The sequence below is a fragment of the Patiria miniata genome, unplaced genomic scaffold (genome assembly GCF_015706575.1).
Source record: "Patiria miniata isolate m_02_andy unplaced genomic scaffold, ASM1570657v1 HiC_scaffold_7, whole genome shotgun sequence".
Lineage (NCBI taxonomy): Eukaryota > Metazoa > Echinodermata > Asteroidea > Valvatida > Asterinidae > Patiria > Patiria miniata.
In genome coordinates this window covers 30,868,616-30,978,803 of record NW_024037074.1, presented here as the reverse complement: position 1 = coordinate 30,978,803, position 110,188 = coordinate 30,868,616, and the positions used below count along the sequence as shown (strand labels likewise).

The 110,188-nt window shown below is 40.5% G+C and overlaps 3 protein-coding genes across 4 annotated transcripts; 1 reads left to right on the top strand and 2 right to left on the bottom strand.

Moving 5' to 3' along the window:
• Nucleotides 1–699: 699 nt before the first annotated feature.
• On the top strand, nt 700–24,467 carry LOC119745960 (N-alpha-acetyltransferase 35, NatC auxiliary subunit-like). Of its 2 annotated transcripts, none has more exons than XM_038222679.1 (16): nt 700–803; nt 4,883–4,959; nt 6,567–6,663; nt 7,862–8,051; nt 8,666–8,833; nt 9,412–9,522; nt 10,264–10,314; nt 11,830–11,913; nt 13,929–14,067; nt 15,911–16,089; nt 17,513–17,749; nt 18,712–18,810; nt 19,251–19,429; nt 21,318–21,525; nt 22,064–22,327; nt 23,962–24,467. In XM_038222679.1, exons 1-16 carry the CDS (start codon nt 775–777, stop codon nt 24,100–24,102), a joined length of 2,253 nt encoding a protein of 750 aa, XP_038078607.1. In that variant the 5' UTR covers nt 700–774; the 3' UTR covers nt 24,103–24,467. The 2 variants fall into 2 exon arrangements, with proteins under 2 accessions (XP_038078607.1, XP_038078608.1); XM_038222680.1 differs by having other exon boundaries at nt 707–803; nt 4,886–4,959.
• Nucleotides 24,468–37,400: 12,933 nt separating this feature from the next.
• LOC119745125 (insulin-like growth factor 1 receptor) lies at nt 37,401–39,205 on the bottom strand. The gene is made up of 3 exons (XM_038221349.1): nt 39,198–39,205; nt 38,708–38,842; nt 37,401–37,740 (listed from the first exon to the last, which is right to left on the bottom strand). Exons 1-3 carry the CDS (start codon nt 39,203–39,205, stop codon nt 37,401–37,403), a joined length of 483 nt encoding a protein of 160 aa, XP_038077277.1.
• A 794-nt stretch (nt 39,206–39,999) lies between these two features.
• On the bottom strand, nt 40,000–69,627 carry LOC119744665 (insulin-like peptide receptor). The gene is made up of 17 exons (XM_038220728.1): nt 69,471–69,627; nt 68,863–69,013; nt 67,858–67,959; nt 59,909–60,053; nt 59,034–59,245; nt 57,650–57,779; nt 56,948–57,159; nt 56,377–56,547; nt 55,284–55,470; nt 46,920–47,218; nt 46,157–46,413; nt 44,666–44,843; nt 42,961–43,072; nt 42,621–42,694; nt 41,820–42,027; nt 40,898–41,042; nt 40,000–40,293 (listed from the first exon to the last, which is right to left on the bottom strand). Exons 1-17 carry the CDS (start codon nt 69,594–69,596, stop codon nt 40,000–40,002), a joined length of 3,003 nt encoding a protein of 1,000 aa, XP_038076656.1. The 5' UTR covers nt 69,597–69,627.
• Nucleotides 69,628–110,188: the final 40,561 nt, after the last annotated feature.

The following is a 110,188-nucleotide window of genomic DNA, read 5'->3' as shown; positions in this document are numbered from 1 at the left end:
AGGTTAACCCCTTTCAATTTGAAATTTTTCAAAGCAAGGTTAGGCCAAAAAAAAAAAAGTCTCCGGTTTCTTGTATGGAGCTTGCCCAAAAAGTGGTGCGGCGACGCGGCTTGTTTTTTTTTTTTTTTACCTGTTTTTTTCTTGCTTCAAATGTCGGCTGATGACTGCAAATGGTGCCCGACTAAACTTAGTGCAAATATTATGGGAGACCAGAGAGGCCACATAAAGCTTATTCTCGATCATAACCCCATCTAAAAACACGTTAAAATTTTGCAGCAATAAGCAGGATTCCAGTCAAACCAGTGAGTTTGGCGGTTTTGAGACATCATCGTTCATTGAAAATAAAACTTTTTCATTTTGCCGACGCGCATGGCTACGGCGACTCGCGCGCATACCAGAAACCGGAGACTTTTTTTTTTGGCCTTAATCCCTTACATCTGAAATTTTTCGGAAACATCTGATTTTGCCCAATTTCGCTAAAATATGCAATGTTCACCCCTTACAATTTGAAATGTTTCATAAAGTTACAACTAACCCCATACAATCTGCAATTTTCCAGAAACATCTGATTTTTCCCGATTTTGCAAAAAAAAAAATGCAAGGTAAACCCCTAGTACAATTTGATTTTTTTTTCATAAACATCTAATTTTGCCCAATTTTTTTGAACGCATAAATAGTCTGGCAACTAGTCCGTTCAACTGTTAACAAAAAATGTTGCCATCTTCATTTCCCCGGCCCTCGTAGGACTACTGCACAAGTCTAATCACTAGTATCATGGCAGACGACAGGCCTTCAGGCCCCAGGTAAGTGAAATGAATGCTCTTGGTTTGCCCATTGCCGACATGTGAGAGTGTAGAGTTTAATTTTCAAGCTCAGGATATGAGGGAAGAATTAGGGTATAGTAAGATTCGGGGTTTCGACGGTTTCGGTGTGTTTTCCCTTTCGGGGAAAATGTTTGCAGTGAGTGGCCGTGTACAAATTTATGTTGACCAGTTGCGATATTACACACAATGAATTTCGCAGGCTTATTATATTAAACGTTTCGGTTAGCAAAAATAGCAAAACAATGCGTACAATTTAATTGCACTACCCTTTACCCATGGTATTGCTATTGGTAAGTCATTAACACAAATATTTGGGAAATATGAACTTGGCCATGTTGGCTCAGTGCCGTGTAGGTAGAAAAATGGGCGATCGTGAAGTGTAGGGCCCCTGTTTTGTTTTGATCAAATTCGAGTCAAAAATGTTTTTTATTGCTCAAAAATCACCATTACAATCAAAAGCAGACTTTTCTCAATTCTAATGACACCCGTTTTGCAATTTTGAACAGATTCTTAGGGTAGAAATCACAATTTTCCTGCGCGGTTTGTGCCTTGCGATTCAGCGCGCCGTGCATGCTCACGGTACATCGCACAGTGATCGCCATCTTTATTTTCGGGTCGCATGTTGTCACCGTGCTGTCATCGTTATTTTACCCCCAAATTTCCCTCAAAAATGAAAACCCTGCCCTCTATCTATTAGTCCGTGGGACGAGGCCTTTTTTCGCTCGCCATGCGGTCTGGTTCGCCGAATTTTATAAAACTTCACAAACGTAGATTATGGTGTACCATATCGAAAAAACTTTGTTCCCTGATTCACACTTTGTTTGGGAATGAGAAAATCTGGCATAAAAACGTCGAAAATTCTACATGAGAAAAAACATAAGAAACAGCGCCCTCTTTGACATAGTCAGAAACCTTTTCTCACGAAATGGCCGTACGAGTTCGGGCGGTCTGTTTTTGACGCGAGTATTTTTATTGTTCTCGCACTCGAACGGCGCGGCGGAAACTCGACCCACCAACACTGCACTTAGAATAGGATCTCACACCACCTACATGACCTAAGTATGCCTGAAATTTAAAAATTGTTATCATTTGATGCAGCCTCAAAAAAAAAGGAAGCGGGTGGGCCGTTGGGGTTTACTGGTGGTTTTAACGGAATAGATGGAGCAACAACAAAGCATGAATCAATTCTTAAAACAATATTCAAAATAACAAAAACGATACTCAGCTGAAACAAAATAATAGCAGTTGTAATGCTGCCACTCAAAGCTTCCAAGTAAGGGAACATAAGTTCCTTTTCTTATTAAAGTGGGTCCTTCACTATAAGATGAGACTTTTGACATGTAAGGCCTAGGCCTATATATACAACAATTTATGTTATCGGTCTGTGATGTATACATTTTGTCAGTTGAAAATAAACAGTCAAGTGCTCATTCAGTACAGATTGAAGAAACTTATGTCATCTAAATACCATTCTTCTTGTGTGGGTGAAAACTGTGCATGTTTTAATTGCCCCCCCCCCACAAAAACTTAAATACAAATGAAATATAATTAGATTATATTAAATAAATCACGATTACTTTAACCACATTGTGCCTGGAACATAAAAAACAAGTATTTGTAGTTATTGCCGGTTTTTTATTTTTTATTTCTGAGTCATTTTTTTTTTTTTATAAAAGTGTAATCAAAAATACAAATCAACCTAAGTACACCTAATGTATGAGAATATGAGATGTAATTTTTGAGTGGTTTTGTAATAAGACGTTTCAACTTATCTGATATTATACAAATAACGAATGTTTGTGAGTGCGATGGTAAGAATAATTTCATGAGGTGACAGATTGAATGTTCTATTCCACGAGGCGAAGCCGAGTGAAATAGAACATTCAATCTGTCACCGAATGAAATTATTCTTTCCATCGCACAAACGTAAAACATTCGTTATTTGTTTTATACAACACCTGAATAAATTCTCGTCATTTGATTGGTAAATTATAAACTACAATTTATTTTGATTTTAAAGATGTTGAACTACCCCTTCACGAAAATGTTTGAACCCAACGCTGTAGCGCTGGCTCTTTGGAACAATACGCGCTAAGCTGAACGCGCACACCAGCATGCATTTTGCACGCAAATACCGCGTCATGGAACAAGCGCAAAGTGAAACGGTATAACGCATGGGTATAACGCATGGTCGCACCGTGCATTATACCGAATAATAATATGTCACGTGATCTACAATTCACCAATCAGATGACGGGGATTTATTCAGGTGTTGTATAAACATGTATATAATCCCTTTTTAAAATTCTGCGTCACTGCTATTGAAAAGGGGGAAAGTCTGTTAAAAAATTTCACTCGTGGATTTTCGACATATGCCACCCCCACCCCCCCCCCCCCCCCCAAAAAAAGGGGGCAGAACTGAGAGATGTTACCCTGAGATTCTCATCTGGGTATACGGTTTAACTATACTAATCAATTTTTATGTGGCTAATACATAACATTCGATCTTAAAACTTCCAGTGCATTGATCATTTCAAGTTGGACAAACTGATAATAAAAAGGGTTTGGCATCGTGATGAGAAATAATTACACAAATCAAGAATATGCATGTGTTATGAAAGTTGAAAGAAGTACAGATTTTCCCGGCTATTCTACAACATTTTTCATTCACATTCACAAACTCTAACATTCAATTTCGCCCGAGAAAAATTTCACACGCTTTTAACAAAACTAATTAGTCATTTACCATTCAATTTCAAAGTTTGGTCAACCTCTTTAGGTCACCGGGTCGAGAATATTCGTCATTACAGATCAAATTTGTCTAAGCTGTTGCCGAATGGCAGCATTCAGTGATCGAATTCGTCCTATATACATGTAAATCAATTAGACGAATTTAATTTCTGAATGACAAGGTTTGGCGTAGACGAGACGAAATTGAATACTCAGTGACGAAAACGTGTGTTCATCGTTTGAATTTGCTTGAACTGAATTTGAAATTGTCTGACAACAGACGAAATTATACATTGGAAGTGCACTAAATCGGTGTTGATGGACAAATTTGAATATTAGAAATAAACGATGAACGTTTTAAAATAGCAGGGAAAACTTGCAAGCACTCATTGCGTGCGAAAAGGTTTCTGACTGTATCAATAGAGGGCGCTATTTCTTATGTTTTTCTCACGCAGAATTTTTCGGCGTTTTTATCCCAGATTTTCTCATTCTCAAACAAACTGTGGATCGGTGAACAAAGTTTTTTCGATATGGTACATCATAAACTACATGTCTGGAAAGTTTTATAAAATTTGGCGGACCAGATCGCGTATCTCGAAAACTAAAGTGTTTTTGGGCTCTCATCCCACGGACTATATGACATAACTGTTTATTGAGAATGTCGCCAACTAGGCTAGTTTGGTAGGTCTAATAATTTTAAAGTGGATTTTGTTCCCTTATAGGAACCGGGCCCTTCACTTCACGATCGCCGAAAACTGTACAACCGGGACTCGTTTTTTTCTTCAGGTTTTGTTTCCTATGATAAAATAATGTAGGCTAGTACTACTTCTAGAATTAGAAGGGTTCTCTCCGTCAGCTTGCCATTGACTTGTGCGCGCGTGAGCGTGCGGGTAGCATCAGACAGGCCAATATGGGCGTCTAACTCACAGTGCGCACTGATTGGGCGCCGTAAAGGCGCCCAATCGAAGTGCCCAATCAAGGAGCACTATCATTGGCCCATCTGATGCCAGCTGTGCACACGCACACACAAGTCAATCTCAAGCGATCTTCCCATGAACGTGTAACCTCTCCATGTTGCTCATTGCAGAAACGCGAATTTTTTTCATCATATTTTGCAAAGATCAGGACCGAATTCACCCATGATTTTTGGGTACATAATACCTTTTGGTTGATAGTCTGGTTCCAAGATCCAAAGATCCTGACATTAAATACCCGGTATTGTGTTGTATAGTAGCGTACAAAATAAACCAAAATGTTTGTACAAATCATCTAAATGTTAAACATTGTGTGTAAACTAGCACTTTTTCTATTTTTTTATTTTTTTTTAGCAGGGAAGAGTCTTCTGCCCAGACATCCAGCGAGTGTTTTGATTTTGATGACAGGCCAAATATCACACAAATGAGAGGTTTGTATCCATTTTGCATGTTCATCAGTGAAAAATGTTGTCATCCAAATGTGATGGGGTTTGTGTCTTCAAACTTCCTCAATGGAAACAAAACTGTATTACCAGCTTAAAGGGAATGTACATCATTGGCTTTTGCTGTAATTTTCAGAAATGAACTATTTGAGGGGTTAGTATAATAGATCAAATATTGTTAAACTGACATTTTTGAAGTTTTGTGTTCGAAAAGTTTGGAAAAACCAAGAAAAACAAAAATGTTCTGGTTCCCTGACTCCACAAAAAAAACCCGATCAATTCATAGATGATGGAAAATTGTAAGGCAAGGGAACCAGTCTAGCTGGCCTGCACCCGTTTATGAACATGTAATCAATAGCAAACAAAATTTGGACTGAAAACATGGTAAATTTGGAGCAGTGGTTGAAAAATAGTTAGGTTTTTCCAACGCTGGTCGGCCGACCACCGTTGGAAATGTATACAAAAATACCATTTTCTTGAAAATGACTTGACACCAGGTGCCATAATTTTACAGGATGCTTTAGACTGTCATTTACCAACATCCTAGTAAGGTATTTCGTAAAAACTTGGTAGTTTTATTTTTCGATGTTTGCAAATGTTGTATATTCCCTTTAAGCTTGTTCAGTTCACAATTACCTCATTGTAATAGGCTGGAAAAAAATGGCAGATTTTCCACGATATCGAATGGATTCTTTCATTTTCGTTTCTGTTTTGCTGATATAAAATAATGTCCAAAGGAGCTTTTGTACATAGCTACAATTATGTTGGAAACAAATGAAAAGACAATCTTATGTTGGAAACAAATGAAAAGACAATCTATGTCAACAAAATTTGCAACTGTATGAATTGAGAAAAATAGAAGGTGGACGGGGAAAAGTAAGCGGGTGGGGACGGGAAACCTGTATATTTTTTTTACTTGTCTTAATAGGGAACACATCAGTCTTGTAAGTGACCTTGTCACTTTTTTTGGGGGGGGGGGTCATTGATAATACATCTCTACGTAGCATTTGTCAGTGGGAGACTTGTACCTTGATCTGTCATCTGTTGTACAGGGTGAGTAAAAAAAAAAGAACGAAACCCAAATGTCGGGACTATTGTTTTATTTAAGTTCTGGATGTAGCACTTTCAAAATCTAGGATATGAATGCCCAATTCATCAGCTTTCTTTTAGCACAAGAATCATTCTAATCACTCATGTACTTTTCAAGTTACGGAATTTTAAACACAACCACTGTTTTAAGGTTCTGTCCACGGATCACCAAAAAGGTGTGCGTTCTTTCATCAAAACGAAAACAATTCACACACATCCCTATGTGATTTGTTTTCGTTTTGCTGAAAGAACACTGAACTTTTTTTCGATCCGGGGACAGAACCTTTAAACAGTGGTTGCATTTAAAATTCCGTAACTTGAAAAGTACATAGGTGATTGGAATGATTCTTGTACTAAAAGAAAGCTTATGACTTGGGCTTTCATGCCCTAGATTTTGATGATGCTACATGCAAAACTTCTCTAAAACAATGGTCCCAACATTTGTTTTTTACTCACCCTGTACGTTCTCTTACTTTTTCCTCCTCTGTTTTTGCGTTTTTCTCCAGAGGCACAAGGAATCAAGTATAACTGGACTGACATCACGGAGGAGTTCACCGATGCAGCATCACAGCTGCAACTCGGGGAACTCTTACACGATGCAAAGTAAGATAAACACCAAAAAGCTACAAGTGAAATCCTATCAGGCTTGACCCTAGCGTCCAAGATGTGTTTGCTTGGATCCTGGGCTGCGTTCCACTCCCACAAACATTCCCAACAGTCGCAATGGGAAATGCACATCTGTTGGGAAATCTATTCAAAAGATGGAATTTTGCTTCAGGGTTATGTAAGTCTATATCAGGTTTTGCCCTTCACCGATGTATAAACACTGTATACTCAGTGTGTTACCTCTGGGAAATGGGAAATCATTTACCAATCTTGGCAAATGCTTGCATTGTTTGTGTAAGTTATTCAGTGGAACGCCACTATAACGAACATCGCAGGATCCACAGAAAATGTTCGTAATAGCGATCATTCGGTATAGCAATTTTAAGCTGCGGGTGCTCCGGTACTCATATTTCAATAAATAGCGCCCTTCAGAACTTCACCCTGCACGCCCTAGTAGTTACTGAAAGACGACTTTGAACACGTGCCAACTATTGAATTATGTAATTACACAGTTTTGAGCTTACTACTTACATCGATGTGTGGCTTTGCCCTTCTATTGCCTTGGGGAAATAATAGCCATTTGTCGCTCTTCTGTTGATGGTTTTCAACAACAATGTTCAGTTGGTTTTGTACACAAAAATCGGGAGCCAAGGATGATGTTCGGTATAGCCGAATGTTCGGTATAGTGGTGTTCCGTATAGCGACGTTCCACTGTGCTCAAAATTTCAAGGAATTAATGTAATTCATCCTGTGACATAGATATTGCAAAAAAATTGAAAACAAACTTTGCCACCATCCCCAAAAATGGAAGTAACTGGTTTTTTTTTAAACAGCAGATGAGAACCACTTGAGACAGCAGCTCATTCAACATCAGGTTCTACAAAGAGCCACTAAAACAATGAGCTACTGAGTTACTATCTTCCATAGTCTTAAGTCTACTTGTCTCCATTTTGCCTATCTTTCTCAAATTAATGTGTGGTGTTAGAGGGTACTTTTTAATATGTGGTCTGTCTGTTTTCTTGTTGAATTAATTTCATGAGTCTTTCAATATACATATCTGACTGGATTTATTTTTCGTTTCCATGTAAAAACATGGAATTTCAATTGTGTGTATGTGTAATACAGCCAACAGATCGCCCCTCGTTGAAATAATAAAGCTTTTCAATTGGGTATTATGTGTTGCTTATTGATCCAGCTTTGGTCTGTTTGAGGCTATGTCGGCCATAGAGATGATGGATCCCAAGATGGACGCCGGCATGATGTGTAACCAGACAGAGCGGCAAGTCATGGGCTTGGAGCAATCCATCCAACACCGCGGCCTCAAGATTAAGGATCTGTCGCCTGACGAACTGGTGGGAATCATAGATAACACGCTGGCGTGTATAGTAAGTGTTCCTCCCTCGATGGTTTCACTAGAAGGGGGAGGGAGGGTGTGGGGGGGGGGGGGAATGTATGAAGGGAGGTGTGTTACACCACAATAATGAACCATCTTATCAATTTAACCTGCAAAACCATCAGCAAACTTACGCAGATGAATAGTGCCACCTGTATAGACCATTATCATGTTGCGGCCATCTTGAATTTTCCCATTCAAATCAACGTAACCAGAGCGAGGCTGGATGGAAAAATAGTCTGGTTCCTTTGTACACAGAAAAATTATCAATCAGTCCTGTTATTGGATACAGGGAACATGACTGAAATGGTGCTAGCATGATATAGTTCTATAGTGTCCATGATCGTCCACATTAAATACCACCATAGAGAGATGGTGTCCAACTCCCCCCCCCCCCCTCCACTTGTGAGAAAATTCCATGCTTATATTAAGCATATTCCGTAGGTTAGCAAGGAATTGTGGCCTACATGTATTCATAACTAAGGATTTGCACAGGGTTTGCACAGAATTTTTCTGCTTGTGCTGTTAGCACAGAATGGTGATCGTAAGCCAAATTTCTGTGATTACCAGAGCCATAAAATTGCTGATTTTTCATATTTATTTCAGGCCACATGGTTGGAAGGTCACTCCCTTGCCCAGACTGTCTTCACCAATCTCTACACACACAATCCTGACCTGATTGAAGATCGCTGTGTCAGGGCCTTCACCTTGGCCGTCTTGAAGATAGTGGACATCGTCAAGGACAAAGTGGTCCGAGCTTCAGTGTTTGAAGAGGTAGGTTTTGATTTAGGAGACATCTCATCAAATATCCGGGATAACTTGGAGCAAGGTTTATCCCAATTAGGCCCATCGTACTGAGTATAAGTAGCAGGATTCTTATTTACTTCTGAGCCTTCCCGGAATTTTTTTTTCAGTTTTTTAAGCAATAATTCACCATAAATGATAACGAGGAAGTGTTTAGAAACCTGCGACTAACACTAGATCACTGTTCTTGAGTTCGTCACAGTACAGTTCACAAACTTTACAATAAGAAGGAGTTGTGAAGTCTTGCGATGGGCTCAACTACATTACTCCTTTTTGTTTTGTTTAATAACATAGAGAAATCTGATGCATTTTTCTTTGTAACAAAACCTGTCCAATTTTAATGCTGGTTCGGCCAAACCATCGTTGGAAAATGATACAAAAGTCCACTTTTCTTGAAAATGACAGCATACCAGTCGCAATGATTTCACAGGATGGTTGAGACTATTATTCACGTACAGTCAAGTAAGTATCAAGAAATGTTTGCAAATGTTGTGCATTACATGTACCTTTAAAGTACTGACTTTAATATTTCATTGTACTATCTGCAGGAGGATTTTCAGTCCATGACGTATGGTTTCAAGCTTGCCCACAACGTGACTGATCTCAGGGTAGTGGGAATGCTGAGGGAAGTGGAAGAGGAGTTCAACCGACGAATCAAGGTTGGTGTCAGGTATCCCAAGCCTTCCCCTTCACCATGGTGGCCCGGACTGAAATCAAGCTCTGTATCTAGGACTAGACTACCCTTGTTCTAATAGCGTACCGAAGCGCACCGCGTATTCTGTTCCAAGCGCACAGCTTTGTGTGAAGACATCAGCGTGCGAACCAGAGTGAACCGGAACAATGGCAGGTGACGTCACACTTCGGTACTCTATGGCATGGAGCAGCATGTTACCACTAGCTAATGTTGTGGATCAGGTCGGGCTGACCAGGCCAAACCGACCCAAAACATAGATATAAACCAAATCCAAACCGAAATTGAACTGAACTCCCCAAAAACAACCCAATACGACCCGACCCACAAAAAATTATTCAGAATCCTGCAATTTATATGCAAGAAATTCCTTCAATGCATGAGCGCTGTAATGGCAGCCGTGCTGAAGCCAGGGTAATAATAGAGTGCCAGGAACGTCACTTTGTGACGGACATGAGCGCTACACAAGACGCCATTATTATTATTCTTATTATTGAGCCAATTAAACACAGATTTACAACGCATAACTTCAAGTTTAAAAACAAACACAGTTTGAATTGTAACTTTGCCGTTGAGTAAAGATTCTGCTGGGATCGAGATGACAGGACTTCAGGTCACTGCAGTCAGTAATACGATTTGCTGGAGGGTTGCTTTATTATCTATGATACACAAATCATAATGCATTTTGTTAAAATGTTTTTCTCTGAAGAGCACAAGGAGCCGACAGGGTGAGGAGCGGGATGCAGCCACAGAGCTTCAGGTACCCGTTTTCACTTTACACTGTTTACTTATGATGAGAAGTCTGGGAGCATGTCTTGTGAGATGTCGTGACTTGTAATGTGTAACGGGTGATGTGCTTTAAATGGTGCATTTTGCATGAAACGTGTTGTGCATAATGTTTCATGCACAATGTGTGCACTGAAATTTGTTTCCTTGTGGAGACATTTCTTTGTTCTCATGTAGTAAAGTTTTCGAGTTTGAAAGTGTAGGTTCAAAATGCTCTTATTTTAACCAGAATTAATTTCCTTGCCTGAAATTTGGACTTATATCCCTTTTATAAATCTCTTCCATTTGCGACGGATCCACGTACCTTGGAAATACCTAGTTTTTGAGTAATTACCTTGTGATGACGTATTCATCTATAGAAATTGCCCTGTGGGGACGTATACAATCTTTTGTTCCCTATTGTGTGCATGTCTCCAGAGGGCGCGGTGTATCAGATCAATGTGTAGTGTGTATGCGCACAAGTGTGTAAACACCTTCAATCGTGGACCCTCTTTTGTCCCTCTTTTGTTTATACTTTAACTTTTTAGGAAGACCCCCCATATGTTTTTTACACACACATCAAAAGTGGACCTTTGGTCAATCGTGGGCCCTCTTGTCCTCTATGAGCCGTATTCACAAGTCGGCCATATTAAATTGAAAGCGAGGTAAAAGTTCATTCTAAATTAATATCGGTCTGCTTTGATGAGTAATTTTAAATTTGTGATCGAACATACCCTAATGTTTTAAGCCACATTGATGAAAAAGATTTAAGTGAGGCTAGAATGCATAATAGTCTGGCACCATCCCCTTCAACAGTTCACAATTTATAAAATACATTCAGGGAACACGACAAAAATGACTTCCTGGTGAATAAGGTCCATTGTTCAAGGTCCATGATTTGAATGTTTATACATGTACACATACGCCTGTTCTGCTTTATCGTATGGGTCATTCTATCACTTTAGTGGCCAAGGTGTGACATTTTTCCTGCCCCTAGCTGTTATCTCTAAACTTGTTAATTTGCCACTTTTAAGAATGAGTTCCAACTTCTCTTATATGCTGCGTAGGAATTTTGCTTTTCACAATCCCAATCCGCTCCGTTCACAAGTACCCCCTCACCGGCAAAGAAAGTACAGTTGGGGGTGACCGACCGACGCCATCTTGCCTGACTGCAATTTTGCCGCGACGCGCGGCCGTACCACTGCGTGTACGTGTACATAGTACAAATCCCCTGCTGTACGTGCGTCACAAACAAGGAACGGTGCACGTCAACCAGCTAAATGTCCCACCCAGGTAAAAGGTAAAAGTTGCTAGGTAAAACGGCGCCCTCTTTCACTGGCGCACGGAGCCCATAAGGTGAAAGGCATTAAGGAGTGGCTGGGGTGCATCCAGAATTTACAAACTTGTCCGTGTCAGATGTAACAGGGACAGGAAAAATGTGGACCCCAAATTTGTAGAATGAGCCGTTTAGCACTGATATGTAATCTTAGACTCTTATCTTGTTTATCAGCATGAGCAGTGCCTAGCCGTTCAATGGCGACTCAAGTTCTGCCGGATGTTCTACACAGCTCTCCTAGCTACCAACAAAAAAGAGGTAATAACGTGTTCTTGTCTCCAGCTTTGATTTCAGGAGATTTTAAGGCCCCATAGTTGAGGGACGCTTGCCCAACATTGGTCTCTGTTCTACTTTGGTAAGGGCCTGTCTCAATTTATATCCGGGACGATTTCTGGACAAGTTGCAGGTAGAATCATTTACTTTGTCTGGAAGAAGCTCTGCATTTGTTACGGACATGTTCCGGGAAAGTTTTCATTAGCAACTGCTTGACTCGCCAAGACTGATGACTTCATTGCAGGAAGATTGCAGGGCAATTGTTCAGAATTCTGCAATTTATACCCGATGCAATGTCTGCAACTTGTCCAGCAGCCGATTTCACGAAAAAGTGCGCAGCTTGCGACGTGCATTAGACTTTAATACGCAACAACTTTGTTGTGCAGCTGGGCAATAAACTTACTATCGATTTCACGAAACTTGGTGTAGCTGTGCAAAGTTTTAAATAATTTAAACATCATGGACGAGGACAAAAACAGCATTTACGAAACAGTCGTTGGATCACCTCAGCCGGTCATTTTGAACAGCATTCTGTCCGACTTTCTTCAGAATCATTCGGCAACTCTAAAAAATTATGTAACGAGTAAAGTAGACAATCTTTTACTTCAGACATAAAGTTGTAAGTGTCTTGTATCAACTTTGATAAGTTGTGCTATAGCGGGCTCCATGACAGTTCCGATTTGCTGGTAAAAATGTCATTTTCAGTTGCTATGTCACAACTTATGCCACCTAAAATGATTGTGCAAGTTACGCCATAATTTATTGCGCAAGTCGCGGCATTATGCACTATCCGACTTTCGCGAAATGTGTCATAAGTGAAATGCTGCGCAGCGTGAAATGTTGCGCAACTTACACAATAAGATGTTGTGCAAGTTGAGATACGCCATAAATTAACGTTTCATGAAATTGGCTGCAGAACTCGTCCTGGATATGAATTGAGACCACCAAATCCTACAATATCAGGGCCAAGGGTTAGAGAATCTCCTTTTGTTTGGACTAGGCTTTAAAATGATTTTGGAGCCAGAGATGAAGCCTTAAGTGAAGTGACCGGAGGTTAGAAATCCCCTTGGCTCTTGGCAGGAAGTCAAACAGCGCCCTCGCTAGCATTGGCACGTACCCCATAAGACAAAGTTTGTTATTATGTGAGGCGCTCTGGCAAAATAAGATGGACCTGGGCAAAGGTAGTCTATGTAATAGACCATGGTGAAAGCCATGGTCTATTAATTAGGCAAGACCCCACCTCTTGACCTCCTGGATTTTGACCAATCAGCGGGCGCTTTCTGTATCAGGTCTTCGGTCATTCACCCGTTGCGCGTCATAGACAGTGGATAAAAAAATAATTGTCACTCGCTCTGTATCATGTAATGCGATTTCGCGCCCGGCTGTTGTTGTATTACAAAACACTGCATTCGAATTGTTCTGATTTGGGAATGAAATGATGTCATGATTTAGTAAAGTCGACTCGGATTGGCTGGCGCGTGGCTTGCATATATCTGCATGTCTAGACATATCAGACGTTATACAGGACTTGGCTTCGTGGATAACAGGTGATTTTTAGACTAGGGCACAGGCCGTACTGGAGAAAAATGCAAAACCCGAATGGGCTCATTTTGTTTTTCAGTATTTCAGATTTATTGATTTTTTTTGTAATCTTTTATATGTATGCTACACATATTTTAAAGAAAAAAATATAAAGATTGTGAAATCAAATCTATCGTCGTCTATAATTTACTTGGCTACTAAACAGTTAAAACTTCAAAAGCCTTTTTTCTCAGAATTTTATTCTCTTGACATGTCAATAAACGCAAACTGTAAACAGCCATAACTTGTCAGCGGTATGTCTGATTGAAGTGCAGCAAACAGTACTGTAAGGAGAAGTTTATTCTTTTTCGTAATACCCACAAACTCTCATTTTGACCTCCGCCAGAATACTCTCATTTTGACCACTTTGAACTCACATACACATCTACGCCTTTTTCTTTGTTTCAATTGTCCTGCAGGTAAAGCAGGGAGTGGAGGAAGCACGGAAGCTTCTTATCCAGGCTGGCGATCTACTTCCGCTCATACAGAAATCCATCCATCTAGGCATCCAACCAGAGACCGCTCAGGGTGACACAGATGGAAAGGACAGAGTCACAGGTAGAACATTGTACCTACTCATTAGCCCAGTACCCAATTAGCCCATCAACCCAGTACCCAACTAATTAATCATGAATGATCAACCCAGCACCCAATCATCCAGAAATCCATCATCTAGGTATCCAACCGGAGACCGCTCAGAGTGACACAGATGGAAAGGTCAGAATCACAGGTAGAACATTGAACCAACTCATTAGCCCAGTACCCAATTATCCCATTAACCCATCAACCCAGTACCCAACTAACTTATGAATGATCAACCCGGCACCCAATCTTCCAGAAATCTATCCATCTAGGCATCCAACCAGAGACCGCTCAGAGTGACACGGATGGAAAGGACAAAGTCACAGGTAGAACATTGTACCTACTCATTATCCCAGTACCCAATTATCCCAGTAACCCAGTACGGTACCCAATCACTCTATCAACCCAGTACCTAATCATGATCCATCAACCCAGCACCCAATCATTCAGAACTCCATCCATCTAGTCATCCAACCAGAGACTGCTCAGAGCAGTGCAGATGGAAAGGATATAGTCACAGGTAGAATATTGTACCCTTTTGTTAGCCCAGTACCCAATTATCCCATTATTCCAGTACCCAATTATCCCATTAACCCAGTACCCAGTCATCCAGAAATCCATCCATCTACATGTAGGCATCCAACCAGAGTCCGCTCAGAACAACACAGATGGGACTGATAGAGTCACAGGTAGAATATTGTACACATTCATTAGCCTACTATCCAAACATCCATCAATGCATTAACCCTGTACCCAATTACCCCATTAACCCGGTACCCATCATCCAGGAATATATCCATCTGGGCATCCAACCAGAGACTGCTCAGAGCAGTACAGATGAAAGGACAGAGTCACATGTAGAGTATTTTACCCACTCATTAGCCCAGTACCCAATTATTCCATTAACCCAGTATCCAATTATTCCATTAACCCAGTATCCAATTATTCCATTAACCCAGTATCCAATTATTCCATTAACCCAGTACCCAATTACCCCATTAACCCGGTACCCATCATCCAGGAATATATCCATCTAGGCATCCCACATAGACTGCTCAGAGCAGTAAAGATGAAAGGACAGAGTCACAGAATATTGTACCCACTCATTAACCCAGTATCCAATTATTCCATTAACCCAGTACCCAATTATTCCATTAACCCAGTACCCAATCATCCAGAAATCCATCCATCTAGGCATCCAACTAGCAACCACTCAAAGCAGTGCAGATGGAAAGAAAGGAGTCACAGTTATAATCTGGTACCCATTCATTAGCCAAGCAGCCCAGTACCCATCACTCCTGTACCCAATTACCCCATCAACCCAGTACCCTATAATCTATAAGTCCACCCCTCTAGGTATCCAACTACAGACCGCTCAGACCACAGCAGTTGAAAATATGGATACATGAGTTACTCTGGTTAACCAGAGACTTCGTCAGTATTCCCAGATTTCCCACTGATCATGGGCTTTGAGCCATTGCTCAGCCTCAGACTCCCAATTATTCCTGGGTTTCCTGTTCATCACAGGCTTTGAGCTGTTGGTTAACCAGTGATTCTCCCAGTTATTCCTAGACTTCCCACTGATCATGGGCTTTGAGCCGTTGCTCAGCCTCAGACTCCCAATTATTCCTGGGTTTCCTGTTCATCACAGGCTTTGAGCTGTTGGTTAACCAGTAAATCTCGCAATTATTCCTAGATTTCCCACTGATCATGGGCTTTGAGCCGTTGCTCAGCCTCAGACTCCCCAATTATCCCTGGGTTTCCCGTTCATCACGGGCTTTGAGCCATTGGTTAACCAGTGACTCGTAATTATCCCTAGATTTCCCGCTGATCATGGGCTTCGAGCCCCTGGTCAACCAGAGACTTCTGCCACCAACCTTCCCTCGATACTCCAAGATCATTGACCGTGCCGCAGCCGTCACGTACTTTGAGGGTCTGGTAGGGAGGTTAAGGACAGTCTGCGAGGTGACCAATCTAAACTCCTTCCATGCCATCATGGTAAGCCAAGAAAGACCCCTCACCTGCATTGATAGATTTCATTAACCTCAACGTACCTGAATCCATCAAAAGCCACACACCTGTTTCAGGGGATTTCGGCGGATTCAGAATACCTCCATATTGCAAAAACTAGGGGATTTTGATGGATTCAGGATTGTTAGCCTAGCGGAACTGCAGGATTTTGATGGATTCAGGATACCTCCATATTGAGCAGTTGGTTGACTTTGATGGATTCAGGATTCCAACAGATTTACTCCCGTCTAATTGGTGGATTCTGATGGACTCACTGTCAACCAATATTTTTTTGCGTGGCAAAATTGATGGATTTTTGCGGATTCAGGATACTTTCTAGTAAAAATACCCAAGGGGGTTAGGGTTAATACCCATCAAGTAGACTCTGGAGTCATTATGAACGATTCAGATGTTCAATTTCTTAAAACTTTCGAGTGTCGCTGTTCCTAACTGTTTAAAATCTCAAACGTAACTCAAAATTTTAGGAATAACTTTGTTCAGCAGGACTTTTTAAAATTCTAGTTTGAAATGAGTGTTAGGTGTTAAATTTTAAAGGGAATAAACAACATTTGCTTTTGCCGTAATTTTCAGAAATGGATGGATTTGGGGAGATAGTATATTCTATGGCAATATTGTTACACTGCCTTGTTTGGAGTTTTGTGTTCGTAGATGCTGGAGACATCAAGAAAACAATTGTTTTCCTGTAGTCTGGTTCTCTGACCCCAGTAAGATGAAACGGAGCATTTTATAAACGTCAGGGAATTGTAAGGTCAGGGAACAAGTCTAGCTGGCTTGTACCCACTCACAGGTGTGTAATCGATTGCAAACAAAATGCGGACTTACTCAATATGATAGATTGGGGCCAGTATTTGAAAAAAAAACCAGGTTTTTTCCAATGATGGTCGCCTGACCAGCGTTGGAAATTGATACAAAAATACCACTTTCTTGAAAAGACAGCACACCAGCTGCCATGATTTTAAAGGATGCTTTAGACTGTCAATCACTAACAGTCCATCAAGGTATTTCATAACAATTTGGTAGGTTTTTTATGTTTTGCAAATGTTGTTTATTCACCATTGATCTCCATTAGTAAGACTGGATAGGACACAGCGCCCTCCATCTTGTGCACGCACGCGTAGTCATCGGTGAGGGTTTGAAAGTTTGAAATGCGTTCGTCACAGACCATACAGCATGCGCACGTCACGCATGCGCGGTCGCAAACGTTAAATCCTCACTGTACTACCCAGCTGTTTGTGTCCGCGTTTTCCGAATCTTCACTGCGTGCAAGTATACGCGTGTCCTATCCACTCTTTATGGAGATCAATGATATTCACTTTGAACCATTCAAAACCATCAAGGAGATTTCGAAGGATTTTGATTGAATGAAATGTGGTATTTGATTGCATGACAGGATTTCACCGGTGAGGTCAGCAAGCAGTGTCCCTGTGTACTGTCCCGCTCCGTTCTGCAACTCCTCTTTCTCCCATTCAACAACAAGAAGGTCTTTGGCGTGGAATTGGTGCAGGAATCCCTGAGAGATTGCATCCGATCCTTTGTGTACCCGCCAGCGCTCGTGCCAAGGTCGCCGATCTACAACAACCCTCAAGTCAAGGAGATGGTGGATTCACTGCTGCTACACGCTGTCAGGGTAGGCTTCATTCTTGGATCTATTCCCTTTAAACTCTTGAAATTGGCCCACCAACCCTACCAAATGTGACCCAACACAACCCAATCAAACCTAAACCAACCAAACTCAAGCAAGCCCAATTCTACCCAACCCAACCCAACCCAGCCTCATTCTGACCGACCCAACCAAGCCCAATTCCACCCAAATTAACCCAACCCAACTCAACCAAATCCACACAACCCAACCCAACCCAGCCCAGCCCAGCCCAACCCAACCAAGCCGAATTTTACCCAACCCAACCCAGCCCAACCCGACCAAGCCAAATTCTACCCAACCCAGCCCAGCCCAACCAGCCTAACCCAGCCCAACCCAACCCAACCCAACCCAACCCAGCCCAACCAGCCTAAGCCAGCCCAACCCAGCCCAGCCCAGCCCAACCCAGCCCACCCAGCCCAACCCAGCCCAACCCAGCCCAGCCCAGCCCAGCCCAGCCCAGCCCAACCCATCCCACCCAGCCCAACACAGCCCAACCATGCCCAACCCAGCACAACCCAGCCCAACCCAGCACAACCCAGCCTAACCCAGCCCAGCCAAGCCTAACCCAGCCCAACCCAGCCCAACCCAGCCTAGCCCAGCCCAACCCAGCCCAACCCAGCCTAACCCAGCCCAGCCCAAACCAACCCAGCCCAACTCAGCCCAACCCAGCCCAACCCAGCCCAACCCAACCCAGCCTAACCCAGCCCAACCCAGCCCAACCCAGCCCAACACAGCCTAACCCAGCCCAGCCCAGCCCAGCCAAGCCTTACCCAACCAACCAACTTCACTCATCCCAACCTAAGCCAACCGAATCCAACCCAACCCAACCCAACCCAACTCGGCCCAAACCAACCCTATCTATCAAGTGTTAAAATAGCACCAAAAAATCAGTCACAAGATATTACAATCATCAACTTCAAGTGTTGTTTATTTTACTTCCTTCACAGCCCATGTGCACCATAGTACAGATACAGGGCCACAACCGGGCCAGACAGCGGGACAAACTGGGCCAAGTCCTCGAAGAACTTGCCAATCTCCAAGATGAGGCAAGTATTCCTTCCAACGTATCTTTAATTACAATTACTTAAATAAAAACTTAACTTGTCATGGGTTATGCATTTCTGGAATTGTTACACCTTTACAAATCATTAAAAAAATACAATCTCAAACTTGTAAAATATATTTTAGACATTTAGAATTATGAATTTGCTAATCTGGAAATCAAACAGGCATGCAACTTTTCTTCGAATCTGCTGCTTTCCTCATTTGTAACTTCTCACAAATGCCATTACAAATTGCAAAACACTGTACAAAGTCTTGTGTGGTTTAGAATTTCCCCCTTTTTTTCCTAAATTCCCAGTTGCAAGCTTGATCAAAACAAATGTTGTCGCACGTTTTGTTTTGGTCATATATCCTTGTTTCGAGAAGTGTCTGGTTTTGACAGAAAGCATCACGTATATTTATCTCATCGGGCATTTTTCCTCAGGCTGAGAAGGTTGACGCTGGCGTCCTGTCCTTCATGACCAAGTCGGATCCCAAGTGGCCCCATCAAGCGTGCTTCGGCAGCTGGGTCATGTACCACACACTGCGCACCATGATACGTTATGTCCTGTCGGGATTTGAACTGGAGCTGTACGCAGCACATGAGTATCACTACATCTACTGGTATGTACCCTCATCAATGTGGGATTTTTTTCCATAATTTTTTGACACAGAAAAAGAAGGTTCAAAGGTGTCCACTGTGAATACACACTCAATGGTGACTGTGTCTATGTACATGTCGTGGTGTCCGTGCAACAAGGTCGTATCTCCTAAAATGGCGTGGGGTGTCATGTACGTGAAACGTGAGTTTTCAATGTCAAAAGGTTGTATCTCACTTAAAATATCCCGGATGTACATACAAAGTCAATGGACGTCACGATACGCGAGATATGATCTTGTTGAACGGAGCGTATTCGCACGAGATAGGACTTTGTTGCAGAATCAAGTTACCACCTTGTTGCTCTGATGCGAAGATGTACACACAGTCAGGAATTTCTGTACGCCCGAGGACAATGCTTTGTGTTTCCCTTTGTCACTGTAATATAACACTCTCCTTTAGACAAAGCACATAACCATAAGATCGAGGACTGTTTTCAACAAAAGACCCAACGCTCGAGGACTGAAAGGGTCTTTTGTTCTCCCTTTGTGTGTCTGTCCTCTATCGTAAAACCATACTTGTACAGTGGAACGCCGCTATAACTAACATCGCGGGATCCACAGAAATTGTTCGTAATAGCTATCATTCGATATAGTGATTTTAAGCTGCTGGTGCTCTGGTACTCACTTTTCAATAAAAAGCGCCCTTCAGAACTTCATCCTGCATGCCCTGGTAGTTATTGAAAGACGACTTTGAACAAGTGCCGACTATTGAATTATGTAATTACACAGTTTTTGAGCTTACTACCTACTGCAATGGGTGGCTTTCCCCTTCTATTCCTTGGGGAGATAATAGCCACTTGTCGCTCTTCAGTTGACATTTTTTGAACAACAATGTTTGGTACGTTTTGTACACAAAAATCGGGAGCCAAGGACGATGTTCGGTATAGCCAAATGTTCAGTATAGCGGTGTTTGGTATAGCGACGTTCCACTGTACACTGTGACAGAGTGCATTGAGTACAAGGATTATAACAGGGGAATTAATTGTAGAAGTGTTTTTTTTTTTTTCAAACTTATATCTGCTAAAATTTATTTATCCATTAAAAGGTCCATGAAATGAACTCAGTGTGGGACTCAATGCATGATCCTTTCACACAAAACATAAAATCTGAGCACTTAACCTCCTAAAATAAACTCTAGTTGTGTGTTTCGCTAATAAAAATGAAATTTGACTCTACAAAGGGACATTTATTGGCACAAAATAAGTCTCAGTTTGAAATCAAGTTTGTGGCTCCTTTGATGACCATCGACGAGTACATTTCTTGTATATGAAAAGTTCGAGTTCAACAACATAGCATCTATTGACTATGACTCATACATATTCATGATGGAGAGCCGAATTCTCACTGGTCCATTCAACATCGCGTGTCGGATGCTAATTTTGCTGTTTACCAAGAGCACACGCATGCGTAGTAGACTGTCACATAGGTTACATAGATTGCCCTGCCCCTGGCTACACATGAAAAGATAGCGGCACAGTAAATGTTAACTAGTGTTTTCCCGAGCTCAATGATGCTGAATTGGAGATTATTGTGGACAATAAATATGCCTCTTCAACTAAAAGTAAGTTGTCCACAATGCAGTATAAGCCCATGGAAGTTACTGTATTGCAAAAGAACTTTTCTGAGGTTGAGCAATATTCTTCTGGTTAGCTGAACAGTTTCTCTGAAGATTGTATGCCTGTGAGGTGAATACTGAAACAGCAAAATTTGGTACCTGAATATATACCGGGGTATGAGGTATTTCGCCTCGGGAACTAGTTTGTGAACTTCCAATACCGAGGGGAGCTAATATGGACTATCCACCCTCAAACCATGTTATATTTGTATACTGTTACCGTACCCTCCTTTGCAGGTATCTGGCAGACTTCCTCTACGCCTGGTTCATCTCCACCATCACCAGGGCAGACAGCATGTTACAGGACAACGAGGCGGCGTTCACCGAACCGACAGCCAAAAGTCGCAGCAACAAGAAGAAGAGCAAACGACGCAAGATACGACCGTTTGAGCGGGAGTTAGCCATCGCGCAGTCCTATCAGCTCCTGTGCTCAGCATACTACAAGGTACCTTGATATTTTATTTCAATTTACAACCAGACATGTTTTTCACTACTCATGTTTTTTTCTTACTTTCGAGACATTTACTTATTCATGTATTCTCTGCTTAAATTTCTCATTTGGTATGGAAATAAGTGTGAGTTTCAAATAAATTGAAAAAAAAAAAAGGATAGTTGAGAATTTCCCCATGCTGAAAATAAATGATTCATGAGTCTGTAAAACTATGTGCCACGTGGAAATATAATCATTTTAACTTCCCCAAAGGCACCTTTACATGCCTTCGGCTCGACCAAGTTGTAGCCGCGTTCTTCGCAAGTCACCTTCTCGGCTGCAAGTAAGGATTACGTACGCTAGAAAGAGGTTTAAGGGTTCAACAAGCATCAAGCGTCCAGTTACTCTGGGGAGATCTGGGAGAGTTATGGTGCCATGAGTTATGATTTAGAATCTCACAAAATTAAACAAAGTTCTCTACAAATGTTTATCCTGATTTTTAAAAAGGCTAATAAACGTGATTGTAACTTCTCATGATTTTCTTTCGCCACAGGCTGTGGTGGGTTTCACCATGGACGGTAAGCTCAAGCGCCCCAACTGCATGTTTGACAACGAGAAGGTGCGCTTTGAGCACCGCTTCGCCGCCTTCAGCGCGGTCCTGACCCCACCCCTCGTGCAGTACGAGACGTTCTGCGAGATGACGGATATCCGTAAGATGGACGCCAACCGGACCCCACTGGATGTGTACTACACGGCCTACAAGTTCTTCATGCAGGCGTCGTCGATGCTGGAGAAAATCCCCAACCTTACACCAGAGGTAAAATTTGGTCCAGGACCTAATTTCATGGCTCTGCTTAACGTTGATGAAAAATCCCTGCTTACTTTAGCAGTAAGGCCTGTGCTTATGGTAAGCGTATTTCACGGGTTAGGCCAAAAAAAAAAAATATTCAGTCTCTGGTCAGACCAAAGTTCCGTAATTGACGCGGCCACGCGGCTTTTTTTTTTCGTTTTTTTTTTTTTTCAAGCTTGGATTGTACAGACAAGGTGGGGTACTCTTGCTTTTTGGTGTCCTCATGTACATTGGTGTCCTCCATAATTTGCCTTGGTGCTTTCGATCATTTGCCTTGGTGCAATTTCCCATTCCTTGGTGCTATTTGGTAAAAAAAAATGAGGAGGTGCGGAAATAAGGGTTGTTGGAGGTACCGCGGAACATTTTGGAAAAAAAAAGATCGACGCGCATGATTAAAATCGACGCGCGCGCTGACCAGAGACCGATTTATTTATTTTTTTGGCCTTAGCGAGAAATTTTGGCTTACACGCGTGCGTACATCCCGTAACTAAGGATTCTGTACAGGGTTAGTGAAGAGTTTTTCTGCTAACGCTGTTAGCACTGAATAGTGATCGTAAGCGCGGAATGCTGTGGTCAGCAGAGCCGTCAAATTTGGCCCAGATCACAAAAAACAAGAAATGAACAATGGAAAATGCCCTACCCAACGTTGAGTTGAATAACTTCTCACTTAAATTAAAACTTGATGATTTGTTACTGACTTGTGACTGACTTGTGAAACATACATTAACATGCAAAAACCAGTACACGCGCTTGGTGTGTTCCACACAGTGGAGCTCTCGTGAAAAAAATTCACAAGTTTGCTCGGGTGGGACTCGAATCAAGAACCTCTTGCTTACAAGCGCAGTTGTCTTCAACTACTCAACCGCTAAGCATATTATGGTCGAGTCCCACCAAGCATGCTTGTAAAAGACAAAAGCCCCGCAATCCCTTGGACAGCGCTGAGTAAACATTGCTAAATAAAATAATGTTGATAAACGGAAAAACCCAATATTCAATGTGCCACTACCTCTTCCAGTGAGTTAAAAATCAAAAACAATCCATAACACCAGTGTGGTAGTTGATTTCATCACAAGTCCATCACGTGTGAAGTCACCAGGAAAACACAAGTCCTTTCTACAAGCTCAGGGAATAAATATCAAAGGAATCAGTATTGTTTCGGTTTGCGATAACACCATGTGATAATAACTACTGGTAGTAGATATTTGGTTCCGAAAAGAATTTGTCGTGCTTATTATCAACTTTCGCTAAGTAGTTTTAGATCTGATAAGGACAGTCCTGCTTTAAGTTCTAAAGAACTTGTCTTTGGTCTCTACAGTCTCTTACTACTTTAATAGCAAAAGTTGATAATAAGCAGACAAGTTCTTTTTAGAAAAAAATCTCTACAAGCAGTAGTTATTACCACATGGTGTTACCGCAAACCGAAACGATACTTATACTCCGCCATGCAAAGCCTAAAATCTTATAACAAAGGAATCCTTCTGTCACAGGCCAACTGATGATTTAATTTGAGTCTTGAGGACTTGTGATGGGTTTTGTTGGGACTTGTCAGGACTTGTGATGGACTCAAGTACACCCATTCGTTTTTCCCTTTCTCATTTCAGCTCAATGCACTGATCCGGGTGGCCAAGACTAACGTGGTGGTCATCAAGCTGCTCATGGGAGGCCACAAGAGGGACTCCAAAGTACCCCCCGAGTTTGACTTCGGCACTCACAACATCTTCCCGATAATCAAACTCAAGTAAGCCAAGACCATCAAAACACTGACGGCAGAACGTGAGACTCTGAACTTCACTCCGAGTTGGACTAAACGCAGTTTAAAAAAAAAATTGGCAATTTAGAATATGAGATCTACTAGCGTGTTGTCAGCCTACTGACCTGTGGCGTGGAGGTCAACTTAATTTAAAGATTCATGACCAAGGCATGTATTTCTATGCACTGCGTTCCGCTTGGCGCAAAGTGTACCAGAGAAACAGGCCAATCAGAGCACAGATATGGCAGCATCATCAAGAAGGCAAAGCAACCAAACCTCAGGGGTGTTGCCTGTTTTCAGGTGCAAGTGTTACGGTAGATTGGTTATCTGACTTTAAGAGGTAATTTGAAAATATTCCAAAACCCACATGCAATATACCTTAATTAATTGGTTTTGACTGTTAGATTTTTTTGTGGGACAACCTGTTTTACACTGTATAACACATGAAAGTGACCACCGTGAGTTCCATAAGGGTGCAACCCTGCAATCAAATTCCCATAGACACTAGTGCTAAATGCGCATACTTCAAAATTCTTCTAAAAATACTCAGAACTCTTACATGTATTTAAGCTGCACAGAAAAATGATGATCAAAATGTCATCTTTCATTTTCTTTTCATTTTTTGGTGGGTTGACCATTGACTTTTCGAGATATTCTCACCCAAAGAAGACGACCCTTATTTTCCCCAAAGCGGAAAAGTAGCCATCTTGAAAAACGATCCCTCCAATATACTCGTCTCCAAATCCATTTACTTCTGAAAATTGCGAGCGAGGGACGTCTCCGTATAGGCTTTTGTTAATTCAGTGTTTGTAACAGTATTTTTTACCATTGTTTATACATGTACAAGGAAACACGCCGTGTTGGAAACAAACCAGGCAAGTCAGAGTTTAAAACCTTTCTTTAGAAAAATTATGAATGTGATGGAAAAAATTGAATTCTATATAACCACATATTACTGGGTGGTTGCCATCTAACACCAGCAATGTACTGCAAGTCTTCCTGCTATAAGCCAGTTCTTCAACTGTGAATGCGCACAATGATATGGGTCACGGGTCCTTTGGGATAATCGAAGGCGCACGAACGCGCAGGGAGACGGGCGCACTGCGCTCGCGCGTTAATTACAAGCAGAATGGGTGTCAGTGTAACATCGCGTATATCACATCAGCGATTTTATCCAGAATGACCTTTGATGTGAACTACTTCATCGAGATGTGGAACTGGCTTATTAGCTGAATTCAGGATGTTTTCTTATTCAAAGTATAAATAGCATATTGGTACCATACATGTGTACCTGTACAGGGTGAGTAAACAAAAACGAAACCCAAATGTCGGGACTATTGTTTTAGTGAAGTTCTGCATGTAGCACTTTCAAAATATAGGATATGAAAGCCCAATCCATAAGCTTTCTTTTAGTACAAGAATCATTCAAATCACTTTTCAAGTTACAGAATTTTAAACACAACCACCGTTTTAAAGTTCTGTCCACGGATCACAAAAAAAGATGTGCGTTCTTTCAGCAAAGTGAAAACCATTCACACACATCCCTATGTGATGTGTTTCAGTAAAACAATGGTCCCGACATCATGTTTTCATGTTTTTTGACTCGCCGTCTCAAATATCTGGCAAAAATATTTCATGTCTAAAATGTTGATAGAACATTACTTTTTTCATTGTAAAGAACAATAGTAAACAAGTGTGTTGTACATGTAGTTATGTGCTCCCTAAATGATTTAAAAGGTCATTCACATTTGTGGTGATGTTTTCTTTTCTATTTTTTTCTTTAATGTTTGAAGTTCAGCGACAGAAAAAAACGCTGCATTCATTTCAATGCCATGCATGTGTAAGTAATAAGTTATTTATTTACTCAAGGACAAATAAAAACATTTTTTTATGTAAATAACATCAAATGCTTGTACACATTGTGCATATGTAAATTAGCTGTTACCGTGGCCTTGTGTGTCATCCAAATCCCATGTGAAGTGTCCCTTTTCACCCAAGAAGTTTAATGAAATTTCCTGAGTGATATTCTTCCCCCCATAAAAGTTAAAATCGGGCCTGCTAATGTTGTTAGAATGGCAGTGTAATTCAAGACAATCGAAATTGTAGATAATGTTCAAGCATTTTCTGTGAGGAATACCGTTTGAAATAAAATTTAAAAGTGATTTCAAAAAGGTAAAATCAGTCAAGTTGTTATATTTTTGTTGTCTTTCCAAATATCAATGAGGTACTTACCTCTGGGGCGAAAGTACATGATCTACCCTAGGGGTACGTACCTCTAGTGGCGATAGTGCATGGCCGCTACTAGAGGTACTCAGAAGATTTCGGTCAAAATTAGTGTACATTTTTCATTTTTTGTCTCAATAAGTTCGTGATTATTGTCAAAATCTTCAATATTTTTAGTGTTTGAAGGTCAATTGATGTTCCTCTTGCATTCAAAGACTTGTCTGAGTTGTTCGGAGAAAGGTCATTTTTTGGCACAATTTGATCAAAAATGTTAAGGCTAACCCCCTTGCGTTTTTTTTCAATTTTGGGCAAAAAATGAATTTGCTTGAAAGCTGCAGGGAATATGCCTGAGGGACCCTAGAGCACATTTGAGCCGAAATTTGGACAGTTTGGGCATTTAAAAGAAAAGATTGTGTCGATAATTTGGGTCAAAATTAGCAAAAATTATTCATTTTTGTCTCAATAAGTCGGTGGTTTTTGCCAAAATCTTTAATATGTTCAGTGTTTGAAGGTCGATTGATGCTCCTCTTGCATCCCAAAACATTTCTGAGTTGTTTGGAGGAAAGTCATTTTTTGGCCCAATTTGATCAAAAATGTAAGGCTTACCCCTTGAAATCTTTTTCAACTTTGGTCGAAAAATAAAATTGCTTGAAAGTTGCAGGGAATATGCCTGAAGGACCTTGGAGCACACTCGAGCCGGAATTTTGGAAAGTTTGGGCATTTTAAAGTAAGATTGCGTCGATAATTTGGATCAAAACAAGTGAAAATTATTCATTTTTGTCTCAATAAGTGAGGTACCTGCTTCTAGGGGCGATAGTGCATGGTCGCCCCAAGAGGTACTTACCTCTAGGGGCGACAGGGTACGGTCGCCCCTAAGGGTACTTTTGACGGTTTTTACCTCTAGGGGCGACAGTGCAAAAAAAATATTCATTTTTGTGTTAATAAAATGGAGATTTTTGCCCAAATCTTCAATATGTTTAGTGTTTGAAGGTCGATTAATGTTACTCTTTTATTCAAAGACATTTCTAAGTTGTTTGAAGAAAAGACAATTTTTGGCCAAATTTATCATAAATGTAAGGCTAACCCCTTGCATTTTTTGGAATTTTGGCCGAAAAATGAAATTGCTTGAAAGTTGCAGGGAATATGCCTAAAGAACCCTAGAGCACATTTGAGCTGGAATTTTGGACAGTTTGGGCATTTAAAAGAAAGATTGCGTCGCTAATTTGGGTCAAAATTAGCAAAAATTATTACATTTTGTCTCAATAAGTCGGTGATTTTTGCCCAAATCTTCAATATGTTCAGTGTTTAAAGGTCGATTGATGCTCCTCTTGCATTCCCAGACATTTCTGAGTTGTTTGGAGAAAAGTCATTTTTTTGGCCAAATTTAATCAAAAATGTAAGGCTAACCCCTTGCATTTTTTTTCAATTTTGGCCGAAAAATGAAATTGCTTGAAAGTTGCAGGGAATATGCCTGAAGAACCCTTTGAGCACATTCGAGCCGGAATTTTGGAAAGTTTGGGCATTTTAAAGTAAGATGGCGTCGATAAGTTGGTTCAAAATTAGTAAAAATTATTCATTTTTTGTCTCAATAAGTGAGGTACCTACCTCTAGGGGCGATAGTGCATGGTCGCCCCTAGAGGTTCTTACCTCTAGGGGCGACAGGGTACTGTCGCCCCTAGGGGTACTTTTGAGGGTTTTACCTCTAGGGGCGACAGTGCCTGGTCGCCCCTAGAGGCTCTTACCTCTAGGGGCGATAATGCATGGTCGCCCCTAGGGGTACTTTTGACGGTTTTTACCTCTAGGGGCGACAGTGCCTGGTCGCCCCTAGAGGTTCTTACCTCTAGGGGCGATAATGTAAAAACACTTTTCATTTTTGTCTTAATAAAATGGTGATTTTTGCCCAAATCTTTAATATGTTTAGTGTTTGAAGGTCGATTAATGTTCCTCTTTTATTCAAAGACATTGCTTAGTTGTTTGAAGAAAAGACAATTTTTGGCCAAATTTATCAAAAATGTAAGGCTAGCCCCTTGCATTTTTTTCAACTTTGGCCGAAAAATGAAATTGCTTGAAAGTTGCAGGGAATATGCCTGAAGGACCCAAGAGCACATTCGAGCCGGAATTTTGGAAAGTTTGGGCATTTTAAAGTAAGATTGCGTCGATAATTTGGGTCAAAATTAGCAAAAAAAATTCATTTTTGTCTCAATAAGTCGGTGATTTTTGCCCAAATCTTCAATATGTTCAGTGTTTGAATGTCGATTGATGCTCCTCTTGCACCCCAAGACATTTCTGAGTTGTTTGGAGAAAAGTCATTTTTTAGGCAAATTTGATCAAAAATGTAAGGCTAACCCCTTGCATTTTTTTCAATTTTGGCCGAAAAATGAAATTGCTTGAAAGTTGCAGGGAATATGCCTGAAGGACCCTAGAGCACAGTGGAGCCGGAATTTTTGAGAGTTTGGGCATTTAAAAGAAGAATTGCGTCGATAATTTGGGTCAAAATTTGCAAAAATTCTTCATTTTTGTCTCAATAAGTCGGTTATTATTGGCTTCCTTTTTTTTCGCTAGACACGCCACGTTGTTTCTAGGTTGTATTATTTGTTTTGCTCAATGATGCCGCTCCAAATTCATGTACTTTATGAAATCTATGACGACCAATCACTAGATAAAATTTGACTTTAATTCAACAGATATTCCGTAAGTTCTTGTCTCCACAACGAGTGTATTGTTTTTGTCCCATGAAGGTTGACGCAAATTCGCCGTGTATTTTTCGCGTTTAACACGCCACGTTGTCTGGGTTATATTTTTGTTTAATGATCACAAATTCATTTCGAAATTCAACAGATTTCTGTTATCTATCTTGTTTGATAAAACTACGAAATTTCAATTAAATGCAACATATACTTCATGAGTTATCGACTGGAAACCGAGTGTGTTGCTTTCGTGTCATGAAGGTTGACTCAAATTCGCCTTGTATTTCCCCCTGAACTCGTGTCATTGTTTTCGTTATATTATTTTTATTAATGCATGATTCGTCTCCAAATTCAAGCACTTTGTGTTACATGCAATGACCAATTACTAGATAAAATTTCACGCTAATTTGATAAATATTTCTTGAGTTATCGTCTCCACAACGAGAGTATTGTTTTTGTCCCACGCAGGTTGACTCAAATTCATTGTTTATGTGTCGCGTTTAACACTCTATACATGTACATTGTGTTGGTCATAATATTTTTAACTTATGAGTTATTCCTCTCGAAATTTAAAGTGATAGTTCCCAAACCTGCATGTAGCCATTTTACAAGTGGCATCCTTCTACTTCTTACTTTCTCTTCGACCGTAATTGTATCAAGCCTGCCCTCAGATGGAAGCCTCAACACCAGGGAGTTGATCCTGGGCTATATTTAATACCGCCGTTTTTAAAGCCAAATGGTCTGCGTTTTCAAAAGAAGTTGGTGGTGGTGGTGGGGGGGGGGTCTTTTAAGCTAATGATTTCGCGTAGGAATTCTCACTAGAATTAGTGCACTACACCATTCGATTCTGGGCAGATATTCTTTTCAAACGAAAATGTCTGCGTTGTCTGGAGAAAAGTCAATTTCTGGCCAAAATTTAAAAAGAAATCCATTTGGCATTGATTCTTTCACCACGTATAAAATTAACTTCAATATATAACAAAATGTCTCCGGCATAAATATGACTTTTTATTTAACTTTCCTTTTTGACACCATTCATAAAAATCTGAAAATGGTAACAATACACGTTTTTTTAATTGGACAAAATTATAAACGATATTTTGTTTATCGATAGGCATGGATCGTCTTTTCCAAGTGGGGGACAAGATGTACACATTTTGAGAAAAAAAAAGAACTAGACATAAAAATACGTCTTATGTACAAGACATCATGATTCAATAAATAAACAGAAATTACTCGAAGTTTGGCTATGTACATTTGGTCGTAGGAATTCGACCTGAAAACTGCGTTCAAGACCTACATGTACTTCTACACTGCTACATGCAAATGGAGTCCAAAAATATACAATTCGTTTTGTTTCATTCGTCTTTAAAATGTTGACTGGGACAAAGAATCGTTTAAGATCCTGGAACAGTGGCAAGAAGCCGTGTTGTTCTATATATAACAAACTCTTCTGGGCAGCTGGTCGAACACGTTTTTGTTTTCAAATATTCTCGATAGGGCATATATATCTTTACCTTTCCATGCAGTGACGGTCTAACTTAAAAAAAAAAAGAACTTCCCTTTGCAAATTTATGTCCATTTGTAGTTTGTGATGTCGTTATAGATGAAAAAAAAACCCCAACAAAATTACCTTTTAAAAGTTTTCCCTATACGTACATGTATACGCTTTCATTTCTTTGAAAGGGCAATTTTGGCTAGGAAATGTCATTTTTTTCCTCTTTACGCCTAAAACTGTTTTCTTTCAAGCAAGGGGCAATCATTGGTAGAAAACTAGCGTCTATAAGTTATTTTTTTTTCAACTAACGATTTGACCAAAACAAAGCCTTGAGGTAAAGAGCGTGCACTGAACAAAAGTGTAGAAATCTGATACAGAATTCAATTGTCCATTCCAATATGTACACAACATTTGGGACGAGTGATAAATGATTTTGTACAACACAGTGAACACACTGCCCATTATTCCACACTCTCCACCGTTTGGATGAAATGGAAACACGGCATTTTTACAGATCCTAATGTAACTTGGCTACCAACATAATAGCGACACAAAGCATCTTACTTTGCAAGCAAAGCCTCCCTTTCATTCCAATAAAATTGACTCCATGCCAAGACCTCATAATGTATGATTTCCAGACAACTTATCAACAAATATGAGGCTGTGATCTGTCTGACAATTTCGAAAACATATATTGGTCTTCAATATTACATACAATCACAACAATAACAGCAACCATCTTTAGAATAGGTGTTTCTGGCCATTTCTCAAACCACGACTTCGTCTCCAGATGTGGCTAGAGGATTTTTGGGTCCAACACTTTTAATGGACACACTCCGATACGAACTTTTGCTTTTTTGCTATTAATTCGTGAATATGAGGCAGACTGTTTTTTAAATATTTTTTCGATATCATTTATTCAATTACTTTTTATTCATTTGGTTGAAATGTTGATGTCTTTTAGGCAATACCGAAACAAAGCCAAAGCTTAAAAAATGGCCACGTCTCAAACTGTCTGGAACCCAGACTTCTACATATACACATTCATGACTGCCTGTGTTTCATCAGCCATATGCTGACTGAAGGGTGTTCCTATATTATAGCACAATTTGGTCATAAAAAAAAATCCCTGAAACTTAAATTTTATCAACAAGTATGCAAAATCTCCCATTGGTTTTTGAATACTCGCATCAATCATGTCCCAGTACTGTCGTAAGTAAACATAAGTACTTCTTAATTTACCTCTTAATTTACACTACCTTTTCCTTGTTTTCGATGGAACATGACACAAAATCTGTCCTTCCCTTTAAATGTTCAATTTGTCAACACTTGAAGGGCGGTGATGCCAACACGATTGGATTCTTCAAACACCCTGGCATAGGGATATGTTCATAAAAACCAGAGTAAATGGTTGGGATGAGTGGATTTTACTATCACAACTACAATCAATAACAACTAGTTGACGGCACAAGTTTTAATATTTCTCCTAACTCTAAGGGGATAAAATGACTGCTTCTCAGCTATCATTCATTTTTTTACAGGCTATTTTTGGTCCCATTTTCAGTTATAATTATCAGTTATTTTAATATCACATGCTGAAGTATCACAATCAGGCTTAAAAAAATACTCAAAATGACAAAATGCCTGATTTGTTTTCGCTCTTTTTACTTTTAGCACAAACAAACACATGAGCTATGACTACTTATACTGACTATCACTGACAATACTATCTGTTCTACGAAACATAAAATATCCAATGAGTTGTGTCAAATAAATAAATAAATAATTACAGTCACATTTTTTTTTAATCTAAGACCAGGCTGTCAATTAAACAAAGAGTGAATTTTAATAAAATAATAGTTGATGAATACAAAAGGTAAGGCCTTCGTAACATGCATTGTTAGGGGGGAAAACCTTCGACAACTGAGTCACTGTATATGTGTTTGACTTTGGCAAAGCATACATGAAACAGCAGTTGACACGCAGAATTACTGAATGAAAGTGCCAAGGTATTATGTAGATGTTTACTAACAGTAGTACTTTCTGTGTATAATCATCTTAATCAAAATAATCTGTTTAATTATAATCCTATGGCTTGATAAGTACATTTTTTTATACAGTACTTGTAATTCAATATACAACGTTCCATTCATTTACAGTGTAGGTATATCGATATGTCCACATCCAACATAAAAGAGGACGGTATTTCGGTGGGAGGTCTCTGTAATACGTGGGCCATTCATATTTATATATATTTTTGTAGTTTTTACAAATTCATCAATTTTTATACCGTATGTGACCTGTCATCTCAACATGAGCCCGACTGAAAAATTGCCATTTTGCAGCACATAGTACTAATGGGAACAATTCTAAATTCAAAGGGATCGTTGGTGGAAACAATGTTGCATCCTGACGCCACTTTTCTCATCATATATTTTTGTTAGAAAATACTTTGAAAATGCACTCGACTCTCCATAGACTTTGTACACAACCAAAGAAGTGGCGTCTGGATACTGCATTCTTTCCTTGTCGATTTTTGTGAGTGGATTTTGATAGTTACATAGATCAGGCATGCAACTGGTAAGTTACAAAAAAAGAGGAAATTAAATTCTTTCCAAGAGGTTTGTACAGTGTTTTTCTATTTTCAATGATACTCATGGGAGGTCAAAAAATAGGAAATCAGCTGATCCGAGGAAAAGTTGCATGCCTGATAGATATTAAAATGCCGTAGATAAACAGTCCACAGGTAAGGAAAAAGGGGGGAAAAAATGTCATTATTGTAGAGAAATTCATTAGAAACGACAACAGGGTACTATACAAGCACATTACAACCCAATCCTTAACAGAAATTATACCTTATGAGTTGATTCTTTTTAAATTCTTTATTTTTAAATTGGCAATTGATCGTCCAGTTAATAAAAATAATTCTGACTCATTTCAAATATAATGTAACTAATATAAGCAAGTTTGTACAAGAAATATGGTGAGCAATAGTTGACCTTATACAAGTCGCCGCTTAAACATATCTGGAATAAGTTGTGGCCACGTTTTTCCAGAATGGGCTCATGGAATGGGATATTTCATGAGTGAACGGCATGGTACTGGTTTAGTCACAGGCCCCGTGTTTGAATTTACCCAATTGTTATCTGCGGAATTGATTGAACATAAGTTGAAGTCAACAATTTCAATTTGATAATAGTCGTCAATTTGCAATACTTTCATGATATTGTAACGATCTCTTCTTTCAAAATATTCATTAATACTGCCCTTGATTGGACGGGCCCAGTCAGGACACAAAATAAATGTCAAAAAATAGGATGTTACACACGTCGTGTAGGTCTTACACACGGTGCCCAGATGTGCTGCATTCTCCTCAAATCTCGCAGGATTTTTAAAGTTTCATCTTATACAGAGTTTGCCACATCGCAAGTTTTCAAACTGTTGTGCTTCTTGCAAAGCACTGCATTAACGATTTAACCATTTTTGGCCCCAAAAAAGTTTTAAAAGTCAGAAATTTCCGCAGAGGTAAAGAAGAAGAACATTTAAAACTTGCCAACCAACAACTGATCAGCCTTGCTCTACAGTGCTTGCAGCATGCTTAAAATTCATCGTTTCACCAAAACATGCAAAACGTTTACATCGTTTTGCTTGTTTGAATTTTGATATTTTGGGATTTTTTTTTGTCCCAGTTTTACTTTAGTGTCTGCACAGCAGGACAAGGCACTCAGCACATTCAACAAATATTGCACCAGGCTTAATATCTGAGTAATATTAATTTACCAAAAAAAGAAGAAGTCTTATTGGACCAATTGAAGAGGTACGGTTTGTATAAAAAAAGGAAAAAAAAAGAAACAAATTATACAAGTTATATTTTTAGGAGCTGCGAAGCAGGCGAAATACTGGCTAAGCAAAAACAGGTTGGTTACCAGTTACACACAAGTCATGTGATGTAATATCGCGTGTCACTGGTTCCCCGCTGATTTTGGTTCAGTACATATTTAAGCCTGCTGAGCGATATTCTGGGGTAGGCCGGTCCGTGAAATGTGGACTTGAATACTCCATGATTTCAAAGTCTGAAGCATTTCTGATTATTCTTAAAATGAATCATAACCACAATATGAACTGGATATGCTGAGTATTTCACGAGGAAAATATGTAAATTCTACACTGTACACACAAAATACACTTTTAAAAAACACACTAATTTTAGCCGAAACAATTCAATAGCCATCTTTCCATTAATATGTAAGCCAGTGTGAAAATTCATCTTTACTGGTGTTCAAAGTTGAATGCTAATTTGATGCTGTATACAGTCATCGCTCTGAAATAAATTTGGGTTACAATTCTGAAATTTTGGACCAATTCATGAATAAAACCAAAAGTCGCATTTTCTTGATTTGTTCTTGGGATCAAGTAAAAGTTCGCGGACCATTACTTTTTCTGATCATTACTCAGAATTTGACAAAAATACCAACATTCTCTGGTAATGTTTTTCTAAATATTTGTACAAAAATTCTACTTACTTTTTGTCACTTTGGCACAAACATAAAATATAACACACATTAAACATTTCCACTATCTTTTTAAAGCACTATGGTAAACTATTATATAGATATTGTGTTGATATATCTAACTTCAGTATTTTTTATGTACAAATATTTCTACACGGGAAAATCTGCCTCACACAACCACCACTCAATGCACAGTCTCACAGTAAAATTCTCAAGTACAATACGAACGTCAAAAGTCACACAATAAGAACGTGTTCTGACAAAACACACATTGTGAAGCCAACATGTACAAAAATATGAGTTTGGAATTTCAAATAAAAAAGAACGTTCAAAGAAATCTTGTGACATAATCATGTAGTACTTACATCGATCAAGTTGTGTAAATTTTAATCAAATTGTGATCATGGATTAGTAGTGCAGTGATACTCCTCAGGTGATATCCCTGCAATATTTGAGGCAGTACCTCTGAGAAGCTGTCGTTGAGGTGCTGTCTCTAAGGTACTACCTCTTGAGGTAATGCCTCTGACTTCTGAGGTGCACCTTTGACCTCTGAGGCTCCCTCTTACATCTCAGGAACTACCCCTGAGGTGCTGTAATTGAGGTGCCATCTCATAGGCACTACCTATGACCTTCAAAGCACTACCCCTGACCTCTGAGGTAATACCTTTGAAATCTGAGGTGCTACCTTTGACCTCTGAGGCACTACCTCTGAGGTAATGTCACTGAGGTTCTTTTTTTCCTAAGAGCTATCTCTGAGGCACACCTGTAACCTGTGTGGCATTATCTTTGAGGTACTCTCTCCAAATTGGTGTTACCTCTGATGTACTACATTGTAACTCTGACCTCGAGGCGCTACCTCGTCTGTGCTATGCATGAGGTCTTATGTCTGACTTATCTCTTACGTGTGCTGCCTCTGAGCTTCTTCTTCCCATGTGCAATCATTTTTCCCAGATGGTATCATTTTTGCCGAGGTATTTCTCTCTGAGGTACGGTATACTCTCTGAGGTGCTATGACTGAGGTGATATCAAGAGGTGCTATCCCACGAGGTGCTATCCCACGAGGTGCTATTTACACGTAATTAAAATCTTTTTCGACTAGGAACCACGGCGCTAATTTTTAAATTTGTAATAATAATACCTTTGACTAGGTATGAAATCAAATTGAATTATGGTGTTTGGAGCGGTCTTTATGACAGTTCCCCATTTATGATAATGGACAGTATGTAATGACTGTGGGAAAAAAAGCACATCTTTTGAGAGTTCTAGTCATTTTTTTCAGCTTCTGAAATTGATGAATGTTTGCAAAAAGGGATTTCATGTGATGCTAGCATCTACTGAGGTAGCACGTCTAGTTTTCATAATGATATCAAAATGTTTATATTTGGCACTCCATACGTGCCTGATAAATTGAATTTTTTATTTGTAAGGGAATAGTGAAAAATAATTTGGAAATCGTTGATAGAATGTAGGTTTTATCGACATGCCAGCAAACACAAGCACAAGAAGTACACATGCACACATACACACACACCACGTCGTACAAAATAAACTCTTTCTTCTATAATATATCACGTTTTGCTTTATAAAAACATCATATTTGTTGGGACCAGTATGGCCAAGTTGTCAATTCATGCTAGTTGAAGTCATTATTATAATTATTTTATTCAATTTTTTTTTGCAATTTTTTTTTTTTTTTTTACAAAAGAGGTACGTGTAATTCATTCATTGTTGGTTTTCACGTCAAGAAATGCAATGTTAGAATTGCTACTAGATGAAAGTACGGATGTCTTTTGTGTATTTTCATACGACATGTTGACCAATTTTCAATAAGCACCACCAAATTGCTTTTCTGTTCCACAAATCCGGGTCATCCAATCGATCTTCAATTGACCAACAAAATCACAATGACCACGTGCCAATTGCGCACCACTCAATATCAATTCCTGAATAATTCGCTTTCGCATTCATGACTAATTCATATCGCAATCATGAATAATTTACATATTTGATTAAAAAAAGTCATCATATCGATTCCGATATTACTGAATTTTTCACAATTTAGCACATTTTTTTTTTAAACAACAAAGTTCCGTGAATTTTAACATGTACAACAATTCTCTTGAAGTGACTGACTACTAACAGCAAAAAAAAAATAATAAGGTTATTTAAGTCTTGCACAGTTTTTCTTTGTTTTCCCAACAGGTCTCCGACAAATATGCACAGGTAAAGACATTTTATAATACATACACAATATACATACATGCGTTCCCCTGTTGCGGACACCTCACTCAAATATGCATCGACTCGAGATTACGCGCCAGACTTCGGTTCTTCATGAAGAATGTGTCGTCGCACACATCGCAAGATCCTCTTAGCACTGGGTGACCTTGCCTATGGAGCTGTCGCTCGAGCCGTTATGGACAGCCCGGCCGTTGGCCGGCACCAGTCCGTTTTTTGGGGTCCGTTTGCGCTCCTTAGGAGCCATATTCTCGTAGGCGTCTTTCTCGCTGCCGTTCAAGATGGAGACCCGTTCCAGCTCGTCGTCGTTCAGCTTGTCGTGGGTGGCTTGCTGCCGCTCATCGCTGTGGTAGAAGGAATTCTGGGCGAAGCGGGGTAAGATGGCGCCCGTGTTCTCAAAATGTTGAATGATGTCCAGGAACGTTGGGCGAAGCTTCTCGTTGTACTGCCAGCACATGATCATGATCTCATCCCTAAAGTAGGGGGGAAAAACAAAAAACATCCGAAGTCAAATATCAACTATTTGGATATCACGCTTTGCCTGGAACGTCCATTTATACAGTTTTATGGAAACCACAACGGGACTATGACAATCAGCATTTCGTGATATAACAGAATTATGTAAATTTATGCAGATTTCTCAAAAATGCAAAATAACTACAGGGTGCTATTACTGTCAAGACCAACCATACTGATTGGTCAGAATGAAGATTTATTGGGTGGGTTAAAAAAAACACACAAAAAAACAGGTTTCTTTATAAGCGCAACAGTTAATTTCTCTTTCTCAGAAAGACTTTGTGCCACTGCAAATTTTCACAGGCCTACACAGTATGTGAAAAAAAAAATCGGAAAATAGGCCGATCAAAAATCCTTGTGCGAAATCTAGGCCATGCCGCACTTACACATGTACTAATGTACAATAAACTTTGTGCCCAATTTCCTGTTTTATTTTACATCTTAACGAAATTTTACGATGTGAAACACGTTCGGTGTTTCCATAACATTGAAAAGCCTGAAGTAATGGACTCATTAACAAAGAAATTCATTTCTTCTTTGAGAAAGTCAAGGAAAAAGTCCAAGACCATGCACCAATCAACCAAACAACTCCACTCACATACGCGGGGAAAAAAAAAATCAGCATTATCGTCTTTTTCTTTCAAAAACCGTCTGTGAAATTGATCTTTTATGCTCTTTTTGCCATCTTACGCCATCCACAAATTGCCCTGGCAACACAGATGTCATGGTGCCATATTCATCCAATTCACTGAAATTTAATTTAAAAAAAAACAGACTTTGCGGGGGAAAGATCATAACAAAAATTCTGACTTTTGGAAATATATTTTAAAAAGTCGGAAAATGTTCTTCTCTGCAAATGTTTGTCCTTTGAAAACCCATGGAATATGACCCAGCCTTGCTGTCGACCAATGCCGTTATACTCACAACGTATCGGGGCAACCCTCTGGCTTGCTTAAGACGTTGCCATTCTTGACGTATTCGCCAGCTTCTTCGTTCGACATTCCTTGGTACGGCAACTCACTCAGTGTTGCTATCTCCCACATCAGAATGCCAAAGGACCTGAAGGGAAAAATAAAGACTCCCCACATTAAACCAAAAATCTTTAAAACCCCTCACAAACCCTCACGAGTCCTCACAAGTCCTCAAGAGTCCTCACAAATCCTCACAAACCCTAACAAGTCCTCAAGAGTCCTAACAAGTCCTCAAGAGTCCTCACAAATTCTCACAAATCCTAACAAGTCCTCAAGAGTCCTAAAGAATCCTCACAAATCCTCAAGAGTCCTCACAAGCCCTTGAGAGTCCTCACAAGTCCTCAAGACTCCAAGTCCTCACAAGTCCTCAAGAGTCCTTGTGAGTCCTCACAAGTCCTTGCAAGTCCTCACAAGTCCATCACAAGTCCTCATGTGTCCTTTACAAATACATCACGAGTCCCCACAAGTCCTCACAAGTCTTCATGAGTCCTCACAAGTCCAATACAAGTCCTCACAAGCCCTCATAACTCAACCACATGTGAATCACAAGTTCTCCAGTCAAGTCAAAAGCTATTCAAATAAACTGTGTCAAAGACAATCATTTGACTGTGTTAAAGACAACACTTTGTTATTGTTCATCCCCCAAAACAGGCATGCAACTGGGAAGTTACAAAATAACAGGAAATTCCAAGCTTTACAAGACTTCATACAGTGTTTTTCAACTTCTGATCCGAGGAAAAGCTAGGAGGGGTGATTGATAAGTTCGTGTCCTAAGGTGTAAGGAGATGAGTTATACAGTTTTGACTGATATTGTGTGCATTTCAACTTGTTGAATGATTACAGGAAAGTTTGAAGTTATTATCTTTTCCTCCTTTTTAGTTACAGATAATTAAACCTCGACAGTCTTCGGTTCCTGAGATCCTGAATTAAACCTGCTGCAGGAGAAGCTGACAACGGGGGGTCCTCTTCATCTTCGGGAAGAGGTAGTAGTCAAAGGGTGCCAAATCAGGAGAAAAGGGCAGTCCACCAGTCCGAATCAACGTGGCTGGATGGCAGCCATGGACACTCTGGACTTGTGGACTGAAGCATTGCTCTGGTGGAAGAGCACCCCCTTGTCGGCTTCCCCGCCGCAATTTTTGCTTCAGGCAAAAAGGCGAGTCTTTTGGTCAAAGTAAAACATCTGAATTGACAAATCAAATTTGTTGAATAGCATGCAGAGAGCAACTTTAAGTCACTATGTTTATCTTACCAGACATCGGAGCTTGCCTGGAACACCCCGTCTCTGATGGACTCCGGAGCCATCCAGCGTATGGGCAGCATACCCCCCTTCTCTTTCCGATAGTAGTCCGACTGATAGATGTCCCTGGCCAGGCCAAAGTCGGCCACTTTGCAGGTGTTCTCTTCCGACACCAGGCAGTTACGGGCCGAGAGATCGCGGTGGACGTACTTATGGGCGGTCAGGTAGGCCATACCGTCCGCGACCTCCGCTCCCATGTTCAGGATGTCTGTCAGGCTGGGCGGGTACTTTCTGTTTTGAAGCTGTGGAGTGAAAAGTTTGTATGGTGATCGCAGAAAATCCCCGCAGTTTTAAGGAGCACTTTTTAATTAACGGAGTTCTGAAGATGCACATAATAGAAAAGAATTACATGAAGTTTTTTTCCATTTGAAACATAATTTATTAAGAGGAAAAAAACCAAGTTTATTTTGTGACGAGAACAGATAGTCCATCTTTAAATACATGGCATTCACTTGCTTATATCGTCGTGCCCGTGCAACAAGGTCATATCTCCAAAAATGGGCCGTATGTGAAACAACAGTTTCAGAATGTCCAAAGGTCGTATCTTACTTAAAATAACCCAGGTGTACACACAAAGTCAATGGACGTCGAGATACGACCTTGTCGCACGGAGCCTATTCTCGCAAGATACGACTTTCTGGCAGAATGGAATTAGGACCTTGTTGCACTGACGCGACGATATTAAATCTGCATGAATAAAAGTTGTTTGCATTCATAATCTCTCTTGGAGGACAACTGCATTATTAAAGAAGTGCATCAGAATTGTAAAATCATAGATGTCAGACATAGCAGGGGCAGGGAAAAAAAGCGGAACCCAAATGTACAGAGTGATCCATGTACACTTACTGGTACGTCGGTTTGGTTCTCCGGCCGGCGTGCCCTTAGCCAGTTCTTGAGGTCCCCTTGTGCCATGTACTCCATGATGACATACGTAGGCTGGCCCTTGGACACGACGCCGAGTAGCCGGACCACGTGGTGTGCATTGATGGCCCTGGGCAAGTTGTAATGGTGGTTTTGTAAGAAATCATATCCTTAACTGGCTGGGATAAGTTTCGGACAGGTTTCTCTGTACAAGGGCCATTCTTAGCTGCAGGATTCTGAACAACTTTACCTGGAAGGGGATCTACCCGATGTTCCCCACAACCGATGTTCCCTGAAATCCTTAGGATTAGGGTAAGGGCTAGGGTTATAGGGGAACATCGGTATTGGGGAACATTGGTATTGGGGAACATAGGTATGCACCCCCTGGAAGCATGAAGATTCTGGGGAAGTTGTTCATAATCTTGCAAATAATCCTGGCTAAAATGGGGAGTCAAGTTTGGGCAGTGGTTCTTTCCTTGCCTTCCACCGCTGTGACCCGGGTTCGATTCCTGCCCTGGTCCACATGTGGATTGGGTTTTCAGTCCCTACCTGATGTAAACAACCAGGTCTTTTGGTCTTATTTCGGGAACGGTAAGAATTAGGTTACCGGGAGTTTCCTTAGTTCAACCACTTTTGAAATAGGATAAGTAAATAATCCAAAACACACACATTTTGGGGATTTCAGGCCGTAATGCCCCTTTGATTTTCTTTCTTACTTTGAGGAGGGGTCTCACATAGGGGAGTTTGAATCAGTGTCCTAGACCTAAAAGATTTTGCCTTGTTTTCTACAAACTTGGATTTAAAACCACGTCTTATCAGGCTGGTGCCTATTTGCGTCTCACTCCTTTATGATACCGTACCTACAGGAACAAGACAAAGATGGCAACCGAATGTTTAACAGACTTACTTCATGACGGAAGCCTCGTTCAGGAACTCTATCCGGTCCCGGATGGAGGCGTTGGCTTGGACAGACTTGACGGCGACCGTTGTTACGTCCTCATCGGGGCTAATCTTCTTGGCACGGCCTTCGTACACCATGCCAAAGCTTCCCTTGCCCAGCTCACAGATGATGTCGAGTTGATTCCGTGGAAATTCCCACTCGTCTGCGACGTACACTGCAAGCAAGAAGACAAGCAGGTCAGTAGGTGCCTGTGCTACCGATATTTACTTCCTATAGGCATTCAGGAAAATGCTCGGCAGTTTTGGCAGGAAATTTGAGGTACCAGTATAGGATGGCGTGGCATTACGTCATCAGCCAAGCCTATGAAAACATCTTTGCTATGTGTTACCATTCAGTGTTCCAGACTCAAGAACCATTCAGTTTATCAAAATATGTCTGGGAGCTAGATACGGCTATTTCGGAAGTTCCTGGACGTCCACGTCAACCAATACAGAAAAAGTATACACACACGTACAGCACAAATATCTTGTCTACAACGTAAACAGACCTGTACGTACCGGTACAGGACTAACATTCCTGGAGATTATGGACATCTGAGTGCCTATTCCCCCAGTGCATGCAGCGCCAACAGCAGAAGATAATAATTTTTGAGCATTCCGATAAAAATAAAAGGTTGCTATACATAAGTCCAAAACTTTACAAAAACTTCAAGTCCAGACTTGACTTTATAAGCCCTGTGTTCCAAAGCCAGATTTTTGCTGGTCGCAGAGGGCCAGCCAAGTGTCCTAGTTGTACACCAGTACTTACTGTCGCTGGTGCTCATATATTCAGGGTTGACCGAGGCGTACAGCACACCATCCGGCATTTGGTTCTTCTTGTATCTGTGTGGAAAAAGTCGACCAGAAAAATATCGAGAATTGGAAATATCGAGAGAAATGGTTGATACGAATGATACCTATTCATTTTCAATTATTGACTAAAGTTATCACTATTTAGTGATTATTTCACGGTTGAACAAAGAAATTGACTGGAGCGGGGTTTGAACCTGCAAGCTCTGGACCGCCGTTCCGGTGCTCTACCAACTGAGCTATCCAGCCCTAGGTTGGCAGTTCCCAATTTTCTCTTTGAATGAAAGTATCAAGCTTACCTCCACCTAACCAGGATCCAGATGACTGCGACAAGAATCAGGACAAAAGCCACGCAGATGCCTATAGTGATCCCCATGGCCCCTAGGCCTGAGTCTGGGGCCGAAGTCGGTTCTGAAATGAGAGGCGGCATGAAGAAGTTTATCTTACTGCGTCATCGAAAACAGCTGAAAACGTACGGTATGTGACTGGGGTGGTTCCATTTACGAGAACAATGCAAACGTTTACTTTTGGCTACGTTTGTGCAAGTTAGGGCTGTGCATCGAAGCCAGGTACCCAGTTAATGTCAGGAACCGGTTCCAAATTATGGAATCGAGTACCAATAACTAACTTTGCAAATTACTTAGTAACTTCTCAGTCAATAAAAAAGAAATGTTTCGAATCTCAGTGGAAAATTTCAAAATGAAAAACAGGACACACGAAAAACCAAAACCAATTTCACGTTTTATGGAGCTTGCGAAAGTTGCAGTTTTCACCACATAGCTAAAGAGCTCACTGTATACACCCTATCTAGCTGTATTGCTGCACGGATATGTGGTAGTTTTATCATGCTGACCTTTATGAACAGTCTGAACAGCAACTTCCCAAATTTGAATTTTTGGCTGAGGTTTCTTTAACGGGTACCCGGGTACCCGTATTTTTTACAATAGGGTACCCGGTTCCTGTACTGCCCGTAAATGCACACCCCTAGCTAGTACAAGTGGGACCGACCATTTGCCACCAACGTTGACAAATGTTAGCAACCAAGGTGAACGGTCTTCCTGAGTCGTTCCCTACGTTTTCCAAACTAGCCATCGAACACAATGAACATGATGATTTTGACGGGGCCGAAACCTTGACTTTTCAACATTCAAAAAGTTTGCACACATTTTTTAGTGGAAACAATTCACCTCCAGTCACAATGAGTTCATATATCACTTGCAACATTTTACTTCCGTCATGGAAATTTTTTTTGAGGATTTTAAAAGCTGCTTTTCAAACAGTGACACTTGTTGGGTTGGCATGCAGGGCGCCGCCATTTTGACAGCTGGTTTTTAATGACATTATCGTTCCATTTTGGGGTTGGCACATTCGCACGGCCTAGCTTAAAAGTAGACACAAATCTGAAGAAACAAATCTTTGGAAGCAACAAAAGTGCTCAAAATCTAAAGACGGCAGCTTAACAATAAATATGATGAACTTTTAGCTCAATGAATGCCATATATCCCCCAAAAAACCCAAAATTCTAGGATCTCCATTTCAATTCAAAAGTTACCGAGTAATGTTTTGAAAGGCTCAAAATCAGCGACCGGGACATGTTCTCATTTAGCTGATAGCAGCTATGCGATGTCAAGCACTGAACTGACGAATTACAGCAACCAGGAGCGTTTGTGGGTCGTGTCAACGCTTGTGCGCACCCATTCATGGCTTCACCGCATTAAAAACAAATTACTAACGGAAATTCCTAAAAATGCATCTTAAATAATGAAAGGTTTGCGGAAACACCATGTGCGAATAATTTCTCAACTGAGAGAATGGTTCTGAAAAGAACCAGAGGTATCTTTAGACATCTTTAGATGCATCTTTGGAAATGACCTTCTTTTATTGTTTTTGCATGACCTTCTTTTTTTATATTTGCACAGCTGCAAATGATGGAAAAGTCTAATAACTATAACTATAATACAGCTACAGCGTTTAGATGTAAACTGTAAAAGCATGGGAACCAACCATGGACAGGTTCCGGCACAGTGAACATATAGGGCTCGGTCCACGGTCCCTCTCCGGCCAATGATATGACCCGAATCTTAGCCGAGTAGTTGCCAGGGTCTAAGCCTACAAACTCGTATCCGTGCTGCTGGTGGAATCTGGCCTCTGATAGGCAGATCATCTTGCCTTCCGGCTTGCCCTGGGAATGAGAAAGCACATCAATCATTAGCTAAACACAACCACCTGTGAAAGGGTGCACTAACCTAACTTTCTAGTAAATGGAAAGCCAAGGAATTGGTATCATGGACAAACATCACGAAATAAAGAAAGAATAGCATTAATTGATATTCGGAAATACCCGAGACAGTTTACCCATTGCTATTGGTCGAGAGCCCGTCACGTGGGTGGTTTTAAATGGTTGATAAAACACCCACTGGTTTTACATGTAAACACTTTTTTCCAGTGTTACATGAATTTGGACTCCTAGGAAATGTAGTCCCTTTTACCCTTTTATTGGTTGAACGTTCACGATCTTCACTTAAGCGTGCGCACTACTACCAATGCGTCAGTCCTAAATTTCATAGAGTCCAAAATTCACACAACACTCGCACCGCCGCGTTCTGTGTCAAATCGCGCAGTTTTGCCGCACGCACCAACCTCCACATCGGTACCATACCGGTACCATAGCTAGGGGGTGTTTCACTAAACATGAAGTAAAATAGTTGCACAAAATCGTTGGAAATGTATCATTTTTGACTTGTTTTGACTTTTTGACAGAAAGGTATTTATGCATGGTAATAACTATGTGCTTGGCCGGTATTAAACAAGTACGTTTAAAACCGGCTAGGGGCCTGGTCGATGATAACATCCCTCCCCAAACCGCATCCAGGCCATTTAAAAGCGGCTTATGGCCTGGATGCGGTTTGGGGAGGGACGTTATCATCGACCAGGCCCCTAGCCGGTTTTAAACGTACTTGTTTAATACCGGCCAAGCACATAGTTATTTCCATGCATAAATACCTTTCTGTCCAAAACCAGCAACCGGCCACGCACATACATGTATTGGTTCCCTTAGGAACACAAATTATTCCAATCGGAAATTTGTGGAGACAAAAATAATGTACACTTTGTGAAATTTATTCAAAGACGTTCCCCCTGCCCGCACAGGACAAAAAAAACTTGTTCGCTTACCTCGGTTGCTGGTTTTTGACAGAAAGGTATTTATGCATGGAAATAACTATGTGCTTGGCCGGTATTAAACAAGTACGTTTAAAACCGGCTAGGGGCCTGGTCGATGATAAGGTCCCTCCCCAAACCGCATCCAGGCCATAAGCCGCTTTTAAATGTACTTGTTTAAAACCGGCCACGCACATACATGTATTGGTTCCCTTTAATAGGAACACAAATTATTCCATTTGGAAATTTGTCGAGACAAAAATAATGTATACTTTGTGAAATTTATTCAAAGACGTTCCCCCTGTCCGCACAGGACAAAAAAACTTGTTCGCATACCTCGGTTGCTGGTGTTGCTTCTTGCCCGATGGGATTCTCACCGTTACCCTCGCCGTTGGTCTCACCATTAGCCTCTCTCTCCTCTGGCCGAGGTTCCCCTCCCTCCTGGGTGCCCATCTTGTAGTAGACGATCTCGTGGAGGATGATGATGCCGTTGGGGGACGGGGGTTCCTCCCAGCTCAGCTTGACCCGCCGGTCCTGGGGGTCCTTAGAGGTGATGTTGGCCATCACAGTGGGCGGGATGGCATCCGCATCAGCTGCAGGAAATTCAAACAAGATGGATTTTTGTCTCTCTCAAGTGCAGGCGTCACAGTGCCCCTCTTAATCATGGTGTCGGTGTCAGTATCAATATGGTATCATTGTATCAGTATTGTTTTGGTTTGCGGTAGCACCATGTACGTGGTACCATGTTTATAAATCTCTTTTGTGAGTATGTGTGGTTCTGAAAAGAACCAGAGGGACTCAACGTTTCGAACAGCATGCTCGGTTCTTTTCAGAACCACACATACTCACAAAAGAGATTTATTCACATGGTGCTACCGCAAACTTATCTTGTCTTAGTATCTTTCCACCATGAAAACCTTCAAATCTCACCATGTGGTAATAACTACTGTCGCTCGGTAAATTAGTGCGAGTAGGCCGCTGGTCTAATTGTTGTGCCATTAGAGGGCACACTGTGCACCGTCCACTATCGATCACTAGTGTCTACAACACTGGTTGTAGAATTCGGGAGGGGCAAAACAAAATTATAAAATTTACTCACGCTTGGGTAGCGTCCGTCCAAACGTGGCCATTTTGAGGCCGCACTTTTCACGGTTGCAAGCCAGCACCTCTACCACATACTCCGTGAAGTGGTCCAAGTCCATCAGGGCAACGGTCGTGTTGGCCACAAACTGCTCCTTGAAGAGCAACTGGGTAGGGGCCGGGGAGGTCCCCATGGGGGCAAAGAGGTTAGGGGTGGTGCTGTTGAACCGTACGCTAGCGGGCAAGACCGTTGCAGCAGGAGGGGTACCCGCGAGGGCGTCATCCGGGGCTTCACGGCGGCGTCTCTTAGCGTCAGGCCTATGGGAAGGTGTGGCAGAAGGAGGGGGAGGGGCACAGAAAATCCAGGAAAAATGGATTTGGGAGAAATAATGAAGAATGAAGCGAGTTAACAAAAGCAATGCTTTGAGAGAAAAATGGATTAATATGACAATGGAGGCCATATTTTACATCCAACATGGTAATATAAACAACAACTTGGTTTACACTAGCCTAGCACGCAAGTAGGTCAACCTTGCACCAAAAATGTCTCTATTAATATCCATCAATAAAGGAAAAACTTACTCCGTTTTATTGCAAACTGATTCTTCCCAATACTCACTGAAGTTCAACCTACACTTGTTCCTACCGGTACATGTACTTCTTCCTACACACTATGTACAGCTAGAAATTAAACAAACACCCTGCTACAACAGTCAACTCACAGCGTGCCGTAGTGCAGTACTATATTGTCAACACCACAAGAAAAAAGACTAGCGGTGCAAGATATTTTTTTCACATTCCGTAAACAGAAAAACGAAATCAAGACACAAAACAGACCACGATACAGCAATCACAGAGACGATACAGATAATATGGGTTAAAGACCTTTTCTCAAGGCCCAAGCAAGTTTTGAAACTCTTGCGTGCTCAAAAGAATAAAATAATAAAACGAGACCCATTATTTCGGGGTTGGGCTCGTCAAAAATGAGGGAGGTAGAATCCATGCCCCCTTTCAGCTCCAAACTGTGCAATTACAAATTTCTGACATTTTTGCATGCTATGAACCAATGCTAAGTACATGTACATCTGTGAAGATTTATTTATAAACATTAAAGAAAAAAAAGTTTAAAAAAAAATAATGTTCAGTTCAGTTGTTCACGTTTCACATCACAATCTTTGACCCCAAAACTAGTTTCGTTATCAAAAAATTAAAAAAGAGTCTGAATTTTGAAGAAAAAAATTGCATCACGGGTAATAGGTAAAAAGTTTGGGATTTAAAAATGACTGGCAATCACATCATATGAAAATGTACAGAATTCCACTCCCTCCAGGATATATAGTTTTTTTAGGTTTATCCCCAGAAAGACAATTATTATGAAAGAAAATTACAAGCACTTATATTACACACGGCACACACAGACTAAGGTCACTGGAGATACAGGACAAGCAAACTGACAAACGTTCACAGGACTGTTTCACTGAGTCTGTTGACACTCACTTTCAAAACATTCGCCCTCCAACATCAAGGAGACCGACAATTATTTAAACAATTAAAACTGGGGACGGAATCCCATGGACGGGATAAAACTTTGTCGAAATTCTACCAGATATACTAAGTTTTCAGATTCACAATTGAGTCTAGTTTTAGTCCAATACACATTTTGCACATCTCGCAAATGAGGCCAAGTAAAAAAAAAACAATGGTTTCTCGTCTCCGCCTACTTTTTGTTTTCCCACACACCTCCATTTTTTTTCGTATTCCATACTTTTGCAATATATTTTCGGTTTTAAAATTTGTTTCCAGCCAAGTTGTAGCTGTATACAAGTTCAAATCTGGTAGAAAGGGTGACGGCTCCTTTGGACACAAAAGTGTCAGCAAAAAAGTCAAGGAAAATGAAAGAATCCAACTGCTATCTCGGAAAGTCTGCCATCTTGGAAAATCCACTATCTTGGTAAAAAAAAGGGGAAAAAGGCTGCCTCTTCCCTTTTTCCAAAAAGAGAGAAACTAATTCTTTTTTTAACACTTGGCCTGAAATTTTGCAAACATTCCTTGAAAATCAGGGTATAAATTAGGAAAATAAACCAATTTTACTTCCAAGTCAGCAGAATGGTGAATGGTTATTAACATGTGTTTTCACTATTAGGCCTATAGCTCCAAAACAAAAAAGCTAGCATGGTTTCATGTTTCTGCTCAAATAAATGACTTTATTGAGTTGATATCCCAAAATTAAAAACAAACAAATGTGAAGTTTATAACGCAAAGTTTAAATGGCTACGCAGTTAATGGAACGGATTTAATTTACCACCAAGCAACATTTTTTCCCAATTTGCGTTTGGATGTCAAAATTCACACATGGACATTTAAAATAATTCTATTGAAGTTGATTTTTTTTCATTGAGTGCTAACGTGTGGTGCTCCATAACAAGGATTAAAACAACTTTTATTTTAACCAGATGCCTCCAAAATTTGCTAGGTGACCAAGTCAATATTTTTTCTTTTATAAAATATGGCCAACTATTTCTCATGTTCACCTCCACATTTGTTGCATCTATTTGTTAGATATCATGACTAACCAACGAAACGTTATGTGAAAAGTCACTAATGCTTTCTCCAAGGGTCATTCCATGGTGTGGGATCTGAAAGTGGGACATTTTGTGTGTACATGTAACTGTTACATCAGACCTGTGTATTGAATTTGTCATGCGAGTGTCATTAAAATTGACTTTTTTTTGTTGGGCAGGTAAATTGGCTTAATTTCTCTTGGACTATAGAAGTTAAAAGAATGTGGCCTGATTTAACAAAATCTTATGTTAGATGTTACAGGAACACTGATAAAAACTTGGACCCCAAATTTATGGAATGACCCAAAAAACAAAGAAACAAAACTAAATCACTGATAAAAAAAGACCAAAATCTAATAAACTAATTAAAAAAAAAAACCCAAAGGACAAGCTACGAAAAAGTAGCCTTCATCACCAAGCACACCAATGCACCTGCACTAAAATGTCTCTCTTTTGTTTTTGTTGAATTGCTGCAATCAGGATCAACAAGAGGTCACTTGACCCAGGAGAGGTCACTTGACCCCTGAACTTTGACCTCAGGTAGAGAGGAAATAATACAATGACAGACCGACTGTTGAGAAATTTCAGAAGACTGCACGACCTAAAGGGGTAAAGCGATTGATCCTGAGGGCAGATTCATGCCCTGCACAAATCATGCAAACACAAAAGTGAACTTGTGTTGTCACGGCAACAGTTCGCACTATTAAATTCACAAGAAATTATCACATTTTCAACTCTTGTTGTGGATGTAAAAAGACATTTAATTTGCCTTTGGATTCGAGGGTGCATGGTGTGTGAATCGGCCATGACCTTCCAAGGTTTTTTTTTTGAAGGATTTTGCTGGCTTGATGGATGTAGGGCCCAGCCACTGTGATGTTAAATTGGGATTGATGTTGTTCCTTGAAACAGGCATAAAGAAAGGGTTTTACCCCTCCAGAATGGAGGATTTTGGTGGACTCATGGGATACACATCGTCGCGTCAGTGCAACGAGGTCGTAATTCGAATCTGCAACAAAGTCATATCATTGACTTTGTGTTTACACGTGGTTATTTTTAAGCGAAATGCATAACGACCTTTTGACATTGAAAACTCGCATTTCATGTACGTGACGTCACACATCATTTTAGGAGATATGACCTTGATGCACGGACACGACAAAATGTCTGTCACAAGCCAATATGGCCCATTGGGCCAGCGTACATTTCCGTGGTCCGGCGTATATTTGTGGAGTCCATGTGAAATCAAGTCACAAAATTACAAGAATATGTTGAATCCAAGCCACACATAATAGACACTATGACAGTCCGTGTACACTATTTTCTGGTGCAAACAATAGACAAAATGCATTACAAAGAAAATATTCGGGCAAATGTGCCTATAACCACAATTTGGGACTGTACTGACATACATGTAAGTGCTTGTTGCTTACACTTAATTCACTTTTAATTTAAACTCTGGCTCTGAAAGTGTGTGCACAAGAACATTTATATAGGGAACCAACTCCGGAGAACATTATCACTTAGCACACCGAGTAATACCGGTATATCATCTCTTTATATATAATTCCACTCCTGATAGAGAAAAACTGTATAAATATACATGGTGCATCTACATCATGCAGGTGTTGCGTGGGTGTGGCCTTTGGCAAACACATGCACATTTATGCAAATTTATGCAAATGAGTGATTCAGCAAAGCGCCCCTGCAAAAAAATACACAAACATTAAAAGCTAAACACTGCAAAGCATTTAAGCAAAACCAAAAAAAGCAGTCCAAAAAAAATGCGGTGCTGCTAAACCATTCCCAGCTATAAAACACAGGGAGTGAGTCTGGTCGAGGTATTAACAGCCATACGGATGCAAATTAATGATCAATTTATCGGAGACATGACCAACAAGGCACCGGCACCTTACCTGACGCTCGTTCGGTTTAACAGGCCGTAATCCCTTTAATAAGTGTCGTGTGAGGAATCAGAAGAAAGGAAAGTGGTGCATTGGATGGATGGAGAAGGAAAGAAGGCGGGAAAACAAGGAGGAAATCCCAAAAAGAGGGAGAGAGAGAGGCGACGTTAGGGTTAGGCAAATTAGAAGATTAGTCAATTATTTTTGGTTTTTTTGGTTAAAATAGCATCAGTCGTTCCTAGGTGTAAGTCAGTTTTTGGGATGCGGTCAGAGCTCGACTCGGAACGCAAAGTCGAGATTATAAAATTGCAGAATTAAAAGCAAGAAATTCTGCGGATTGTGCTTTTCCACCAAACCCATCTTATGAGACCCAAATCAAGATTCAAAGGTATGAACTGATGAGAATGTCCCTCAACTGAAAAAAAGTTAGTTTTTCCAATAATTAAAATGAATTAATTGACCACCACCTTTGACCCAATGAAATTAGCTGACCAATCCAAAAAAATAAACATGTGCAACCCAAAATAAATGCATGTTATGTTCATGAGTCATTCAATTATGTAGACTATCGTTCAAATCCTTCAAACCAAGCACTAAATGATAAGGAGGAATTCTTTACTTTGATCAAAAATTTTCTTTTTGCAATTTATAGAAAACCTTTTGGCTTCATGTATCTACATATCAAATAAAAGTTTTAGTTCCCTAAACAAATGCTGCTTAGTTTTTTAGCTTCCAAATTAACGCATACTAGAAATAGATCAACATAATCAAGAATTATAAATTGGCTGAAGGAAAGTAAATAAAGATGAATTGAACAAAATTGTTCTGACTTTTAACAACACAAGATGATTTTAGCCCACGACTTTTTTATTTTGTTTTGTTTTGAGCACTGATGCAACAAGATGACAATGTTCACGCTCTTTATGCAGAGAATGAAATTTGACGAAACAAAAACAGAGCGGACTTTCAAAGAAGTTCACCCATTCTGATTTTGTTTTTAGAAGCGGAGCATGTTTACGTAAACTAGGCATAACTATGAAATGTGGCGCCTCTACGACTGGTCCACTGACTAACACACACTATTTTCAAATGGATGAGATGGGGGCTAACACATGATGCGTAACCGTGGCAACAAGCCTCAACGATGTAATTTCTTTTCATGGAGGCATACGAGCAAACAGCATGGATCTGCCTACAAATGAAATGGTTTCTCGATCTACATGTAGACTCTTTCTACAAGTTGCTTTTTGATTCCGATGAACTGATTGGGTCTTCTAATAAGCACTTTGATTGGTCTCCCTGGAATGCTGGAGACACTATAATGCGATGGTGGCTTGAAATGAGGGTAAAAACAAGCAGCTTGTTAAAGGGATATAAAACAGGAAAGTTAGTTGTTAAATAACCCTGTAGTTAAGAGCATCTGTATATTAACTCTTTCAGTGCCAAAGCCGTACATGTACGAGGTATATTTGTTAGTTCAAAATCGCCAAACCTCGTACATGTACGAGGTAATGGTCGTACTTAAAATCGCCAAACCTCGTACATGAACGAGGTAGAGTAAGCATCTTATCACAAGGGGGCGCTCTTGCTCTTTCTAATAATACCATTTTCATTCAGGTACGACCTGTATTTATTTGTTTCATTCGAGTTCTTGCGAGAGGGCGCAGCACTGACACTTGTATTTTCCGCAAAAAGTGCGGAATTCCCCTGTGTGCAGGACAGTGTTTCAGGGTGTATCACTATGTGTACGGGACTACCATTGACTTTCCAATGTACCAAGGATATACCAAAGAGCAACAACAAAAAATTTAGCGAGTAAAACTGATTTACTTTTTTTTTACACAGAATTTTGAACAATAAAAAAAAAAACGCTCAAAGTTGGGCACATTAGGGTTAAACTTTTCAAATTTTGCGGGCACTGAAAGAGTTAATGTAATCACATTAGTCATGTAGCATTCAGGATCAATATGTTAAAAAGTAGTGGTGGGATATAAATCCGGATTTTTTCACATTGGGTTTGAGCTCCACTATTCGATTTCGATTTTGGTAACCAGGTATTCGAAACCAACCTTAAGAACAATTAAGCCTTCCATTTCTTGTGACATACATGTAGGCTTAAGAAAACAACTGGAACATCCCCCAATTTGCTCCATGGTCTCTGATTGTATAACATTATATTTAACTGCACATGTCAGACTCGGAAAAAGGACTTCACTACGACACTAGAAATTATTATCGTCAGTGCATATGTTCTTAAAAGAGGATCAGCAATGCTGATAGGATGCTGGCATGTTTTGGTTTTGGCTGGGTTTAGGGATTGCTGGGGTGTTTTTCGTCATATGCACTCCGAAAGTTAAAGAGGTTGTGGAATGCTCGAAGACATTTCCGTCATTTTTTGGGTATATGTAGCCTAAGGTGTGATGAAATAAAAACGACTATTGTTTCTGTCATGAAATGAGTACAAAAGGTACTTTTGAGAGCTGTTTTTCAGGTCCTGTTTCGACCCGAACGTGCAATTTGTGTAAAAGTCGTCGTTGCGGGCAGCAAACAAAACACAGTAAATCGTGACATAATAAACAGGACTCGTATATGCTACTCTGCATCGGGAGTCCTGTTTATTACGTCACGATTTACTGTGTTTTGTTTGCTGCCCGCAACGACGACTTTTACACAAATTGCACGTTCGGGTCGAAACAGGCATAACAGGACTTGAAAAACAGCTCTCAAAAGTACCTTTTGTACTCATTTTATGACAGAAACAATAGTCGTTTTTATTTCATCACACCTTAGGCTACATACGTGTATACCCGAAAAATGACAGAAATGTCTTCGAGCATTCCACAACCTCTTTAAAGTTTCTAGCCGTATGATGACCCTTTTGATATTTTCATTCGAAAACTTACAAAACACTTTCTCTGAAACACATTTGCAATTAAAATGACGCAAAACACTAAATATGGAGAGAGAAAAATTCACTAGATATAATCCGTATACAGTTCGTCTGGCAATATGCGTTGGTGAAAGATTCTATCAATTTTGTCAGGTTGAATGCACCATTATACCAGTACATCATGATGCTTCAGAGATATTCATCAACTCACAATCGGACTGTTAGCATGACTAATTTTTGTTTAAGTGAAAGATCGTAAAATTTAAAAATTGCTTGTTTAGCTATTGTGGAATTTTGGTCCTGCTGTTTTTGTGATTATGCTGTGTGTTTTATGTTCAGTTTGTGCCATGTACTTTTTTCTTTTAAAAATCTGGAACTAAAGTTTTTTATTTTCCATGCTTAAGAAAGCAAATATTCTATGGCACACAAGAAATAACACAAGAAAAAAATTGAATTAAAATGTACTAAAAAAAGAAGCTTGCAACAGTTTTGAAACTTAATAAATCATGAAAGTGTAAAGCGTTTCCTGGACATATCAACTGTTCGTATCATAACAGCCGAAATTCCTTTCTTTTGGAAATGTCTTCTTGTTTCAAGAAACTGTGATAAGAGTATTTTCTGCACACACAAAATTAATGTGTAGTGTTAAAACATGTGACAATATCATTTTCATAACACCATCAGTGAATTTAATGGTTTTTACTTTTGTGTTTTGCTTGTATTTTTTTTTGGGGGGGGGGTGTTGTTCTTGTGAGGGCAAAAATGGCAAGCGTTTAAATTTTTCGTTTGCGCCATAGCAAAATGGCAGCATCAAGCTGTACACTTCCTAGGGAGCCGAGATTGTTTTTGGAATGTTTTCATAGGCGCGATGAGCAGGTGTAACGATGATGTAGTGCCCTACAGCACCAATATTGGCAGGTATGCAACATTCTTCATGTAAATTACAAATAATTATTTGTGTATTTTACTGTGTCAATCACTTGAAATTTTCGACATTGTGATGTCTGTATTGCAATATGCTGCAGCCATACCTCTGAATAAAGACGTGATTGTGCAAGAAGTTCTCAAATTGTTTTTGGAACAACGCCTCTTCTTCTTCCAACTTGAGTTGCTCTTTGTCCTTGGGGCAGGCGCAGCATCCATGCTGACATGTCTGGTTCATATCGGTGGTTTCCTCCTCCGGTTTGACTATGATCCCCGACACCAGAGTTGGCGGTTCTACCATGAGGACAAAAAAGCAAAGGCTGTTAAAGGGAATGTACAACCATTTGCCTTTTGCTGCAATCTTCAGAAATAAATGGATTTAGAGGATTAGTAGGTTATAGGAAATATTGTATAACTGACTTGTTTCACGTTTTGGCCTTAGAGACGCTGGAAAAACCAAGAAAACCAATTACGTTCTTGTAGTCTGGTTCCCTGACCCCATTTAAGATGAAAGAGGGGGGGGGGGGGTTAATACCAGTATGATCTTTAATCCAAGTTAGCATTTTGATAATACTTTGGTAGGTCACTTTTAGGATAAATGCAAATGATCCTATATGCTTTTAAAATTGGTGTCACTGTGCTCTTTAACAAAGACAATTTTCTTTTTCTCCAAACAAGTTCTAAATTTTATTTTTATATCAATTAAAAAAATATAAAAATTTTTTTTCGTTTTAGACGCTTTTATTTTGAGATTTTTTCTTTCCCCTACAATGCGCACAAAAAGATCCACCTGAATAAATGGTTGGGCCGAAAATAATCCAAAAATGTGTAAGAAATCATTTTTCATTTTCTTTTTTTAAATGTTCACTTTTAACAGCGAAATATTTCATATTCTCTGATATTTTCACCATCAGAAATATTTTATGCCGTAATATTTGTGTCCAACATGAATGAGTAGAAATTTTCAGGTTAAAAAGCTAGTCTTAGGAAAGTGATGGTAACTTTGAGAAAAACATCATCCGCCGTCCAGAAAAAAAAATTCACCAGAAAGTGGTGCATGTCTTGAAAAGACCATCTGAAATCTTGAATCCGTCATTGGAAAAAATAGAAGGAAAAAAGACCCACATCCTACTCTTATCCAAAGAGTTTGGACGAGAAATTTTTTTTGTATTTGGCCTACATCGTTCATTTTTCTCTTACTTTCTCTGCAGAAGTCCCGCGTGCTGAACATGTTGACTTCCAGTTCCTGTTTCTGCCAGCGCACCAGGTACTCCACGATGTTACTGTTGGGTTTCTTGGGCAGGCCCCAGGACACGATGAGTCGGCTGGAGGAATCGGCCAGCACCATGAGATCAGACGGCGGGCCTGGCTCTGTTACAGGGGAAGAACAGAAAAGGCAAAGAAAATATGGTCAAATTCCTTCTTCAAAGGAAAATAATTGCACTTATTTAGTTATACTTGATGATGACATTTACATCTGTATGTAATCCTATTTTATATCATAGTTATAAATAGTTTGTGGCTCTCAAAGGGAAAATAAAGACACACTCCAAGTGTACATGTATAGTAAACTCTCGTTAAGCCAAATCTTAAGGGAATGGATAAAAAAATGTGAGGTATCTGGAGTTCGAGTTAAATGTAGGGTACCATTTGTCTTTGTGCAGTTTTCTTTTGGAAGCAACACCCTGTGCAAGCAATTGTCTAGTACCCAATGCCTACCTTACAGCAACTACATCTGTTATTGTGCCATAGGCTGGTACCCTGTGCCTACCTTTTTCTTTGGTGGTTATGTACTTGATGTCGCTTTGGGCTCCTTCCTCCGTGTTGGAGATCAGGTAGGACCTGACAAAGATGGCGTACTGTGTCCAGGGTTCTAAGCCTACCAGCATGGTGCCCGTCTTGTCCGGATTCTCATAGACTGTTTGCCATTGACTCGTCCCACACGCGTCCTCTCCGTCCAATACGGTCACATTCTTGTACGGCCTTCCCAAAGAAAAGAAAGAAAGAAAGCTTGCATTTCTTATCATTCATACATGCAATTGCAAAGCAAATGTGACATCACAAAACGTTCGCTGCAAAATTCGCCGCAGTTGAAGTGTGTTCAACTTTTGAGAGTTAGCAGTGCGAAAACATGCCCTGACATCATAAATTTGTGTTTACGTTCACTTAAGGGCCGTCCTAAAAGTACCTACTGTATGCACGAGGGGTGGGGGTTGTTGTTAACTATGCCCACGGGGGGCGGGGAGGTCCTAGTCACTGTGACATAAACAATAATTTCCTTTTAATAAATTGTCATGAATTCAATGTACTTTCTCATATTTAATAGATCTCATACTTATTACATCAAAAAGTGTTATAGCATTTAAATTGTTAAGATAATATACATGTATATGTGGCAGAAATGTCCTACTTTCATTGTCACTTAAATTAAATAACAAAACCCGTCCACATTGAGGGCGCTCTATGCACTTACGCTTTTCTGTACGAGACGATAAAACCCAGCAGGTTGCGCTTATCGCTGATCTGGCTGGTTTCAAACTGCCAGCGCAGTATCAAGGTGCTTTTGCCCGGTTTGGCGAAGACGATAATTTTGTGGATGCTGCCTGCATGTCAGAAAAGAAAAAAAACGGAACAGAAAAAGGCGGATTTAATGAAAAAGACAAAAAAAGTTAACAAGCTGGCTGGCTGGCTATGGACACGGGTCTGTCCATGGCCTCGTGGTCTGGAGCACCAAACTCAAAATCTGTCAATAACGAGCAAGTTCTGGCGCAATAGTTTGACTAACTTTGTTCGAACAAAGAATGGTTCGACTAGTCTAGTCCACTATTTGGAACCGGAGCATTTGGAATGGTTGCATCGCTGGTTACCAATAGCCATCCGCATCATAAAGCACAGCGGGGAGCCAGGAACATGACTTTTGACTGTCATGGTTTGACTAGAGGCGTTCATGCGGAGCTATCAGTGCACAGGCGTTCAGTTACTTCACAAATGAACCAGTAGTCAACTCATGGGCCTCGCACAAACTTGCTCAATTCTGCAGGTAATGGGTTCAAGTCCAGCCTGGGTTGGGATGCATAGGTACATGTATGTCCATGGGCAAGACACTTTATCACTATTTTCTTCTCCCCACTCAGGAGTACACAGGTGCCTGTGAGGGCAGAGAAGGTTATTAACCTCATTCACAAGGGAGCCATTTTTGATCATGTTCCCTGAATTTTATTTACACATACGAGATTTTGTTGCGCGATAATGTCGCCCGTTTTTATATATACGCACAAATCAATGAGCGCGTTTACATTTACGCGGGGTCGCGCGACTTATCATGCTAATTTCAAAAATCGAACAACATATCACGTACTGGTATTTGTTCATTCATACCGTACACACCCACGTGCGACATTGCCGCAAGACATAGTCCTTGCGACAAAATCACGTTTGTGTAAATGGGCCTTGTAACTGTTGAATGGGATGGTGCCAGACTATTTATGCGTTCCAAGCCTCACTTTCAACTTTTTTTTTTAAAGTGGCTTAAAACATTAGCGTATAATTAATCGCAAATTTTAAGTAATTCATCAGAGCAGATTGGTATTAATTTGTAATTATCTTTATTTCATTATGTCCATTTCTATTTGCAAGTTCCAGAAATGAAGATTTTACCTCGCTTTCAATTTAATATAGCTGACTCATGAATAAAGCCTATTGTGATTGATTTTTTTATATAGCTGGTTTTGCGCTGACATAGCAGCACTGAGCGGTACATGCTTCCCAGTTAGCTGAGATGGACACTCAGTCAGTCAGTGGCCCAATCAGCCAGAGCCCTTAAGGTCCAGCGAAATCAACAACTGAAAGATCCTTACATGCTACTTGGTCGCCGTTGGTTCCAAAGTTGTTGCTCTTGGGCGGGACCAGAAAGTTCACCTGGGACTCAAACGTGGTGATGTTGGAGACGCAGAGTTTCGGGTTGTTGTGGAAGAAGAGGGAACCGTTGCCGATGGTGATGTTGGGGTAGTTACGGATGTCAAAGAGTTGCTGAAGATTCCGATTGTCCAACAGGTAAAAGGAGTACAACCTGGCGAAGGAAAACCGGGATATAAGTACGGTATTAACTTACCCGATGAAGATTTATTCTGATTTTATTGAGGGTATCACACACAGTTAAAGCCAGAGTCCATCATTTGCAGCTTTCCAAAAAGTAACTGGTGTAATTACTGGTTAAAAGATAATAACAGGACTTAACTCCCTGTGAAATTTATTCTTTCTGGCAAGCTGTCATTTTGAAGAAATCAATGAATGAAGGCCTTTCCAACATACCTTAGGAAATTTAAATTAGTAGTTCTTTTTTTTTATTCGGCGAAGCGCGCGCAAGCATTGGCACGACGCGCACGCGGTTGCTATAATTCGTCGGATCAGTGCGCGACATTGCGTAGCTGCAATCGGCTCAATGAGAACGTGTATGGGACGCTGAATTCAGGCCCGATTCAAAACATGATTCAGCGACTTTTGATTTGAAATCGAAATCCTAGAATGCTGTTTTTCTCGGAATATGCAGCTGAGGCTGAGCTGAAACTTCATCAAGTTAGTTGTTCAGTACCCTTCTTTAGATTTTGAGCACTTTTGTTGCTTCAAACAAAAAAATGCACTAATTACAAATGATGGACTATACATCTTTAAAGTTTTAAATAAATATGGACTTATATGTGTCTGACTCGCTACAACACTGTTAACCACTTACCCGTTTTCTAGAGAGGCTCCGCCGATGCGCTTGAGACGTCTCAAGAAGTTGAGACTGACGAGAGAGTACGCCATCCTGATGACAATTCTCTCAGTCACTTCCTCAATCATACCAAGATTCTTCTCAAACTCTTTCATGATGTTGGCTGTTTGCGCAAAGAAGACAATGGAAATCTTAAGTTCAGGCGCACGGCACATTTGTCAACAAGTTGTTGAGATGCCCGTCAAGTTTAAATGAGCTTATGTAGTATATTGCTTGCATAGTATATTTTGTTCAAATGTTTAAATAAAACAAAATAGCCATGAAAAAAACTCAACTACGCAAGAGATGCCCCTCCGAATCAGTTGGAGGATTCTGGACCCAATTTTAAGAGATTTTTTTTGTTTTCATGAACAAATTGTTTTATTAACCCAACAGAGCCAAACTCCAACACCAGGAATTGTTGGAATCTGTTAGGATGAGTACTGCACTTGTAAACTGGCTGCATACTTATGTTCCCCAATACCTACATGTACAAATGTATGTTCCCCAGTACAGATGTTCCCCGGTACAGATGTTCCCCGAAATTCTTACCCTTACCCTAACCATAATGGATTTCGGGGAACATCGGTATTGGGGAACATGGGTAGACCCCAGTAAAACTGACTGTGGAATTAGGCATACCACAAATAAACAGAGTCCAACTGTTTATGTGCACAGTTTACCATATGGTGTTGGGATTTGCAAGGATGAGGAAAGTTCCTAGTTAATCACCCTAGGGAGTTAGGGTAACATTTATATGAAATGGTCCATTAGAGATACCACAGCCTATGTGCAAATCAGGCCAGGACACATCCTAACATATCATATAAATATGTTTCAAAAAGAATTGGAGAAATTCTAAAAGCAAGTCTTCAGACGTTTAGAACAGCTATCATAACAGCTCTCCATTACTGGTCTTGCATTCAAGTCTAAGAATGAAATTAATGGCTTGGGATGATCCACCAAAAAGTCCCGATTTAATTACAATTTCTATCCCGTTTGCAATCAACGCAACAACCCTGTTTGTGCATCTGTATTGATCAATTTCGACTGGCTCTTTTGTGACTTCAATTCTTTCAAGAATTCTCTACAGAACTCTCCCAAAAAAAAAAATACAAAAAACCCTCACAAACCACAGTGACTCATTTCTATGGAACAACATCAGAGTCCAATCGGTCACAGTTGTTTGTGACTGGAATTGGAACAGAAAAAAATACATAATTGATACACTTGCGAATAACACTCGACCGCATATTACAGCTTTTCCTCGCCCGCTTTCATTTTGTAACAAATTGGTTGATGTTTCCACAGCCCTGCTCCCTGCAGATTGCCCCTGCAAGGCCGGCCTTCTCCCTAGCCTCTGTAGGGGAGCCCGTCTCACAATTGAATTGTGTCTGGGGGATCTATCACTCAAAACTTAAAGGGTCATGACATGAATTTTACACTGGAGCATATTTGCAGCAAATATTATCCATTCCTCTGAATTGTACATCTACACGTACACGCAAACGTGTGTTCACCGTTGATCGTGGACGTTCTATTGTCCCTCTTTTGTTTGTACTCTTTTACTTTTTGTAACTTTTTAGGAAGACTCTCATAGGTTTTGTACACGACCCCAATCGCGGACGTATGCTGGGAATCGTAGACGATATTGTTTTCTTTTGTTCTCTTGTATTTTTCGTCCATGGTTTGAAAAGATGAACATGTACATGTACCGGTACATGTATAAAAACTGTGAGATATCCCTTTTTTTGGTAAAATTTTTGCAACATGCACTATTTTAAACGGTTAAAATGTTTCATGCTTTTTTTGATAACTAAGGGCAATATTGCTGTGCTGTCACTTTAGGATGCACCCCTGTATTCAAATTCCCATAGACACCAGTGCTAAATGCCCATATTCCAAAATTCTTTTTAAAATACTGAGAACTCTCACAGGTATTTAAGCTGCACAGAAAAATGATGATCGACATGTCATCTTTCATTTTCTTTTCAAGTTTTGGTGGGTTGCTACTGACTTTTCGAGAAATTCTCACCCAAAGAAGACGACCCCTACCGGTATTTATCCCAAAGCGGAAAAGTAGCCATCTTGAAGAACGATCCCTCCACAACATGGCAAAATAGCGCCACCTTCGAGCCCAATCACATCCAAAATGCTCAGAATTGGAAGCCGCAAGTCCGGGCCAGAGGTTCATTGCCATATCTCTTCAATTCCCCAATTTTATGGCTCTCAGAACTCTCTAATATAGAATATTTTTAGAGTATACATTTAATTCATGAACTCGGCGGATGGATTTAAGGCTAACATTTTTGCATAAAGCTTTCTCACTGTATACTGAAAGAACAATGAAGTTACTGCAAGCAGAAAAGTAACCACAGCAAACCCCTAAAATTCTAGTGATTGTTATGTTGAAGCAGATGAGAAACTGAAGTTTCTGCCTTGAATGACATCACAGTTTTGCTCATGAATATGGAAATTTGCATCAGCATATGTGACCGGCTCCACAAAGGGTATCGCACTGACCATTATTGTGTAATGGCCGTCTCAACATTGAGAGGGTGAAAATTTCATCAAAGTCTGATTTTCATTTTTTGTCATGAATGACATCTTTGATACCTACAGTTTCAGGTTTCATTCACAGAAATGTTGATTTTGATGAACAACCTGGAAAAAAACCCCAACCGTTTTGTGTGCATCGTTCGATTGTTCTCCAACAAAGCCAGCTACATTGTATTTCAAAGCCTGTTTTCTCAGTTATGTAATTTCAACTCAAAGGAAATAATTAATATGCAAATAGGTCATATTTCCAGAATGGGAGGGGCTACGGAGCTCTATTATATACCAAATGAAAGCTTACATTGTGGGCTTTCCAACCATTTATATAACTCAATTTCACTTTTTGCGACATAATACCCTTTTTTGTGGAGCCGGTCACATATACCCAAAAGGCACCCAAATGCCCTTAAAATGACAATATGAAGATTACAAATAAAGTTAAATGGAACACAGAGGTACATTTCAAGGATAGCATTAAAAAAAAAAAAATCCAGTACATAAACGCTTTAAAGCCGTACCCCTACAGACAAGTCATTTTCTCTCCTAGACAAAAAAACCCATAAAATCCAGGCCTTGTTTTCATTATCACGTCGTCCAAATTTTTTCCAAATTGAAAAAATCATCTACAGGAGTTTCATATGATATTCTCGTCACATGAAGATTAACTCTCATTTGTGCACAGATGTTTAAGATATCAGACCGAGCTGGTAAAAAAAAATGATTGTTTTTCTGGTGTAATGAGTCAGTGGAGGATTTTCTATTGAAATTCTTCAGCCACCCTCAGGTCGACCTTGCGAGGACGACACAGAACAGTCCGCAACAGACTTTTCAGGATCAAGCTGCGCCTGAGCTATTCAACCGTCAAGAACAAGTGAGTTGCGGATTTTTTGCGGCTTCAGTGTACAGTAACTGCGACGATATTAAGACCATTGGCAATTTGGGTGCTTCACAATGCAGTGTGCCACAAAGAGTTTGCCATGGAGAGTCCATTTTTCAACTTTACGGTCGGCAAAACATGGCCCATTTGAACGAGTATCATTAGACAACTTGAGCTATTTTGTTATAAATTGGGGCAGAGCATTCTGCCGCCCTACAAAAAACACCATATTGATAAAAAGAAAAGAAAAGGGCAAACATATGATACTGGAATCATACGTTTGCGAAACTACTGACCGGAAAAACTAACAATTTAAAAAGTCCCGCGCTGCGAACTTGTCGACCATCTCCCACAATGCACTGGGAAAAATGAACTCTCTGGGGCAAACTCTTGGTGGTGCACTGCATTGTGACTCGCCCGAATTGGCATCAGTCGGCACTATAAAAACCAACAGTCGCAAGAGTAGAAAAATTTCAACTTCTGCGATGTGTTCCAGACAGGTGCAGGGAATCAATTGCAGTCATGCAGCTAATCAGCAAAAATGGCTGAATGAACATTATCCGCTATCGTTAAAGAGGTCACATGACTCTCTACCGGTATGTGGTACCGGTAGAATTGTCGTTGCGTTGTGGGTGACATGAGCATGGTTGCAATTATTTTGTGCCAAAATGCCGCCAGTTCACAATAGTCACACAATTTCTCAGTTTTGTGACCTGTGCTTGATGCTGATGGTTCCGTTGTGGCGCATCTTTAAGCAAATCGCAGGTCGACCTGAGGCCAAATTTACTTTCGTTTATTTTATATTGAAACTCCTACTCTACTCTTACTTACTAAAACTTTCATCCAAACAATATACCTCCCCCCCTCCTCCCCAAAACAAAACAAAACACATTTTTTTTTTACTTCGACTATTAACAGACCCCTGGGGAAAAAAAAGCTGTGTCAAGATCTTCAAATGTAACCCACAAATTAATAATGATCTTCCAAATGCCACAGTTTTCTTCGAAATGCCACGACGGAATACTTTTGTAGGCCATGTGGCATCTGTCTAAATCTTTAGTCCAGGTAAGGTTTTTAATATTTAATTTTTGGGGGCTGTTTTTGTGTGAAGTTTTGAAAGATATTTTGTTAAGTTTCTGACAGCCATGAATAATCCCAGGGACATTCAAACAAAGTAATAGGCCCTACCACTTGAGACAGACTGAGCAGGATTCACGATATCAAGTATTGAAAGTAGTGTGAAACCACAGTAACTTGAAATCTCTGATAAAAACAAAATCACCCATCAAGATTTAGATCAGTCCAAGGTCTACCCCCTCTAAGGATTAACCCCACTTCAGAGTTTCTTTACCAGTCCTTCAAGGTTTTACCCCCTTTGGGATAATTATGTTGTCAACCCCCTTTGGGATAATGTGTGGTCTTACCCCCTTTGGGGTGATATGTGGTCTTATTACCCTCTTTGGGAAAGCAGTGGTCTTACCCTCTTTGAAAAAAATATGTTGTCATAAAGGGAATATACATCATTTGCTTTTGCACTTGCAGTAATTCAGAAATGGATGGATGTGGAGGGTTAGTAATATATAGCAAATATTGTTACACTGACTTTTTTGAAGTTTTGGGTTCGTAGATGCTACAAAAACCAAGAAAAACAATCATTTTCCTGTAGTCTGGTTCCCTGACTCCATTTAAAATGAAACGAAGCAATTTATAAACGTTGGGGAATTGTAAGGTCAGGGAACCAGTCTAGCTGGCTTGTACCCGTTCACATGTGTGTAATCGATTGCAAACAAATGAAGACTAACTAAATATGGTCAATTGGGGACAGTATTTGAAATAAGCCAGTTTTTTTTCCAACGCTGGTCGGCCGAACATTGTTGGAAATTGATACAAAATACCACTTTTCTTGAAAATGACAGCACACCAGGTACCATGATTTTACAGGATGCTTTAGACTGTCATTCACTAACAGTCCAGCAAGGTATTTCAAAATAATTTGGTAGTTTTATTTTTTGGTGTTTGCAAATGTTGTATTTTCCCTTTAAGTAATTCCCTTGAATGGATCACCTTTAAGCTTTTACCCCATTTGGAATTATATGTGGTCCTACCCCTTTGGGATACTATATGTGGTCCTACCCCCTTTGGGATACTACCCTATATATTGTGGTCCTACCTCCTTTGGGACAATGTACATGTATGTATGTACAATGTACCTTTTTATCAGGATGAACAGCCCAGGTTAGTCAGTATTTATGAAGGGCACCTTGCCTCTCTGGCAGGTGAATGACAATTTCATGGAGAAAAGTGTTTTTTAGCAATTTTTTGCGCTTTGCAAAAATTAGCCGAGTACCAGTCGCAAGCAATGTGTACTGCATGGCACTTTAACCGGTAACCAGCAACTGTCTATAGGGTCCACTGTACTAATTCAAGCCCCTTTGAAAACTGTGTAAAATCAACAAAGTTCAGGGCCAAGTAACATGCAAGCCAACATCACTGGGGTTTCTCAAACAAAAATTAAATAATTGTCTTGTCTTTCATCTTTTCATTTCTTTTCAATTTTAGGTACATTAGCCAATTACATTTTTAAATATTCACACCCAAATAAAATCACCTCCCGAAAAGTGATAGTTCCCGAGTCTGCATGTAGCCATTTTACAAGTGGCATCCTTCCACTTTCACAGGAAAATAGGACCCATTTTTCATCCGTGATTTTATCAAGCCTGCCCTCAGATGGAAGCCCCAAAACCAGGGAGTTGATCCTTGGGTATATTTACACAATTCCACCGTTTTTAAAGCCAAACGGTCTCTGTTTTCAAAAGAAATTGTGGGGGCACTTTTTATGCTAATCAGCCGGCATAGAAATTCTCGCTTGAATTAGTTCAGTGCACCCTTCTGTTTTACCCAGCTCCCCCATCAAATTGGCCCCCTTGTGGGTACCAAGGTCTCTGGGCTCCACTGGGTACCTCCCTCCTCTGGGGGTCAGCTAATTGTGGGTGTACTTTAGGGGACTATGGGACCACTAGGGCTGTACTTTTGGGGCTCCTGACCGCGAGAGGTCGATGATGGAACAGGGGCAACTTGGAAGGAATGGGAGCAGCTCATGCTGGGCCAGTTTGTTTGTTTGTCGGGCCTGTCAATCTGGTTGATATATTGTGAGATATAAATATGACATTACTCCTTGCAAAACATCACATGGTACATATGTACATCCAAATAGGAGACATCACAAAATGCGATCCAAATTGGAACTGTCAGATGCAGACTGGGCTGAAACCGTGTGGATTTTAGGTAACAATAAGCAAGTCCTGTATTTCAAATACAGTGAAATCTCGATAACTCAAACCTCAAGGGAACAGGTTCAAAATTTGACTTCAGCAGAGTTTGGAGTTAAGCAGGGTTGTATATCATTGTTATACCGTACTACTGAAGGGAATGGATTCTTTGTTTGACTTAAAAGTTGTTTTGAGTTATCAGAGTTTGACTTATAGAGATTACTTATTCGCGAGATGGACTATTCATCCAATCATCACGCTTTAACAAATGACATCATGCCATCATAAACCAATTACTCCTAGGCGTGCATTTCAAGGGGGGAGAAGTTAACTTGGACAATGGTGGAATTTCTTGTCATCGGCACTTGTATTTAGTTTGTACACAAAACCCCAAAGTATTAGGAGTGACACCGGTGTTACCAAATATTATTTTGGTTTTAGACGGTCAAACTTTACTATTTTCCATTGAGAAGACCCAGTAGTACCTGATTTCAGATGACATGACAGTCAGTAACAGTCATTTTGTTAACATACATGTACATGTAGTCATTCTTAACTGTTTCAAATGTCTAACTTTTCATGTACTTGATTCAAATCTTTGAAAATATTTGATTGAGCGTGGGCGGGAAAGAAGCTTTACATCCAAGGATGCTGGATCATAGATGTCTGGAGGCAGGGGCCTGGGTAGGGGACCAATGTGTCTTTACACTTGACTCTCACTCCAAAACACCCTTCATCATTCCTGGGCAGAAACCCAACCCCAAAGTTCATATCCCGGAAGTTGCTGTTCAGATCGTTCATGATGGTGCTCACGATAACACAACCCCATCGGTGCGTCAATGCAGCTAGATACAAGTTTGTACAGTGTGGGCTAAAGGATTTTGCAGCTTTAAAATCCACAAAAACGTGGAATCTGCTTTGGTTTTCCATGTAGCCTGGTTTTCATTTTGAAAATTCCCCACAAATGGTATTCAAAACCTTTCTTTTTCATTGTCTGAGAAGCTACTAAGTAATTTGTAAAGTTGGTTACCCGATCCCATAATCTGGAATCAGTTCCTGACATCAGCAGTCGGGTACTCAGGTACCCGGTTCCGATGCACAGCGCTAATTCAGAAGTAGTAAAACCTTACAAATTAATAAAACAAGTGTTATTTTCATAGCATTCACAATTGTTTAAGGCAAGTAGACACAGTGAGATTGGATTTCGACCAATCAAAACTACTTACTTCCACTCCGGATGCCGATTTCCAGGGACCCGTTGATGATGGTGCAGCCGGCCAAGTTTGCTGCGTCCCCCACGGAGTTGACTACCATGCGGCCTTCACAAACTGAAGAATCAAAGAATACAATCAGGAGTAAGGAAAAGCAATCAGAAAAGGTTCTAAAACAGAGCAGAGATGAAACCATTTCAATTAAATCAACTCAGTACATCAATATGTTCTCCACCTCTGTCCCACAGCTTCTCCACGTTTCCCCCACCCAAGCTCCACATTTGGCCAAACCCTATCCCACAACTGCTCCACCCCTTCTCCACCTAAGCCCTTCCCCTTCTCCACCCAAGCTCTTCCCCCTTTTCTACCTCTGCTCCATCCCTTTTCTGCACCTACCGATACTCCACCCTGTCCCCAATCCTCTACCCATGCCCATGGGGATTCCTTTGCCCCATGCCTTCTCCACCTAAGCTCAATCCCTTCACCCTCCCTGCCTCACCCCTTCTCTACCCCTGACCATGTCCACTGCTCGCCCCTGCCCATGCCTTACCCTTCTCATTCACAAGTCCATCCCCTCTCTGCCCCTGGCCTATATTGTACCCCTTCTCTATCCTTCTCCACCTCTGTCCAACCCTTCTGCAGTCCACCCTCCTCCACCCATACCCCATCCAACTCCTCCAAATCTGCCCCTCCACTTTTTACCCCATAGCCCACCCCTTCTCCACACTTGCCAAACCCCTTTACTACCGTGCCTCAACCCTTCAATGCCCCCACAAAACCCCTTTCCTAACCCCTTTTTCCACCCCAGCCACAACCCTTTCTACCCCAGCCACATCCCTTCTTCACCTCTTCTCCACCTCTTCCCCACACCTTCTCAGCCCGTTCCAACCCTGCTCCACCCTTCTCCACCCCTGCCCAACCCTTTACTCCACCCCTGCTCCGCCCTTCTCCACCCTGCCCCTGCCCTCTCAAACCCAACCCCCGACCCGTTCCGTGCCCCTACATCACCCATCTCCATACCTTTCGGGCAAGGACCATCACACGGTTGGCAGTAGCGTGCATTGGTAATGTTGGTGATGAAACTGGTAGGGCATTCCTCGATACACTCTCCGTTGTGCAGCTTCCAATAGTGCGGGCATTCAGCCGCTTGAATGCACCGGTGATTTTTGTACTGGACACAGAGAACAGATTTGAGTGACACATTTTAACCATAAAACTGTTCCGAAAAAAAAAAAAACATCGTTTCCCACTTCATCATGTGTGTTGTAGAGTGGATGGTCACTGAACAAATTGGCTGAACAAATTTATCATTAATTTTAGACCAAAAGTTTACCTCTACAGGTGATTTTTTGGGATGATTTGTAGAGGTATTGCCATTCAAGTATAACCCAAAATTTCAACAACCAGTTTCTCTGTTTTGACCTATGCAATATCGCTTACTTCAAATGGGCATACGTCGCATGGAAAAGTGTAAATTCAAAAATTTTAATCATCACTATAAATGGGAAAATTTAAGTTTAAACTAAATTTTCAACAACCAAAAACCCCACGAATTTGAAAAGGTGCAAGGAAGAGATTGTTTTTGCCGAAGCACATTTTTATCACACATTTCTGCACATTTCACTCACCACGTATGTGCTCGCTGGGCAACTGTCAACGCACACGCCATCATGGGCCAGGTTGCGGCAGGCTACACAATCGCGGTTCGTTCTGCCGTCACATCCGCCGACGCAGGACTCGTGACAACACGTCATCCCGTCACACGCCAACGGACATCTAGCCGGGCACACTGGAATAAAAGTAAAGACACAATTTCTTTTAATCAAAGCATCTACTGAGACAATTGTAGAGTTGTCTGTGACAGTGCTGCGAGAAAACAAAATGTCCATGAAGGACACTTTCCTAGTATGCAATCACTTTTTCAATGTTTATGGATGACATGTTCCAAAAGTTCACTATTGAATACGCGACTGCAGTCATTGTCTTAAAAGTAAAAATATCAAACTGTTCCATGGCTCAAACTTGTTCCAGTTTTACTCTGCAGTCTGCAATACACGTGGCTTTACTTCATGGTTTAAGTTGTCCAATTGTGTTTTTGTTTGGGTTTAACAAAGGGTTCACCTTTGTTCATGTGTTACATTCATGATCTCCTTTTTCTTTAACCCTTACCCTACTAGACCCTCCAACGCATGCCAATATGTGCCTCAAGAAAATCTCCTATGTTTTTTGCATGGCCCTCCAATATCTGCCATGTCATTTCAAGGGTAACTGGACAGGCACTCCAATACATGCCACAGAGAACAATGAGAGTCCTCTGATAACAAAGTGAGTGCCCCCAGCTGGTCAGTATCAGGCACCCTCCAGGGCCTCCAACTCCTGCCAATTGGAGCCTTCACTGTCAAGATAGTTTATCAGCCAATATACTGCAGCTGGAGGGCATTGGCATAACCAACTGACATGCAGTAAACTACCCTCAGAGAGTAAGGGTTAATGTGAGAGAAGTACCGGTACTAGGGAATGGACCCATAGAAATGTACTCGTAGTCGTGGAAAAGTACTCGTACTGGTACTACCATAGTACTCATGGAAAAGAACTCATATTCGTACTTGTGGAAAATTTTTGCCTTGTACTCGTACTCGTACTCGTACTCATACTCATAGCAAAGTACTCGTACTCGGACTCACGGAAAAGTACTCGTACTCATACTTGTGGAAAATTGTTGCCTTGTACTCGTACTCGTACTCATGGCAAAGTACTTGTACTCGGACTCACGGAAAAGTACTCATACTCGTACTTGTGGAAAATGTTTGCCTCGTACGCGTACTCGATCGTAGGCTACTCATGGCAAAGTACTCGCACTCAGACTCACGGAAAAGTACTCGAACTCATACTCATGGAAAAGTACTCGGCTACAACACTGAATAGACAAGGCCAAAAGCCGCTGTCACGTCAGATGTGCATGTAAACAAACAGGATTTTCCAACATTTTCTCCGTAAATGTACATGTACATAAAGACATCATGTGGCTATCCTTTGATCCAGACCTTTGAAACAAAGGTACATGTAAATAAACAATCTAAAAGACAAATTTTGTTGTGAACTCTGGCCTAATGTACCTTAAATACTACACATTAAAAACCAAATGATTTACCGAAACCTTATGCTCTTTGCTAAAAAACAACACAACCCACGGTGTTTACACTTTAACGAGGCATGCACAAGACAAGATCACCTTGTTTTTTTCCCCCGGCAGTCGTGACCACCTCCAAAATTAATTTGTTTTTTGACCTTGTGTGAGACAAGCTGGCTAATTAGGCAATGGATGGATGTCTGGCGTTAATCGTGATTCACATAAAGTACAACCACCCCTCCATGTTTATTCACCAAATGCTCAAGAAAAAAAAAAGTAAAACAAAAAAAGAAAACTACAAATGGTTAAGCAGTAGAGACGCAACAATACATCAATGTATCAATTTAGAAAATGAATTATTGAGGGCTGTAAAAGCTGGAAATTAAACTACGTGTATTTCCGTCAGAGGTAATTTGAAGGACAAATAAAATATTAATTGATCCTGACCTTCTGATTCAAATGTTGGTAATAACATTGTTACTTAGTACGAATGAAGCAATTTTGAGGTTTTCATGTACATGTAGTTGGACATGATGGTGAAATACAGTACAGTAGTGTGAGATACAGTACGACTAAGATGGTGAAATACACAGAGATGCCACCCTTACCCCCTTTCAAAAATGTGTTTTCTGCATATTTCAGACCAAATCCAGCACTTTTAATTTGTCATATTTTTGGGAAAAAAAACCTTTTTTTTGGAAAAAAAACCCTGAATTCAGGTTTAAACCTGAAAAGTGGTATCTCTGAATACAGTACAGTAAGAACCTGGAGTTTAACCCCAACCCTACTCAATCCTCCAAAATCCTCCAGGCTGTTTTGGAGGATTTTGGAGGATTGAGGCTGAATGGCAAAAAGTGTCAGTTGATTTTGGAGGATGAATTCATTACGTCCAGCTCGTAGGCTGTACCGCAAGTCATGCATAACTGAGCACTGCATTATGCTTGATATCATCCGCACTGCTTCTGAAATGACATCGGCACTGCCATTAACCAATTAACAGTGGTTTTTTTTTGAGGATTTTGCAGCATTGAGGCAATGGTCACCCCTCCACTGAGCACTGAACACATTCAAGAAATAACGGATGATTTTGGAGGATTGAGGCTGAATCCAATTTTTACACGGTGGAAATAGGAGGATTTTGCAGGATTGTGGATGGTTCCTAGCCAAAAGGGCCTAGGACATTGGGTTTAAGGTAATGGACAGTAAATTGGATACCATTGCAAACGTTTAAAACTTAACTTCCCAAATAGTATGAAAAATCCTACTTGACTGCAAGTAAAATAATATTTAGGGCAATTCCACGCAAATGTAAACCAGCCCAAAATGCAAGTGTTATTATCTATTGTGACATATTTTGTTTTTCAGGCAGAGAGAAAGGTCCATATTTCATGCAAACAGATTTTTGTAAAAAAAAAACCCATCACCTCAAACTGATTATTTTCTACTTTGTAATTCCAGACACGAACGTACGTCCGCCACTAATAAATGTACATGCATGTCCGACACACTTCGGCAAGTCACAATCAAACAAACACATGTTTTGCCATGAAGTGTATTTATTAGTATGTGATGAAACTACAAATAGAAAAAAGATTGCTGCAAGTCCAAACACATCACAGAATTTTTGATACAAATATGGATACACAATAAAAAGAAATTGATTTGTCTGGTTACATCCGACACCTAGTCTGGCCCTGGCGAAGCCGACCATGGTCTATGATATGTACATAGATTCGGTGATTAATTATGCAACTAGACTGTGCATGACCTCAAGAAACTGACCAATCAGCAGGTGCCTTCTATACGCACGTAATTCGAGCTCCCCGCGTGCGTAAACAACACACCCACGATTGGTAGCATTTTCGTACAGGTTGTTGTATTACAAAAACGCAGTACCGAAATTGACCAATCACATCTTAGTCCTGATTTTGGTATGAAATGACGTCACGCATGCTTAGATACCAGTATATCAGACGTTACCAGATGGCCGGTAGACTGGGCTCCGTGGATAACGGGTGATACTCAGACTATCCAACACCATAGTGTTTTGAAAAAGCCAATTTCTACATCTAAAAAGTTGGATGAATAATTTCCGTTCTAAATCTTTGTAGTAGCAAACCGATACCTTTTATCAGAATTAACATCCACTTACATGTATACATAACTACTGGTACATTTATTTGTGAAATCATTGTACCGGTATCTGTTACAACTGATAATGTGTAACCTACGGATAACGTATCACCAACCGATAATGTCACACAAAATTGACCGATAATGTACCACTAACCGATAATGTAACAAAAATTGACCGATAATGTAGTCAATGTTCTACACTATCGGTCAATTGTTGTTACATTATCGGTCCTAACCGATATGTAACAAAAATTGACCAGTAGTGTAGTAAAAATGTACTACACTACCAGTGTCAGTCAATTTCTCTTACATTATCGGTTAGCGATTCATTATCGGTCAATTTTGTGTGACATTATCGGTTGGTGATACAATATCGGTCAATTTTGTGTGACATTATCGGTTAGTGATACATTATCCGTTGGTTACTACATTGTAACATACCTAGTATGATATCATTTTATAAAACAAACAGGAATTAGATAAGAATGGAAAGTTCTAACAGCAAGGTAAGTCTTCAGAAACACCACGTGAAATTAATCTCTTTTGTGAGTTTGTGATGGTTCTGACAAAGAACCGGTTTTGGACACAACGTTTCGGACACCATACTCTGTCCGTCGTCAGGAGACTGAATTATTGCCATAATTTCCTCGCAATAGTTCAGACTGAACCATTGCGAGAAAAATGGTGTTTTTTTTCCAAATACTACTCGAGTAATATTGACCGAAGTAACTTCAGTTTGCAATTGTTACATATCCATGAATGGCTACTATTTTTCCAAGTGACAAACTGGGGATCATACCACAAGATGGTGCAAGTCAAAACTGTATAACGGCCTACAAATGCAAACAAGCATTTATTTGTTACAGGACATTATCCTTTAACATTCGCTCGGAAAAGAAATAAAAAAAATTGAAAAAGCACGCACAAACCAGCTTTAAAACACAGACAAACCTGCTTAAAACAAACCTGCGGTACACCCATGCTCCAGTGCGCACTGATTCGGCCCATGCAGTACATTACCAGTCAGAAACTACCCGAGTCTGTTGGAACACTTAGCGGTGGTACATTGAGCGCGGTATTGCGTTACACTATTTTGACGTATTATGTGTCCGTTTACATCCCTTCGCCAACCTAAATATATCTCCTTGCATAACTGTTTATTCTGTCATACAGTACTGGTTGCAATACGAGATCTGTGAGTAAATATCAATGGATCTGAAAGGATGTCTCGAGTTGTATCATTATTTTGTTTAGTTGAGATTTAAGGTAATTAATTGTTAATGGTAATCCAGTGGCCATATGGCCCTGGGTGTTAGTTTTAAACGAACTTAAAGGGAAGATACAACATTTGCAAACATCACAAAACGAATTGATCAAATTATCACGAAATACCTTACTGGACTGTTACTAGTCTAAAGCATCCTGTCAAATCGTGGCTCCTGGTGTGCTGACATTTTCAAGCAAAACAGTATTTTTCCAACACTGGCTGGCCGAAATAAATTTGCAAAGTTTATTTGTGCAGTGAACTAAATTGATCCAGCGGATAATTTTTGAAATTTAAGCAATTTTAAGAAATGTTTTTTTATTTTAAATTTATAAAACTTCAGCGTGTATACTAATGTTAAGACACCTTAACATTTAGGGAAGAAAAAACAGACTTGTTAGTTTCGCATTCTATCGCATTCCAGGGTGTTTTTTTTTACATACATGTACATTGTACTTCAGTACTGGTACATGTACATGTACATGTACATGTACATGTACATGTACATGTACCGGTACATGTTCATGTTATACGGCAAAATTGTTCAACAGAAAATATGATGGCATTATATGAACATTATTAGGGATTTATTTTGTACTTGTTTGAACGGTCGACACAGAAATAAGGCTATTTGTAAGTTAAATACCTAATATGGCAAAAAAACATCATTTTTTAAAAATTAAAACCCCCAGTCTGCACTGAATGTATACCTCAAAGAAATTTATGAAAACCAAAAAGCCTGACTTATTTTGAATGCTGAAAATAGCCAGTTGTGTACGAGAGAGCAGTGAACGTGTTGCACATTTCTTCTTCTTTTGTTTTTCAAGTTCCTGCGTGATACAACCATTACAGATGTGTACAATGAGTGACATGTTTATCTCAAAATCACTCACGTACAAGTGATGTCATATGTGTCTCTAGGCACTCACAGAAATTCTCGTGAATGAAAAACAACTTACATGTACACGTACCCGGTATCCCTATAGATACAATTCAGCCTGCCCCCTGCGGAACAGACAACGGAATCAGAGTGCTTGAAATAGACACGTCATCATGACACAAAATTGATTTGGATTCAGTGGCCGGAAATCTTCCAATTTTTTTCAGGAGACATCCACGCAGAAATGTTAAGTTTGTTAACATTAACAACCATGAATATTTAATAGTTGGGTAACTGACAAAATGAAACTGCAATAAACACACCGCGTGCACCATTGTAAAGGGCTTTTTTTCCAGGAAGGGGCAGTTTATATTTACCCAAAACAAACGTTTTGTGTTTAAATTCCTAACTGAAAATGTAAATCAAATTTTTGTTCCAAATCACCGTGGTGCAAAGCATTTGCACACAAAAAAACAAACAAACAAACAAACAAAAACTACCAAATTACTATGAAAGAACCTTACTTGACTGTAAGTTAATAATAGTCTCAAGCATCCTGTGAAATCATGGCACCTGGTGTGCTGTCCTTTTTTAAGAAAAGTGGGATTTTTGTATCAATTTCACACAATGCCTGGCTGACCATCATTGGAAAAAAACTGACTTTTTCACATACTGCACTCAATTCACCAAATTAAGTCCACATTTTGTTTGCAATCAGTTACAAATCCGTGTATGGGTGCAAACCAAGCTAGTCTGGCTCCCTGACCTGAAAATTCCTCGACGTCTATAAATTGCTCCGTTTCATCTGAAGCAGGGTCAAGGAACCAGACTACTAGAACAGCACTTTTTCTTGGTTTTTCCAGCATCTATGAACACAAAACTTTAAACAGGTCGGTGTAAACACTATTTGCTAAAAAATACTAACCCCAAATTCATCCATTTGTGAAAATTACAGCAAAAGGGAATGTTGTATACATGTACCTTTAAACATTTATGACCAAAGTACGTGCAAGTATTGGTAGGTACAAAATGTATGTACATTTACCGGTGTACATGTTTGTACATTATTGAAACCACACTCCATATATATATTTGTGAATATAAAAAATCATAGCATCATCTTCTATGGGTCACGTGTGTAACATCTCCTAATAATATTGACAAGAACTGTATCTATAGACCGTGTTATCACATCTGACATCATGCCTCTCGCTTGCTGAAAAACAAATTCAGCCGCAGTCTTTTTCAATGTGCCCCCCCCCCTCCCCCATACTTTGCAGTACATAAAATAACAACAGATTTTATTATTCGTCCTTCACTTCACATTGCACAGTGTTAAAATACAAACTGAAAACAATGTTTCAGCTGACCAAAAAGGAATGAAAAGTGCATACAACATGTAAGTGCTTTCTGGGTGTTGCTGAAACTACAATTTCTGTTAATAATTTTTTACAACAAGACAAAATCCATCTCAATGCCTGTTTTATGAGAGCATGGATAGAATATTTGTCTTTAACATAAATGTTAATTATAAATGTTAATAGATGCGGTATGTATACATCTTCATTTACGGTCTACCTGTCAGACTTATGATATTAGGGTTAGTTGCACTGTTTGTTACTTCGGTCTTTATTACCAAACGACACGCTGGGGCCAAGTGATGCATGGGGTCCTCGTAATTCCCAATCCGCTCTTCAATCTAGCCAACTACATACGCAATATCCACGCGGCGGGGCTGACATTTGGTATTGTGCCGGGGAAAACAACAGCTCGGCACAAACAGCGGTGTGCCTTTCTTCATTTCCGCAAAAACTAAACTCGCGTGTTTTTTTTTTATCCTTGTTGGCTACCGCGTCTCGCGGATTGGTTACCACGGATGGGGGATTGTGGATAGGCTCGGCTGAGGCCTACGTGTGCGTAATCCGGGAAGCTAACCGTTTCTGGGACTTGTTTGTCCAGTTAGCCGCGCCACTTGCAGCTGTGGCATTAATCAGACACGTACTTATGGCGAAGGGGGCTGGGTTGCAAGTGCATTTCAAGGGCTAAGCAGTTCAATATTTGTGTTTTTTATTTATTTAGTTGTCGATTCTTAGAAATTTACAGCAGTACTTTATTCATATTTCCTCCCCCCCCCCCTTCCCAGAAAAAGTAGGAACATCAATTCAAACCATTCCTTTAAGGCCTAGTAAAATATAAACCATTTTGTCATCCCACCTGCTTCTTATTTTTCCCGGCCGCATCCTTTGTTTTTTTCCCTCTCTTTTTTTCCCCCTCTCTCTTTTAAATCATATGTTCGTGTTCTACATAGCCCCCCGAGGACCGACACACAAAGGGAGAACAACAGATCCTTTCAGTCCTCGGGCGTGGATCTTTTGTTTAAATCGGTCCTCTGTAGTAGGTTTGTGTGCTTAGTCTATGGGAGAGTGTTATAGTACAGGGACAAAGGGAAACACAAAGCATTGTCCTTGGGAGTATAGTAAAACAAGAGTGCACGTACCAGTACATGTACATTTGAAATATATCTTGTCTTTTTATGTGTTTCCAGCATAATTCTATCTATACTTAATTCAAAATCTGGTGGAAAACCCCATGGCTCCTTTCGACACAAAAACAATCAGCACAAAAGTCGAGAAAATGGAAGAATCCATCTTAGAAAATGTGTCATCTTGGAAAAAAATGGGAGGGTTGCCTCCCCCTTTTTGTTAAAAAGCCTGGACGAGAAACTATTTTTATTATTTACTTTGCCTTAATCATTGATCGTGTATCATGATATCCCCTGCTTTATCGTATACCGAACCCGGCAAGCTTAGTGGTTGAGTGTTTGCGATGTCCGCAATAACAAGCAGGAGGTCGTGAGTTTGAGTCTCACCCAAGCTACCGTACATGTACCGGTTGCTTCAGGAAAATGGTTGTTTCAAGCGTCAAACATCCGGGAGACAACAGTGCTTACAAAATCATGTTTGTGGAGGGCAAATTCCTCTATGAACATAACCATTCAATTACATGCATAAGCTGAAAGATTAGTTTGATACATTGAATGTTCCAAAGGTTTTGCAAGATGCAAATTTATTAGCTTTACAAATTACTGACAAATTGGGGGGATGTTGCAGAAATTCAGAAATACTGTAAAAAGTACATTTTTTTACAAGTGCACCCGTGAAAAATGTGCACATCAAGCCCAGTTTCCTGAAATGTTGAACTGCATTTGGTTCAAACGATTCACGCATCTGGTTTTTTAACTTGCAAATTTCTGCTCAAAAAGCTTGTTCCCTTTTCAAAATGTTGGTGTTGAATTGACTGTAAGTAGGGAGTGCCCTGGGAAGATAATATAAATTATCCTGGAGACTTCTGATGATGAGACACGGAACACTACCTCAGCCCAAATAAACAGATACTTAAGCCGCATCAGTCCACCTTCAGCTTCTAGGAAATCTCCCCGTGGTGTTTTTTTTTTTTTTTTTTTTTTTAAGTCCGCTTTTCCTACCCTACCCAACAGCAGACACCCACACAAACACAAACAGTTGGCCAGGGTCCTCCTAGTTGTAAAAATTCATTATGTGTATCGCTTCTCCCGGGGCATAATTATCATCTTCAACAGACGTGGGCAGTCGCGTCGAAAAGAGAGGCAGCAGGGGCACGACGGCCGAAGTGCAACAACAGTCCAGCTTTACCGCGCGGGGTATTTTAGCGATCAGCCTTCGCGCGGTAATTGAGAAAATGGGTTTGCTTCCTCGAAGCAGGGGAGCTGGGATATATGACTGGGTTAAATATTTCATGTCGTCGCCGGCGCGACAGCGAGAGAGCGGCGAGCGAAAGTTGTAAACAATACCATCATGCACCTGGGCTGATCTGGAGATGTGTGTGTTTTATCATGAGAGCACGCCGAGTGAGTGTGTGTGTAGGGTGGGGAGTGTGTAGGGTCCAATTTTAACCCAGGTCCGTGTGGGCTTGTGGTGCACTTAATATAGAAAATGATATCTTGCGTAAATATCGTGTTCCGTGTTTTGCCGTGCCCTTTCATTATGTACGTCCATTTTGGGTTCATGTTTACCTGCTCGCTTCTGGAAAACAGGAATTAATAAATGAAGGGAAAGGACTGTTTTGCAGCATGTGAGAGGTTCGTGAATAACACATGCAGGTGTAAATGATGAATTTGTTTCCACTATGAAAAAATCCATGGGGGATAACAGGAGGGCGACCTTCGGTGATAAAGACAATTTGGGAAAAATAAAACCTCTTGACAACATGAGAAGTTCATACTAAAAAAAACTAAAAAAATTCTGATATTTCATAACATTTCCATTTCAACAATCATTAATTGATAAAAATGCAATTTTTTTGTTTGTCATATTTGTTTTTTAATGGTCAAGGATCTAAATTTACTAGGACAGTAAAAAAAAAAATACATAGCCAACAAAGCATCAAAGTAAATTGTAATAACAGAAAGAAATTAGCATTGATTCTTTCAAACACATTTTCGCTGGGAGTAAATTTTTTACATGAAAGCCTCGAAACGCTTGTCCAAGAGTGCACAGATCTGATTCAATTGATTAAGACTGGCCATTTTTATGCATCTGGCATGTCTGGTCTACAAAATGGGCAAATTCGAGCCCATTCATTAACCCTAACCTTCCCAAATCCTCCAAAATCCTCTTTGCAAAACGGAGGATTTTGCAGGATTGAGGCTATGATGGCAAAAATGTGCAGCTAATGTTGGAGGATGCACTGTGTTATGGTCATGGGCCGGACCTTGTGTTGTTTATGCTCAGCCGACTGTGCATAAATTTAGACCTATTGGTAAGTTATACTTGAAATCCTCCACACTGCTGCAGGATGTTACTCGCTCTGCCTCAACATACATGTACTGACAGTGATTGCTGGAGGATTTTGCAGGATTGAGGCAGTGGTCACCCCTCCAAGGACCACATTCAGAAATAAAAGCGGATTTGGAGGATTAAGGTGATGCAAGTATAACATGGAGGCAGTTGGAAGATTTTGCAGGATTGAGGTTGCATGTTAAGAAATATGCCTTAGTTAGGGTTAGTGTTACAGGGTAATCATATAGGATAGCACTCCTGGGCTCACACAGGACAGTTAGTCAAATTAATGAGTCCGTCAGTGCGACAAAGAAGATGCTAGCTGGGCCCTCTTAAACCAGCAGAAAAACATACTCAGATATCTCAGCCTGAAAGGGTTCCCTACTCAAATCAATCACTTTTGCATTTTCCATCCAGACTGTACATCAACAGTTCCTTTCATTACTGGTATAACCAAACATTGCTGCTGCTGAAAATACCCCGTCCTCCAATTCAATACACAAGAGTATAAATTGCAATGTCTGGACGATGTCACTTCATTCCATCAGCCATTAAAAACCATGCACAAACAACTCAGCCCAGAAATTGACCTTGCTGCGTTGTAAACAAAAAAAATCCAGGCACCAGGGCAGAAAACACTCTCAGCTTGTGTTTCTGGATTTGTTTATGTCTCCTCATGGCTAACAAAATAAATTGATTGAATGCACACTTCTCAATCCAGCAATAGCTATTGGTTAGGTTGATCTAAATGAAATAATTGTCATTCTTAAATGTATACATCGTGTGCTTGGATGCTGTAATTTCATTGGTCTACAACGGCCACATGTCCAGTCTGTAAAAATGCATGCATTGTACACTGGGTTCCGTGTGCGCTGCATGTAAATTGCGTGCGTTGACGGCAATGGCATAACTCCACTAACGCTACAATTTGCGCAACACATTTCAGTAAATCAGACAAATTTCACAAAAGTTTTTGCAGTGAATACCGTACATGTAAGTCTGCGACTTATTACGCAACCAAATCTGGTGTAACTTGCAAAGTCATTTCAGGTGGCATACAATGAAAGTAATGGTGTACGGACTGCAAATGGACAATTTCACTGACTAATCGTCAACATCGTAAGGCCTGTCACTGCCAAACTTACAAAAGTTATAACAAGAATTTCAGCCTGTGACAGAATTGTGAGATTTGCCGCGAGATTCTGGAGATGTTTAAAGGCAAAGGCGACCTACATGTATCAAATTATTATCAGAAAGCATACTTGGATTAAAAGATCATATTTGTACTTAAAACCCCGTGAATTTATTCCATCTGGCTTGTTTTTAATATAAAGAAGAAATCAAGGAATGTAGGGTGATTTCCAACGATTAGTCAGTTGACTGATCTTTTTTGAAATTGAAAGTGATTGGTAAAAATCGTGTTTTTGAAGAATTACATGTACAAGAGTTAACCCAACATATTTTGTTCACCACTATAGGGCAAATGAGAAGTATCACCGTACCCTGGCACTGCACTAGGCACAGTGAAAGACTTTATGTTGGACCCAAGTTTGTGCATGGCTTTTCACTGTTTTCTCAAAAAGTCTGTACATGTACACATGTATGTTCATTTTCTCAAAAATATGCACTGAGCTGAAATTTTAACAGGTTAGGTTTTGAACATTCTTCTTTGGATTCTGGGTGGTGTTATTATTGGAAACGAACAAAATGCATTAAAAAGGCAAATAATCCTATCATGCCTTTAAATTAGTCAAAACGTTGCACAGCTATGCCAAGTTCATTTAATTGATCGTGAAATTATTGGGCATCTGCACAACAATTTTTTTGTGTGTGAAATTATCCTACGTATGGCGTTTAATAGTTACGCATATATACTTCACACATGTACCGGGTACATGTACAGGTAGCTTCACAGAATTGAACCTAGCAACACGGTTGCCGACAATGTGGAGCCTTTTATTCAGGACTGCCTTCCTTTCCAACAAGCATCTTAGAAAGGGCAAACCTGTCTGCTTTGTTTGAGAAACAAATGCATTGACCAAATTAAGCCAGCGCAAATACAACGCAACATGTAAACAGCGCTGCCTCCGTGACAAAAGCAAATATTAGACACAGGGTATTTTCAACAACACGTCAACATGTGTACACCATTACGGAGCAGAACACACTGCGACGTTTGCGTAAAAAGTCACTTTTGTTTTCCCCTTTCAACCAGTAAAAGGTCTTGAAACCTTCTCAGAATTTTAATTAGTTGAGTTATCCGGAGGCAAGGCAACATCCAAATCACACTATCCCCATGACGACAATATTAGTAGGCGGAATGATCAGCCGAGCTACGTAAACTTGGACAAAACATCTCCCTCAGGTTGCAATTAGTTTTATGCAACGTTCGGTATGACACAAATATGGAAAATGTTTTTAGGTAGCAATGTACACACTGTACATACAAGGACAAACAACAATTGTTTGGGAAAAACGTGGACAACAAAATAACCACAGAGGACAAATATTTGCAGCCAGTTATTCAGGGTTTTTTTAACTGGCAACATTTCTTATGACTTTATGTCTAATGACTCGACGGGTAGTCCAAAACATTAAACTCCAAAGGTATTTTAGCTAGGATGCAACCTCAATCCTGCAAAATCCTCCAACTGCCTCCATGTAAAAAATTGCATTCAGCCTCAATCCTCCAAAATAATGCAGTATTTCACCAACCAAGTTTGAAAACTCAATTCAATTTACAATGTATTTTGTACATGAGAGGGAAGTCAAGTGATTTCAAAATGAGGCTAAAGACTAGACCGGTACCCGCACATGTCCAACCATGGTTCAACTGTTTGAAATGACTGACCTCTTCATTCACTGTCAATAGTCTGGTGGCTGACTATGAAGAAATGTGTGGAAATAGAGACTAGTACCATCAGACATGCCATACATGTATGTCTCTTTTGGTACAGGTGATTGATGCAGTACTGAAGGGTTGTTGGACTGGTTGTTTTATGTGCCAGTCTAGTTTCTTGTGTTGCAACTCTCATACACAGTAATAATTTTGAGAGTCCCAAATTTTCGGACCAGGGCTGTAGCTTCACTTTGAGCAGGGCTTTTCCCCAAAAGCCCGGTTCAAACTCGGCGTGAAAGCGAAAGCGAATGCAAATTTGTGACTTCATGGCAAGTATTCGCGCTGCAAATTCAAGTTGAACATATTTCAACTCAGGCGAATTTCGCAGCGAATGTTTCATGACGTCAAATTTGCTTCGCATTAATTCGCATTCGAAATTGGCAAAAGATGTTAACTTGCTTTCAACGATGTGAATTTCTGCCTAGGCTGTACTTTACAAAAATATTACAGGTGACGTCATAAAATGTGACAGCGCCCTCTAGCGGCATGTTGACTAAGTTAAACATGGATTAAAAACATGCATTTACAGTTGATGTGTTTGGAAAAGTTTGCTATAGTCCATGACCCAACACTGCGTGGTTGTTCCTACAACCAGGCAAATTTAATTCAACCAGGGTGTTCTCTGCCCTGGAGAACGTAATTAAAAAATAAGGGGGCGGATGACAGCTGAGTCAATTCCTTGATTACCATGGCAACCGGACAGTAATCACCATTGTAAGGTGGCAAGCGGGCTCATGAGACCAACCAGGACCTTGATGAAGTTACTGGATATTTCCTAACTTACCCAAGAGACTCCTTAAGATCCTCATTTGGTTCTTCTTCAAGGATGCAAGAGTCTTGTGCATCCAGGCTGCGTTACTTTTTTATCAGTCTTTTGGAGGAAAAACCCTGAAAGTTTGAAGCAGTTCCCATTACTTTTTTCCAGAAGTCTTTCCCTGACAACATTTCAGAATAATTATTGATGTACACCGATTCAATAATGTGGATGCATTTTATTATAACAAAAATTTGCAAAGATCTGCCTACCGGTAGGCTGTACTTTACAAAAATATTACAGGTGACGTCATAAAATGTGACAGCGCTCTCTAGCGGCATGTTGACTAAGTTAAACATGGATTAAAACCAGGCATGCAACTGGGATGTCACAAAAAAAGAGGAAATTCAAATCTTTCCAAGACTTTGTACAGTGTTTTTCTATTTTCAATGGCACACATGGGAAGTAAAAAAAGAGGAAATCAGCTGATCCGAGGAAAAGTTGCATGCCTGTAAAACATGCATAAATTTACAGTTGATGTGTTTGGAAAAGTTTTCGGTAGTCCATGGCCAAACACCGCGTGGTTGTTCCTACAACCTCTAGTTTCTTATGAAACAGTACAATTTAGATGTTTTCCCCCTAATTGTTAAGGAGGGCAATTTAATTCAACCAGGGTGTCTTCTGCCCTGGAGGCACGTAATTAAAAAATAAGGAAGCGGATGACAGCTGAGCCAATTCCTTGGTTACCATGGCAACCGGACAGTAATCACCATTGTATGGTCCCAAGCAGGCTAATGAGACCAACCAGGACCTTGATGAAGTTACTGGATATTTTGTAACTTACCCAAGAGACTCCTTAAGATCCTCATTTGTTTCTTCTTCAAGGATGCAAGAGTCTCCTGCATCCAGGCTGCATTTTTTTTAATCAGTCTTTTGGAGGAAAAAACCCTGAAAGTTTGAAGCAGTTCCCTTTACTTTTTTCCAGAAGTCTTTCCTTGACAACATTTCAGAATAATTATTGATGTGCATGTATACTGACTCAAAGGTTGATGCATTTTATTATAACAAAACTTTGCAAAGATTAAACCAATCCTGCGTTCAATGGTGTTAGGAAAGATCATGATTTTTTTTTTCCTCGGCATTCTCTCGGATGTAACCCCCATTCATGTAATTATTTTGCTCCAGATACAGTATGCATAAATTTGTATAATTAATTTTGTTATATTGTATCATTTTGTGTAATTGTTTCTTGATTTTATATGAATGGAAATTAAAACAAACAAACAAACAAACCTCTTCCCCCACCCCTTCCCCCACCCCTCCCCCACCCATTCCCCCACCCCATCCCTTCCCCTTCCTCTCCCCCACCCCTTCCCCACCACTTCTCTGTGACTTTCCTACCCTCCCCACCCCTTCCCCCACCCCTTCCCCCAACCCCTTCCCCCAACCCCTTCCCCCAACCCTTCCCCCAACCCCTTCCCCCAACCCTTCCCCCAACTGTCATAATAAGTCTACGACTGTAGCTCCAAGCAGTACAGAAAAACACATTTAAACACAAAATGAATGACCTCCCCCGCTCCAAAAATGGAAGCACCCCTGCTTATTAGGCCAGTTATAAGCAAACAAGTCCATAAAATTTGCACTACAGATGGTGCAATTTCTGTGTACTACCACATAATGAATCATTGGGCAACTCTGAATGACCCACTCTAGACCGAAATTGCTTGGAATAAATCAGCAATTACGCTGCGCCTAATACTACCCGATTGAAAGCCTGAGCTTGTCTTACCAAAACATCCCAGTTGCTCAATTCATTTTTAAATTCTGTTTCCAAGAAATCCATTCCGTTTAATTCGTTTTCCCTTCCAAAATATATTAGAGAAAAAAATGTTGATACCAAATAAAAAGAGCTAAAAATACAAATGAGTTTATATCACAAAGTTGGTCAATTTATTTTGAAAATTTTGTCTACGATGTCATTCAATCCGTGTTGCCTCAACAACAAAAAAAGAGAAAAAAATATTGATATAACTTAAGTAATTAAAGACAGAACGATATAAAAAACTTCAAAGGCATTTCATGTGATGAATGAGTTTCAGAAAAGAAAACAATTTCTAAACCCAAAATTAATGACAGACAAAAACAGGCAACTGAATCAAATACACCAAGGAAAGGACATCTGCAGACAACAGACTCCAAAAACAATCCCAAAATAAGTCAAAGACAATCCTCAAATCCCCAGGTTACGGTCTCCTAACGACTGTTTGCTTTTTAAAAAAAATCTACTCAAATACAGAAGTCACGATACAGCCCGCCCAAATGGACCTCGCCAGACTCTGTTACATTCCAATGTTTACCGCTTCGCAACCAGGCAACCGAGAAAGATTTTTTGTTTCTTTTCTTTTTTGAAAGCTGCAGGGACATTTATCAGCAAAACGGCCGTGCTCACCCGAAAAACATCAGGGGGGGGGGAGAGCCAATACCGCCTAAACGTGTTTCTGGCAACACTGGAAAAGGAGAGAAAAGGGGGAAAAACACGGTAGTGGGAAAGAAATTGCCCGTTAGAGGGAACGAGCAGCAACACTGGCCAACGACAACAGTGTTGACTCTCTCCTCAAAGGCAGATTTGCTGGAGAAAGCGTGGCCATGAGCTTCAGCATTTTGACAAACAAAAAACAAACTGTTTTCTTGTAGCAAGGACATCAAGCAAGTACTTTTGGATTGTTTTCCACATTATTCCAGACAAAGAGATTAGGAGTGAACAATGGCAATTGTATACATGAAGTTACGGGCCCCTCTTTCGTTTAAATGTACATGTAGTCTTTAGAGTAATTTTTTTCATTCCTAAGTGATTTCTGCAATCTTAAGCAGTCTTCTTTTAATTCTAACCCTATTTTTGTTTTTTTTAACAGCTTAAATCTTTTTGCAGAAAATACAATTATTTTTTTATTGGTGAATCAGTTAATGCCAAGTAGGGAAAAAAAACCTTTTCTACTGTTTGGAAGGGCTTCTGCAATTGTCTTCTAGTTTGACAGCAAAAAGCCCTTGAGAACATGTGTACCCATTGAAATGTGCTCGTACTCATGGAAACTTTTTGGAAAGTACTTATACTCTTGCTCGTACTTGTACTCGTACATGTACTCATACCCGTACATGTTCTCATACTCGTGTACATGTACATGGGGACAGTCAGTACTCAATGGGAAAAATTTACAGTGTACTCATGGCAAAGGTACTCACACTCATCCTCATAGCTACATGTACATGTATACATGAACTACTCATACTCGAAACTTGTACTCATGAAAATGTACTCGCCTACATTATTGATGTATAATGTACACAGGGTTCCTGCACGTTTAGGACAATAAAACTCTATGACTTTTCCACGACTTTTCCATGACCAAATTATGAAATTCATGACCTAGTTCATAAAAATGCAGATCACATCTGTACAAATTGTTCCGGGAAAAGTGCTTAACAGAAACAGAAAAACAAAACAAAGCAATAATTTTTTTGGAAATCAAAATACTTTTTTTTTTTTTTTTACAATTTCGTAATATTAATTTAAAATTTGTTTTTGTTTTTGTTTTGTTAAATTTTAAATATATCTGTGCTGTATTTCGTTAGTGTTAATACATGTATACATGTGTATTTTAATGGTGTTCTTATTATTTTATTCGCATCCCTATATTTTACATATTAGCATTTTTGTTTCTTCATTCTAGTTTTTACTTTAATGTTCTTAGTGATTTTACATCATGTTTTTCTTTTTATTTCATTTTATTCTTATCATTTTATACAGGGCCCTCAGTAACAGCAGTTTTTAACTGATGAGCCCACCCTGTCTGAACTATAAATAAATAAATAAATAAATAAAACTTGTACCGTATCAGCAAAATGATGACACTGATATACACATGTACACAGGTTAGAATTTAAAATTGGTCCTCACAAAATTCCATGATTTTTGTCATTTTTTTAAATATAAATTTCCATGACATTTACAGGCCTGGAAATTGAAAATAAAATGCCATGACTTCCAGGTTTTTTCCCAAGGCAATGGGAACCCTGTGCCCTGAACCATAATGGGTTCAACTAAACACAACAATCTGCAATGTGCTGCAATATAGTTACATGTACATACCGGTACATGGTATGTCAGTTGTTTACTTCCACAACATGTAGGACACTGGATGACAACAGCCCATATTGGGAATCAGAGCAAGAGATTGCTGGCACGAGCGAAATTAATGAATAAAATGCTGCATTCAAACATCGTTCACTGTGTATTGTTCAACTCGTTCCATCGCTTTAATTGCGCATACTGTACCGCATGAGACCAACCTTTTTTTTTTGCAGCGAAAAGGGCGATTTCATTTTAACCATGAACAAAACAACTTTTTCAAAATGTTTTCATAACATGTTATGACATAAAACTTGTAACTGATAACAGCTGAAAAGGATTTTTCTGAAAATTTTCCATAAAGGGCCCATGAAAATGTAATTTTTTTTAATGCGATACTTGAAAATGCACCTTTGTGTCCCTTTTTGGCAGGTATTTTGGTGCCTTTTTGGTTTTTATGCCAATGCAAATTTCCATATTCATGAGCAAAAGTGTGATGTCATATCAGGCAGAAACCTCAATGTTGCAATTAGTTTATGCACAAAAAGTTGCCAAAATGTTGGATATTTCGCTGTCGTAAACTTTCTTTTCATTAGTGATTCATTGTTGTGTCAGTTCATGGCAGTATAAGCCAATGAGCAAACTTCTGAACAATGAGTTCACTATTTCAATAGAAAAACACCTAATATGAACAGTGTCTCCCTGAAATGACATCACAGCGCCCTCCGTTGTCCGGAAAATCATGGACAATTTTAAATGTTTAAAGACGTGCACTTTTCAACAAAATTAACCAAAAAGGAATATCTGCTTACAAAATGTACTAGAGGTACCGGTATAGCACAATGTTTCTCAAACCTGTATTTTGATGGCTGATTCCACAGCAAACTGTCCAGCCATCAATTTGGCATTGTATACATTTTCCTCTGGAAGGTCACGGCTCATTAATTTTCAGGGGGGGGGGATTGGTTTCACTCTGGATAAGACAACCTTGACTTGGGTGAGGGTAAAGGGAGGTCAGGCAAAACTTGTAATCTGTCAGCAAGTGTTCAGAGCCAACACAGATGTTTAGACATGGAGGGGAAAATGACCACAACCAGGTTAACGCATGCTGGGCTCTCTTGCTAAAACGTACCACACTACCAGTACATGTCTGAACTTACACACAAATTGTCTGAAATCTCTTTGTTTGAGGAAAAAAATGTCCGAATTTGAACTTGGTTGTAAAATTTCAGATGAGGTAAAAGGGTGGGAACTTAAAGTGTGACTTCCAGATGTTTCATTTAAACAAAGAGAGTTTGAAATATTTCAGATTTTAGCTCATCTGGTTCAACTGAAATTGTACAACATTTGTACAGGTACAAAACATCACCATCAATGTTTTGTTGCATGTAAACTAATGGACAATGATTATCAAAATTTTTGGAGTGTTTAGGGCCAGCAAACCAGCTAGTAAAAGTACATGCTACCTAAAGGAGACCCCAAACAAATTCCTTTACAAAAACAGACAGTTGCAAATAATCAAGGAAAGTACTCTCAACATCTCAACATTTCCACAAATTTGAAGATTTCATTTGGGGTGTACGTATTTCAAGGGCCAGGCTGTTGTTTTGGAAATTCTTCAGGAATGTCAGACAGCTACTCACAAATTTCAGTTATGTTTTGTGACAAGTCTGAACAATAACTGAATGTTAAGAATGTCAGTAACAAATCATCCCACAAACACAAGTGCAATCACCCACAGCTGGCCAAAAAAAAACTTCACTGGTATTCCACTGTTCCACTTTCTTCTTTCACCCAAAAAATGATTAATGTCCCAACAGGTTGACTTCAAAAGCAGTTAAAATTCCATCCATGCCAAATTTCCATATTTTATTTCTTCATTGTAAAATACGACCAACTTTACAGAAGAAAAGAAGAGGAAGGGAAAACACAATACTTTCTTTTGTTCCGACAAATGCTGCAATCAATTCAACTCACTCATTTTAAAAAACAAATTGGTGGGGGGAGGGGGGGGTGTTGTACAGTATGTACTTGATGTCATATTTTGGTTACTTGCTCAAGTTGTAACGTTTGCAGATTTGGAAGGTGTGTAAATGTATGTACAATGTATGCTGTCAGGCTATGACGGCATGATCCCATGGTGTACCAGTACGGGTAGTTCAACCAGAGAAAAAGTTGGGCCAGTTTTAACCACACTTCAGCCATCCCCAAAATGGTCCGCTGGTTTGGTTGGAAACCACTGGGTCTTAATTACGGTGGCCCACAACTGTCACGGCAAAAGCAAAAGCGCCACGGCAAGCGCAAAAGCGCCGCGGCAAGCGCAACAGCGCCGCGGCAAGCGCAACAGCGCCACGGCAAGCGCAACAGCGCCACGGCAAGCGCAAGAGCGCCACGGCAAAAGAAAAAGCGCCACGGCAAAACAAAAAGCGCCGCGGCAAAACAAAAAGCGCCACGGCAAAACAAAAAGCGCCGCGGCAAGCGCAAAAGCGCCACGGCAAGCGCAAAAGCGCCACGGCAAGCGCAAAAGCGCCACGGCAAGCGCAAAAGCGCCACGGCGAAAGCAAAAGCGCCACGGGTTTATTGGGAAGGGGCATAATCATACATGCCGCTACTACATCAAAAAATAAAATGGGAAGGAGAATGGCCGCCACCAGGAATTCTTATTAAGCACAGAATTTAATTCTTTGAGAAGTGATTTTATGGCTGAGAAAATAGCAAGGAAAACCGGTCAGTGAAGCAACGTTCAGGGACTGATAAATCGTCGATATTAATTTGTTGTAGGATGATTCCAAGATTATTCCAAGAGAGTTCCTGCCGTGAATCAGAGTTTATAAAGGAGAGGGAAAGTGGGACTCGCTATATCAGCACCATCAGGGCCGTTCCTCATTTCTTTACATTTCTTGGGATGCAAACAATTACGAGGACGGGAGGCTCTGTGAGCTGATGCATTTTTGAAGACATTTTTTTCCCTTCCGACTAGCATGCAGAGAAGAGTTCCGTTAATTTGAGCCTTTTTTCACAGGTGTATACCAGTGTAGGCACGCAAGTGAGCTGCCCAGAGTGTATGAGTTAATTTTGTTTTCTTTTTCAGTATATCATACACATCTAGGAAGTCGATTAAGGCTCTCCTGCAGGGCTGCGGCAGTGGGTGGGTAAGGCTTGTCAACACGTAACTCGCCCGCGGGCCCATTAGGTTAGAAATTCCCAGAGAGCGGGAATTTCAAAACTCTTCGCTGAACGTTGCTTGCACTGACCGGTTTTCCTTGCTATTTCCTCAGTCATAAAATCACTTCTCAATTCATGGTGGCGGCCATACTCCTTTCCATTTAATTTTAGATGTAGTGGCGGCATGTATGATTACGCCCCTTCCCAATAAACACGACTGAGTTGAAGATAACTCACAAATCGAGAAAAACAAATCTTTCGTTCTATTAGACAGTTGCAACGCTTTCGACAGAGGAGGTTAGGTCGTGGATTTCATGTAAGGAACGTAACACAGGCGAAGACTTTGGATATAGAATAAGAAAGAAATAAATTAACTTAAAATTAACTAAACAAAGGAGAAGTGTTATCGTTGAGATGCACAGTTCTAAGCTCTTCTATGAAAATTTGGTGGCTCTGAAAAGAGCCGTTTGCTTTGTTTCGAGTGAATACGGAACTATTTGATGCCGGAAACAAGCCCTCTTTCTGCCCTGCAGGCTGATTCTGCGATGATGTGGAAGACTGTCCACAGGGCAACTCATCATCGGTATCGCTAAGCATCATGAGGTCTTGTTCGGCTTGTTGGTTTCTTGAGCCGGGGGTGGCTGGGCCAATGAGTTCTAGGTTCTGAGTTAATTTCTTTCTTTCTTATTCTATATCCAAACTCTGGGCAGATCAATTGTGTGCCTACACTGGTATACACACCGGTGAACTCATGGGCGTCGCCAGGATTTTTTCTAGAGGGGGCAAAACATATTTTTCCCAAAAAAATCTTGTATTTCTGAACAAATTCTCGATTTCTCAGTTTTAGACGGGGGTAGGGACATTTTGCCCCCCCCCCCCCCCCAAATCATTCAATTTACACCACTATGACTTCGCGCCTCTTTTTCTTTTCTTTTTTTCTCTTTTTTTCCCCTTCCCGGGGGGGGGGGGGGGGGGAAGCGCCCCCTTGCCCCCCTCGCGACGCCCATGGGTGAACTAAGTCTCAAATTAACGGAACTCTTCTCTGCATGCTAGTCAGAAGGGAAAAAACTCTTCAAAAAAATGCATCAGCTCACAGAGCATCCCGTCCTCCCTAATTGTTTGCATCCCACGAAATGTAAAGAAATAAGGAACGGCCCTGATGGTGCTGATAGTGAGTCCCACTCCTTTATAAACTCTGATTCACGGCAGCAATTCTCTTGGAATAATAATTATCCTACAACAAATTAATATCGACGATTTATTTCCTGACCGGTTTTCCTTGGCCTTGCTATTTTCTCAGCTATAAAATCACTTCTCAAAGAATTAAATTCTGTGCTTAATAAGAATTCCTGGTGGCGGCCATTCTCCTTCCCATTTTATTTTTTGATGTAGTAGCGGCATGTATGATTATGCCCCTTCCCAATAAACCCGTTGGTATTTTGCTTTCGCCGTGGCGCTTTTGCACTTGCCGTGGCGCTTTTGCGCTTGCCGTGGCGCTTTTGCGCTTGCCGCGGCGCTTTTTGTTTTGCCGTGGCGCTTTTTCTTTTGCCGCGGCGCTTTTTGTTTTGCCGTGGCGCTTTTTCTTTTGCCGCGGCGCTTTTTGTTTTGCCGTGGCGCTTTTTCTTTTGCCGTGGCGCTTTTGCGCTTGCCGTGGCGCTGTTGCGCTTGCCGCGGCGCTGTTGCGCTTGCCGCAGCGCTTTTGCGCTTGCCGTGGCGCGTTTGCTTTTGCCGTGACAGTTGTGGGCCACCGTACTTAATACACTGGCAACTGGTGTCACAAGGCAAAAGTGACGAAAAGATGGAGGCCACGCTCTACACAAGTTCAACCACTGAACCTTGATCTCATGTCAAACTTTCAACTCACTGAGCTGTTCGTTATTAAAACTTTCATTTTTTTCTCGGAGTCTCCCCGAAGTGCAATTTCACCCAGATTGGGTTCAACCAATCAGATGAGAGAGTGACCCAGCTGGGGCCTATCGGACCAATGAAGGGCCCATTTGGTTCCTCTCTGGGCTGGGGTTTGGATAGGGCCCTGGAGGCAACAGACAAGAGGGTAACCTTAATAGTGGGAATTCCTTGCAGCCTGCGGATCCAATAGAAACAATGCAAGTCATGCAGAAGGAGCAATCTGGATCGTTCACGCTCGTCTGGCCATTTGGGTTAGTGGAGCACTGGCGGGCTTGAAACCACAGCAGCAAAAAGGCTGCTGAAACCAAAGAATTACTGGAACAGATGGTACTTAAGCTTGTAACAATTACTTGTAGGATCATTGCTGCATATTCCTATTTGACAGCGTAAACCTTTTGTTCAAGGTCAGGCTGTTGCAAGTTTGTTACAGTACAGAGTGATCGGACTAAAACTGGGGATTAAATCATGCACAGATCTCCATGCAAGAAATGATTATGGATACACCCACATGTACTTTCACCATATTTTCTTTGTGACAAGAGGAATACACACATGTACCGGTACTACTGACGATGGGCAGAGCATACTGTCCGAAACGTTGAGTTTCCCCGGTTCTTTTCAGAACCTCACAAACTCACAAAAGAGATTTGTCACACGCAGAGCTGCCAACATTTGCATCTTGCAATCAGGGAGATGTTGTACAACAATCAGGGACATATATTTAGAATTACATTCAATATAATAGGGAAAAAAGTTTCCATAATCAGGGAGATTTTCAAATTTGTTCATCAGAACATGGAAAGATTAGATTTTCAGGGAACTATCTGCAGAATCAGGGAGAGTTGGCAGCTCTGCACATGGTGCTACCGTATTTTCTGTATCTTTACTGCTTCATGTACCTCCACCTTGCAAACCTTCAGTTCTTATCTGCAATCGTTTTACTCGAAATTCAATTTCATTCGATGCTTCATGACAACGGTATAGGCGAGTGGGCCAGGGGCATCCAGGAATTTCTTAACTCTCCTTATCTTGATCTTGTTCCCAGACCCATTTTCAAACAAACTGAATGGTTCTTAAGCCTGGAGTGCTGAATGGTAACACATAGCAACCGATGAAAAAGCACGTGCAAATGAAAAGATATTTTCATCGACTCGGTTAACCATGATGTACATGTACGTGTACAATGTACATGTAATACCGCGCCGCCCTTATGCCATAAACTTTATCTTGAAAAATACATGAAAACGACAAAGGTTTGCAAAAAGTTAACTCGGAACATTGAATTTAACTTCAAGAAAATCTGAGGACCGCTGTATTAAACAAACTAACAAGAACTTGGTAGTAAACCAACAGTAAGTTTAAAAGGAGAATAAACACTTCTGGAGCTAGTGAAAATCGTATATTGAGAAAGCTTCAATAGAATACGACTACACCTGAATCGGCACTAGAAGAAAAGAGGACGATATGCCGCTTGGCATCATGGGTATCGGGTATTGGCCCAGAGGGTGCTGTGGTAGACGTATAATCTAGCGGATATGGCCTACGACCTATAAGGAATAATGCATACGTAGGAATTAGCAGGTACATGTAAGAGAGGGCCCAAAGTGGACTTCTCGTAGTCCAACAGATTGGGTATTAGTTAACTTCAAGTAAGGAACAGCTGTTAATAAAGATACGTTTGGGGAACAGTCCTCAATTTCGTGGAGCTGCTACACACAGAAATTGCGTAAGAACAGAAAATATTTACTTCGCAAAAATGGGTTACCAGCCAAAATCGTCATGTGGTGTGTACATGTACATGTACATGAAATCTTTGCGGTTGGTTCTGGCAAAATGAGACTGAACTGGGCACAGGCCGTAGTGGAGAAAAATGAAAGGAAAAAAAACGAATGGAGGTGAATTTTTTTTTCAGATTGATGGATTTTTGTAATCTTTGATATAGGATTATCTACCGATACACAAATTTCAAAGAAATAGTACAAAACATGTGGAATTAAAGTGTTTTCAAGGAAAAACAATCTGCATCTTTCAATTTCACAACTACAAAACTTGAAACATGGTCTTATTTTTCAGTATTTTACTCTTTTGACAAGTCGATAAATGTGAACTTTAAACAGCCATAACTTGTCAATGGAATATCCAATTGAAGTGCAACAAACAGTATTTTAAGGAGAATTTTGTTCTCTTTCCTTATACCTGCAAACCCTCATTGCGACCTCTGCCCAGTTCTGTCTCATTTTGCCAGAATACCTCACAAATTGTTTGTTTTCGCTTAGCACATACAACCTAAACTACCTTTAATTACAATGTAGTGCATGAGCGCACTAAGCAATTCGTTTCAGCTCAGAAGCGAAGAGCAATTACGCCTGGTTCAATCAAACATGAGTACACACATAGCACCTGCAAATTAATGTGGCCAATTCAAACTGCATGACACAGCTCCTAACAGAATGAATAGACCATAGATATTTTAACCATTAGACGCATTCAATTCTGATGTTGCTGAAACTGCAACAGATAACGGGGCGAGGGAAACACTACTGGCGGCCTTGGTCACGTACTTGGCCCTTGGAGAATATCGCGGCATGCGGACTGGGACGTGGACACGATCTTGGAGGAGAAATGTCACAAGTTAATCAGTGATTTCTAAATATGGGACGGGCTTTGTTAGTCAAAACATATTTTGAGCAACCGTAACCGGTACGTCACACTCATAGTTATTTGGCAATTCATTTTGGAAGATTTCTTAGTTGAATTTTTAGTGAAGAACTTGAGATAACGTTAACAACAAAACTGGACATTTTATATACAAGATACTGGTACATGTACTGTATGATGAGACTTGTTTTGTTTACATTGCACATGTGCACGCTACACAACTATTTTTAAAAAAAATGGAAGGAATAAAGTCTAATCACGAAACTTTACAAGTTGTTCTGAAATTATACATGTATTTTGGGCAAACGTTATTAAGGAACTTTGGATAAACATTCCTGTGTCGATATCTTTAGTTAATCCGGAGGGGCAAGTTATTAATAAATTCAAAATAACAAGCTCGGACAGAAATACAAAAAATGTATCTCGGAAGCTGTGGGCCAACAAATTCGTGTTCATGCATCGAGTCACGTGATTGTGCCATGCAATTTCTGGAAGTAGTGTTTTGAGTTTTAAAAAAAAAATCAGGTTTTTCACCCAGTGACCCCATGATGACCTTTGACCCCAGTCTGGTCATGTGACATTTTGGGCTGGGCTACTGATACTTTTTACATGGTTTGGTTGCAGTCTGTCAAAATATCTATAGCAATAGACAATGCCAACGTTTGTTACTAACAAGCGGACTATTACGGAGAGACATGATGATTTGTGGAGTTGATATCCCTCAGCTAAATTGCTAAAAAATAATATAAAAATAGAAAATCCAATTAGTCAAAAAGTGGTTGAACTGAGAATGTTTTTAAACAAAGAACACCCAAAGTTGCTCTCCAAATGCTTTTTTAGAGTTTCACTTTATAAAACAGATTTCGCTTATTAAATAGATATTTTTCTAGTATTACAAATGTTGTTCATTTTTTAATGAAACATTGAACACAAAAAAATCCGCCCACTTTTTAATATTGGAATATTGACCTTTACAAATTGTGCAATTATTTGTGGCCCAACAATAATTCAGGCGTATCTTGTTTGTGCATTGTGAGTCAACCAAAACTAATTTAAGCACATTTTCAGAGAGCTGAAAATGTCCAAAAATAGAAAAAAAGGTAGTCTGTTCTGTTAAGGTACAGCAACTAAAGCTAAACAACATTCCAACTGAGAATCCCATCTTTGTACATGGAGAAGCTCACCTAGGTTATTAGGGCATGAAACAACAAACATGGCTCAATGACTCCTGGGAGCCAAGCAGCCGAATTGCGACATTTTGGGAGCGCGGTTGGACTTTTCTCGTTCATCAACCTCCTTGATCCGCCCCCGAATCCGTGAACTCAAAGCTCATCACATTTACAGAGCCATTAAAGAACATTTCCTCAGTCCTTAATGGTTCATGAAAAAGGGAAAATGTATCAGAAACAGAATCGCTCCGGGACGGTTCGTGACATCTACACGCTATGGGTAAAAGGGACCGACTGTGGCTGAATAGCTCAGGGCACTTGCTGCGATTACGACAAAACTTTGCTTCAAAAACGTAATAAATAAAAATATGCGGCCCACTCCGACAAGCAGAGCCGCAGAGTATATATAAATGGGAAGTTGTAAAACCCCTTGGACAAAACTGTTAGATCAACCGACTGTTATTACCTTCAAGTTGACTGAGATCACCACTCATCGTTGGTTTTAAACTAGTGCACCTGCCTCAGGGGCGATTTGCACGGGGCTAGGGGAAATGTTAGAGGAAATCTCCAAATGAGATTCTTGAAACACCTCCCACGCGAACACGGGTTGTTTTTGGAGTCAAGAGCAATGCTGCAGGGCATCATATTTTGGATTGTTACGTATTTAAAGTTACCGGTATCTTTGAAGGTTATTTTTGGGGGGGGGGGGGAGGGGGGGAAGGTGTTTTGAGTGAGACTTTGTGTTTAGCATATCTTGCTCAGAATCAGAACTTTCATGTGTAAAGTAGATGATACAAGCATCTAAAACAAAACAAATACATACAAAACCACAACATCAACCAATTGCAAACATACATGTAAAAAATATGATTGCCAATTATTTCCTTAACTGAATTATTTTTTCCCCTTTTCTCAACCGATATGCCTATGTCAGCAAAAATGGAACATCTTAATCGGATATAACAACTGGTAGGAGAAAAAAGGTGTCAATGAATCAAAATTACAGATTCTCTCTCCCCCCCCCCCCTCTCTCCACAAGTAAATGTACACAGGAGTACCTCTACGTGGCCTGACCCACATGTAGGAATCCAGGTCGCCAGGTGCCAACTGAAGTACCACCTGTGCTTTTCAGGATTTGTCAAAAAACCAGGAGATCATCTCACCTGCCAAGCGGTACACCCCTGCGCCTGGGCCGCAAATCCCCCTGGGTCTGGTAGGTAATGGTCCAGGCACCCCCTTCCAATGACCCATAAGTTTGCCCATGGGTGTCATGCATGGTGCAACCTCCCTCCCCCCAATACTGGTCATACAAATGGTTAAATGGGCTACTCAAACAGTGTTCTCCAATTTTCTCTTCCAAATTTTGGCTGGTGTCCAATTAAACAGGCCTCAACTCACTATCCAAACTCCAGGTGTTGGATCCAGGTTGAATACCAAGATTTTTTGAGGGCCTTTCACACTATCCAACTCACCGTGCTGGACCAGGGTCCAACCTGGAGATTTTCGGCACCCCCTTTTAAGTCTACATGTAACAAGAATCCAACACAACTTCTACAGGGATAAATTTCAACCTTGGCACAACAAGGGCTTCTTAGAGGCTCTATCCAGCAGAGTTGTAGGACTCAAGACTCAGTCTCAGACTCAGACTCAATCGGACCCGAGTCCCATTTTACCGGACTCGGACTCGAAGTCACAATGACAAATGATTTGGACTCGACCCAGCGGTCTTGGACTTGGACTCGACCTTGCATGACTCGGGACTCGACCAAAATTGCTACAAATCACTTATTTTTTTAAGCAATATACAGTAATTACACATTATTTTGAAGATGATCCTTTCCTGAGCAAGCGATACAGACAGTGTGGTATAGAAAAAATGCGTTTAAGTACTGTACATGTACATACATGTACATACATGTACCAGAGTACACAACACGTGTGGTTCAAAATTTATTTTCAATACATAGTACAGTACTTAAGGTGACTCGTGACTCGAACTCGACCTTTGTGACTCGTGACTCGAACTCAACCTGAATGACTCGGGGCTCAGGGAGAACTGACTCGGACTCGATGTTTTAGTGACTCGAATACACGTCTGCTACCCACCACGAAACAAAATGAATGTCTTCAAACAAAAATAGGAAACTGTGTGTTCATATTACATACATTGTCCGAGGCAAAGTTCATATTAGCCGCAATTCTCCAGAATTCATTAGAGAAATCAATATGGACTGAAGCCGCATATGATTCCGATCAAGGAACAATACCAGTGCTGTATAGGCTGGCTGAACCATATGGCTCAAGACTCCTTTTAAATATCTCCTAGCCCAAGAGGTTGCCTGGATTGGTTCAGCCGCAGAGGTAACTACAGGTCACAGCTCAACGCCCGCCATTATTCCAGATAAGCCAACGCACCTGAACTATTTTTACCTGTGTCCCCGGCACCTGTCATTGATGTTTGACAATGGGGTAACTTCTTGGGCCACTTGACAACTGACGTGAGCCTCATGGGGTGCCTGTCCCTTACCCCTGTTTTTAATCATGGGCTCTGAGTTTGATATTTTTTTGTCTGGGAAGGAGGCTTGTCCATGGACAATGTGGAGGTGTTTATTTCAAATGAACCCATATCTCTTGATTTGCTTGTCTTTTCTTTCATGTACATGAACCGGTACATTGTGCAGTAGGTTCTACATGTACATATGTATACATACGGTAGGCATGTTTGGGAGTTCTACCGGTACGTACATGTACATGTTTTGAGAAATGCAGTAAAGATCTGAGCCCAATTTCACGGCTCTAACCGTTAGCAAAAGAATTCCTGCTTATAAACGGAAAATCCTGTGCATATTTCACGGGTTAGTGAGGATTAGGAATTTGGCTCACGGGCATGCGTACATGTATGTAAACCCCGTAACTAAGAAATTGTGTTTACAGGGTTAGCACAAATTTTTTTCTGCAAAGATCGTACTTAGCGTGGAATTTTGCAGTTAGCAGAGCCATGACACAGAGCCGAAGAGGCCAATATCTCGGTGCTGCATGCTCAGCACAGAATATTGCAAAGCACAGAAAACACATGTAGGTTACCAGCCAGATTGTCATGCAATAAATACCGCATGTCACTGGCTCCCAGCCAATTTTCGCTTAGTACTTTTTGTGACTGCATGTGACTGCTGAGCATCTCAGTGGCATTGGGCCATACAAAGTAAAGGTCAAAATGGACACAACCACAGTTACACAACAATATACCGGTACCGGTACAGTTGAAATCTCTTTAATCTTTGCAACTGAGAACTTGGGACAATGGGTGACCTGGGATAACAATAACCCTTGGGTCGGGGATTAAGTCTGGGAGACCATCGCAAGTTAAATTCGAACGATTTGAACGTATTCTTGAGCCGATGCCGTCTGACACTCACGCGAAGACGCTGTGGCTTTGCTTTGTGCACATTCAGGATGAAAAAAGTCGTTCGTACTTCGCGCGCAAATTACATGTGCGCACTCGTAGAGTCCGGCCGAAGGGGCTCTCAGAAGTGGTAAAAGAGCGCCCTCTTTTGTTTGGGCACAGAGCCCATAGAAACAAAAGAAGGGAATCGGAGGTCCTCATAGATTAACATGACTGCTATGTACAATACATCCAAGCAGAGTTCTTTGAAAACTGATCCCCGGTATTTTCCACCTAGGCTCATTACCGAACAACGGCTCCCAAGTCACCAAACTGTTTGCCAATCCAGCAATAAATAAATAGGTCCCAGATTTCTAGTACCCCGAATGCCATTGGTCACAATTTAATATATTGGAGGCACAGCTGTGTTGACGATCAAGATCAAGCAGCATGACACCCCTGGAGTTGTTACCATTAAAAAAAAAAGGCAATGAAAAGCCTGGCAGATTAAGATGCCTGGAGCCAGCAAGATTAAGACAGAAATACACGGTACATTCAGGCCAAAAAGCAAAGTGAAATTCTGCCCGGAGTTCATGAAGAAACTGATTCTTTTCCAAGTCTTTTAAGTCACATTTTCTGTTTTCTTAATGGTAGATTTCTTAACAATTTTCACACCTCTAAATCAACCGGGCCTGAAAAAAAGTGATTGATGCTGGATTAGAATTGACCCGTGACCTATCTGTGACCTTTGAAGGGAGGTCACAAGTTCATCACATCATGGGGGATTGTGTTGACAGTAGCAGTGGGGGAGGGGGTGAGGTAAGGTATTGGGTGTTTTTTTTTTTATCTAAAAAGCCAGCTACTGTAGTTTGGATTTGATGTTCCCAATCTTGTTTGAAATCAACAATTCTTCAGAAATGTACTCATTCTTTTGAAGAACACTTATCCCTAATTCCCAAGGCCTTTTTGCTAGGATGTAGCCTCAATCCTGCAAAATCCTGTAATTTGCCTCATGGAAACAAAAGCATATAGCCTCAATCCTGCAAATTCCTCCATTATTTCTTGAATATGGTCCGTGGAGGGGTGACCACTGCCTCAATCCTGCAAAATCCTGCAGCAGTGACTGTCAATATGTTGAGGCTTGGCCAGTGACATCCTGGAGCAGTACGGAGGATTTCAAGCATAATCCAGGCCTATATTTATGCATGGCTGAGCAAGAACAACACAAGGTGCAGACAAAGTGCATCCTACAAAATCAGTAACACACTTGTGCCATGTAATCTCAATCCTCCAAATTCCTCCACTTTGGCAAAGAGGATTTTGAAGTGTTCAGGGCAGTTAGGGATCTGAAGTATTTTTTTATGTAAACTGGGGCATCCTTCAAAATTCTATTAAAAAACCTTCTGGAGTCCATTTACCAGGGTAACTGAACAGGTTTGAGAGAGTTCATTTCAGGAACATCAATGCACTACTTGTGGATTTGTGATGTACATGTACATGTAACTTACAACTGCGCACTAGAAAAAGGAAGATGTGGACATCTCTAATCATATGATGGTCAAAACATCATTACAAAACGTCTTGTTGGTCCTTGTGTCTAGCTGTGCATCACACATGTATGTACCAGTAGTGCTGGAGGCAACCTCAGCAGGTCAGTCTTGAATAGTCCACTAGTAGGGGAACTGAACTGACAAGCGCGGGTTTGAGTGTTGAAAGCTCAAATATGGTTAACATCATCTTTCTTGTCACCTCTGTGGTTACTGCCTCAGCAGCCCTGTTTGTTTTTCTATCTCACTGCCCCTTCATGCCTCACCCAACGACTACCCACAGACCCTTATTTCCCCCCCCCCAAAAAAAAAGACAACAAGCTACATTCTAACAGCCTTTTTCTCCTGATTTGACATGGAGTGCAGAAGACAGATCCAGGCCAATTTGACAAAAAGATTTCACCCCAAAAAGCAGGGCAGGGCAGAGCGAACCATGAGGGACCGAAAAACCACCACCATGAGGGACAAAAAAAAAAGTAGCATCCAGGGACCCATCATGGTTAACAATCTGACTCTGAGAGTAGGAAAGGTTTTCACCACTACAGTTCTTCATACATGTACATGTACATGTAGATGCAATCCCACGAGTTACAGGAATTATGGGTAATCCCGTCTGGAATTACCCTAGGACTTCTGTGAGGTCACTGCCCTCTCTGACAACCCTGACCAAAGTACAGGTACAGAGCTGACTAAGGTAGTTGAAAGGCTAGAATCTCTAGCCCTTTTTTTCCTTCTTTTTTCCTGGTGGGAATCTTGCACTTCTGAAAAGCCATTTAGCGCCCAGTACATAACATACCGGTAAGGCTCTCTGGGAGAAATGACACTAACAGGTGCGAGCGGTGCTTACAAATGCATGAAATGGCACATTCGCTCTCTCGGCGCAATTCCAAAATAAAGAGAAAATTCTTGGCGCAACATTTTTGGCGACAACACGCATACAGTGCCGTTACATACCGGTAGCAACGATGTCAATACTTGCTTAATTCAGAATTTCATCTTGATCTTTGACGGAGAAAAGGAAAATAACACATTGTTGGTCACACCATGAGGTGACAGCCGTGACGTACATAATGGGTATCGGTAGTTGCTGCACTATGATCTGGTGTATCATGTGTGTACACAGCACGACCTATCACTTTGTTGTTTGCAGAAACCATCCCTTCTCATCACTAAGCATGCAACAGTACCGGCACATGTATATCTTAATATTTTTTTAACAATACAAGAAAGATTTATAATAACAATAACTCACACATATCATGATCGAGAGCCAAATCTCACTGGTCCATTCGCCATCACATGCCAGCCAGTATTCTTGCTGTTATTCACACATACATATTTTGCGAGTATTCGCACACAGGGTAAAAGTATACGCATGCATAGTAAACTATCGCACGGGATATCTACCACGCATGCACACGCTTTATCAAGCAATCGTGAAACTGTCGCAAGGGTGTAGTATGCACGCGCGAGCATCACCCAAACTACACATGAAAAGATGGTGGCACACGATATGTTAATCAGTGTTTTCCCGAGCTTTTGTGGACAATGAAGATGCCTCCTCAACGAAAACTGTTGTTCACAATGCGGTAGAAACTCTTAGGAATACTGCGTTGCAAAAGAACAGAATATTTTTGAGGTTGACAAATATTCTTCTGGTGAGCTTGACATGTAACTTCGAAGATATGCCGCAAATTGTAATGGCAACTGAGTATGTATGAGGTGTAGTAAAACCAATATAACATGGTTTATATTTTGAGTGGACAGTCGATATTACATGTAGCTCCTCGCGATATTGGAAGTTGACAAACTACTGGTAGTTCGGCTAGAAACGAGTTTGTCAACTCCCGGTACCTCGGGGAGCTACCGTTACATGTAATATCAACTATCCAACCTCAAACCATGTTATATTTGTACCGGTATATTAGATTCCTAATATTAAGTATTATTTTCCAACGCACACCACAATTTGCAAGATGATGAACGGAATGAAAACAGAAAAGTTATGCCCATTGTTGGACCGATATTGGTCTTTTTTTGTCTTCAGAAAATCTGTCTTGAAAGGAGTACGATTCTTTAGTTTCAAGATTTTTATCAATTCAATTTTTTTTATGACTGCTATTTAAAAAAAAAAATATTCAAATGTCAATCATGGCAGAATTATACGTAACTTCAAGATTTTCATGAAGAAAACATAATCTTCGAAAGCAACCACACAAGTCTTGGAAAATCAAAACAAGTAATTAAAATACCCTTCTCAGCCCCCCTCAAAGAAAAATTCCATCAAAGTGTTGCCAGGATTGAAATTGACAGGCAGACTGGTGCGGACGCACGGACGACAGGCTGCGAATGTCCCACACAGATGGTGCCCGGCGCTCGGCCGTTGCACAGTGGGTATAAATGAAGAAATGGAATTAAAGGTGAGGTGTTGGAAGCGAAGCTGGTCTTGAGTTTGGTGGGGTGAGGGACTCTGATGAGGAAGGAGGGAACGGCCACAGCATGCTGGGCGCTGGCTCCTGACAGACACGCAGGAGGGCTGTGTTATGACACTTGCAGCTCCACCGGTAAGCATAAACAACTACCAGGGAGGTAAGATCTCCAACTGTTGCTTCCAACCCCAAAAAATTGACCTGAAAAACAACAAGCAAGCAACTGACTGGACAATCCTCACCACCCATAAATCCCTCCCCGGAAAATCTGTTGGGCAAACCATAAAAAGAAAATACCGTCTAGACCAACTTAAGCTCTCCGACTTAAGTAAATAACTGGCCTAAATCTGGGACTCTGGTCTGGTTTTTTTGTGAGACCCAAAACTAAGGATGTAAACATCTTCCATGGGAAAACCCAGGAAACAAAAAAATAACTGGGGAGGCAGTAAAACTCTGTCACATGTGTGCATCATCATGACTTGGACAGGGGGATGTCTAAAGTTAGTACACAGTGTGGACGCTGTTTGTCTAACCGTGGGGTGAACCATCCCATGAACCAAAGCATGTGTGGGTCAGGCTAATATTTACGTCCCGTGGCGAGCGGTTCTCAAGGCCCGATGACTAAACGCACAATAACACCATCAGCAGCTGCTCACCTAAAAGAATTCCCTTCTATTATGGGCATACATGTACAACAACAAAATACTTTTCTTTTTTAATTTTCAGGGGGAATTCTCCTGCCAGTCAAGCCGCAAGACCTCTGGCTAGGGATTAGCCAACAAAAAAGCCAAACTGCCAAACGGTGTTCAGCTAAACTCGGATCTTTTGTGAGTTAATTGAATGTGACAAAAGCGGACAATGGACTCCGGTTTGTTGGACAACTCAGTGACAGCTTTTGTTCGACCCTTTTCTTGTCGGATTAAACCCGACAATGGCATTGCTGAAGGTGTGGAAGAAAAGACCTCAGCGCCTACAAATACAATGCCGAACTGAACTTGCAAAAGAAAAAAGTCTTGAAAATGAGTTTGTTCCCCTTTTTGGTAACTGTACAAACAAAGGAAGTTACAAACGAAAACCTCATACTGGTAATAATACAAGTATACAAAAGTTCTCCTTTGAATTCAAGAGAGTTGTGACTTTACATCATTGGTTTTTATTCAGCTTTTTTGGTTCAATAATTTTAGTAGGGCTTCTGAATTACTTTTGTAATGATTATATTTTTTTTCAATCATCGCCTCCATTACAGCGAAAATCGTTCAAAGCGTTGCCAGCCAGTTCAATAATTTCACAAGTTCACATTTAACAAACCATTTTTATTTATGGTGGTGCTTAAAAAAAAAATCAAGTCAGAAATTGTGATTCTGGTTCCAAAACTGAAGGCAGACGAGACCTGTGTACATCAAATTAAATTGGATAAAATGAAAATTTCCGAATCAATAAAGAAAAAGAAAACATGCCAAATGATGTGCTTATATAGTGACAGGTGGAGTACATTTGTGAGTTAAGTACATGCACTCTGCTGATACACAAAGAGATCTGGCGAGACAAAGCGAACGTGAAAGGAAAAGGAGTCTCAAGTAAGCTATTAGTTTGGCAGGATGCCAAACCAAACCAGCTGTTTGGCTAAATCCGTTCTTGCAAAACATGTTGGGATATTTGGGGCCCTGATCATTGCCAAGAAAAGAGAACCGACTGCAAATCATTAGAATACAAATGATTGGAGCTCCCCTACACTACAGATGGCATGGTGTTTCCATCAAAGAAGGCACAAGCAGATCCAGAACGATTTTCTGGGAGGGGGTGGGGTGGCCCCTGTTGCCCCCCCCCCCCCTTCCCCTTCCTGCCCCCATCGACTTTAAAGCAGCAGCTGGGGCCAATTTCATAGAGCTGCTTAAGCACAAAAGCTGCTTAAGCACAAAATTTGCTTGAGCACAAAAAACCTTGCTCAATATCAGGATACCGGCTAAAATTCCATGCGATTGTTATGTCTAGTAAACGACAACTAAATACCAGTCACAACCAATGTACATGTACATACTTGGTTGCGAGCCAACATTCTGTGAGCCTGCCCTAGAAACTGGACAATAGGATTACCAAAATGGCACATGTCCATCAACTTTTATTTCTCTCACAAAATTACAAACAATCAGGGGTCTCGCCAGGAATTACCCAGGTACCTAAGGGTGTTGTCCCCCCCAAAAAATAGAGAATTCCCCCACGGTGAGAACATGGTGCACCACTCTGGCAAACAACGTGCCACATGGAAGTAATAATCATTTTTGACCTTCCTCATCCTTACAGAAAAGTTCCCCCACCGTAAACCGTCTAAAGCCATCATTCTAAATTTCAACGTCCACATGGAAATCTTGGAGAGAGCGCTGCCAAAAATCATAATTTTTTGATTGGGGAGTGAGCCCAGCTCAAGGAAGGGTGTCCCGTCAAATTGCATTTGATCTTGATGTGACAGGTCTCTGTCAGTCATTTTGCGGGCGCCACACACGGTGGGGACTGCAAATGCCACTCCCGGGGACCCACTGTGTTCATCCCAGGTCCCCCACCCCTCCCCCCCCCCCTTCCCTGCAAAGATTACTTGTACCACTGAAATCAAAGGAGATTGACAGGTGTCAAATTCACTTTCTCTCTTTGCGCTCCAATTTTTTTTTATAATAAATTCGAAAAAGCGATCCCAATCAATACACGGACAGGTTCTCATATCATGCATATCTGTCTCAGCTCCAAATTTTCAGAGCCTCATTTTTTCCCCCCATTTTTTTTCTTTATTCTAGGAATCTTTACTCACCTTTCTGGAGCCAGAGTGATAGTGATATCATCACCGGCGGGCATTTTGTTTTTTACAAAAAAAATTGGTCGAGACATTGAAGACACGCGATTCCAAGATGCTAGAAGTACGTGTAGTTTATCAATGTGGATGTCGGCAAGTACAATGTACAATGTATGGCACGATCCATGTACAATGTACATACATTATTTGTATTGAAGTTTCTCAGCCTTTTTGGTCTCATTGAAATACACAGAATGCATGACTTGTTGAGGGAATTAATGAATGTGTGGATGCAGCCACGTGGTACCAGACCTGTTGACACGTTAACTTCAGTGGTGTTTGAAATTGAATGGTCATTTCTTACCAGTACATACATGTAGGCCCTACCTGTCTATTTCCTTGTAAAAGTAATCCAATGTTTGTTTTCACTACATGTGCATGTACCGGTATCTAACCAAATTTTGAAGAGAAATACACACATCAACCACAGCCATACCAAATGGAATTTCAACAGTTGTGCAACAGTTAATTTCTCATACATGCACAGTATCATTCACAGGCAACGCAAGAGCAAGAAAGTTCTACCAAAGCGGATTCAGCCCCTGGCTACTAAACAAAAAATGGCAGCGCGCTGTAACACTATCTGCAACTATTTAGTTAGTGATGCATTCCACAGCCCAGCTTGAGGCCGGATTCATTGTGCACAAAGAGCTCTGGCAAACAAATGTTGGGTTTTTTTTTTAACTTAATGGCCGCCATCTGAAATAAGGAAATATTTGAAACTGAAATATGAAACTGAAAGCCTTACATGCAATGATGCAAGTGTGCAAAAGGAAGTCAGAAAAAGTCATGTACATTTGTATACAAAGGGTAATGGATACATTGTACACATTTAATTGATGTCTCTGGAGTCATGATAATTTGAAAGCCCATTTTATGTTTTTGACAATATTCAACATGTACCGGTAAGCAATCGAAATAAAGCCCACGTATGGCTTACCATGGAGGAATAAGAACCCCTCCATGGGCTTACCAACTAAGAATATATTAAGGTTGCAGACCAGTAAATAAACTGCCATAGACCTCAGTGATAATTACACCCACTTCCAAAAAATATGAAAAATACTTTCCAAGGTGTTTAAGACACCCATCAAATTAAGGTCAAAAAAAAATAATAGTCGGTCTCTGGTCAGCGCGCGCGTCGATTTTAATCATGCGCGTCAATCCTTTTTTTCCCCAAAATTTTCCGCGGTAGCTCCAACAGAAGCCTCTATTGCCGCACCTCCTCAAATTTTTGTACCCAGGAGCACCAGGAAATGGGAAATTGCACCAAGACAAATGATCGAGGGCACCAAGGCAAATTATGGAGGACACCAATGAACATGAGGACACCAAAAAATGCAAAAATAGTACCCCACCTTGTCTGTACAGTCCAAGCTTGAAAAAAAAAAAAAACCCGTCGCCGCATCAATTCCGGAACTTTGGTCTGACCAGAGACCGAGTATTTTGGGGTTTTTTGGGCCTAAAGCTTATTTCATCATCTTTCACTTTCTGCTCAATTTTTAGGGGGTTAACCAATAACTTTTGCAAAAACATTCCAACCAAAGATGATCACCCCTAAAAGTAGTCCTGTACATGTACGCTCCACTGCAAAAAAGAAGAAGTAAATTTAGGGCCCAATTTCATCCGAATTTCACAGGATACAAGCTCTGATCCTGTTCATGGCTTCCACCCTTCTTTTTTACAAACCCTCAAGTTCATGGCCCATAAAATGCTCTAATGAGGGCATGCAAATCGTGATATGAATTTCAGGCCAATTTACTGGCCTGCACCCCTTAGCGACATTCTTGGAATCCTGAGGTCAAAAGTCACAGACCAAAGAAAAAGAATCTAAAGGAAATGCTGGGATAAAAGTAAGATGTCCAATTGTCAGATAGTGGGAAACTTTGTTCAATTCACTGTTAATTCTTGGTTTTTCACCAACCCAAACCCCTCCCCCTTCCATATTTGAACCCCAACTTTTTGCAGGTCTTCAAGAATCTAGGTGAGCCTGGAAAATGATTTAAAAACCAGGCCCCGGCTCGCCAGGTATGAAACCGGAGACCTCGTCCCATCTTTCTGAGGTCAAAGCCAACACACTGGCCTGAATATCTGGTAAGAGACACCACAAGCTTGCCTGGCCAGATTGGGAAGTCCGGGAAATATCGGGTTCAGAGAGCGGGCACAAAAATAATCGATGTCTGAAATAAAAGGAGCTGTAAGGGTGGGTCCCTGTGTAACTTCATTAGGAAAGGTGGCTGCTAGTCGAAAAAAAAATATGGCCATGTGATATCAGCAAGGTGTACATGTTGTACATGTGATATCCCGGAGCTGGTATCATGCTTTTAGGCTTCAAGATTTGGCTTGAAGACCTCGGGTGAATTTTGTGGAGCAGCAGCCAGTTTCACGAAACAGAGCAAAACTTACGCCATGCGTAGGACTTACATGTACGCAACAAATGTATTGCACGTGATTGCGCAATAAAGTTACGATCGATTTCACGAAACTTGACGTAGCTGCGCAAAGTTTTAAATTAGAATCTTATATTAACATCTTGGACAAGGATAATAACAGCATGACGACTGCTGTTTGTGTGATTTTTTTCGTTCATGAAACAGTCGTTCAATCACCTCCACCCGCCATTTTGAAAATACTTCGTTTTTGGGGGTTTTTTTTCGGAATCCTGCCCCAACTCTAAAAAGTCTGATACAAGTGAAAAAGCAATTAATTTACTTGGAACACAAAGCTGTGAGTGTCTTGTATCAACCTTGATAAGTTGTAAAATAGCAGGCTCCACGAGCCTATGTATTTCAGATGTCAGTTCTCATGCTAGCTTCAGAATTATACACATGGGAACCCTAGTGCACACATAATTATTTGAAGAACATTTTAACAAGAAATTTATTTGACTGAAATGATGACTAGCACTCTGACGGCTCAATTTTGGAGGACCCAAATTTTGTGTCACAAAATTTCATTTTCAATTAATTGGGCAGTGATTACACGAAACCTGCAAATTTACACGGTATAGCTGTACGTGTTCATCTTTTCAAACCGTGGACGAAAAATATCAGAGAACAAAAGAGAACAATGTTGTCCACGATTCCCAGCACACGTCCGCGACTGGGGTCGTGTACAATACCCATGGGAGTAATCCTAAAACGTTTAAGTACAAACAAAAGAGGGACAATAGGACGTCCACAATCGACGGTGAACACACGTTTGGGTGTGTGCACAAATGTAAGAACTTTTAAGAACTTA

What these genes read in the sequence shown, in the direction of transcription:
- LOC119745960 (XM_038222679.1), top strand. Translation starts at nt 775, where the DNA reads ATGGCAGACGACAGGCCTTCAGGCCCCAG. An exon ending in TGGAAAGGACAGAGTCACAG is followed by an intron (nt 14,068 to 15,910) that starts GTAGAACATTGT and finishes AATTATCCCTAG; the next exon opens with ATTTCCCGCTGATCATGGGC. An exon ending in ACTCCTTCCATGCCATCATG is followed by an intron (nt 16,090 to 17,512) that starts GTAAGCCAAGAA and finishes ATTGCATGACAG; the next exon opens with GATTTCACCGGTGAGGTCAG.
- LOC119745125 (XM_038221349.1), bottom strand. An exon ending in GAGGGTTGCCCCGATACGTT is followed by an intron (nt 37,741 to 38,707) that starts GTGAGTATAACG and finishes CCCCTACTTTAG; the next exon opens with GGATGAGATCATGATCATGT.
- LOC119744665 (XM_038220728.1), bottom strand. Translation starts at nt 69,596, where the DNA reads ATGACGTGTTGTCACGAGTCCTGCGTCGGCGGATGTGACGGCAGAACG. An exon ending in GCGGGACTTCTGCAGAGAAA is followed by an intron (nt 55,471 to 56,376) that starts GTAAGAGAAAAA and finishes TCCTCATGGTAG; the next exon opens with AACCGCCAACTCTGGTGTCG. An exon ending in ATATATGAGCACCAGCGACA is followed by an intron (nt 42,028 to 42,620) that starts GTAAGTACTGGT and finishes TCTTGCTTGCAG; the next exon opens with TGTACGTCGCAGACGAGTGG.